Raw genomic sequence first — 144,179 nt, forward strand, 5'->3', positions numbered from 1 at the left:
GTTCTGTAGAGTGTGTAAGGATGGAGGAGAGCTGCTGTGCTGTGACACCTGCCCTTCTTCATACCACATCCACTGCCTTAACCCGCCCCTGCCTGAAATTCCTAATGGAGAGTGGATCTGTCCTCGTTGCACTGTGAGTGACCCATTCAGCTGCAGTGGACAGGGTTAACTGACAAGCAGGGCAGCTCGTCAGATTCAGAGTAGAGGATATTGAACAGTTTTTAAATTAGTACCTTGTGACTTACCAGAATTTTCTGAGTAAAGGCATCTAATTTATTTTCCCAAAGGGCTACTGGCACAAACACTTCCATATTTTATTTTTGGCAGTTCCTGCATTTCCCTTTTTTCCCTTCTAGTAAACTGGCGAAAGGCTTCAAACTGTAATGTGTAATCATGTATATACTCATTTGAATGTAAGAAAATAGCTGTTAACAGAAATGAACAAATAAGCTAACATTAGTCTACACCGTTCACTGCAAAGTAGCTTGTTCTGTTGCTAACAAGGTGTCTTCACTTGAAAGAATACTGCTCACGACTTTAGTTTCAAGACACGCGTTAAATCATTTTTACTGCCAGTGTATCGCATGAGTCTGTATATTTTTTTTCCATGATAACTTCTGCACTATAAAAGTAAAATAGTTAAAGCATGTTAGCCGGTCATTATCATGTAAAATCATGTTTAGTGATAGTAATTTTGTTCAATGACCCTACTTTTTTTTTTTTTTTTTTTTTTTTTTTTTTTTTTTGTATTTTTCCTTCCCTCTTTTCTTTTTTTACGGAATTCTCTGACCCTCTCTGGCTTTGGATTAACTAGCTGATCTAGTGTAAAAATGTCTACTACAGACCGTGTAGGTGGAAACTGTGACATGGTCTTGACCTAGGTTAATTTACCATTGTCTCCTGAGATCACCTTAAGCTGTGGAAGCTTAAAGCTGTTAAATTCTGAAGAAGCTGTGCAGAGAGGGACATAGTAGTGCTTATATTCCTTCAGTTGTCTTTGAAAATATTCAGTCTTAAATACCTCCCAAAACTCACTTTGATCCTGTTATGAATGGGGAAAAAAACCCAGTACTGACTAACGTAAACAATGCTGCCAGAGACGAGAAAACCAGTAGCCATTTCAGAACGTAGTTGCCCTAAGTGCAAGTGGCCCATTGTTTGAGTAGTAAAATAATTTGGCTTGTTAACTTATTATAATTATTTTGGATTTGGAGCTTTACTTTCTTTGTTTCTTCTGTCAGTGTCCTCCTTTAAAGGGGAAAGTGCAGAAGATCCTTACCTGGCGTTGGGGAGACCCACCTCCACCCACCCCAGTTCCCCGCCCACCCGACCTCCCAGCCAATTCCCCAGACCCTACTCCACTGGCTGGCCGGCCTGAGAGGGAATTCTTTGCAAAATGGCAGAACATGTCTTATTGGCATTGTTCCTGGGTGTCTGAGCTGCAGGTCTGTACATACATCTTTGACATGTCTTGAACACTATTGGTTTAGCTTAAGATCTCCTCAAAATTAAAAAACAAAAAATTGAAAAATAGTTCTGTCTTCTATGAATGAGTCAAATTGCACAAATACCACCAGTCTAAGGTTCTCTTCCTTCCTCAGCTGGAACTGCATTGTCAGGTGATGTTCAGAAATTACCAGCGCAAGAATGATATGGATGAACCCCCACCCATAGACTTTGGAGGTGAAGGTGATGAAGATAAGAGTGAAAAAAGGAAGAACAAAGACCCCATCTATGCCCAGATGGAGGAGAAGTATTACCGCTTTGGCATCAAGATGGAGTGGATGATGATTCACCGCATCCTCAATCACAGGTGAGGCTCCAAGTTCTCCATTTTCTTTTGCTCTTGGAATGGTACAGGCCTCAAAAACAAACATTCATTCACTTTGTACAAAGTACAACCATCAGTAAATTGGGCATTTGTAGCTGGCCCTGCCCATTCAGATTAAAGATAATTTGTGTAAAGATGCAAAACCTACTTTTGTGAACTAGATGATGTTATTTTTGTTTATGCCTTTATGACCCAGGTGATTGCCACTTATGGCTATAATAGTGCTTGCCATTTAGACAATAATCACAAAAGTTTATGTAGAGCCTAATCTGTGATAGTACTGGTCAAGATCCTGGCTCTCTACATATATAAAATAAGATTTTCCATGGTCGACCTGATGGGGTTTCTCCAGGAAATAAGATTTTTTTTTTTTTAATTAAAAAAATGCTTCTGGCCTTTAATTTTTAGAGCAAAGTAACAAGAAATTCTGTTAAAAAATGTCTTTCTATGAGTTGTGCTGAATGAATGATCCCCATGTTGTTTTTCTGTCTGTTATGGAAATTGTAAGCTAATTTTCATACTACATAATGTTTCTAATATTGTGCAAATTAATTTAAACACTCCAAAAAAAATGTTTATTTTTTTTGGGTTGTATTTTGGGAACTATGAGGCATGTAGACAACTTTTTCAGCTTACTCCTTGACTCATACCAAACAAAAACGTCTCAAGATCCATTAAGCTCTGTGCACTTAGCGTTTAAAGTCATTCGAATGATATGCTAAACTGTATTTTTTGTTCCGCCTACAAATTTCATCAAAGTTTATCAAACTTGACAGATGATTTACAGTGTAAGCCTCACAAAAGGTACCCATAACACATTCGCCTCTGCTTCTGCCTTTTTACACATACCTAATCTGTTACTCAAATAAAGTACCTGGTTTTGAGGTAGCCTAAAACTTTTGATACATGTAGCTCAGTAGGAGTGTTATAACAGGGTCATTTGAATAGGGTTCCTACAAATCCTTAAAAAGTCTTAAAATGTCTCGTATCGATAGATTTTTGAAATGCAAGTTCATAAAAATGTTGCTTTTAACTATGTGGTATTAAATTCTGAGCTTACTATTTATGGCCGATTTAGAAATTACTGTTTGATGTACTATTACATCTTTGAGTATTTAACTTTTATGTGCTTCCTGTTTTGTATTTTCTCTGTCCCTATGTTCTTACATACCCAGCGCTGGGTCATGTAACTTTTCATTTTTTTAATTTTTATTTTATTTATGTACTTAGTAGTTGGTACTAACATGCACTAACAAGACATCCCAGTTGGATTCATGACTGATTACGAGTCTCTGTTTCCCCTTTGTTGTATTTTAAAATGCTAGAAGTTTACTTCTGCTTGAGATGTGTGCAAAAGAGAGACATATTTTAGTATGCATGTGGTGGGGGTCAGGTCTTAAGATTTGGAAGACTACAAACTATTTCTGGAACCATTAGTCTGATAGAGTTGAAGTCAAGTAAAGACAAATTGATCTGCCATAGCTGACGTTATTAAACACAACTGCCACTGGCCATTAGCTTTCAGTAGACCTTTTATAGAACACTTTAAAAGTTATAGATGTTAGTTCAGTGTGAACTATTAGTTTTCTGTATGTATATATTTTTCAGGTAAAAATAAAGGTACATTTAAATATTTATAACGTTGAACAGGTCCGGGAAGCGCTTAAAAGTGCTTTTTAGCTAATTGAAATTTAAGGCCGGGAATACCTGGAAAATCAGCATTTTTGTTCAATGTGTTTTAAAAGTGCTTGAAATGAAAATGCTGAGTATGAATTCTCATTTTGTGTGCCCTGTGTACAACTTTAAATACTCAACAAACTTTAATGACGGTGTATTTCTTAATGACGGTGTATTTCTCTCTGTTGTAATAGCCAATTTTAAGCCGACTGAAGTCGTAACTAGCTACATAGCAACTCGTAAACAATAGCCTAGCAGCAGGCCTGGTCAGTCTGACCCCCATGGCCACAAGACTGCGACTTCTGACACGAAGTCCTTTAGCTTAAGCATGTGGCTGCTTTGCCTGAAGTCTGAGAACTCATGTTTTCAGGTGTACTAAAACACAGGTGTCCTAAAACTTGAGGCCCATGGGCTAAACTCAGCCCAATGTCTCGTTTCCTTCAGCCTGCACTTTTAAAAGATGGTTTTTTTTTTTGTTTGTTTTTTTTAAAGTGGCATTTACTGTATAGCGTGTCCAGAAAGTCCTGCTGATGTTTGAGGTGTCTGATTAAGTGAGTAACTTGTGCATAAATACTGTATCTTTGTGCCCTGTAATATCAATTTGGCCAGAGAAGTGTGTAGTGACACTATTTTCTTTTTTGTTTTGTTCTCTGGAATGCCCATCCCCCGGCCTTGGAAGGCCACTGCTTAACAGTGAAATATTAAGCACATTGTTGGTTCGATGTGGTGTTCTATCAATAATATTAAAGTATTATAGTTATGCTACTGTGCACTTTAAGGAGAACGGCTTTGTTTCAAATTAGTGAGTGCAGACGAAGTTTAATCACAGGTAATGAAGTTTTAAGCTCAAATTTTCTAAATCTCCTTTCTCCTTTTCAGTGTTGATAAGAAAAATAACTGTCACTACCTCATCAAGTGGAGAGACCTTCCGTATGACCAGGCCACCTGGGAGTTAGAAGACATGGAGATCCCAGAATATGATGCTTACAAACTACAGTACTGGAACCACAGGTATAACTAACACACACCCTTTTGTCTGTGAATTTCACACAATTGTATTTAACCAATTGGCAGGTGCTCTTTAGAAAATCTATAATGAATCATAATCTTTAAAAAGTTTGAATTCAAAAACGTAAACATGCAAGTTCTTTATTTCTGTGATTTAAAAAAAAAAAAAAAAAAAAAAAGGTGTTCTTAGGAAAGTGGGTATTGTATGTTTTAGAATAACGATGGCTGTAATACAAATTTACAAACTGCTCGGTTTTAAACTTCATGCCATGCTTGCTGATATCCACACACTTTTAACTGCATCATTGTATTTGGGTACTTCTCCCTGATAAGGGAGCTCATGATGGGAGATGATGGTAGACCAAGTAAAAAATTGAAGATCAAAGGAAAAATGAAGAGACTGGACAGACCTCCAGACAACCCAGTTGTTGATGTGAGTCCTGATGTGTGCATATACAATAACTAGTCCTAGATATCAGTCACATATACAACAAAAACAGGCATCATAATGGTGTTTGGTTGATACTGACCTTTTATTTTCCTTTTTTCAGCCCACCATAAAGTTTGACCGTCAGCCAGAATATCTCGACACGACAGGTGGCACGTTGCATCCTTACCAGCTGGAAGGGCTGAACTGGCTGCGCTTTTCCTGGGCTCAGGGTACTGACACAATCCTGGCCGATGAGATGGGCTTAGGAAAGACTGTGCAGACTGCTGTCTTCCTTTACTCACTCTACAAAGAGGTGTGTGAGGGGAGGGAGGGTTTGTGGTGAGCCTTTATAGAATTGAGGGGTTGCCATTTTGAATCAAGAACCCATCAATGGCTGTACAAATTTAATCAACATGGATGGCCATTCCACATATGGATTGGGTCTAGAAAGTGATGTCTGCCATCTGCTGGTTCAGTTGCAGTGTGCAAGCATTTGTTCAGACCACACACTGGCGATCGCTGTGGTTTTCATGTGTTGTCATCTCTATACCCAGTACCCAAAGGTGATAATTGTAATGTCTCACTTTTTTTGGTCCTGGCCTAAAAGGAATAAAAGAACATGTCAGACTAGATAAATGGCTGAATCCAAAGAAATGATTTTGTAAAATTGGTGATATTGCATTGCCTATGAATCGAGTTATACGGTCTTATTTCAGGTTACAGTATGTTGTCTCACTATTAAGTAGTTTGACGGGTGAAAGCATTGCACCTCATCATAGACATTTAATTTATAAAGGTTTTTTTTTTTTTTTTTTTTTAAAGTGTCTATCAAAATACATAAGCTCCAATTACAAATAAATGTGTACTTGATCAGGGCATGGATTTCAATGGTAATCATTTAATATTTCATTTTCTTTCTTTTTAGGGTCACTCTAAAGGGCCATTCCTGGTCAGTGCCCCTCTCTCTACCATTATTAACTGGGAGAGAGAGTTTGAGATGTGGGCTCCTGATATGTACGTGGTCACCTATGTAGGTGATAAGGACAGCAGAGCTGTCATCCGAGAGAACGAGTTCTCATTTGAGGACAATGCCATCCGCGGAGGCAAAAAGGCTTCCAGAATGAAGGTGGGTTCAACCTCATCAACTAGTTATTTGCTAACAAGTACTACAATGTAAATTTCAGGTTACATTTTTTTTTTTTTTGGTTGTGTTTTTAAAAAAAAGAAAAAGAAAGAAAAGCTGCACGTGCTCTCAGCCCTTTTGCTAAATCTGGATATGACCGCATTTGTGTACAATGATCAGTTAGATTTCTGATTAAATATTGTGCTTTTGGTTCTAAAGTATATTCCTTTTTGTTACGAGTGTGAGCAAGTTATTTGATTAATCGTTAGACCGTATTGTTTAAAAAGATCAGCAGTCTGTCTTCAGCTATATTTTGTACTCTGTTGGTGTCTCATGATTTTTATTTGTTTGTTTGTTTGTTTGTTTGTTTGTTTATTTATTTATTTATTTTACCCACTGATTCCTTCACACAGAAAGAGGCTTCAGTAAAGTTTCATGTGCTGCTGACTTCCTATGAGCTAATCACTATTGACATGGCCATCCTGGGATCCATTGACTGGGCCTGTCTGGTGGTGGACGAGGCACACAGACTCAAAAATAACCAGTCCAAGGTGAGTCCAAAGACATCAAGACAAATTTAAATAGTCAGTGTCCACTAAGCTTTATTACCAAGGTGTACTGAAAATTTACCCAGATTGAAATGCAAACAGAAAGCAGATTCAGTGAATAGGCAAACCTATTGTTGCCAAAGCTTCCAGACAAGTGTACTGCCTGATAGTTTTACATCCTCCCATGCCTGTATAAAAATGCTGAACATGCCCACTTGAATTCAGTTTTGGATCGAGATGGCAGGAAGAAAAGATCTGAGTGAGGGTTCGTTATGGCTGACTTGTATGTCTGTGTACTAGTCTGTTTGCATGTCAGGACTTCGTGCATGGATGCTTGCACAGGATGAAGTATCCATACTAGCACGTAACATGTGCATGTGCTCTAGGACATTTAGGACTGACTGAATTACAGCGAAGAAGAGGCGAAAAACTATGCGAATTCTGTGTTCTGCTGTGGGAATATCGAACAGAAGATAACTTGGACATAATGGTGTTTTGTAAAGTACTGAGGGGGGGGGGGAACTCTAATGTGTATGATAGGCATTTGCTCCATGCAGGGATGTATTATCATTTGGAAATGTCCATCTCTCCAGTACAGTTCCAAAGACTTGTAGAGTCTATACCAAGGCACACTGAAGCTGTTCTGGTGGCTTGTGGTGGCACAGCACCTTCCTAAGACACTGTTGTATTTACCTTTAATTTGTCACCTGTCTGTGTATGTAAGTGTAACAAAATTATAAGCATTTTTTTGCAGGTAGTAATGTAACACAAATGTCAAAATGAACTGGTTGTATAATTAAACGCTATCTTTGCACTTGGAGCAGGCTATAGACTGCTTGTATGAATGAGTGTGCATTTGTGTTCTAATGTTGTGGCTATTCCTGTGTGCGCTGTGCAGTTTTTCAGAGTGCTGAATAATTACCCCCTTCAACACAAACTGCTGCTTACGGGAACTCCTCTCCAAAACAACCTGGAAGAGCTCTTCCACCTGCTCAACTTCCTCACGCCAGAGAGATTTAGGTAGGGGTGTGTGTGTGTGGGGCGGGGGGGACAGAGCAAGACTAGTACCCCATTTGATCATCCAACACAACCGTGACGTGTTCACCATCTCCTTTAGCAACCTGGAGGGCTTCCTGGAAGAATTTGCTGATATTGCTAAAGAAGACCAGATAAAGAAACTCCATGACATGCTGGGACCACACATGCTCAGAAGACTCAAAGCTGATGTGTTCAAGCACATGCCCTCCAAGACTGAGCTCATCGTCCGTGTAGAACTCAGTCCCATGCAGAAGTGAGTGAAGAAAGATGGAATGAGTGGGATTAGAGAAAAAGGTTAAATAATTCTGAGTAGTTGGGATAAAAAGTAGTTTTATTAAGAGAACAGATTTCATCTTTTACCTGACTCTTATTTTTCAATGTCTTAAAGAAATCTTCTGAAGTACAGTCTTTATACTTTGTAGGAAATATTACAAGTTCATCCTTACTCGCAACTTTGAGGCTCTGAACACTCGAGGAGGTGGAAATCAAGTGTCCTTGCTTAATGTTGTAATGGATCTCAAGAAATGTTGCAATCACCCCTACCTTTTCCCTGTAGCTGCTATGGTAAGCTTTTTAAAGATTTGTTCAACTTGGACGATATTAATAATTTGGTTAAATTAATATTTAATATTAATATATTAAATTAATATTCAGACCTGCAAACCTTCGCACATTTCATGTAGGAATTCTGCATTGTAACATCAGAGAATGCTGCTATGAATTATTGCTTAAAAGTATGGAATGATTGACAGTTGTGTTAACTGACCCCCTGGGAGCCCTGCTCCATCACCCATTCCCTTTCTCACATTAATAACCTTTTGGCTCTTGTCTAAACTTGATTTTACACTTGAAAGATGCAGCACCCTCGGGTTCTCTGAAGGCAAATGGGAATGTTTGTTAACGTACCATAAAATCTATAAATTTATGTTTGAGCTGACTAACATTAACAAATAGTCATGTGAAAAAAATGCTTTTTTGACATATTTGGACAAGCAATCATTTGATCGTCTTTGAAACAGTGCCTATTAATAAAGGTGATCCACTCTATTAACTGACACATATATTTTGTAGTAATTTTCACAATTTAAATGAACAAAAAAATTATCACTCACATGGAAAAAGTAAGTACACCCCTACATTTTAATCCACATATACACCTTCAAATCCATAAAGAGATCAGAATCATTAGAATCAGGTGTTGAAGATTGGGTGCCAGTGATTAGAACCTGCTTAGAGAGTGCAGGTGGAACCTGTCTTATTTATACCCCTCTCATATCTAGTGTCTGTTGTCCCCTTTGCTATTGAGATGTGTGGTGACATCATGCCAAGCTCTAAAGAGTTCTGTAAGGCCTTCAGGGGAAAAAAAAGGGTGTGGGTGCCGATGAGTCCTTCAAGGGGTTTAAAAAGATCACCAAATTATTTGAAATACGTCATTTCACTCTAAGGAAATCATCTACAAGTGGCGCAGATTTCAAATGACTGCCAATTAGTTTAGGACTGGCCATCCCAGCAAGTTCAGCCCAAGAGCTGATGGTCTGATGCAACAAGAAGACTCCAAGAACTATATAATGGAATATATGGAATAATGTGCTCTCGACAGACAAATCAAAGATGGAGTTGTTTGGCCACAGTAACAGCAGACATGTTTGGCGCAGACCATAGACTGCTTTTCAGGAGAAGCACCTAATACTGACTGTGAAACACGGTGGTGGAAATGTTATGGTTTGGGGTTGCTTCACTGCCTCAGGGACTGGACAGCTTGCATTCATTGATTCAGCTATGAATTCTGCATCATATCAAAGAGAGTGTGTGAAGATGATATGAGGCCATCTGTCCAAAAGTTGAAGTGGAACTGAATGTGGACCTTTCAACAGGATAATAATCCTAAGCACATTAGCAAATCCATCAAGGAATGTCTCAAAAAGAAATTGACTGTTATGGAATGACCTAGTCAAAACCTGGTTTTGAATGCCAAAAATTGAATTCAAAAATTGTGGGTGGATTTGAAATGGTCAGTACATGCAAGAAAACCCTCAAATATCTAGCAACTGAAAGAATATTACATGGAAGAGTGGTCAAAAATTCAAGCAAGCCTGGTGGACAATTATGCAAAATGCCTAAAATAAATTATTTCTGCTAAATGGGGCAATAATAGTTTCTGAGACCAAGGGTGTACTTATGTTTTCCACAGAAGAATATCACATCTATTTATATTTTTCTTGATTTAAATGATTGCAAAAGCTAAATTTCCTTGTGGTTTTGTTCAAGTATATCGACTTCATTAATAGGCACAGTTTCAAAGATGATCAAATGTTTGCAAATATGTAGTAGTAGTAATAATAATAATAATAATAATAATAATTTCTGTGTATTGGTTCCAGAATAGGAAGAAAGTGTATGCAAACTCCAGATATACATGCCAGTTTTTACCTTAGACAAGTGATTTGTATAGGTGGTATTCCTCTCTGGTCTGAGCAGGTCTGAATATAGTTGATTGTAGAATTTGGGACTGTTAACTGTTTATAAACTGATTCCTGATTGGTTGAAATAGGAAGCACCCAAGATGCCAAATGGGATGTATGATGGCAGTGCCCTCACAAAGTCTTCTGGGAAACTACTGTTGCTTCATAAAATGCTTCGCAAGCTGAAAGAGGGAGGGCACAGAGTGCTTATCTTTTCTCAGGTACATACACGTGCATACACACACAAGCCAAGCTCTATCCATAAGAGTGGAAATGGTTTATTCATGTGTTACTTGATGTAGATGACTAAAATGTTGGACCTGCTGGAAGACTTCCTGGAGAATGAGGGTTACAAGTATGAACGTATTGATGGAGGTATCACTGGGGCAATGAGACAGGAAGCCATTGACCGCTTCAATGGTAAGTATTTGTTTATAGATTATATTGTACTGACCAAGACACTACTAGGCAGAATAACAGATGTTAACAATCCTCTAATAGCACTTTTTCACTTGTGGTGTGACACAACTCTGTAAATTAACCGTGAACCTGTATATTGTTTTTTTTTCACTGGCAAGTAAATGCTACTGTGAGAACTGATGGTCAGCACTGTTAATTCAAGCACTGAAACAGTGTGTGCACAAGAATTACTATTACAAAAAAATTGTGACATTCTTTACCAATAAATGTGTCTTCTTGTCTAAGGAAGGCTGAACTATTCTCATTTGTCCCTCAGCTCCTGGTGCTGTTCAGTTTGTTTTCCTTCTATCTACTAGAGCTGGAGGCTTGGGTATTAACCTGGCCACAGCTGACACGGTTATCATCTATGACTCAGACTGGAACCCTCACAATGACATTCAGGCACGTTTATTTGCAACATCACAGCCTTCCTTGTATACACCTAAACAGTATTTTGGCCTTCTGTCGACTTGTTTGTAATTGAAAAAAATATATATATATATAATATAATATAATATAATATAATATAATATAATATTTTTTTATTTCTCATGTAGGCCTTCAGCAGAGCTCACCGAATTGGTCAGAACAGAAAGGTCATGATCTACCGCTTTGTCACCAAAGCCTCTGTTGAGGAAAGAATTACTCAGGTATTGCCTGTTTTTAGAATATTTTGCTGAAACTCTCAGAGCTATTTTACACATCCTTTATATTTACTTCTATGCCTCTCTTTTCTTTTACATAGGTGGCCAAGAAGAAGATGATGCTGACCCACTTGGTGGTACGACCTGGCTTGGGCTCCAAAACTGGGTCCATGTCTAAGCAAGAGCTTGATGACATTCTCAAATTCGGCACAGAAGAACTGTTCAAGGACGATGGTGAAGGTGATTACATTACATTGCCTTATGAGAACTTGACATTCTAACCCATTTGTTTTTGCCTTAATTTGCTCTGTTTTGTAATGGAGGAAGATGAGCAGGATTTTTCTTGATCAAATCTGTGATTCACACACTTGGACCTATTCTATAAAAATAACCATAGTTAAATACCTAGCAACGTTTTTTTTCTGACCACCTTTTATTAGGGGAGAACAAAGAGGAGGACAGCAGTGTGATTCACTATGACGATAAGGCCATAGACCGGCTGCTGGACCGTAACCAGGATGCTACAGATGACACAGAGCTTCAGAGTATGAACGAGTATCTTAGTTCCTTCAAAGTGGCTCAGTATGTGGTCAAGGATGAGGAAGATGAGGTTAGTGTGTAGCAGATCTTTCATGACAACCTATATTGTAGAACAAAAGCATCTTTGTGTTGAACTGCAAGATGACGTGTTGAATCCTGAGGTAAAACTGTCTCCTCTAATTTCCTGTAACAGGAGGAGGAGGTGCAGAGAGAGATCATTAAGCAGGAGGAGAGTGTGGATCCAGATTATTGGGAGAAGTTGCTTCGGCACCACTATGAGCAGCAGCAGGAAGATCTGGCGCGCAACCTTGGCAAGGGCAAGCGCATCCGTAAACAAGTCAACTACAATGACGGCTCCCAGGAGGACAGAGGTATCAGACGGAGTGTTTAAGCACAAATTCACATGGGGTTCAAATGTAAATTACAAACTTCTGCGTTTTGAAGTTATGGAATTGGTGCGATCAGAGAATGAACTAAATGAAGGCCTGCCTTTAAATGTGATGCAGTACCACATATTGCAGTAATTGAAATATTTTAAATTTTGTCCTTTAATTTTGGCCGTATTACTTTTGTTTTTCTTTTCACAACAGACTGGCAGGATGACCAGTCTGATGGTCAGTCAGACTACTCCGTTGCCTCAGAAGAAGGAGATGAGGACTTTGATGAGCGGGCAGAAGGTAACTGCTTCATCTGTGGCAAGGCGTCTGTGAAACATTTGCTCGACCTGAAATGCAGCTATTTTGACTGTGCTAATTTTTATATAATTTTTTTTTAATTTAGCAAACTCCCGTAGACCTAACCGAAAAGGGCTCAGAAATGACAAGGATAAGCCTTTGCCCCCCCTGCTGGCCAGAGTTGGAGGCAACATTGAGGTGAGCTTATTCAAGCTTGCTTGCTTGTTTGTTTGTTTGTTTATGTAAATTTAATCACCAATGAAATAACCTTACAGTATCAGTAGGGGCTTCCCCCCTTTAACATGTGCATTTATGTTTTAGGTGTTGGGTTTCAATGCACGCCAACGGAAGGCCTTTTTAAATGCTGTAATGCGGTATGGAATGCCACCTCAGGATGCTTTCACCACCCAGTGGCTGGTTAGAGACCTACGAGGGAAATCTGAAAAGGAGTTCAAGTATGCATCAACCTTGTTCATTGTTCCATTCGTGACTTGTATCAGGAATCTTTGGCTAGGCATTATGTAATCTTGAACCCCGCCCCCCTCCACAGGGCATATGTGTCACTTTTTATGAGGCACTTGTGTGAGCCTGGTGCTGACGGTGCTGAAACCTTTGCTGATGGTGTGCCACGAGAAGGGCTGTCACGGCAGCATGTTCTTACTCGAATTGGGGTGATGTCACTCATCCGAAAGAAGGTAAAACCTTTTGAAGTGATGTTCGCCTGCTCGTTCGTAGTTCTGTTCTGCTGCTCAGGCTGTATTTGATCATTCATTTGGTTAAAAGATCAGATTTTTCTTAAATAAATGTTTGTTTGACAGCTTGTAAAGTGTCTTCTGTCTACTACTGTCATAGCTGTGTTTTGTTCAGTTAATTTTCGAGCTTTTTCAATTCATGGTTGTGCACACTGTCTGTTTCCAGGTGCAAGAATTTGAACATGTGAATGGTCAGTGGTCCATGCCCTGGATGATGGAGCTGGAAGAAAATAAAAACCTCGCGGCTGCTGGCCACCCTGACTCACCAGGGAAAACTTCTTCCACTGGCACTCCAGCGGACATACAGCCCAACACACCAGTTCCAGGTTTGCTTCATCTTACAGGCTTTTCTATGGCTTACAGCTAAAATCCAGTTTGATTACAAAATAAAAAAGCAATTTGTACAGAAGTGAACACGACAGACCATATAGTTTTATGAAGATAATACAAACAGAACCCCATACCCTATACACCCTAAATATAAATCCAATTAATATAATCCCGTATGAGACAGCACATACTTCAGACTTAGATACTTGAAACAATGAATTAATGAGAACCAGGGATGCCAATTTTATTTTGATCAAGACTTATTTCTGCACACTCTTTACTATAATATCAGCCACTGTGAATAAATGACCAGCCACATAGGGTTTATTAATGAAACCTTCCTTCTACATTCTACAGAAGATACCTCCAAGACAGAAAATGGAAGTAAAGAGACTGAAAAAGAGAAGGAAGGGAAGAAGGATGGTGAGACTGAACAGCAGAGCAAGAAGTCAGAAGCAGAGGTGAGTGATGGCTCGATTAGTGTTTTTTTGTTTTGTTTTGTTTTATTTTCCTTTTCTTTTTCCCCCATGTCTGCTATGAAGTTTTAAAGTTGTAGTTAAAAGCAAATCCTTTCTTTAGGTCATTGATATTCCTGATGACGACGAGAAAATACCCTCCCCTGCTGAACAGAAAGAAAAAGGAGAGAAAGACCCTGTCTCTGCATCCACTACAGAGACTGAGAAAATAACAGGTAGTGGAGAAGAGGAGAAAGAGAAGAAAACTGGAGAAGCTGCTGAGCAAAGCAAGTCTTCTGATGAGGCAAAGACTGAAGATTCTGAAACAATAAAAGAGGAGTCCACAAACAAAGGTGATTAAAGTGTATTGGCTCCTGAGTAGCACAACTGTCTAAGGTTTCACATTGTCATTGGGAAGTTGTTAATTTGAATGTGTTAATAAACTGTAGGCCATATAGTGTTAGTCTGGGAGGAAGCACGTTGGCCCATATCAGTGGTAGTCATGTGATATAAGAAGCCACAGATAACAGATTGAGGTTTGGCTATTTTTTTTGGGGGGGGGTACTTGCCTGTTTCAGCTGTAATGTTCTGTATTTTGTTGCGTTACTGACATGTCCAAGCTAACAGTTGATTTATGTGTGGTGCACACAGTAGTATTGCCACTTCAACAGGAAATATAGGTAAGGGCTTTAGTGTGTGATGCATTTAAATGAATCTTAAATAAGTCAATATGCTATTTTTTTCCCTTGTTGGTGGATGCAACAAAAACAAAATACTCATAACTGATGTATCAAGCAGCCTAATAAACCTACATTTCAGCAACTACAAATAAAATAAATTTAAAAAAAAACTGGTCACGGGCTAATGATTTGTCCACACCTGATTTAGGTGATGGCCCCTCTCTCTAATAAATATTTTTCTTAGAAGGCAGACATGTTGATATGAATGCAAGATAGAAAGCAGCTAAAGCAAGTTGTGTTTTGTGAAATTCAAAATTCATGTTTATTTCCACCTGTGTCATAAGATGAAAAAGAAGATAAGACCGAGAAGATGGACACCATTCCTGTTCCAGATGAGAAGAAAGGTAGGTAGCAATATATGCATACTTTTTCACTTCTACACTGAATTCTATTTAAGGAAATTCACTACCTTTATCCTTCTTGTAGAACAAAAGGATGAAAAGGAGTCTGGTAAGATAGAAGAACCAGCCAAGTTACAAAATGGTGATGGTGGCAAAGATGGCGTGGCAGCAGGAGCAAGTGAAGAGAAGAAGAAAGCAAAGACCCGTTTCATGTTCAATATTGCAGATGGAGGGTTTACTGGTAAGAAAGACGACCAAATAATTTCTTTGGTTCATGTGACTTTTTTTTTTTTTGTTTTGTTTTGTTTTTTGTTGGTTTATTTGTTACATGATGTTTTGCAGAGTTGCACTCCCTGTGGCAGAATGAAGAGCGAGCAGCCACTGTAACTAAGAAAACCAATGAGATCTGGCATCGCCGGCATGACTACTGGCTTCTCGCTGGTATTATACAGTATCCTTTGTGCTGTTTCTAGTTCCATGTGCCTGAAGTGTACACATGATCCTTAGTTGGGATTTCCTCTTGAACCAAGGAAGGAATCAGTTTTAGTACCTAATAAAGTAATATGGAATATCAGTAACGCTGATGCCACTCCAAAATCTCTACTGTGCATCATTTCAAGTCACCATGCTGTCTGTCAAGTAAATGCTGATTGCTTTTGCAGGGAAGGGTATTGGGAAAAACACTTAAAACAAGTTTAGCAAAACACTTGGTGACCAAGGTGACTCAAAAATGCTACATTGTGTAAGGCATCTATACCCAACAGTCATATATGGCATTCTCTAGGCTAATAAAGGGTTTACAAACAGGCTGTCACATGAAAATATAATTTTGTTAGGTTAATTATCACACACAAGCTAAAAAAAATCAAAACAAATTTCGTACATATTTTTATAGACATAGGCAGTAACCTGATCTCAGACTTGAACTGTGGACCTGGGACTGAACCCTACAAATTAAAAAAAACAAAATAATAATAATTAAACTGGTGAAATACCAGAATGTGGTGGTAGTACTGGCAGCCATACTTATCCCTAATCCCTTACAAGTGCCTGTTGCACTGTATGCATATCTTTAACTCCTTCTTCTCAGACATGGTTACGCTCGGTGGCAGGATATTCAGAACGATGTAAAATTTGCAATCCTCAATGAGCCCTTTAAGGGTGAAATGAACAGAGGAAACTTTCTGGAGATCAAAAACAAGTTCCTGGCCCGGAGATTCAAGGTACAGAGCGTTTATTTTATTTATTTTTTAAAATATATTTTATTTTATTATTTTTATTACATTTCTGACCTCTTACTTCCTCACTCCCTGTTAGCTGCTGGAGCAGGCGCTGGTGATCGAGGAACAGCTACGAAGGGCAGCATATTTAAACATGACTGAGGATCCTTCTCATCCCTCCATGGCTCTGAACACGCGCTTCAGTGAGGTGGAGTGCCTGGCTGAGTCACATCAGCACCTCAGCAAGGAGTCCATGTCTGGCAACAAGCCTGCCAATGCCGTCCTGCACAAAGGTGGGCTGCAGCAGCAGAAACTATGGCTATCTCAATCTAGAATCTAAACTCAGTTTGTCTGTTTAGGTTTGTTCATTCTGTGAATTGTTTTCATTGAGATTTCTAGTGTGCATTGTAGATGCAGATAAATAAAACGAAGACCGTGAAACCAGCTTTTATAGGCACTTTATTCTTTCCCAGTTTCACTTTTTTTTTTCTGTCTTTTTTTCTTTTTTTTTTTTTTTTTTTCCTAATAGTGCTGAAACAGCTTGAGGAGTTGCTGAGTGACATGAAGGCAGATGTCACCCGTCTCCCAGCAACCATTGCCAGGATACCTCCTGTTGCTGTGCGGCTGCAGATGTCCGAAAGAAACATTCTCAGCCGTTTGGCCAGCAGAGGCCCAGAGACACAGTCCCAGCAGGTACTGACTTATCCCTCTTTACTATAGTGCTGTCGTGTAACTGGCATGCAACCTAGAGAAGTGCCTTTTACTGTATTGTGGTGGTGGTTTTGTTTTTTGTTGTTTTTTTTTCTAACCTTTTTTTTTTTTTTTTTTTTTTTTTTTAAATTTAAAAAAATAAATATTTAAATTGTTCCAGGTGTCTCAGCAGTAGCCTGCACTGGGCTTAAGCCCACCACTCAAGCACCACCCACCACCTCTACATTCCCGACTGACACCTCAGATGACATCTCGCCTTAGCTTGAAGCCACACCCCTTTACCTACAGATGGACATGAGTCTGTAGGCAAAAATATGGAGTTTGTGGAATCTGAAGCTATTTTATTTTCTTTTTTTAGTTCTTATTTCTTCTTTATTAATATTATTGATATAATGTTATTATGATGGTTTTTGGGACCGAAAATAAAAGAGTAATAAAAACCTTTTGTCCCACTTTTACACAGTTCTTGTAGACTTAGGTCTTGTGTTGAATGTTTGCTAGAAATAGTGTTTAGAGCTGCAGTTAAAGGAACCCTGTCAGCAGGGATGTGCATGGGTCTTCAAATACCAAAATGACTATTCTCAGGTATTTGTACCCCAAATTCATATGAAGTCAATAAATAACATACAAATGTAAAGCCATATTTGGCAGTATTTTGATACAAAGAGCTGCACAGTTGTGATGTTTATTGAAAGCCTTAGTAGTGGGCAGGTTTTATGCTCATACAGGCAGTTGGATATGTGGCTTGTGACAAGAGATAATACTAATATGTCCTGTACAATTAAATTATGTGCATTCCTGCAGTGATAAAAGTTTCTTAATTTAGTGAAGTTTTGAAACCTGCTGTCCACAAATATCAATGTGACAATTAAAATTCAGCTTTGCCACCCAGTTTGAAAGGCTACAGCTGCTGACACAAAAATGCACAGGACAGCGTCACATGTTCACATGCTTATACCAATGCATTTTGAAGTTGCAGCCATGACAAATCACATACTTTGGTTCACTTTTTTTTTTTTTTTTTTTCCTTTTCTTTTTTCTTCCCCCATCTAATGGACTCTCTAATGGAGGAGATCAAGTACATCAAGCTACAGCCTGGAGAACCAGTGGCTGTGAGAAGTAGGAAGAGACACTGTCAGTTGTTTGCATTATCCAATTATAGCAGGTTTTGTCTCACAAATTGCATTGGTAATTCAAAGGAAGTCTGTGTCCACCATTTTATGCATCAACCACTGGTTTAACCAAATTTTTTAAGAAAAAAATAATAACTAGATGGCAGCATTATATAGTACTCCAGAAGACAAGTGTAAAGGGTCTGTTTTTAGGTTTAGACTATTGTTTAACTTTTTGTTCAAAAACTTCACAAAAATGGTTTCCTGACCACAAAATCAAGATCCTGCCATGGCCATCCCAGTCCCCTGACTTGAAACCTATAGAAAAGCTGTGAAGTGAACTGAAGAGGAGAGTCCACCAGCATGGACCTCGAAATTTGAAGGATCTGGAGAGATTCTGTATGGAGGAATGGTCTCAGATCTCTTGCCATGTATTCTCCAACCTTATAAGGCATTGTAGGAGAAGACTCAGAGCTGTTATCTTGGCAAAGGGAGGTAGCACAAAGTATTGACTAAAATGGTGGCAATAATTGTTGCATACTTATTTTTAACAAAGATAATTTTTTGGATAAACCTGTCTTGTTTGCAATTGTTTGATATCTATGAGAGAGTATTTTTATTATCTTTTTTAAGCAAAAGGTTAAACAATACAATTTTTCACAGCCTACTTTGCTCACCAAGCGTGCCAATTTTAGTCGATTAATGAATGGGCACGTGCTGAAGTTGATGGTTCAGGGTGTACAGTATGTATCTGTCCGTGTGCGCGCATACATGATCATGTAGGTTATGTATGTGCAGTTGTAACAAGCTAACACCATAATAGGTATTCAGTGTATTACACTGAATAGGGTTAACATGGATTAGGTTTGACTCTAGGAGGATTAAAGATTAATGTTTGTGCCAAATTATATTTAATCCATTAGCAGCTGGCACATTTATTTCAGTTACACAAGAAAGAAATACAGCACAATTGTCTTGTTCCAACTCAACACCATAAAGTGGAAGAATTATTTGATAAGAGTCCCTAGTTGTATGTGAAATGGACGAATCAAAACCTTCGAATCAAGTCCTTCTGGCTCCTTGTGTGTGTATAATGCTCAAATGTCAATGTGTGTACAGGCCTTTTTGAGTTTTCTGCCAGAGTAGTGTGTATGTGTGAGATCGCAGTTTAGCTGTACAGTTCAGCGGATCCATGTAGAAACACAACGCTTTCTTTTTTGAAACATAGATCAGGGCTCTGGCTCGCTATGCAAAGGTGTATCACTCAACTGGCATAAAGTTGGCTTGACAGTTGATATTCGCAGATATTCACAAATTAAGGGACCATCTCTAAAGTTACATACGACCTTGGTATACATGTTTCTAACGTCAATAGCATTTGAAGGGAATGACTTACAGTCATAAAATCAACTGTAAAGTGTTCATCTAGGTGTCAGCTATAATGCACACCATTTTTCATTTTTGATATTTAATAAAATAAACTATGAAGTCGTGTGAATATTGCCATGTATTTCACTACCAACTGGACTCATGCACAAAATATACCATAATTTAGAGCTCAAAACCATTTGAAGGGAATGACTTACAGTCACAAAACCAACTGTAAAGTGTTCATCTAGGGGTCATCTATGATGCATCTTTAAAGCTCAATAGCATTTGAAGGGAATTATGTGCCTCATATAGTTTTGCCATATGAATAAACCAGAATAAGAAATAAAACCTCATGGTCTGGAACGTTGAGAAATTAATTTATTGCTTTAACAGAAACTGATAGCTCGCCTGGGGAAGAGATGGCACCAGGATTACGACATTATTAAACAGGTTTCTAACTTCAATAGCATTTGAAGGGAATGACTTACAGTCACACAACTAACAGTAAAGTGTTCATCTAGGTGTCAGCTATAAACCACACCTCTTAGGTTTTTGATATTTGTTAAAATCAGCTATTAAGTCATATGTAAATTAGATATGAATATCACTACAGAATGGGCCCATACACAAAATATACCATAAATTAAAGCTCAATAGCATTTGAAGGGAATGACTTACAGTCACACAACCAACTGTAAAGTGTTCGACTAGGTCTCAGGTATAAGGCACACCTTTTAGATTTTTGATATTTAACCCTATGGGATACACCCCTGCACTTTTTAGAAGAAGGGATGGCTTATGAATGAGTAATGAGTGTAGACTGAAAGAACAATTTAAGCTAGCAAATAAAGCCAGTCATGTACAGCTAAATCCATAACTGTGAGTAATTACAAGTAGCTCTTTAAAATATTAGAGCTCGAGAGTATGAGGAATGGCAACAATGTAATAACTAAAATCAAAAGGTGCATTATTCACACATGGGTAATGGGCATAAAATAAATAAAACTTTTCACTTCGGTCTTGCAGCATTCACACAGTGAAAGTGAACTCAATCTGGGTTGCTGGATCACATTCAAGCACAAAACCTTGACAACAAACCTGACTGAGGTACAGAATAACAAGCAATTTAAAAGCATTTTGGCTCTTCAAAGATTTTACATAGCCTTTACAGAAAGGCTGCTCAAAACACCAAATACCAAAAGCATTAACACTAACTGCAGAGGAATAATGTACATCTCTGGTTTTACATTTTTATGCCACATCTTGACATTGTCACTCTGTAAGGGATATTGTGTGTGTGTGTGTGTGTGTGTGTGTGTGTGTGTGTGTAAAATTAAAGTACAAACTACACGATAGGAACCATAAGTTTAGTGTTTATTATTGTCATCAGTGAGACCTCAGGATATAATGGTTTACTTGTTGAACTATTGATCTCCCATCTAACCACCACCAGCTACCACTGGTGATTATACAAGCTGACCCCAAATATCTTGTGCAGAAAAAGATTACATATGCTTTGGCTATATTTTTCATATGTTGATAAAATAAATATTTTTACTAATATATTGCACAAATTTATTGTAGTTTACTTTTACAAAATAAGAATCAATTGAGTTCTAAACATGGACAGATGCAGTAATAGTTTAAAGAAACATTGTATCAGGAATAGTTTCTGGTTTGCCCTTGCAGACCATTTGTTTTTCTAACCAGTAAATTGCAATAAATAAATGCATTGCCAAATGACTAAATGTAATATAATGTAATGTATGCCATCAAGGTGGTCCTGCTTCAGGCTTAGTTTTGGCATTGTCCTCTGATCATTTGCACCTGGATCTCATTAACTCTGCTTTCTTGTATCAGTAGTCATAATTTTCTGGCATTTATTAGCATTATTTAGCAATATCATTTAGCATTACTGCTAATGTCTGTGTAATTTTTGAGACTGAGTTGGTGTTTGCCTGTTTGAAACTACTCAGTACATCCAAGTTTTTAAGATTCCAGTGTGCTACAACATAGATAGCTAAAATAAATAACAAAATAATATATAATAGATAAAATAATATAAATGGTAAAATTAAATGTTTAAATGTTATTTTCAAAGTTAATATATTGCTTTATAGTGATGCAGAGCATCATAGAGTAGTGCAGGTAACCTGAAAAAGTGTAATACAATTGCTAATTATAAATGAGCAATTTCATTATAAATATACATTTTATTTCATTAGTTAACCATAACTAGGTATTTAAAAATGTATTATGATATGTGAATGAAATATTAAAGGCCAGCTAATTAACCAAGTAAGCTTGCTGTCCATTGACTCAAATGATATCTGGAGAATGCAAGGGCCAATATTTACATAGCACAAACTGCAATTAGAAAATAGTTGAATCAAAATACCACTCTGTTGATAGGGTTGACTCAGTGTCCTCCACTGCGTCAGAGAGGTACTCCATTTGGTAAACAAACATCAGAGCATATTCACCTATATTATACTGAATGCTGGAGTGTTAATTAGTCCAATAATGTGGGTGTCTTCTTCTTTCATTGGATTACAGCTGCAGATCATCTACCCTCATTAATAATTGTTTATTCTGTGTGTGCATGATAGAGAAGACTTGAGTCAGTAGCTGTCTTAATTAGCCTAATACCTATCTAACCCTTGTTCTTGGTGTGCTTCCATTTATTTGTTGTAATCTCTTGTGCAATATTCTGGCCACTTATATTTAGAATTTCTGGGTTCACTTATTTAAGTGCTAATTTTATAGATATACTGCATATAGATATCCCAAAGGCAATTGTCCTAATAGCAGAATTTAATTTAGGTTACAATAACCTGAAGGACAAACATGGGGGAAAAAATGTAAGCCTTTGTTAGGTTTTTAGGCCTAAAGCAGTATACTCAGTGCTTGCAATTAATGTTTTTTTGTTGTTTTTTTTAGAAACGTTTAATGGAACAAAAAAGAAAAAACCGAAGAGAAATTTGTTTCTCTTTGTTTTTATGACTATTTTCATGCCATAGCAGTGTTCTGCTGCCAAAGTGAAATCAAACGTCCAGTGTTTCTCTGCAGCTTGAGATACGCATCAGCCTGGTGACCTTCTCCTTCTGGCAGTGACTACGCAAGGCTGTTTTAATGAGATTCCACAGTGAGAAGCCTTGCTCTGTGGTCATGCTAGAGACTGGAATGATGCAGACTACTTTTGCCAATGTGGCCCAGAATATAGAATATAACTCACTGCAGTCATGGATTAAGACTTTGAAAACTGTCAGAAAAGTTAAAGCTCCTCGGCAGCAAAGTGCTGTCATCACTAGAATGGCATCATGCTATATAATTGTGGCATCAACTAAAGGAGTTGCAGATACTTTGTGTTAATATTTTTATCGGACAGTGTCCAACAATTACCAGCTAATGCAAACTCTGCCCCAAATAAAGATCAGCTGTTTCTTTCTGGAAATCTTGGTTTCATCTGACTTCTGAAGCCATTTTCAGCAAAGAGCTCTCAAAGCATATATGGGATCTTATTGTCGAAAGGTATCAATTGGGAGAGGGGTACAAAGAATTTCCATAACATTATATGAACCATGGAATACTGTGAAGGCTATCATCAACAAGTGGAGAAAATGGGGCTCCACAATGATATTGCCAAGAACAGGATGTCCATTCAAAATTGATGAAAGGACACGAAGTAATGTTAGAAAAATCAGGGCGACTGCCATAAGAGACCTACAACACCATTAAAGGAGTGTCTTTAATGCGCATGCACAAGAGACCTACAACATCATTAAAGGAGTGTCTTTAATGCGCATGCACAAGCTACGTGCACAAGCTACTTGCTCTTCGGATGTTTACTGTGGACATGTGCGTTTGTTTTGTTTCTGTTCCAGAGCATGTTTCTGTCACATCGCGAGACGTAAGGGAGTAGAGTACGGAAGCAGGTAAAGACGTATTTATTTAAGGGCAGGCAGACAAATCAAAATCGTAATCCAAAAAACGTAGTCAAGACAAGCAAAGGGTCGGGCGATCTTCAAACAGGCATAAACGGGGCAAAGCAAGAATCAAAGATCAAAGTCGCCATCACCGAAAACAGCGACAAAACACAAAACAAGAAATATGAACTAGTACTATGGACTGGGAGCGGAAAAACCAGCGGGGACTAAATGAACGAATCTATAGTTTAAACTCACTAAATCTATCAAGGATCATAACATTAACAACGTATCTAACTATACTATATCTACTATAATACTCTGCAAGGTGTACAGGGACGCGAGCGGTATATATCCGAAATATAATCAGCCGTACATAACCAAATAGAACCATTTTTTTCACTCTTGTCAATGCACTTTTTAATGCACTTTTAAGTTGTAGGCTAAAGATTGTTACATTCTTTCAGCAGTCACTTGTAGGCCTAACATAGGCTATTCAAGTGGGGCTCAAAGATGACCACATAAAAATATTTTTATTTTACTCATTTATTTATTTAAAGTTATATTGTGCCTTGTTGGTAGCCTATGCCTGCTGGAATGAAAAAAATGTTCAGTGTTAAATAAATATTTTGAAATTGTAGTTTTTGTAATTGAAAAGCAAGACAAAATAGTAAAAAGCACATTTTGACTATTTAATTTATGCAATGGTGAAAAAAAATGGCAAAATAAAGAAAAAACGCGAAAAAACGTGTTCGGTATTCGGCCTTCGGCTTTCGGACAAGTTTTTCATTATATTCGGTTTCGGCTTCGGCCTAGAATTTTCATTTCGGTGCATCCCTACTTTACAGAAATATTAATGACCAAGTTGAAGGTGATAATGGCAAGGGGAAAACTCTTGTAGGAAGGAAGAAAGCATAAGAGGAACTGAGATTCAAAAAGGGAAATCACTCTTTGCCTGTCTATACTGTACAGTAACATTACCCCCCTAAAGAATTATAAACCAGTCTAAAAAAAACCTTCAATTCCTACCTCCTGTCTCTAGTTGCTATGATGCAGCAAAAAATGCAATTAGTGAATGCAAGAAATGGTACTGCTTACAAATTTCCTGTATTAAGCCGGCTATTGTGTAGGTGTTCTGTATGGAATCTCTGTGTGTGTGTGTGTGTGTGTGTGTGTGTGTGTGTGTGTGTGTGTGTGTGTGTGTGTGTGTGTGTGTGTGTGTGTGTATATATAAATAGTCTGGAATATGTTGGATCCTGACAAAGATTGGAAGATGTCTTGCTCTGCATTGTCTCTAACACTAGTCATCCTCAGTAGTTTGGTCTTTCAAGATGTTACTACTGTCAAACTTCCACTTACTGGAAACAACAACATCAACACAGTTACAAGAAGAATGTTTTTAAAGGTAAGTAAATCTTTGCATAGTCTATAATATAAAAGTATTAAAAAACACACACACTAGTGGGTCTAGTTGTGTGCATTTTCGATTCAAGTGCTGTCGGAATGCTCCAAAAAGTTATCAAAGATTAAAATATATCATATTAATGTTTGTAATAGAGCCTTCTTAAATAATTTCTATTGACTGATTAATCTCATATTAGTATAGTAAATTTGCTATTTTGGCTTAAACACTAACATCTGTGTGTGGACTTATATGTTTGAAAAAGTTGAAATGGTTTGTTTTGATGAAGAATGCAGTGTTCAGAGCAATTAAAATAAGTCAGAATTATGTACAACAACAGTCTTATTAAACATCGATAGATTTCGAAGGTGTTTAAGCCTTTAAAAGCTATAAAATAAGTGTATGAAACAGTTGAAGAAGTTTACTAATAAGGTTACTTATTCCCAACATAAGATATATCAGATTAAACCAGAGTAAACAGATAAAGAATTTGATACAGACAAAAAGAGAGCGAGGGAAAATGCCAGGGATTAAACCATATGGTTCAGGTTCTCATTTAAACCAAAATGTTTTATTTTGGTCTCATCCACCCACAAAATATTTTTGCACTAGCATTCTGGCTTGTCCACGTGAGCTTTGGCGAACTACAGACAAGCAGCAATGTTCTTTTTGGAGAGCAGTGGCTTTCTCCTTGTAACACTGCCATGAACACCATTGTTGTTAAGTGTTCTCCTGATGGTGGACTCATGAACATTTACATTAGCCAATGTGAGAGAGGGCTTTAGTTGCTTAGAAGTTACTCAGGGTTCCTTTGTGATCTGGCAGACTATAAGACATCTTGTTCTTGGAGTGATCTTTGTTGGTCAACCACTCCTGAAGTGGGTAACAATGGTCTTGAATTTCCTCCATTTGTACTCAACTGATTGTGGATTTTTTTTTTCTGAGGTCCTCAGGAATTTCCTTTGTTCATGCCTTGATACACTTCCAAAAACATATGTTGTGAAGAGCAGACTTTGATAGATCAATGTTCTTTAAATATAACAGGGTGCTTACTCACACCTGATTACCATCTCATTGATTGAAAACACCTGACTCTAATTTCACCTTCAAATTAACTGCTATTTCTAGAGGTTCACATACTTTTGCCATTCACAGATATGTAATAGTGGATCATTTTCCTCTATAAATAAATGACCAAGTATAATATTGTCTCATTTGTTTAATTGGGTTCTCTTTGTCTACTATAGCAGGCCATTTACCTCTGACCTTTCGCATAAACAAGGCATTTCCACCCACAGAACTGTCGATCATTCAAAGTTTTTTGGTTTTTGCACCTCTAGAAACTATTGAACCATTACTATTAAACTCTAGAGACTATTGTGTGTGAAAATCCCAATAGATCAGCAGTTTTTTAAAATATTTTTTCTACTTTTTCATTTCGCAAACACTTGGAAGTTATGTCTCTAGACCTTTTTTCTTGAAAGACACTCAGCATTTCTGTTGCCATTTTATTTAACCAATTCAATAATTCTCACTTATAGTTAGTCCACACCTATATTCATACAGGGTGAATTCATTAATAATTTAAATAATTAATTAATGTGGGACAGATTTGATAAATGCTCCAGAAACTTTAGAAAAAGCTTCTTCACACTCTTTGTAAAATGTCTAATGTAAATTTTCTAAAACAGCAATTCATAATTGTTCACAAAATACACACCATCAAATATAGCTTCATATAATCAAACATGACCCTATCTTGCACCAAGACAGTTTGTTAAATTAATATGGCTTATTTGGTACATTGGTAATGAATTAACCCCTTAATCTTTCAGTTTATTATATAGTAAATCGTAACACATAACGAGTTATAGGAGTTTACACAGTTACAGGAGTGTACACAGTTACAAACAGATCTGTTCTGCAAGGGGAGAGGTCAGACAAAGAGGAATTTTAAAGGCCAAGGTGAAAGAAATAAAAAAAGACTAAGGGATTAGTCTAAGAAAAGATTAAGAGATGAAGAAAGAAAGAAAAAAGAAAGAAAGAAAGTCAGTCTTTGGACAGTGACACAATTTTCTTAATTTTGCCTCTGTACACCACTACAATGGATTTGAAATGACTGTCAGCTTTAATTTAAGGGGTTTTACAAAAAAATATCGCATTAACCGTTTAGGAATTACAGCCATTTTTTTGTCCCTACATTTTCACAGTAAATGGACAATTGGCTGATTTTGCAGTTTCATGGCCAGGTGTGACCTGTTTCCTGGTTATTTTATGACAAATTCTAATAATAATAATAAAATAATAATAATCATTGGCATCTTTATCATAACAGTTGTGTGATAATATTTATGTGCAAAGTTTTTCAGTATCCATTAGAATAGTAGAAAAAGTCAAAAGCCAAGATAGATTAGATTGTCTAACCACTAGTTCAAACACCCTGCTCCTACACCATGACATTAGATGATTGGAATTGGTCATTTTAAAATGAAGAAAACGGTTAAATACTGAAAAATACTCATACAATTGTATAACCTAATAGAAACACTCATTTATCAGCTGGCTTTGTCTGACCTAGTTCATCTGTGGCATAAAGGTACTGCTATTATAGAATAATTGAAATTTCTCCAGAACGCTGAAATGTACAAATGTTTTAATGATGCTTGTGGTGTTCTTTACAGCATTGTCAAATGGAGTGTAATTTAAGGCATACATTTTACACTGTTTGCATAAAAGTAAAACGTGTTTGTTATGTAGCAAAATGTAAACCTTTTGGCCTTTCATGTCACTATTATGTTATGTTGTGTTGTATTGTGTTGTGTTATTCGTTCACTTTTGTTCATCAGTGACCAACATGGTCAATTTACACCAATAAGGTAAACTAAATGAACACAAAAATGTCCGTTATCTATTATCCCCCAATACTCACCTTGTATGTCCACATCTTTAAAGAGCAATGAAGATCTTCCCCGGAGTCTGGAAATGGAGGACTCCACACTGAACATGGCTCCAACCAGCAGCAGCAGAGTAAACTCACCTACCATCCTTCGCCTACACCCACTCTTGGCAAAATCAGTGCATACGCATGCCAACCTGCCTCTCCGCTTTGGCCGTGGCTCTGCACATATGCTACGGATGCCCAAGTCCTCTATCAACCTACCACAAAGGTTTGGTCGCTCTGAAAACACCAAACCTACCTCTGGTATGCAGTGTACAATGTGCCGCCGCAGTGAGAACCCACCTTCAGCCACACTCCCACAGAGATTTGGCAAGAGAAACCTTTTGGTTGGTGATTCATTTCGCGCAGGAGCTGTGTTTGTACACACCTGTAAGATGCCATCACTTAGGTAAGATTCAATTGTTAGCAATCAAATATTTCTATGAAATTTCATGGCTATGTAAAAATATTAATATATTTAGAAAAAAAAAGGTAAAATAGTGGTTGAAAGTATAACTTAATAAAGATTTATGGAAATATTCATTTATTTCCAATTCACATTCAAGTGCATATAATTACAAAGACTGTTTATAGTTCTGGACCTGTAAGCAATCAATTATGCAAACTCAGTGGTACTTACTGATGAAATTTCTGGTTTTACAGTAACCCTATCTCAATGGCACCCTGCAATCCTCTGCCAAGACCTTGCTCTAGTAATACTACTTAGTACTTAATACTACTTAGCCTACAGACTATACATTAATATATATGGAGCTACTGCGTACAGTCATCTGGTTTTTCTGAGTTATTTTAATTCCTGGTTTCAAATGCTTATTCCTGCATGGTTAACATAACATACATAAAACACAGCTCAGTATATATACACCTTTCCTGGTGTTTTTGATTATGATTATTTTTGCTTTGTTTGCAAGTGAAATAGGTAAACAAACGGTGATCTCTGCCATTAGACTTGATTTTGGGGGTTGACATGGTTGTTAAAACCATAATGTGGCAGAACCAAAACCTTTCACCAGCCAATCAAGTAGTGCTTCCCTCTTGAATACTAATTAGACTTTCCCTGCTATCCTATGTTTTGTAAATAAATATTTTCTTACTCTTGGTTGGTATTGCTTAATGGCAAACCACCATGAAAGTCCTGAACTAAAGTCAACTGGAATGTTTTGCACCATCACACGCACAATCAATTGTATACTGTAGGTCTGCATCATTTGGGCATTCAACCTGGACCTGCTGTGCACAGGTAAGGGCTTGAGGGTGTAAAAGGACCTTTTGGGACCTTAAAGTCCTCAAGACTTCATCACATTCCTGTATTTTGCTTATTCTATTTAGCACACTGCTTTCATGATGTATCACAATTCAGCAATACCAACAGAGCCTTACACACTCATTACTCACTCAAACGCTCGAGATGATTGTTTCAGTGAGCTCCAAGCCAGAAATAATTGGTTACAATATGACGCACATCATCACACTGGCAAATTCAAATGATGTAAATGGTAAATGATCTGTACTTATATAGCACTTTTTAACCTTAGCAATTCTACAAAGTGCTTTACACTGTTTCACATTCACTCATTCCCACACACACACACACACACACACACACACACACACACACACACACACACACACACACACACATATGGCAGTAGAGCTACCATGCAAGACTCTAGCCTGTAATAGGGAGCAACTTGGGGTTCAGTATCTTGCCCAAGGACACTTTGGCATGTGGAGACATGTGGGCTGGGACTTGAACTGCCAACCCTATGATAAATGGACAACTACCACCTGAGCCACAGCCGCCCCAAACACTGGTAAATTCAGCTATTTGCCAGGAGTACCTCCATATAAAATCATTTGTACTTAGACTGCGGTCATTAATTATGTAATATGTAATAATTTAAATGAGGTATTTGATCACAATAAACAGCTAAAGTAATTAAAGTAAATAAAGTAACAAAAGACACTGAAGAATGCATAGAGGGCACTCATGAGCACTCAAAGCAAATGACAAATGTTACAAAAGTGGCCAAAAATATGTGGACACCTGATACATGCTTCCCTAAACTGTTGCCTAGCTGGGTGTCCACATATTTTTGGCCATATACTGTATACCCTATGGTCTTGTGGACCTTGGGCCTTGCCCAAGAACGTGGACCGTCCATGCAAATGAGGACCATGTGACCACAATCAACTATGGCTGAAATTGGCACATGAAAGCTTACTCTGCTTTCTAAAAAAACAAATACAATAGGCTATATTACAAATTTAAAATTATTTTTGCATTGTATCACCTGAAATCTATTTAAATAATGACGAATACTGTAAGCATCTCTGCCCTAAAGCGTTTTTGCATGTTCTGTCTGTGCTTCATTAGGAAGATTTATTTCCATTTGTCCTCATAAGTGATTGCCTCCTAAATACACTGACTACATACAGCATATCTTCAACAAAGCAGTGCAGTGAATCCTTACAGGGGGAAAAAATGCTCATATGCTCAAAAGCTTAATAGCTCAAAAAAAGGCTCTGAATTCTCACTGAAAAGAGCCAGATCAAAGTTCTGGCTTGTTCGTAAATTACAAATTATTGTTTCACAATAAGGTATAAAAATATAAATTTAAATATTTATTCAGTATTTAATACTTTATCTAGAAATTATAATTTCTTAAAAAGAGCAGTTTTGGACAGGAATTTGAAAGTCTTCAATTGGGTATACTTTTAATTTCAAATTTACTATCATTTCTGTAGAAATTTACTGCCATTGATGTTCTGTATCTAACTGTCTTAACTAATTTCTCCCACAGGACACCAGACCATGACTACATGACTGAAGTGGTTGAAAAGGAAGATAAAGCTTTAAAGAGTAAAACATACATTGACTTAGAAATCTAAAGAAATCTCTAACAAACCGACAAATGTGTCTTCAAAATTCTGTGCATGTTTCATCTCTTTTCTTAAAATCTGTATATATTTGCACATATATGTGTCCACTTGTGAAGTGATGAAAAGTAAATTTAGAAATGTCTTCTTGAGTGACCATATGTACAGCAGCTGTCAGCATTATGGACAGTGTCATATAATAAATAATACACTCAATAATTAGAAATTAGTAAATAAAGATTCTATAATTAATAAGTAAATTAATGAAAAAATAAAAATAAATAACAGTAAACATATTTTTGTCAAAACATAAGTGAGCAGTGGCTAAAATGAAAAATAAATAAATAAATAAAATTATTTGAAGAATTGTTTCATTTCAGTACATCACATATTTTTAGAGCTTTTTTTCCTTGAGCTTGTGAAACCAAGTTTGACTTAGAGGTTTACACTGAGGTTGCAGGCACTTCAGCAGTTGATGGGAGTGAACCTGCCCCCAGAGGTCATAGTGTGTGCGTGTACATATACATATACATATACATATATATACATATACATATACATATATATACACACACACACACACACATATATATATATATATATATACACACACACATACACACACTATCAAATGACAGATAACATTGACATTTTTCACAATTTAAATTAACAAAAAAACAGATCAGTCACATGAAAAAACTAAGTATTCCCCTACATTTATCACACCTTTAAATCCATAAAATTAGAATCAGGTGTTGAAGATTGGGTGCCAGTGATTAGAACCTGCTTAGGGAGTACAGGTGGAATCTGTCTTATTTATACCCCTCTCATATCTAGTGTTTGGTGTTCCCTTTGCTATTGAGGTGTGTGGTGTCATCATGCCAAGATCTAAAGAGTTCTATAAGGCCTTCAGAAAAAAGGTTGTGGATGCCAATGAGTCTGGCAAGGAAAAGATCTCCAAATTATTTGAAATGCATCATTCCACTGTAAGGAAAATCCTCTACAAATGGCACAGATTTCAAATGACTTCCAAGGGTATATTTTATTTTTGAAGTATATATTGATATTTCTATTGAATAAATGTTTAAGTATATCAACTTCATTAATAGGCACTCTTTCAAAGATGATCAAATGTTTGCTTGTCCGAACGTCAGAAAAACCAACAATTTCCATGAGGTGTACTTAATTTTTCACATGACTGTATCTCCAGCTTTGAACCCTTTTGAAAACCAGTGGTCTTCTTGGCTTAATGGCTAATTGGGCTCAATTTGGACATCTTCACTTAGGGGTGTATTCACTTTTGTTGCCAGCGGTTTAGACATTAATGGCTGTGTGTTGAGTTATTTTGAGGGGACAGCAAATTTACACTGTTACACAAGCTGTACACTCACTACTTTACATTGTAGCAAAGTGTCATATCTTCAGTGTTGTCACATGAAAATATATAATCAAATATTTACAAAAATGTGAGGGGTGTACTCACTTTTGTGTCACTCTTTGCAATCATTGTAGCTCAGATTTGGCCATTTTCCTCTCTTATCAACAAGGCATTTCCACCCACAGAACTTCTGCTTAATCAATGTTGTTGTTTTTTCCCCCACCATTCTGTGTAAACTCCAGAGACTGTTGTTTGTGAAAATCCCAGATCAGCAGTTTCTGAAAAACTCAAACCAGCCCATTTGGCACCAACAACCCCGCCACAGAGATCACATTTTTTCTACATTCTGATGTTTGATGTCAACATTAAGTGAAGCTCTTTACCTGTATCTACATGATTTTATACATTGTGCTGCTACCACATGATTGGCTGACTAGGTAACTGCATGAATGATCAGGTGTTTTCCTATTAAAGTGGAAAGTTAATGTACATAACCAAATGTCCTATTTCATCCACATTCAACACCTGAATAACCTACAGGGAGCAGGTCACAAGAAGCCTACCTGCTCCTACTCCAAACCCCTCAAAAAAATTAGTGTCCAGGGGAAAAAACTGTTTGATGTAGAAATTCAAATGCTGATTGAGCATGATATTTTGTGAAAATGTGTTTATGGTTTTGGAGTCAGTGTTTTATTTTGACTTACTATCATTCAGCTCACTGTTGTGGAATAGGTCTGAAAGCAGTACAGGAATTTGGGAAATGTGTGTATCGTTTTGAAAAACGTGTTAATGCATTAACCACTGAGACACAGAAATATCTGTAAGCAATTTTGCAAAAAACTATAAAAGAGGAAAAAAAACAGATCTTTTGTTCACATGTTAAAACAGTATTATATGACTGTATTCATTAACACAAGAAGAAAATTTGTTTTACACATATTTAATTTCAGTATGAAAACACTGTTTTAATAGGAAATAAAAATCAGGGTTTTTAAAAAATTTATTTTTATTTTTTTATATATAACCTGATATGACCATGAATGAATAATAACCTGTGATAGTATTAAGTAAGCTGTTGTTTGTAGAGGAGGAAACATTGTATTGCACAGGTAAAGTTGTCCAGTTGTGTAGTTATGAATTTAAAAAATAAAGTATCTGTTCTGATGGTCCTCTTTCAAGCCCCACAGGCACTTGATGGACTGGAGACCTACCACCACTTCTCATATAGGATTCTCTCCATAGGTAGTCCAAGATTTTGCAGGTCCCTACTCACACTCTCAATCATGGGTGGCGGCCCACACAAATAACACAATGTGCGCCCAGGGTTAACGTGATGCCTCAGCACCTCCTGTGATATTTTTCCACCTTTAAGTGAAGACACAGTTAAAACATCTCATAATATTAAATCAAGGACTTATGTTGTAAGTCTGTAATCCTGAACTGTTAATCATCTTTAATTCAAATTGACTGAAAACATAAATGAAGATAAATGAGGTTATGTGGGACTCACTGGTTGTGTAGGACTGGAGGCCTGGCTTGATTTCAAAATCTTGCCGCGTCACTCGGAACTCACATGAGAATTTATCTGGAAATTCCCGACAAACACCAATGATGCTATCCTGAAAGAAACAAATTATATACACACAAAAACTATGAATACAGTGATCCATTAAACATAATAGGTGTATCAGGTTCCATTCAAACAATTATAATCAATTTAAAAGTATTGGGTGAATGCTGTGTTGATGTCTGTGTGCCATTTAAATAAGGAATTGTGGTAACAAATTCTGCTGCTGAATCATATTTCTGGTACAACAATAACAAAAGGGTCACTCCGTGAAAACTGCAGCCATTAAAATGTATATAAATCATTGGCAATAAATATTGTTAAATATCATGTTTAATGTAAGGTGCTAGACTTTGAGATATACATAAGATAATTTCACTTTCATCCTGTTCCTAATTACTGTATTTAAAAAAAAAAAAAAAAAAAAAAAAGTCTTTCTAAATTCTCCCCATTAATTAGTGTCGGAAACTGTGACATTCCTTACCTTATCCAATAAAGTAATTATTTTTTGCTTTAATTCCTACCCTTTTTCCTAATAAAAAACACTTTCCTAGTAATAAAAGTCTTCTTATTTTATTAAAGAGGTGCAATGTCTTTTTGGCTGAAATGTCTTTTAAAAGTCGTTTTCATTAGTAACAACAATATGTCTCTGTCAGTCAGTCAAGCACAATTTATTGTATTAAAAAAAAAGGCAGAGGAAAATCACCAGAATTAAAATTATAGATAAAATCAACTAAAGTCCTGTTCTGAGTATGTTGTGCTTGAATCTGCTGCAGCCTTATTCCCAAGCTTCGAATTTCCCACCAGACCCCACATTCAGGCATGATGTGCATCACCCGAGAGTACTTCCAGATCTGTGGACATTCACGTCCAGGTTACAACAGGTCACACACACAACGTTTCATGCAAGGTGTAGTGAAGTCACTCAATTAATATATATTGAATATAATGCATGAAAAACTAAAATAAAAACTGATATGGTCTTACCTTAACTTCCTAGTGATGCACTCTGTACCCAAGAAAATCCCCCAACACCCAAGTGTTCTAAATCCTTCTTTTTGATTGGATCAAAAATAGACTAAAGAGTTATCTTGAAATATTCAAGATAACAGATCTTGAGATTGGTCTAAATTGTTGATTATTTTCAAACTACTGTTGAAGTTTGTTATTTATTGACTTGTCAAATGTTTTCTTTTTTTTAAATAAAAATTTTGTTGATAAATTCAACGTTATTTTCATGTCCTTGTTACATGCGCATCACAGTAAATGTGATGCCTCATAACTCATGTTTGAGTGAAGATGTTAGCTTTTGATCCATATGCCATTATTTCTGATGGTAATGTCAGTGTGAGGTTGTGAGTGTTCTTCAAAAGTCCTTATTCTGTCATTTTAGCCTCATGTCACAGTTTAGTTGCAGGTTTCATGGAGTGACCCGTATTTAAGATTGTATTAAGCCTTGATTTACAATAATAGAATTCAATATTAACCTCTTGTCTACAAATCAAATACAAAAGTTCAGTATGTTCCTATAGTTGAAGGTTCAGAATAACATACAGTACATTAACTTATCGCTATGAGAAGCATCTTGAAATTATTATTATTAGGTCTAACACACTTTTGTAAGACTGAGCTGCATTTGATTATTAGCACTGATGATTCAAACACCAATACAGTATAAAAAGGCTACACACCCCTGTTAAAATTGCAGGTATTGTGATGTAAAAAAATTTTTTAAATCAAGATTAATCATGTCAGACCTTTTCCTACCTTTAATGTGCCATAGTAACCAAGAAAATTCAAGTGGAAAACAAAAAGAAATGTTTCAGAGTACAGAAAAAAAAAACTTACAATAAGCTGTTTGAACAAGTGTAAAAAACCCTTAACTAAATACATTGTTAAAGCACCTTTTGCCTATAATACAGCACTCAGTCTTTTTGTCTACCAACTTACAACATCATGATTTGTCAATTTTGTTCCAGTCTTTTCAATAAAAATTCTCCAGACCTATTATATAGCAATGAGCTCTCCTGAGCACAGCCTTCAAGTCATTCCACAGGTTTTCGATAGGATTTAGATCTGGGCTCTTACTGGGCCATTCCAAAGCACTTCTTCTTCTGAAGCAATTCCTTTGTTAACTTGATTTGTGCTTTGGGTCTTTATTGTGCTGAAAGGTGAAATATTCCTTCATCTTCAGCTGTCTAACAGAGGCCTTGCACCAAAACAGGTGGAGCTATCCATTATGTGGAGCTATCTATTCACTCTATCAAGTAGATGTCAAGAAAATCCTATAGAAATAGCTGATCTTTACACCGGCTTAATAAGAATCACTTCACTAATAATGAGTCTTTATTGGTCTCACATACATTTCAGCACAGTGAATTTCTTTTCTTCGCATACCTAACATGTAAGGAAACTGGGGTCAGAGCGCTGGGTCAGCCATGATACAGCGCCCCTGAAGCAGAGAGGGTTAAGGGCCGTGCTCAAGGGCCCAACAGCTTTGCAGTGCTGGGGCACTGAACCCCCGACCTTCCGATCAGTAACCCAGAGCCTTAACCACCAAGCCACCACTGCCCCACCTAATGCCAGGTGCAGCATAATTACTTTTGAATACGAGTTTGAATGTGATTAAGTAATTCTGAGCACAATCACATGCCCCATTGTAAAAGGCTGTGTACACTAAATTATTGTAAATTTTTACTTTTCTTTAAAAAAAATTTTTTTTTTTTAAACATTTCTGTTTGGTTTTCCCTTGAATGTCATTGGGTGGTAAATATGAGCAAAGAAGCCTGTGAAAATTTGTTTTTATTGTTTAACCTTTTGATATTTTGTTTTTTTTTAAAAAATTCACAAAAATACTCTGCGCTCATGGATATCAAACAGTTGCAAACACAACACAGGTTTCTAAAAAAAATCTTTGTTAAATATAGGTGTGCAACAATTATTGGAACCCCATGAATTCATATGAGAAAATTATATTTGAAGTATATTCCCATTGATGTTTTACATTTCTTTTAGTACATCTGGGAGACTTGGAACAGGAGACTTGTTCAACCTTTAATTCCTGTTTCACAGGGCTAAAAATATGAGGTAACACATGGGCCAAATTCCCTTAGTCATTTATAACAATGGGTAAGACCAAGGAATATAGCTGTCATGTGTGGCAAATGGTTGTTGAGCTTTACAAAATGGGAAGTTGGGAAGGGAAATCTGTGGGGTGAACTGAAGAGGAGAGTCCACCAGCATGGACCTTGAAATTTGAAGGATCTGGAAAGATTCTGTATGGAGGAATGGTCTCAGATCCCTTGCCATGTATTCTCCAACCTCATCAGGCATTATAGGAGAAGACTAAGACTCAGAGCTGTTATCTTGGCAAAGGGAGGTAGCACAAATATTGACTAAAAGGGTGCCAATAATTGTTGCACACCTATATTTAACAAAGTTTTTCATTTGATAAACCTGTTTTGTTTGCAATTGTTTGATATCCATGACAGCAGAGTATTTTAGTGATTTTTTAAACAATAGATCAAAAGTTTAAACAATAAAGACAATTCTTCACAGCCTTCTTTGCTCATGTTTACCAAGGGGGCCAATATCAGTGGAGGGCAATGTATATAACATTAAAGGTGGAAAATGATCTGACATGATTTATATCTTGGTTTAATTTTTTACATCACAAAAACCTGCAATTTTAATATGGGTGCGCAGACTTTTTATATACACTGCACATATAATGATCAGTGAAGAATAGCTGATTATGTGATATTTCACTCACTGTGAAAAGCAGCTCCGTTGTGTTCTTGGCACTGTAACAGAGGTGTGTGTGTCCTGGTCTGTATGTGTGTGGCAGTCGGAGTAGATCTGCAGTGTGCATTAGTATGGAGTAAAGGGGGTTGATACCAACGCCACCAGCCACCAATAGCAGGTCCACTGTATGATCAGACGGTTTGGGGTCGAAATAAAAATCCCCCCCAACTCGCACTTCCACATGCGAGCCTAATGTGCACTGATGGTGTGAGAGAGAAAAGGCAGCTCAGTCAATTCAGTTTTTCAGGACAATAAATGCAAACTGCAAGCTTGGACTGTCAAAGTACATACAAATCTATACAAAGACATGAAGCCGTTGGTGGCAGAGTCACATCTCAATAGTTCAATGCTCAGTGAGCTCCGTTCCTGTAGACATTCCTAGAGACTTCAGAGAGAACACGCTGCCTAGATTTATGGTACATAATCCAAAAGACAACATAAAACCATTTCAATGTTTTTCCTGTATATAACATTTTTCAAGTAGTTACAGTTGTTTTGTGATAGTTCTTTATGAGTCCCTTGTTTGTCCTGAGCAGTTAAACTGCCAACTGTTCTTCAGAAAAATCCTCCAGGTCCTGCACATTCCTTTGGTTTTCCAGCATTTTCTGTATATTTGACCCCTTTCCAAGAGTGGAAATATGATGTTAAGATCCATCTTTTCACACTTAGGACAACTGAGGGACTCGTATTGTGACGGGGACATTACACTATAAAAACAGCACTGTCTTTTGGATTAGACGTTAAACCGAGGTCCTGACTCTCTGTAGTCAGAGAAATTCTCCAGTTGACCCTTATCTATCATGGCCCCCTAATAACCTCCATCTCTTAATTGGCTACATCACTCTCCTCTCCACCAATTTATTTTTCATGAATGCAATTTTACTGGATATTTTATTGTTGTTGTGGTCATTAATTTGCTGTTGCAAGAAACCAAACTATTCACAACTAATACTTCAGAAACCAAGGCATCGGTTATTATTGCTATTAGAAAAAAATTATAATTTGTTGTTTTAAACTAAGTTCTAAAATAAAAGGGGATATTCTATGACACTGATTATTTAATAAGGCTGATTTAATGAGACTGATTAATTAAATTTACAGTGAAGCACCCAATATTGCCTGCATGTACCTTTAATTTCTAATGCATCCTGTATAAACAGACCCATTTCCCTGATACTGCTTTTCCTTCTGATGCCGTCATGGTGGATTGGCTAGAAGTATCTTGCTAAGGTAGTTTGATGCTACAGTGCCCTCCACTAATGTTAGCATCCTTTTTAAATATGAGCAAAGAAGGATGTGAAAAATTGTTTTTATTGTATAACCTTTTGATATTTTGTTAAACCAGTTCACAAAAATACTCTGCTCTCAGGATATCAAACAATTGCAAACAACACAGGTTTATAGAAAAAATAAAAAACTTTATTAAATATAGGTGTGCAACAATTATTGGCACCCCTATGAATTCATATGAGAGACTATATTTGAATTAAATTCACAACTGGGTAAGTAGGAACAGCAAAAATGTTCAACCATGACTTCCTATTTCATATGGTTATAAATATGAGGTAACACATAGGCCAAATTCCCTTAGTCATTCACAGCAATGGGTAAGGCCAAGGAATATAGTCGTGATGTGTGGCAAAAGGTTGTTGAGCTTCACAAAATGTGAAGTGGCCATGAGAAAATAGCAAAAGCATTGAAAATGCCCATTTCCACCATCAGGGCAATAATTAAAAGTTCCAGTCAACTGGAAACGTTATGAATCAACCTGGAATTGGACGCATGTATATACTGTCTCAACACACTGGGAAAAGGATGGTTTGAGTGGCCAAAAAATCTCCAAGTATCACAGCTGGAGAATTGTAGAAGTTAGTTGTGTCTTGGGGTCAGAAAGTCTCCAAAACTACAATCTGAATTCACCTACATCACCACAAGTTGTTGGAAGGGCCTATACTCTCATCCAAAAACAAACTCAAGCATCTTCAGTTTGCCAGACACTACTGGAACTTCAAATGGGATTGGATTCTATGGTCAGATGAAACCAAAATAGAGCTTTTTGGCAATAAATACCAGAGATGGTTTTGTTGCACACAGCAAGGTAGCCATATGGAAAATTACCTCATTCCCATGGTTAAATATGGTGGTGAATCTTCAATGTTTTTGTCATTGTTTTTCTGCCAGAGGACCTGGATATTTTGTTAGGATACATGCCATCATGGACTCTATCAAATATCAACAGATATCACCTCATCAGGCATTATAGGAGAAGACTCAGAGCTGTTATCTTGGCAAAGGGAGGTAGCACAAAATATTCACTAAAAGGGTGCCAACAAGTGTTGCACACCGATATTTTTGGATAAATGTGTTTTGTTTGGAATTGTTTGATATCCATGAGAGCAGAGTATTGGTGAATATTTCACAGGCTTCATATTTACCAAGGGTGCCAATATTAGTGGAGGGCACTCTCTATAGAATTCTGATTTGTGTTGTTTCAAATTCTGACACAGAAATGATGGTGTTTTTTGTCATTCAGAATACTATATTTTCTGATGCTGATGCTTGCCATTTGGATTTGTTCTTAGTGTTGCTTTCTATCCCTTTTGTTTTTCTCTTCTTTTCTGTTTGTACACTATTCACATTTGTACACCACTGGTTTATATACATCCCTTTTTTTGCATTTTTAGTACTATTAATTCAATTCAATTCAATTCAACATGCTTTATCGGCATGACCAATAAAGTACAGTATTGCCAAAGCATTGCAGGAAAGAGAATTATTAAACTGGTGTGTGTATTACCCATGTGTGTGTCTCCTTATCTTCTGTAAGAATGGAGCTCTACAGCTATCAAAGTATTCATTTTATCTGAGCATTACCTTCAGATATTAGGCAAATTATTATTACTACTTCTTGTCATATTGATCATCAAGCTGAATCTCATTTCTAATATTTAATGTAATAAAAAAAGGAACGATGTCCTTTAAAGAAATGATAAGAAAAGGAAATCCACAATTGTGTTTACTTGTGCCCAGCACACACTCACCTTAGTGTGTATCCAATGTGCAGGTGGGTGCTGTGTGTATTTCACTGCCAGCTCTATAACTCGTTCTCGGTGCAGAAGGCCTGGGCTGGAGCACACGGAAAAGCCACCCACTTTCTCCATACCTGGGATGAAAAAGTCCACCCTGAACATAACACACAGTCAATCAACATGAATACACAACCATTAAAGTTAGACCATCATATTTGTCTCACTGCTGAAAATGTTTAATAGAGAGCAGACTGTTGTAGAACCATGTCCAAATTGTAGGACTTACTCCTTTGCTTTCCTAAAATCAATGATGGGAAAAGCAGCATGCGTGTGTTAATCTATTACATAATTATTATAATATTAGCTAACTAAATGATCTGACTCCAATTTACGTCTTTACTATACCTCACGTCAACCAACAAACTTTTATCTTAAATGTTGAAAATGTAATATCTCAGCATTTTATAACTTATATATGTATGACCTCACTTATAATACACATAGGTATTATAATAGGCAGGTGTAACATAGGCAGGTGTAACATAGGCAGGTGTAATTGCAACAGAGAGGGATTGTAGATTGTTTCTTAGAGCAGATTATAGTGTCTTCCCCTCAAGATTTTATGGATTACAAGTTTAAACCTCTTGAGCATATGTTAAAGTTTTTGTTCTGTCATTGATCAGGCAAACAAATGGGAATCAGGGCTGTGCTGATTTAGGACAGGATATAACAAAAACCTACCCTGTTTTGGTGATGTGATAAGGATTAAAAATGTATCCAAAGTTGCCTTTTTCTGATATGGTAAAACCGACATGTTGCTTAGGAGCAATAGAAGCTTTAGCTGAAATTAATCCAAGGGGCGTTACATTTCTGACTCATGCTTGAGGTTTTTGGCCAATCATAACACAACAGGACAGCTGGCCAATCAGAGCACTCTGGGCTGTTCGGACGGAGGGGCTTTGGAGAAATATGAGCATTTCAGGCAGCCTGGGAATAGAGGTACTGCAATAATGTACCGTATATGACTTTTTTTTGAATGTTCAAGCATGTTAACCTATTCTATTACACTCAATAACCAAAATAATTACCGTTTAAAAATCATATGACATGACCCCTTTAAAGATAAGTTAAATATATATTACAAAATAATTATGAAATAAAATTACTTAGTCGTACTATTCGCCTGGTAGTCATGTTAGCATTTATTTAAAAAATCAACATTGTATTTCGTTCACATATTTCGGCCAAATGAGTGTGTCTGTAGGTCCTAAAAGTTGCTGCAGCCATCTTGACAATGCTATGAAGCTACAGTTTATTGAGAAGCTTAGCAGTCCTGAACAACTAGATGAAGGCTACAGGATTGGCATTACAAGGCATGGGCAAAATCTATTTTCAAGTAGTGCTACTGGCCATTGCTTAGGCAACATTACAGTGATTTTTTTTTTTGAGTGATTACCTTGCTTACTTTATTAATAAACCCACATTAAATTCAAATTCATTGATTTGTGGTATCTTATTGCATGCTTTAACAGTTGCATTTTCTATTTTTAGCTAAGCAGTGGTGATACATTTTTACCTCACCTGTTAAATGGCTATTTAACAATTACATTCAGGCCGGCATTAATAACTTTAATTATTTACACTTTGTTTGCATCCTCTGCAAAAATTTTTATCATCAGCCGCTACTGTCTTTTGATGGTCTATAAATAAAACAAGACTATAACATCATAATTGTTCTAAATTAACTTTAAATTGTGTTTAAGTTCTTTATGCACAATTCTAGTTATTTATAAGCTGATTCACAATCATGACATACTAAAATGTTGCCCATTTAAGTAGCTTAATGTAATTAGCTACTATTTCTTAGTAACTTGTAGTGTAACTAACTACTTTTTTAAAAGGGTAGCTTGACTGTAGCTCAACTACCTCAAACTATACTGTAAGTAGCTTGAAATGATACAGTTTCAAAGTCTGTTCTAATCAATGGCACCCAATCTTGAACACCTGATTCTAAATTTATGGATTTGAAGGTGTGAACTTACTTTTTCCATGTGACTGATCGGTCAATGTCAATTTTATGTATCATTTGATAGTGTATTACCTTATATATATATATATATATAGGCAATGTATATACATCAGTCCTAAGAAAGTGTGATCTGACCAAAGTATTAACATGATATTTCATAATCACACAGTCCTTACCACTGGCCAGCACGGAAACTAAATTCAGGATGCGGCACCTCCAGCTGCAGCCTCTTCACTGTGTCTGACTCATCTTTAATGGCACAAACTCGTGCCGAGAACATGGCCTACAAAAACAAACACACCTAGTTGAGCTAACTAACAACAACTATATAATCATCATCCAAACATGACAGGTGCTAAGAGAGTCACAGCTTTATTGCATTATTGTACTGCTCAGATTGGAACAAACAGCACTTCATCTTGATAATTCCGAAATTGATAATTATATAAAATGTCTGTCACATGAGATACAGGAGGTTGACAGCAGGGACATGTGTGACCTTGTAGGATCTGAGCCAGGTAACAAAATGCCGTTTGAACATCTGGAATGCTGTTCTGCATGTTGCCTCTGCTTCCCTGATCTACTGTCTTATTACATGAGGACTCACCTTTTGTCTGTAAACACTAGCTGTCCTTTCAAGGTGATCAGCTTGTCGTGATATGTTTCTGTGCAAAAAAAAAAAAAAGGACAGGATGCCAATATTCAGGTTCTGTACACCTCAAGTTCATTGTATTTAAAACAATACTCAGTAAAGCAGAAGGCACATACGCATGTATCGCAGATGACTGTACGACAACATGATTATCAAATCTTGTTTGTTTTATTTTCTGCAAACATCTGAGACATTGGGAACTAACCTCGATGAACAGAACAGGTTACTCGGGGCTTGTAGTGACCGCGCAGCCCCAACAAAACACCGAGCAGTAATTATAACACACCGCAGACTCATTGGGCTGGAGTTGAAGTTTACACTGGGAAGTTACTGTGTAACTAAAATATATGGGAACTAATGTAGCAGACCAGCAGGTTCTTCGCAGCCTGATCATGTGTAGTAGCTGCACTGGGTAATCTAGTTTGCGCTCTAAATCTCTCACGTTTTACTATCTTAAAAAAAAATCCCTGGGTAATCTCAAAAATAATACCAAACCCGAAAACATCTACTCACAACGTAATCCGCAACGTAATTCAGTACAATTCTACTCTTCAATGACTGTGTTAAAACATAGCTATTTAACCTCTGTCATGCTCTTAGTAAACGCAGACATGAACCGGAAGTAGTTACCGGTAACTCGAGTTCATGGGCATGATTTAGATAACCAAGTCCGCAAAAGAATTGCGCAGACAAGAGGACCGTCACTGTGGTAATAAACGTCGGAAACAAGCGAATTCCCCTATGGAGATTTAAAAAATGTGCCGAAATTAAATAAATAAATGAACCATTTCACAAACAAATACAATCTGCTTTGCAAAGGAAAATTCGACTCTCAAATAAACCGAAAGCGATTTACAAATACAAACGGCAATTTGAGAGAAACCGGTGTAAGAGGTGTAAACAAATAAATGGAAAATATGAGCCTAAATCATATTTCACAAAACCATTCTACAGATATTTGAGCGAATAAAAGAATCCAATGCATATCTCTGTCATGTTTGTGAGAAACGTGACCTGTTTTCCCCCCGGCTTGACTTTCTCACAAATGCAGCTGAGCAACTTCTTCTTTCAAACCAACAGATGGCGCTGTCGGCCAATATACACTAGTGTCCCGGGAGAAGCGTTACAACAATGTTACATAACATTACACCAGGGATACAGCCGTCGAAATGAGCGGCGAAGAGGTGAGTTTCTTTCTCAGTTAAGCAATAATTAAACCCCTTCCGGTTTTGTTTTGGGTTTTTTCCCCTAAAAAAAAAAAAGTTAATTCCACATCCAGACAGCCAGCCACATTACCACATCATTAGCTTGGAGCCTATAGGGGAATCTAGTGTTACTACTAACTAGAGCAAGGCTGCGTTTTAATTAACTGTAATAATCTTAACACTCTGTTGTGTGTAGTGCCTTCTTAAATTATACACAATCTGAGCATGCATAAAGTTCATTATGGGTTTTCCCCCCCAGAGCGGGTTTGGGCTAGAATTCTCTCTGCTGTGGGAGACAGTTGTGCTCTGAGTTGAATCTGCTGTGCTTACTTTATATTTAAAGCTTTCAGATTCTCTTTAATTGCACACTTGCGTAATTCCAAGCTTTCTACAAGTTACTACACAAATCTTAAATAACTTGATGACAGAATGGAAATATGAAAACATTTCACTGCATTGAATGTCTCTTGTCAACTCAACTATAAACCAGAAACTCGGATGGTCACTGTCACTGGTTTTACAGTTTTTTGGAAGCAAGTGTGATTTGATGCACAATAAATGATTAATCAATTCTTAAATTTTCTGCTTCTGTTTAGGAACTGTACCTTCAGGAGCTTGACTGGGAGGATTGTGGTCTACCCACTGACCCACAACATGTCATTGTCAGTCCCACAGCTGACAACCTATTGAACCCTGAAGATCTAGCAGCACTACAAGAAGCCATTGATCCCACGGGACCCTCAGCTTCATCCAAGGGTGGTCAAAAATTCCAGCACACCGATGTCAGAGACTGTTGGACAATTATGCGAATGGCGCTACAAGAACTGGCTACCGATTGATGAAAACTTTCTAGCCAGCTAGTGAGCCAACCTGATAGCAGTGCTCTGGGCGGCCTGTACACTACACTATGCCAGAGCCATATCTCTCTGCAGTTCTTCCCCTGGTGTCCAACTGAAGCTAAGCAGCATTGAGCCTGGCCAGTACCTGGATAGGAGACCTCCTGAGGAAAACAAAGTGGTATTAGTGAAGCCAGCAAGGGGTGCTCACCCTGTGATCCTTCTGAACCCCTGTAAAAACAGCACTGTTAAAGCTATGTCTTGACTCTCTGTGGTCATTAAAAATCCCAGGACACTTATGGTAAAAGAGTAGGGGTATAACAATGGTGTCCTGGTGAAATTCCCCCATTGGCCTTTCTCTATCATGGCCCCCAATAATCTCCATCTCTGAATTGGCTACATCACTCTCTCCTCTCCACTAATAGCTGGTGTGTGGTGGGCATTCTGGCGTACTATGGCTGCAGTCACATCATCCAGGTGGATGTTACACAGTAGTGGTGGTTGAGGGATTCCCCCCCTGCCATGCTATGTAAAATGCTTTGAGTGTCTAAAAAAATGGTATATAACACTAACTGTGGCTATTGTAAGTAGTAGTATATTCAAGAGCAGCTGGACAGTGGGTGCATTTCATAAATCAATTGTGTTGCCATACTTACTACCAGAAACAGTAAGAGAGAATTTTGAAAATTACTAGCCTAAATGTAATTTTAAATGAGATGCAGTCTATCAACCTGCTGATCTCTAAAGAATGTAGCCTCACTTTAAATTAGAGAGAAAAACCTAGCACCCTGGTATAGCGATCTCTATAATTGCTATACCATATCTCTTGCTATAATATATCTAATATAAATCTCTATAGTCCACTCAAAATTTAGAACATAAATGGCATCAAACTAAATTGGTTGTATTCCAAGTTGCATCGAAGGATATCCTTCCTAGCTAAAGAAAGGCTCTTAGTGCTGCTAGATCATCATATTTCTCCACCCTAATAGAAGATAACATAAATAATCCCAGATTCTTATTTAATATTGTAGCAAAGTTAACTAGGAACAAGCCCACCACAGAAGCATACACACCATCAGGATGTAATAGCGATGATTTTCAGAATTTTTTCAATGGTAAAATGGACAATTTTAATACTTTCTTCCTGTAGCACTGGCTATGTATCTAATGTAAACCCTTTGAACTAGCAGTTCTCAAACCCCTGATTAAAAAACCTGCCCTCCCCTTTATTTACAAGAGCCTAGAAAATGTTGTAGCATATTAGTTAGGATTATAATTGCATAGGAATAACATAAATGAAATCTATCAATCAGGATTTAAGCCTCATCACAGTGTACTGAGACAGCACTGGTTAAAGTGGTAATTGACCTACTACTAGTCTATGATCAGGGTTGTGTCTCCTTGCTTGTGTTACTTGACCTTAGTGCAGCTTTTTATACCACTGATTATAATATTCTCCTAAAAAATGGTGTTGGAGTTCAGGGAACAGCCCTCTTCTGGACCAAGTCTTATTTGACTGATCATTATCAGTTTGTAGATGTAAATGGTGACTTCTTTACACATACTAACGTAACGCTTGGTGTTTGACAAGGATCTGTTTTAGGCCCACTGCTCTTTTCTCTATATATGCTACCTCTGGGTACAGTTTTCATAAACATTGTGTGTCATTCAGAGTGTCAGTGGAGTGCAGAGTGAGTGTAGAGTCCTTATGGAGGCCTAAGGGATCTGTATGGAGGACATGTGCGTGTTGAGGAGTCTGATGGCCTGAGGGAAGAAGCTCCTCCTGAGCCTCTCAGTTTTTGCCATCAGACAACGGAAGCGCTTGCCTGATTGCAGCAAGCTAAACAGACAATTACCAGGGTGGATGGAGTCCCTGATGATTTTAGTGGCTCTTGTACTGCATCGCCTGATGTAGATGTCATGCAGAGAGGGGAGAGCAGACCCGGAGATGGTTCACTAAGCACACCACTCTCTGCAGGTCTTTGTGGTCCTGGATTGAGCAGTTTCTATATCATGCTGAGCATGCTGAGATGCACTGAGTTAGTAAACTTTCTATGGCCCCAGTATAGAAAGTTTTCAGGATCGCTGAGGAGGCCCTGAATTTCCTCAGCAGTCTCAGAAGGTACAACCATTGTCTGGCTTTGTTCACCTGAGCTTCATTGTGATGAGTACAGGTCAGGGTGTCAGAGATGTGTACTCCAAGGTACCTGAAGCTGCTCACTCTCTCCACGGGGGTCCCTTGTATCTCGAGTGGGGTATAGTTCCACTGTTGCCTCTTCCTGAAGTCCACAACCAGCTCCTTGGTTTTACTGACATTCCGAGAGAGACTGTTAGCCAGCCACCAAGCTAGTTTCTCCACCTCGTCAAGGTAGGTGGCTTTGTCGTTGTTGAAGATACATGGAGAGGCCCATAACCACAGTGTCGTCAGCAAACTTGACAATAGAGGTGCAGCTGTGAGAGGGGACACAGTCATGTGTGTAGACAGAGTAGAGCAGTGGACTCAGGACACAACCTTGTATGCTCCAGTGCTCAGGGTGATGATGTTGGAGGTCAACTGGCCCACTCTCACTACCTGGGGTCTACCTTTGAGGAAGTCCAGGACTCAGTCACAGAGGGGAGCAGTAAGGCCAAGGTCCCTGAGCTTGGAGGCTAGCCTGTGTCAGATAATGGTGATGAAGGCTGAGCTATAGCCTATAAACAGCAGCCTCACATCCTCAGAAGACCGCATCCTCAGTAGACCTATTGGGGCGGTAGGTGAACTGGAGTGGGTCAATGATGTCAGGGTCCATGGAGCAGATGAAGTTTTTGATAAGCCTCTCAAAAACCTTCATGAAAAGCAATAAGACTACAGGACGATAGTCATTTAGACAAGAGGGCTTATTATGCTTTGGTACAGGAATGACAACAGTTTTTTTTTTTTAAAGCAGGTGGGGACCAAATGCTTAGCTAGAGACTCATTAAAGATGGAAGTGAACAAAGCAGCTGGCTGATCAGCACAGGATCTCAGTACATGGGTGGAAATGCCATCAGGTCCGGCCGCTTTCCTGATGTTCACATGCTCCAGAGCCCTCCAAACCTCATCCTCTGAGACGGTGATCATGCTCTAATCGCTAACAGAGCTGCTTCCTTCTGTAGCGCTAGTTGGTAGGTTAATGCTAGTGTAGTTAGCCTCAAAGCGCACATAGAAAGTTTTTTGCTCATCGGCCAGAGAAGAATCAGCTCTTACCGTGACAGTGGATTTGCCTCTGAAGCCGCTGATATAAGTACAATAAGTTAAATTCACATGCAGTGATATCGTTATAAATAGCTGCAGTGTCTCCTCCTTTGCCAGTTTCACAGGGCAGTGTATATACACTGTATGGTCAAAAGTATGTGGACACGAGACCATCACGCTCGTATGGACTTCCCATTCCAGATTGGGATGATCATTAGTAAGATTGTAGAGTATATTAAAAAAGCATAATCAAGATATATATATATATATATATATATATATATATATATATATATATATATATATATATATATATATGAGTATGTTAAAAAGCATAATTAAAAACTGTAGAATATGTTCTAATTATGTTATATTCTGTGTACTGAGTTAGAAAAATCCTGTGGTATTCTGTGTCTCCTTGTGCACTTAAGCAATAAATCAGCATTTAGACACATTGTGTGCATACTTGTGTAAGTTAGAAAGAACAGAGGTTGGAGACTTGGGGCCTCAGGGTAACTAAGGAGAGACAAACTATTTAGGCAGTAGGAGTGAACTTTTGTACAGCGTGAACATACAAACCTTTTTTTAGAAAACAAAAGTTATGGTCTGGTCTTGCGTAAGGCAACATATAGACAGGAGTAATTAATTGTGGTAAAGGACTTGGGTTGATTTTAAAGAAAAGGATAAAACCCTGCCAAGATGAGCTCACTGTTCAGAATGGTATAAAAAGCCTATGTTATATTGCAAGATTTCTGCAGAGGTCTCAACTTTATTTGTCTTGAATAAAGTTTGATTTCTTTTAACATATATAACCCCTGGTCTCTGGAAAAATTTTTGACTTAGGTTGGAGAGATTTTCCACACCAAAATCAGGCTATGATATCAGGTGAGGCCTGGGGCACAGTTGGTGTTCCAGTTCATCCCAAAGGTGTTCAGTGGGGTTAAGGTCAGGGCTCTGTGCAGGACACTCGAGTTCTTCCACTCCAAAATTCCACTGAAAGGAAATATTAATACCACAACATACAAAGCCATCCAATACAATTGTGTGTTTCCAAATGTGTAGTAACAGTTTTGGGAAGGTTCACATGTGTGAGATAGTCAGGGGTCCACATACTTTTGGCCGTATAGTGTAGCTGTACATGTATCTGGGAGGACTACCTTCATTTAATGGTGCATACTCATTTGGTCTGATCCAAGTTTCTGGACACAATACATTACATTACACTGCTCTGTGGAATGACTGTCTAAGTATGTATATGGATTCTGGACTGTTTTTGTGGAATGCATTATTGCAGGCTTATTCAAATAAATTAAATTCAGTTTTATTTGTATAGCGCTTTTAACAATAAACATAGTCAGAAACCAGCTTTACAGAAATATATAAATTCAGAATATAGATTTGATTTTAAATGTATGAATTTATCCCTAATGAGCAAGTCAGAGGGAACAGTGGCAAGGAAAAACTCCCTGAGACAATATGAGGAAGAAACCTTGAGAGGAACCAGACTCATCTGGGTAACCACAGATAGTGCAATTATAAATAAAGCCCTTCTATAAATGTGCTGATACTACATGGTCAAAAAGTGCAACTGTATACACAGGAAATTCATTGCAGTTTTTACATGGTCATGTTTTGTTGAACCTATCTACTGTTCACTGATGGAGACTTGAGTGCAAAACTGTTTGCTGCAGTTCTAAAGCTATCACAATTGTAGTTCTAAGCTATCATAGCATATCTGTTCATATGAACTGCTTATCCTCAGATTCTGTACAAACCACAGATTGAAAAATGTTGCATCACTTATGCTGCATGCAAACTGCACTTCTTTATTCATCTTGAAATCAGTGTATTTATTTAAGAGTTTTAACCTTTATTTGAAAGTTATCACATACAGGTACAGTGCAGGACACAGCACAGTGAAAATGAACTTGAAATAAAACCAAACAACCATATTCAAGAGGATTGTCAATGCTGGGACAATTCCCAAGTTAAAGTATAGCTGTCCATTCTTGAACAAACTCTTGTGCAAACCAACTGGGGTCCAGAACTGTGGAAATGCCCAACGGAAGACTTACTTATCTTTGCATATCACCCTGCAGTTCTCGCCTGGATTAGCATCAGGGTTGAGCCTGGCCAGTATCTGGATGGGAGACCTTCTGGGGAAAACTAAGGTTGCTGCTGGAAGTAATATTAGTGCGGCCAGAAGGTGGTGCTCACCCTGTGGTCTGTGTGGGTCCTAATGCCTAATACTGTAAAAACAGCACCATCTTTGAGATGAGACGTTAAACCGAGGTCCTGACCCTCTGTGGTCATTAAAACTCCCAGGACACTCCTCATAAAAAGAGTACGGTATAACTCCAGTGTCCATTGGTCCTTATCCTTCACAGCATATAATGATCTCCCTTTCTGCATTGGCTAAATCACTCTCCTCTCCACCAATAGCTAATATGTAGTGGGTGTTCTAATGCACTATGGCTGCCATCGCATCATCCAGGTAGATGCTACACACTGGATTTTATTTTCTCACTTGTGTCATTTTCAATCCTTTAGCATTTATTTGCTACAAGGCCTTGATCTTCTGGTGCATTCAGAATTAAACTAAAGTCTCAATAAGATCAGTTCTAAAGCTACATCACATTAGAAGTACAAAAGTATTTTATCTACATCAGGGGTGTCCAAACTTATGTCCACAGGGCCAGTGTATTTTCACAGGTTTCATTCTAATCAGGAAGATCCACACCTGATTCCACCTGTTAAATCAATTGAGCTGGGCTTTCAATAGACTCAGGAGTGGCTTCTGCTTGTTTGGAATGAAAACCTGCAGCCACACAATCCCTTTCTGGATAAGATTAGACAGACACCCCTGATTACAGTGGTTCTCAAAGCAGGGTCCATGAAGCATAGATACAAGATTGGGTTTCAGAACCTTGGATTATATGAATATTAGCTGTATTAAAGATCCCTACATTACAGTATATCAAAACCAGTATAGCATATAGGCACAAAAATCACACAGTTTCTAGGAGCCAACATGACTTTAATTAAATTCTCAGAGGCATTTGACAAGTGGAAGTGTATGAGGGCACAAGCACGGTCGGAGGGGTTGTGGCTCATGCTGAAATTGGACCACTTTCTGTAAACTCCACATCACATTCCCACTGAAACATGACTCACCACACAACACAGCCAAGAAACTGTATATTAGAATAAATGCTAGCATCATTTTACATAAGTATTGAGGGAAAACTTGACTCAATTGTAGTTCATAAATCAGAAGGCGAGTCCATTTTAAAGAAAACAAAATCAAAAGAAAAACCTCTGGGTTATTGATCAAATCCCAAATGAACAATGTCTTGCTATATCTCTGCATGAAAAAGCCCAATACATGGAAGCCACACCACCAAAACCAAAAAAACAGAAAAAGCAACATATGGAGGATTTAAATCAGTAATCAGATCACAATGTAGGCAAAAAGAAAAATATTAAAAATCACTCATTTGTCAAATATAACCATACATGATTTTTTTTAAACAATTTTTTTCTGGTACAGAAAAGGAACTGAAAGTTGACCCTAAATTCTAAAAAAATTATACGTCTCTAATCCAAATGTGTCCAAGAGGTAGATCAACAATAGTCCGGGGGGGGGGGGGGGGGGGGGGGGGGGTGAACAAAAAAAAACAAAAAACAAAAAAAACACCCACACAGATCACCACTTGTGCCCCTCCTGTGAATGAAGGCACGATACACTGAGCCAAAGCAGAACACAAGTGCTCACAAGGGACTCAATGTATCGGCACAGATTTTTAATAATGTAGTGAGAGGCACAAGCTTCAACGCCACCCACTCTTGACTCAGCTGAGGTAGACATTATTACTAGTGTGGAAGCATGAATACGCTCTTTTACCACAATCATTTACATTCTTGTGAGAAAAAAAAAAAAAACACTGTTTTCCTCCATATATCTAAAAGATTAATTATTTTTCTCTTTTATTTCTAATTTTGAATAAAATAAAAAATAATAAATCACATCCATTTCTACATTACTGCTGGCTATAAAGATGCATCCATTGTAACATCAAAAGCATTTTAAACCAGTGCAACTCCCCCAACCCTCACCATGCAGTGACAGACACTTGACAAAAATGTTTGCAGTGTGGAAAAGCCTGGTGTGATGGAAGCCAACTTACAAATGTCAAAATTAAAGGCTGGGAAAAGAAAAATGCACATGTTCCACAAAGGGCTGGGATGTGATAATCTGATGAAGGCGCATCAGTGTCTTACAGCAGGACTTAACACGATCCCTGAACGCTGAAGCTAATCCCTGAATGCCAACTTAACGTTTGTGGGAAAATGTACATGCCAAAATGTTAATGTTATAATTGCTAAACTAAATGGCATTGCTGCAATATGTATGGTCAGCATTTTTTTCGCATTTATATCTTGTTTTTTGATGTTTCCAGAAGAAGGTGGCTCCTCGGCAACACTGAGGCGCTTTATAATATTCTTATCTGCGAACAGCAAGCCCTTAAACCTCACACCTACCTACATGTGCAGACATTCTTATGTACAGTTATTAACTGTCTGCATCATAAAAAAATGTGGGGCTTGAGGGTCTTGTGTTAACAGGCTTTTTCTAAAAAAATAAAAATGTTCAAGAACTATTAGGTTTTATAAAGTATACAAAATACCACAAAGCAAAATAAAAAAAGAAAGGAACATTTTTCCATATATATATCATTTACTTTTTTTCTGAGGTACTCTAGCCTGAGGTAGATCAGTAAAAATGCATATAACTTGGTTTCCTGGTTAACACCAACACTTCCTGTAATCATTAGTGGCAGTGTTGCTCTGCCACCTTTCGTATTTCATATATATTTTTTATTTTATATATATATATATATATATATATATATATATATATATATATATATATATATATATATATATATATATATATATATATATATATATATATATATATATATATACACACACACACACTTTTCTTTATAAAATGCATCTGAATTTATAAAATGCCATTAGCAATACTGGGACAAAATATTTCTGAACACACCACTTCCGGTCCCGTCTCATACCCAGAGCTTTTATGACCCCACCCCTAGCCAGGCTAGGAGAGCAATGCCTTGACTTTTACATGAGAAACTCAAAACCAATACACAAAATAGAGTTAAAGGGGAAAAACAAGAAAAAAAAGAAAAAGAAAAGAAGATTGTGCAGTTACCACATTACGGCAGTGAAGGGGAGACTAGTTTTCATAGCAGTGTTCTCATGTTTAGAACAAAATAGATTCTCGTAGAAATTCCAGGAGGTGGGTGGGGTTTAAGAATAGGTGGGGTGAACTCCAGAGATGGGCATGTCCCATGTCCCGCTCTTGGCAAATTATTTCCTCCGTGGTATTGGAGCCCCAGCAGGTGACACTTTGGGCTGCTGCCGCCTCACCTGTGAGAGGATCTCCTGAATCTTTCGCTGAGCCAGCTATGAAATGAGATGCACACACATCAATAACTCAGAATTATACACAGTTGACAAAATAAAATTAAAAAAAAGGCAATCGTGTTATATAGTTTCTGAAACTGTCAAAATTTATCAATATGGTAATTACTTAATACCAGAAAGCATAACTGAACTGATACAACAGGGGCTAAATTACCTGGCTTGCATAGAAGTGCCCAGTAATTTTCACTACCACTTGATCAGTTTCATCCGGTGTCTGATCACGGGGGACAACCACCTCTGCACTAGTTAGGTTCTGCAGTTCATTCACCTATACAGGAGTATGACAATTTTGATCATGGAAAACAAAGTTTCTCAGAAAGTTGGAAAAAAAAAAAAAAAAAAAAAATACTGGTTTGGCTATTTAGCTACTTAGGATCTCCAGTTATTGCTATTCAAGCATCACTTCACAACAGGTCACAGCAGGAAACTGCTTTAAGACTACACAGGAAGCCCAGGTTCTAAAATTTCATTGCGACATTTTAAAGTATCTACATTATTAGTCAATCAATCTTGGTGGAATTCAATACATCATTCCACTATAAGGAAAATAATCTACAAATGGAGCAGATTTCAATTTGTCCAGGACTGGCCGTGCCAGCAAATTCAGTTGAGCTGACCATCTGATGCAAAAAGAAGTCTAAAAGTATCCCAAAATTTCATCACAGGATCTGCTAGTAAGTCTTGCAAGTGTTGGTGTTAAAGTGCATGCTTCTACAATGCTTCTGCAAATTTGAACTGCATGGGAGGCATGTCAAGAAAAAGCCTATGTTGTCTAAAAAGAACGTTTGTGCAAAACTACAGTTTGCCAATGAGCATATAGGTAAAGACCGGCCCTTTTGGAATAATGTGCTCTGGGCAAACAAATCAAAGATGGAGTTGTTTGACCACAGTATCAGCAGACATGTTTGGTGCAATGTTTGGAGAAGTACCTCATACAAACTGAAGCACGGTGGTGGAAATGTTATGCTTTAGGGTTAATTCACTGCCTCAGGGACTGGACAGCTTGCATACATTGATTCAACTATGAATTCTGCATCATATCAAAGAGTGCTTGAAGATAATGTGTGAGGCCATCTGTCCAAAAGGTGAATTGAAAGTGGACCCATCAACAGGATAATGATCCTAAGCACACTAGCAAATCCACCAAGGAATGGCTCAAAAATAAGAAATTGAGGGTTATGGAATGGCCTATTCAAATTCAGGCTTTGACTACCATTTAAATGGTGGTGGAGGGGATTTGAAAAAGGCAGTACATGCAAGAAAACCCCCCAACATCTTGCAACTGAAAGAATACTGCATGGATGAATATGTATTTATAAAAAACTGAAAAAAATTTCTATGGGGTGTACTTATTTTTTCACCTATATAGTTACAGTGGCACCCGTCAAAGGGTGGTATGCATTAGGCAGCAAGTGAACAGCCAGTTCCTTAAGTTTGTGTTGGAATCAGGAAAAACGGGCAAGCATAAGGATCTGAGCGACTTTGACAAGGGTTAAATTGATGGCTAGACGACAGAGTCTGAGCATCTCCAAAATGACTGGTCTTGTGGAGGTGTTCCTGGTATGCAGTGGTTAGTACCTACCAAAAGTGGTCCAAGGAGGGACAACCTGTGAATCGGCAACAGGGTCTGATGAAATCACGTTTTCTTTTACATCATGTGGACAGCCAGGTGCATGTGTCACTTACCTGGGGAAGAGATGGCACCAAGAAGCACTGTGGGGGGGGGAAAGGCAAGTCAGCAGAGGCAGCATGCTGCTCTGGGCAAGGTTCTGCTGGAAACCTTGGATACTGGCACTCATGTGGATGTTACTTTGACACATACCACTTAAATAAAAATTGTTGCAGACCAAGTACACCCCTTAAATGCAACAACATTCCCTAATGGCTGTGGCCTATTTCAGCTGGACAATGTGCCTTGCCACACTGCAAATTGCTCAGGAATGGTTTAAGGAGCATGCGAGGTGGTGGTGTTGACTTGGCCCCCAAATTCCCCAGATCTCAATTCAATCAAGCATCTGTGGGAGGTGCTGGACAAACAAGTCCAATCCATGGAGGTCCCACCTCACAACATACAGGACTTAAAAGGATGGTGTCATACCATGGCACACCTTCAGAGGTCTTGTGGAATCCATGCCTCGACAGGCCAGAGCTGTTTTTGGCAGCACAAGGGGGACCCACACAATATTAGGTTGGTGGTTTTAATGTTATGGCTGATCAGTGTGTGTGTGTAATAAAATATATTACACACACATATATATACACATACACACACACACACACACACACACACACACACACACACACACACACACACACACACACACACACACACACACACACAAAGAAGTCACAGGCACCCCTGTTAAAATGTCAGTTTTTGTGGCATTAAAAAAAAAAAATCAAATCAAAATCAAAAGGTGTTTCGAAACTCAGTCTTTCTGGTAAGAGTCTTACAGCATGCCACATCTTGACTTGGCAGTATTTTCCCCACTCTTTCCTGCAAAAACATTCTAGATTCATCAAATTGTGAGGGCATCTCCGGTGCACAGCCCGCTTCAGGTCACCCCAGCTGAATTCAGGACTGTGCCCTGGCTTGGCCATTTAAAAACTTTTGATTAAGCCATTCCTTTGTGGATATAGATGTTTATGTCAGTGTCCTGCTGAAAGGTGAAATACCTTTTCATCTTCAGGTTACTAACAGACACCTGAATGTTTTAAACTAAAATCAACTGGTATTTTTATTTTAGCTATTCATGATTCGCTCCACCTTGATAAAAGCCCCTGCTCTGGCTGAAGAAAAGCAGCCCTAAAGCATGATGCACCACCTCCATGCTTCACCATGGGAATGGTGTACTTTTGGTGGTGTGCCTTTTTTTTTTTTGCACCAAACATCCCTTTTGTAATTATTATACATTTTGGAATTGGTCTCATCAGACCAGATCACATTTTGCCACATGGTTTGGGGTGATTTATTTGAGCTTGGATATTTTTGTGAGAAAGGGTTTGTGTCTTAGTCACCCTAGCCCATAGCCCACACATCCAAGACATTGTTTTCACATGTAGGCCTGTCACAATAATTATTTATTGTAAGATATATGGACATGACCTCGATATTGGCCACTGTGTTTACATAAGAATGAATGTCACCACCATTTTAGCAATTCACACTGCTTGTCCTCTCATCTGCTCTAGAGCCATCAAATTAAAATTAGTATTTTAAATATTTGTCAAATTTAAGATCATGCACATTTGAATGAAAAAACTATGTGCATTCGAATTTAAGATATGTAGCAAGCACTAGCACTGACTTAAAACATGCTGTTGGGGGGGGGGGGGGGGGTTAAATGACAAGCGAGATTTTAATGCACTAAATGTTTTTCAAGAAGAAAAATCTAGAAAGAATACTTCTAGTGTTTCAAATAATCCACATGGGGATTGAGCTGAAGCTGAACCGTGAATGAACAGCAGAAAACTAAAATGCTTTACTAGCAGGTTAATTAACTCACCTAAACACATGCAATACACATGAGATTAATCAGAAATATACAAGCAAACATTACAACTTGCTGCTGTAGAAAATGACTAGGTAAGAAGTCATGTTGAATACACTGTTACAATGCATTAAACATGGACATCTTACAGTAAAAGTGGCTAAAAATTTATAAACACGACGAAATATTGACTAAATTTAAAGGATATTTGTGTCAGAAGACAAAACTATAAAACAAACACATTGGAACTGGCCTGAGAGCCTATGTTAATTATTTAAAAAAAAAAAAAAATGTTATGCACTTAGTTTAATAAATGAACGCACTTTTAACAGCCTGGTTGGTTCTTTGCAATGAACAATAACAGTGCTGTTTGGTTTGTATTTATTCTTTGCGCCCTCTTGTGGACTGTTAAATTGATAACATCCCTCCAATATTTATAAAAGGACAAGAGATCTATGGCAATATTTAAAGGAGCTGCAGGAATATGACAAGTAAATATTACTCTCTGCATGTGACTAAGCATGTCACGGTAGCTACTTTTGTTGGGCGATCTATTGTCCCAGAAATAATTGCGAGAAACAGTCATTTTAAGACCATTTTTATGCCACTGATAATTAGAATTCTGGAATTTGTATGTTTAAATTCTAAAGACATTATTTCAGTCAGGGGAAAGTACTAGTGAATGCCAGATTTTCTGTTCTCGCTAATGTCACCATGGTACTCCATTTTCTCTATTTGTTGATGGCCTTCACTGTGTTCCATGGCTTCAGCATGGCTTCTGAACACAGCCACATCTCCAATTTTAAAAGGGTGTGCACACATATGCAACCAGGTTATTGTGGTGTTTTTTTTTTTTTTTTTGTTTTGTTTTTAAATTGTTCCCATTACCCACCCCTAATACGTTAGATTTTTTAAACGCAATTTTGATACGTTGCAATTTCATATTGAGGGTGGAAATCTTTGACGATTTATCTTGGTTTGATTTTTATTACATCACAAAAATCTGCTATTTTAACAGGTGTGTGTAGTCTTTATATCCATTGTGCATGTATTATTAGAAAATTGCACTTCACCTATTTTAAAAAAAAAAAAAAAAAAAAAAAAAAAAAAAACACCAGTCACCACTGTTTTACATCAGCATAGAATATTACACAACAATTAAAGCTGATATGGAGGTGCAGGAACACGCTTCCCTTGCTCACTTCCGGCAGGTTTAACCATGCCTGATGCAGAGGACTGATCTTGTGAGATCGACCCTCATTTGTAAACTCAATATAACAGGTTAAGCATGCATTACATTATTGAGGAAGCACATTTAAAAAATACATGTTATGCTTTGATTCAATAGGACATCAAAAAACATGGGTAAAAAGGTTAAGCTTTATATAGTTCAGAAACATCCTACCACTAAATGGATCCTTTACCGTTTTGCCACCTTTACCAATGACCCTGCCAGCAGCAAATGATGGCACTTTAATGTGAGCTTCTAGTTTAACCTCTTCCTTTGGGCCAAAAAAGTTCTCTTCCTTCAGCTTTCCAAAGATACGTCCTTGAGCCTGAGAGACAGAGAGAGAAAGAGTTGGGGTGTATTCCATTTGGAGGTTGCTTTTCCAAGCAAACCAGCTATTTTGATTTTTCATCTGTCAGTTATGAGAGGTGTTATGTAAAGAAGTCATGAATATTGTTAAAACCAAGTAGAATTTTTCAGGCATCCTTGCATGCAAAATTAATTACCAAAATAGCTACAAGCAGCAATTAGTGGAGTATTTCAGGAGCCAGTACTGGCATGTGAACTTCGTTTCACTGTACATTGGGCTTGCCACAGTGGGTGGGTGTATGTTATATTATATTATATATTATATTATATTATATATATTATATTATATTATATATATTATATTATATTATATAACATTACACAAACATATACACACACAGTTTTATACCAGTATAAAGGGGGAAACCTTTTGAATGAAACGTTAATCACAGTTCCTATATCAATATCTTAGCGAATAGAACAGCCTTAAATAATGAGTTTGCAACACGATAAATTAAAAGAACGCATTAGAAGTTCTTTACAAAAGTATCAAAACTACACAGGCAGTATAGCACACAAACTGATGTTGCTGCATTTAACAGACAGGATCAACTATGCGAGGTCAACACTAATGTGTGCAAAATATTAAACAGAACTCTATCTAACATTATCTAGCTGCATTTAAAAGACAAAACAAAGACCATCATTGAAATGAATGAACACTTGATTCCTAAAAGCTAATGAGCAGTGTTTCCTTTTAGTGGCAAGCATGGTGGGAAAGAAAAAAACAAAACAAAACAAATTAAATTTTAAAAAAAGGGGGTGCATTTGCACAACCAGCACCACATCAGTGTTCAGCACAGCAGGGAATGTAGTGACCGAGAGATCACTGCTCAAGCTTGAAATGGTGGAAATGCATATCTTTGCAAGCAAAAATGTGTAGAAGACATGGGCTGTACATAGGCTATATTTGTTGTTTGTCACGTTCATTTTGAACAAAGCCCATGTTTGCTGTTTGGCATGTTAGTGGTATGGTAAATAATTTCAAACTAAAAATCTAAGTTTGAAAATCAAGCCGCCCTGCGTTAGTCTAGGAGCAACTGCAGAGTGAAAATTACCTCATAGCACCATGTAGCATCCAACCAGCATGGCATTACCAGTTTGAACTAGGGATACTGTACCAGTCTGAAAATGAATATAATGTGGCAAGTCTACTGTACATTGTGCACTGTAGGTCAATATCACACTTCCTGTTTGCGTTAGCCTACATGTAAATTGATTGCCTCACCATGGCAACGCTGTTCCAGATGTAACATTTACTTCCCAATTTAATATCATGGATATATTGACATTCTGATGAAGAGAAGTATTAAAAAGGTTTGTTCATAAGCCTCACTTTTTGTTGCCAGATGGTGGCACTATTGGCATGAGTATGTGACTAAAGCCCATCACTGAAAATCATGTAGGAAAAGGCCATCCTGCATGATTTGCAGTGGACTTACGCCACTTCCTGTTTGTGCAGTATAACCTGTTAATTGATTGCCTTGCTGTGACAATAAAATGGCAGACTTCAAAAATTTCTTCACAATTTAGCATTGTGGACATTCACACCATATTGACCCAATTTAGTTTGATGAATCCCCTGGGAGGAGTATTTAAAAGCTTGGACAACTGTTTTTAAAAAAAAAAAAAAAAAAGGTTTAAAAAGGTACAAAACCCAAAATGATTCACTTCTGTTGGTTGGAATTAATGGATATGATTGTGAAATTTGTCTTTACTAAATCCACATGCCTAACAAATTTGATACATGCTGGTGAAACTGGATGCTCAGGTCCAATTTTTTTTGCCAGATTGCCATGACCAGAATGTTTGTGTGTACCAAGTTTCGTGAAGAAACACTTTAGAGGGGTTTAAAGATTTTTAAAATTGAGAAGCCAAGCTACTAAATGCAAATTAAACTCCAGACCTTTTACACCTTTAATTTGTCATGAAATAATGAGTTAACCACACCTTGCCAATCAACCAGTTATCCAATTACTTTTGAGCCTGTGAAAATGGACTAACAATAAAAATGGAAATAAGAGCCAGTGAAAATGGACATAAATGGCTGCAATTGCTAAAGTTACAAAATTCATAGGGGGAAGAAAAAAAAAAGTTAAAAGTGTTGCTGTCCAAATACTTATGGACCCAGCTGTATATTCAAGTACATTTTAGTACACAGCCTTGATGATCCTAGACATACTAAACTGAATTTTGGTGGCTGACGGAAGGCTACAGGATATTCCATCTGCTCACAAGACCAGTACCTTGAACTGGGCTTCTGGTGGTCCTGAAATAATGACCATCCTCTGCTTGGCATCCATCCCATCAGCTGGAGCAATCTACACAGAGGAATTTAGAAAGTGCTTTTAAATAAATAAATAAATAAAAACAAACAAACAAACAAACAAACCACTACACTTAAACATTAATTTTAATCAGTCACCTACTTTTATTGATGCACCAGCAAAACGACTGAGCTGCTTTATATGCTGGCCCTGCTTCCCAATGATGGCGCCCACTGCCAGTGCAGGGATGAAGAGATGCACAGTCTCTGACTCTGGCTGCTGCTGACACAAAAAGTGACTGTACATACTTCCATATGTAAAAGATAACACCTCACCACCTACAATCGGGTCCATAAAAAGCAAATAAACAAACAACCAGGAAACGGGCCACACCCGGCCATAAAACTGCTCAGTTAATTGTCCAATTACTTCTGAGCCTGTGAAAATGGGACTATGTAATACATGGCTGGAATTCCTAAATGGTTAATGCAATATTTTGGTTAAACCCATTGAATTAACGATGCAAGTCTACACTTCAATCACATGATGGCTTAATTTCAAATCCGGTAGTGTAGAGTGTAAAAATTACGAAAAATGTCACTGTCCAAATACTTACGGACCCCGGCTGTGTAAGGTAAACATGGTGCAGAAGGTCAGGTGTGACTGAGGTGCACAGGATACGTTATCCTGACTTTTCAAAACAAATGTTCTTATTTTAAGTAATTTTGTTCCCTCCTCATATTTTTCTTTAAAAAAAATGAAAGTGAGGTTTGAAATTAATCGCACAAATTCTGGCACAAGCAGAAGCTTGCCTGTGAACAAGGATCATTCTTGGCAACTCTCGCAGACAAAACAGCCAATTGTGCCTGCATATTTTTGACAACTTGCAAAATGTTTACTTGTTCTGGTCCACTTTCCAGCTAGAACAACAACGCAGATCGCTTGGAAACATTGATTCACAGCTGTAGCTATAAAGCCAGGCAAAGCAGTCACATGACTGGTTGCATACATTTTACTTGCAGCCAAACTTTCATATTCAAATACATAAATTGCTATAATGAGTATGTTAATAAGAGCCTTATCAAGCAATCAAAAGTCTCCAGCATCTGCCCAAGATAAACCCCCCACACAGGTCACCAGTTCAAGGTATTCTGATGGTGCAGGTAGCCCATGTTAAAGCATCACCTGGTCCAACTTTATTCACATACAGGTCAAATAAACAAATACAGCACTTGAAAAGCATACAATTTAACAGGCTGTATTTTATGCAACGTCGTTACTTGGGGAAGTTATGCCAGTTCATAGGCCACAGAAACAAAGGAAGCCAAGGCCAATAACTGCACCCTTCAGCCAATCAGGTAGAGAGCGGCCAGCAGCCGTGCAATGCATTGTGGTTTGGGGGACTTACAGAGAGGGATGGGCTATCACCGGAGGACCAAAACGGCACCTCACTTGGAAACACGCTGCACTACAGGAGAAACACGCATTAACACAGGCACACTTGCCAGCCTGTGCATTCTTGCTGCAAACATTAACACAACTATACCGCAACACTCCATCACAAATGAGCACAAATACTCCATGGTCTCTGGAGTATTGAGAGTATGGCTTCTTGCTTCAATTTCCACACCTTTTGTGAGGCTCACTAAGATTATTGTAACATGCCAATTGGTTGAACTAGAAAATTGGCATTACTACTGTTAGGATATGCTCCTTCATCGAAGTAGAACAGTGGACTAAAACAAAGTAAAAGCATGCAGTGCTCATCAGACTTAAACGTACTGACCCACTCACACTTACCCCAAAGGATGGGTATCCAGCTTGTGGTCCAGAAAAGGGTCCTGGCACCATAGAGGGGGATACTGCTGCTGCTGTCCCACCCGGGAAAAGACCCAGAGCATTCAAATTCAAACCAGGAATCAGATTAGATTGGAGCTGCCGACACATGCAAAAAGACAAATAAACATCTTAATCATTTAGCGCAACCTTTTAAAGTGACCGTTTCAAAAACACAACTTAAAAGTGCTGCTTTTTTGTTTTCTGCTTGACAAGTAAAAGTAGAGACTGTGCTCCCAACATACATTCATGGAAGCCACATCATTCTCATAGGCCTCTCTGATTTTCTTCATGACCTCCTCTTCAGCTCTGGCACATGCCTCTGTTGAGCCCTTGACTGTGATTGTTCGCTCTGGGTTATACAGAGTCAGGTCCTGGAGACTGGAGAAGAGCTTGAAAGTTTACTTGTTATTCAAGGATATTCAGCATCATTTATACTCAGCTGGGCAGTCAATTACAACATCATGAAAAACACCAGTACTATTTACAAATCCACTCACGGTGAGATGGTGATTTTGGTCCCAGTGTCTTGCTCAATTTTTTTCAAATTGCGACCCTCTTTTCCAATCAGTCGCCCCACAAAGTTATTATGAGCCAAAATCTTCAGAGGAATCTCTTCAGTGCTGTACAGGAGATACAAACAAGGCAGATGGAGGGACAGCAAATGCATGATGAGAGGAAATGCAAAAAGATTATGCATAAAGATTTGCAAGAGGGCAATTGATCAAATGAAGCTAGTCAGCTTCTCAGCTAGTGTCTGTGGGTGGGAGTATATAAGAGCAACTAACATTTTTGTGTCTAGGGCCTCCTTCTGCATGATCTCCATGATGCTCCTGCAGGCAGAGCTACAGCCTTCTGGAGTCGAATGGACTGTTATGGGTTTCTCTGCTGCACCTGCATTTTCCTTACGATGGATGTCAATTCTGCATGGTTGTATAGGGAGGGGAAAATCACAACATTCAGACATTGTCAAAAAGCAGAGCTATGTTCTAGTGCTAAATCTTATTACTTTTATTCATTACTTAATACTTATGTCTGCAGATGAGCAAATAAAATATCCCTTCTTAAAAAAAAAAAAAAAATTATATATATCAAAAATAAATTTAAAAAAGGATCCTACATGAACCAACAGAATCACTAGTGGCTCTTGAAATAGACAATGAACTATATAAATTTGCTTGCAACACCTGTGCATGCACAAATATTTATAAAAACACAAACCCAAAATCATACTTACTTTGAGTGCGTCTGTTTGGTAATATTGCGAATGGTAGCACCCTCTTTGCCAATGATGGCACCCACAAACTGGGTGGGCACGAGCATGCGCAGTGGAATGTCAGACTGCAACTTAGGGCGGGTACCCAGAGGGGGTGAGGGCTGGCGTGGTGCACCACGTGGGGCCCCTCCTCTCCTGCTGCCCACTGCCGGGGGATCGGAGAGCACAGATTCATCTGGTATGTAGCATACCTTCAGTGCATAGCTTTCCATCATGAAACCATTCAGTTTCTCAACTGCTCTAAAGACAGGGAAGAAAAAATTGAGTGTGTGGGTGGACAGGACATCGTGCTGAACACAACTTTCCTTAAATGCACAGCACCATCATGCTTTCTGACATTTGACTGCTCCAAGTTTGTAGTTGCCTTGGTCACTGGGAAGATCAGCATCTGCTATTAGCACACCTCAATATCAATTTGATACTGTATTAAAAATAGGATGTGCAATTAAAGATTGTGCCCACTGGGGAGAAAAAAAGCTCTTACATCCTCTTGTTATGGGGATTTGACAGCAAGTTAAAACATAAAAAGCTACGCAATAACAGCATAAATGCAACAAACATGGTATAAACATAAAATCAGTAACCTAGGCAGGACTGGTGAGTAAATATATGGTTAAAATATTATACAAACAAGACCCTTGTAGTGAACACCAAGAGTCCTGCAATGACTCTGATCTGGCATTAGATGGCAGCAGTAAAATGAAGCAGCTACAGGTTTCACACATTGTACACATGGAGTGCTCTAGCTAAACACAGAAAGGGGAGTACTTACTGTCTGGCCTGCTCCTTAACTGCATAACGCACATTTACTACGGCTGTCTCCGTGTCCGTGTTGACTACAGACAGAAAAACATTTACTTTAAATCATTTAGCAGATAGCCGTATCCAGAGCGAATAACAGAAGTGCTCAAAACACATCCTGATAGTACAAATAGGTCTGGGTCAAAGACCTCTGTAATAGTGGAGTTAGCTTGAAAGTAAGTTCTAAAAAGGTAAAACTAGATTTAAAACAGACAAGAGATACCTTGTTCACAACTCTCCACTGTGCCATACTGAGCTAATAATCCATCCAATACCTGCACAAAGAAACAAGAAAAACAATGCATGAGTGTAACCGAGCAAAAGGAAGTGAGTGACAAATTGGCCTATAGTATTAATTACATCAAATTATTGAGCCCACATTTAATAAGATGTGGCCAGCTCTTCCTTAAGCACCCAATTTGTTTGTGTGTGATTAGTTGCTGAAATGACTGGAGGCTTGTCTGTAGCTCTCACTGATTTTAGGTGCACGTCACACTCAAATTGACAGTCACTTATACGACACTGAGCAACTTTTACAATGAATATTTCTTAGCAGTGACATACTTTAGGTGTGCTGTATTGGTATGCTATTTAGCATAGTCTAAAATAGCATGCAGTTTTATGTCAAAGAATGAGCAGGAGGAGCAATGCCTCCAGGCATAGAAGCACACCCCCCTCTATACGTCTACCAATACACACCCACTTCCGGTCTCCTCTTCACATCCTCTTACTGGCTGACACCAACCGTACTATGGAAATCTCTTGCCATTGGCTGCATGAGCAGTCAGTCAATTATTTAAGCATGCCAATGGTTGGTTGGTGCTGCGTGTATAGGGGGTGGGGTAGTGCACACATGGAGAGCAGAGACTTCCGAGTGCACAGGGGCAGTGGGTTATAATCCAAGCCAGACTGATCTTGCCTAAACACTGGAAGTGAAAAGGGGGCCTTTTTGCTACGCTGCAGTATATCCCACATACAGATACCCACAGATGGCACAAGCCCTCAACAAGAGCTCATACTCCAGACAAAATCCTAAAGCACAAGCCCATGCTGTAAAAAGTGAATATTCACATTGCTGGATTAAATTCTCAGCGTGGCCATGGACTTATTCCTACATGTGAAATTGATGGGTAGTTTATTCAATAACCGCATTAAATTGGTCAAGTTTGAAAAATAGAGTTAAAACTGCATGAAGTTAAATATTTGCTCTCTTCAAGCACTTCAGTAAACAGATAAGCAGATTTAAAAAATTTTTTTTTTTTTTAAAAACTATGAAGAAGAAAAAAAAAAAAAAAAAGCATCGTTCTGAAGGTCTTGGCTTGAAAATCAATAGTTTAAATTACAAATTATACACAAAAAATACCAAAAACAATTTTATAAAATCTGTATTTTGTGCATCACAGTTTAGACCCAAGACCATGTTGGCAATGTGCTCAGTCTTGACCATCTTCACAGATGCTACTGGCTTCTGATGGTCAAAGAGCAGCTCTCTCACCATGTTCATTTTTCTGATCCAGGCACACATTTTGCTATTATGGGATGAGAAGTCAGATGTTTTGCTTCAATTCCTTAACTCCCTTCAACAACCACGACTGATTGTTCATTGAATGTAGGGCTGCAACTAACAATTATTTTCATAATCGATTAGTTGGCCGATTATTCTTTCGGCTAATCAGATTTTGGGGGGACAAACTTCAGTATCTTTTTTTTGATTATTTAAAATAAAATCCACAATCTGAGTGTTAAATATAAACTTCAGACTAAAACTTTACACAACTGTTTGTCCAAAACAGAAAAGAACCAAAACACACAAATATATTATTAATTCATATATAAATATGAATATAATAAATATATAAAGTTTATCGGTTTAAGTTTATGTTATATATAAAATAGTATTTATTCATTATTTTATGAATGCACAAAAAGCACTGAATTAAACTACAATCCTAAATTAATAAATAAAACTCACTTTCACTGCACTTTGTGGTTTCTGTTACTCACTGCCTTTAGGAATATTACTTTACTTGTGTTTACTTTTGATCATAGTGTTTTAGATATTACAGATCTTGCTCGTGCTCCCACTCTAATCACCATGTCTACACCGCGCGTGAGGAGCAACGCAGCCTTGTTATTAATAGATCACTTCAGTTATAATAAACTACAGAAGTTACACTGCAAGCGCACAAATACAACATGACAAACTTAAATTAAACTAAACCTTTTAAGAAATTTGCACGTTTCCCCAACCCCTTACACATAGTGGAGCATGGTGGATATAAACATAAGTTTGTGCTTGTGAATCACTTGTTTGATCTCTGCAGTGTTTAATATTAAATGTCCCCCTGCCTTAGAGGACTTTCTTCCTCAGTCATTTGACGATTTTGCCTCCGTCTGATGGTGAGTGAGGTGATGTTGGGAACAAAAGGTAATGTTGACAAACAATAAACTGAAGAAAGTCATTGTCTGTGACTCTGGGTATTAGGCTAAAGCTAGTGGTGGCGCATTACATGCGTATGAGGTTACGTACCATCAAATAGGAAGTGGCTTAAATTTCCGGTTAGTAAAAAAACACTAGTGATATATGAGATGGTGACCTTTAGAAAATTCACACTAGACGGTAGAGTAGACCTGCATAGTGCAAGTGTACAGTACGTCATTTTGGAATCAACTTTGGTGTTTACTGTCCGAAGCATGTTTTCAGAACAGAAGTAACGTAGTGAGTAAATGTACTCAGTGCCGCGCGTAGACCAACTAATCGATAATGAGATTCGTTGACAATTTTCATAATCGATTAGCTGTTGCAGCTCTAGATGAATGCATTGTTAAAATGGGAATAAACAAAGACTTGATATGCCCCACTAGAACAACCCATTTGAAAAGGACTCATGTCAAGATATAGAACCAGATCACGACCCTGAATCCATCTCTCAGACACTAAGCAACAAGGGATCAAAAATCTCAACTCCAACTAATAGTAACTAGGCCTGGTCCTAGTGGCATATGCATAAAGGCATCTGGATCTATGCTTATTTAGCACAGAAATAAGTGTGAATCCTACTTATACCATACCCAGTAAAAAAACAATCAGCTAGATCATGTTTAACTTCAACCATTAATGATCACTAGAGAAAAAATTTGCAAACATTTTATCCATCCCCGTTCATATAAAAACACCCAATTAACACAATTCAAGCACAACACAAGTTTGAAGTTAAGTCTCTATATTACTCAGGTATATGCTTCATAATTCAACCTTGGCCAAATCAACATGACTGCTCAAAGCATGAACAGTAAACAATGTAGCACTTCTTACCTTTAAATGAGGTATACTGTAAACACAAGTTTTTGCTTTTGGTCAATCAGCATACAGCGATATTCACTTGTATAAACTACAACACATTACACAGTCCACAGTTAGCTAGCTAGCTTCTTGTTAACAAAAAGACACACACGGAGGTGTCCATGAGCTCCCCCCAATTTATAGCTTGAATGGAGGTTAAATTCATACCAAGCTCAGATTTCCCACTTCCGAGGCAATTCAAATTCAGCATAAATCCACCATGTTAAGTGATGCACCAGCAGCCAAAGGGACTAGTGGAGGAATCAAATCATTTTATGTATCTAAAATATTTTATATATATTTATTAGTTGTTCAAGTCAATGACATTTACATCACACAACATATGGATGGAATGAATACCTGGTAGTGATCAACACTTTTCCTCTTCAAAGCTGAGCCATTTGTAATACTAGCAGACCAGGTAGTTATTGGTCAGCTTATTCTAAAAATATTCATATTATAAAATATTTCTAGAGCTACAACTCTGGTCACACAAATGTTTTACAGTACAGCAAAAACCTTTTGATCCATTTATGAATCCCCCCCCAGAGCTTATATGCTGAAGACACCAAAATGTAGAATTTATAAAAATTCATACGACATTTACTTGAACACAACTGATACAAAATACAAAAGAGACTAAGCAAATATTTAGACTGCTTCATTTGCAAACAGGAAATCTTTTAGATATTCAGTAAATACACAAGCCTTTCAAGACAATTAGGTGTGTTTTACTCATCTCTAGTGATTTCTGCTGGTGATCAAATGAAGTCCTGCATTTACTGGACACAAGTAATAATACTTCACACAGAAACATGGCTGCCTTTGGAGTAAAATGGGATACTAAATTTACAGTACTCTGACAAATCACTAGCAGCAATGTAAATGAACCCATTTGCCCCCTGCGTTTTCGATGAATCTACACTATTTACAAATTTCATAAACACTCAGTATCCTGAGTGTCAGGATTATATTTGATTCAAATTAACCAAATACTGTAAAAATTGTAAATTCACACAAGATGCATTTAAGATGGATTTAAATGATCTCACCACCTCAAGAGGTCTGAGATACATTTTAACTATATGTAATAAGTGCAAATGCAGGTTTCTAAATGCCACATTTCATAACCGACACCACCCCCACCGCCCCCCCCCCCCCCCAAAAAAAAGGAAAAAAAGTGCTGAGTATGCTCTCTAAATGCAGAAGTTGGAGATAAACATATTAAAAATGCCCCCAAAACTGAGATTTTGGATGCAACCACCTTAAATAAATAAATAAAAAGCACCTAAAAGATGACCCCCAACACTTGAGTTAATTAGCTGATTTGCATATTAACACTTAACCGAGCAATCAGAATTCAGTCTGGCCGACTGGACATGCATTTGACTACAAGTGCATTTGCACATGGCTAAAATCTTATCAGGAAACAATCTGGATATTGAGAATAAGAATTTTGGGAATAATGCCTGTCTTTTAAGATCTGGAATCACAAAACAAATAATACGAAAATGCAAGCTGGTCTGATAAACAATGCATCGTGTGGGTTAGTATTACTACATTCATGAACTGAAACTGAAGATAGGGTTAGAAAATGCCAGTATGCTGAGTCTGTGGTCCTATAAGGGTTACACTCTGTGGGCCAGATACGTTTATGGAGCCGAGTGCTTTGTTATACAAGTGAAAATAAAAGTCGTCTCAATTTATCAGTAGTCACACAAAAAGAAATGGATTACTTGTTCACCTTTTTACCTCCTTTCCATTGTAAAAGGAACTAATGTAATATTGTAAATAATTTTGCAAAATAAATTGGCCAAACATCCCACCTGGCACATCTATTTAATTAGCGTAAGCATTGAGATAGGTGTGCTGAGTGGTGTATCGCAGCAGAATTGGGAAACAGTGCTATCAATGCTGCGGCTCAAAATTGGCTATATTTTAATGTAAACCTGAATAAGATTAAATACAGCACCATGTCTTAATTTAATCCAGAATTTCTCTACTGTCAGCCATCACAAGAGTTCCAGTGTCAAATAGTTTTTACAAACATAAGGCTTGGACACCAAATATATAAAATATAAGGAGCTGCAGTTTTATGTATGTAAAAAGTAAAAACTGAATGCACTACATAAAACCTTAGCCTTACTAAGGCTACAACAAAAACTCTTTGTAATTTTACAGTGCACTAATTAGCCAGTGTGGTCACTTGGCTACAATAAAAGCTGCTGGTTACAAGTATTTTGAAATGCGTAAATATTTTCAGAGCAGACCATAATGAATTTCTCAATAAGAATTATGCACTACTTGGTACACAGAAGTAAACACATGCCACAGGTATCAATATATAGCCTCCTTTTGGTTCTTGGTTTTAACAAATGCTCTAATCTAAACTGCAGAAATTGAAAACTGTTGATGCAACAATCAACATTTCTGAATGGAAGTGGCTTCTGTTATGAATGTGTTATGCAAAATTTCAGATCCAGTACAAGTCACAGTAGGGCTGTGCGAGATAGCAATACAGTATCAATAGACATTTTCTTATATTGTCTATCGCCACTGTCGCAAAAGGTACTTTTTGGCAGCCGATTTAAGTCACTATTGTCGGCGCTAGGAGCTACTAGTGGTTTGCTGTAACAAAACCACTACTGAAGAATGTGACCGAGCAAAACACCCCAAAACAGAACAGGCATTAGTCCAAATAAAAGATGAGGAACTTGTGCCTAAAAAGGGAGGTTTTGTTGTTTGGATGTGATTTGGGTATAACAAATCAAACACTGACCAGAAAACAGTCATTTGCAAGGTATGCCACAAAATCGGTCAGGAATACGTGCGGTTATTTTGCATTGATAATTTTTTCCCCCATCAATTTAAGAGAACACAATACATTATGATAAGTCATTTCAAGATATTAATGTATTCAAATGATTGTCTATATAGCACCAACCCTATACTGTAGTGAAATTAATATGCAGGTGATTAACATCCAATGACCATGTACTAGGACTGCACAATTAATCGAATATTGATCTCGATTACGATTTTGACTGCCCACAATTACATGAATATGATTGACTACGATGCTGATGTTTAAAGTTTGTCCTCTGCTCATACAAAACTCCGCTGCAGATCAAACTTCCTAAACTTACAGCCAGTCACCATAGAGCAGCTCAGGGATGACAATTTTGTAATGCCAGAACACAGAAACGAGAAGCATTTTAGCACTCTCGCTGCCAGCTTCGCTCTGGGTTTCAGAGGGCAAATCACGACACCAACAAGTAGCTAAATGAGGCTACAGACGGTGTCGGGGACAATTTAACATCATGCCGAATAGGAAAAGTCTTTGCAAATAAACTGGTTCAGGTATGCAGTGCACAATTCCAAAAAAAAACAAAAAAGAAAAAAAAAAAAAAAAAGGAAAGTGAAGAAAATGAAGATTCCTTCAGAGTAAATCCGTATTATGGAAAATGTTTTAAATGAAGTTTAGAAAAGTTCTCAGAAGCTCTCTGATGGTGACGTTGAAGTCAAGCGACTGTGGTGTAGTTTGTTTATAGCATACAGTTAGCTTTTTTATTTCTGGCAATTGTATTTAGGCTCCAAAATCCATAAAAGTTGTGTTCATTTGTGAAAATTATCTAGAGGGACAAATGGTGTCAGTATTGTAAACTTTCGTTGATCACAGCTTTTTTTTTTTTTTTTTTTTTTTGCAGTAATCCAAAAGCCTATGGGAACACCGTATTGGGATTTTGTCGAGGGAACCGGTGTGATGCTAACTTCCGGGTTCTGGTCAAAAATGGCGTCATTCCTGTGCCACTCTATTGGGTGATTTGGCTGCGCCTCTCCTCCTGTAAACACTGTTATTGCCTTTTCTGCATACACCTGAATTGTTTTCAGTTGGTTTCATATTGTTATATTGGATTGCATATTTTAATTTGGTTGATGGAATATTTATTTTTACTTAGCCTATATTTTGGGTACAATTTTTATTTATATTTTGCTTCTACGAGATGATGCACTTTAAGGGCCTGTCTAATTTGATGCAAAGATTTGTACATCAACAGGAATGTAGCACAACATGGAGGTGAAAGCAGTTTACTTAAATGTGAAAGTGCAATAAAAATATGTTGTCCCTAAAAACAATGAATAATCATGATAAATAATCGTGATTATAATTTTGACCATAATGGTGCAGCCCTACCATGTACCAGAATTTAACCCCTTTTAATGCAAAATGGCCAGTCCTAACCTTGGGTAAGAGTCAAGAGTCTTGGACAGAGGGAAGTCCATCAAGTGACAGCATTTGAAGACTAGGTCACACCCAGGCAGTTTTATGATAAAATCCACTGAGCAAATTCATCTTTTTTTTTAAATCAATCAAAGTTAATCATATTTCCAACTTTCATTATACTTCCAAATTACAAACATACTCACCTCCCATTGCATGTGTGGTGGGATATTCCTGATCTGCAGTTTACAGCTCCTGAAAGAAATTTCCAAGAAAGAATACAGGGTTTAAATTCGGAGGGAAGTAATGACGACATTACCACAACACAGCATGCACATTTATTCCTCAAAATAATGCCCAAGAAGCATCTTATGTTTTCATAAACAAATATTTTAGAGCAGCTTAAGGGAAGAGAGCAAGTCATGATCAAATAATGGTAATCAACATTTATCAAAAAGGTTCTGATTAAACAGATTTAATTACATTCTGAATAGGCCTAGAAAAAAAAATAGTTTTGCAACACTGTAGAATAAAGCAATTAAATGAACCTAATAAAAGTAATTAAAACTGTAAAACAGTCTGGTCCTCTGTTTATTTAAAAATAGAGAAAGGCATTATTTAAAATATTTTACCTAATGACCGAATAAAACAAAAAGGTGTGAGGTTATGGAAAGCAGTAAGAGGGATTCATGTGAAACACTATCAGTAGGTATAAAATAGCACATGAATGGATGACCAAGGCAAAGTTTGTCTGGAAAAACAAAAGATGAGTATATTTTCCATAGGACATTAGTAGATGTTAAAATACACCAACATGTCAAATAGTCATAAAATATCTGAATATATTTCTATTTGCATTTGAAACAAGACATCTGATCAAACTGAAGGCAGTCTGATGGAAAATATACCCAGGCTTTTTGGGTTTGTTGTTGGTTTTTTTTGCTCATACATATAAAAAAAAAAACAAACATTTAAGTAACATTTAACTTAAATTTAACATTTAATAAAAATACAGGAGAATTCAACAGATAGCTCTTTTTTCCAGCCTCTTTACGTAACCTGGTCAACTCTGCCACTACTGTACAAAACAGGACAAAGGTTGGTTGCCAACACCTGTAGTGAGGATAAGGGAGCACAACAACATCTAAATGCTAAAAATGAACTCTGTATATACACCATTTATTTGCAAATTTAGAGGATTTACACACAGTTGTAATCCTGATGATCTACAATAAAAGTCTGAAGCACATGAACAGTCACTCCATCAGATTTCATGTACCCATATTGTGTTCAGCATTTACATAGACAATGATCACAATGTATACTGTAGGCTATTAGTGTCAATGTAGACAATGTGTCTCTAGGAAGCTTTAAGATTAAACTCCCCCTTGTAAGGCCTCTACTGTAAATAGGAACAACCAGCTTAGCTAGATAAAGTTTAAACTCAATAAAAACAAGCTTCTAAAAAGTATAAGTTTTTTTCTGTAAAATGAAACCATGTAGGTGGCCAATCAAGTCCAAACAGTTTAATAATCAAAAGGTTTTAGACAAAATCTAACAGGGTGACAATGGTCAGAGCCAACAATGCAGAGTTTTTTTTGTTTGGGGGGGTGTCACATTTAGCTACATTTTTACTTAGACAAATGTGTTAACAGGGCAAAATTTTATATAAACTGCTGTTTGAGTGGCATGGTCTCAAGCTTTGGGCTAGAGTGTTTTCCCAGTTGTATGTGGTATCTCGGGCTGCGGATCCACAAATGTGTACATCTGAACAGTCTGAATTTGTCAGCACCACATTACTACCAAGTTCAAACACTATGCGTGTTTGCACATTTTCATCTGTATTTGATAAATGAATGCAGACAGGGCATTGTCCAAAATAGGATACAAATGAAACCTGCCTTGAACACAGTTTCTGTGCATTTCTTATGAGAACACTACGGACAGCAGAGGAGAATAATTTTAATAAATGTCGCGGGGGGGTTTATAAATCAGTGAAATTGCAGTCATTAACTGCTTTTAAGTATTATTTCCTATTTTGTCCAGGAATGTGTCCATAAATGAAGTGCATCAACAGAAGTCTGAAAGAGCCAGAGTTACTCTAAAGGCTCATTGGCCCTGGTCAAATGTTGGAAAGTAACAAAATGTGTGTTGATACAGTTACAGTGGAAATGCTTTTGATTTTTCTTGCAGTGTGAAACTTTTTTTTTTTTAAATCAGAATACACACATGCAGACAATTACCATAGTGGGCAGAGTAACCCGTTTTTGTTTAAAAGCAAAAAATAGAATACAGTTAAAAACACCAAAATCAATCAAATGATACAATAAATGACTTCCTGCATATGATCTGTAGATAATTATAGTTTCAACTGGGCACTTGAGGGAAAAAAAAAAAAAAAAAAAAAAAAAAAAAAAAAAAAAAAACACACAACAACAAAAAAAAAAAAACATAGGTTTTGGCCATCCAAGAAAATTTCCTTTTATGTTGAGTCAGTGAATTCCTATTACACCTAAACTCACAAAGGAATAAATGAAAATTTTTGTAAAAATCTGTACTACAAGAGATGGCACAAACACTCCTTTTGTTTTCATATGAGGGGGGCATGTGATTGTGAGAGGAATCCTATGATATATTCATTATATAGATAAAGCCCCATTACAATGCGGTGTGTACTTGGTCCAGATTATAAGCGCCAGTGCTGCTCACTTGTTCTTCTGAAACGTGTGGCATTGTAACTGGTCATTACAAAACATTGCCCCCGATAACAGTCTGAAAAATAACTGCACACTTTCAAATTCTCTAAAATTAGACTATAAACACTATGAATTTTTGCAAGGACCTCTCTATAATCCAGATCTTAAATATCCACCAGGACAAAAGCTATGCTTCTATTTATATCCAACTTTTTCCTCTTTCTACAAAACTAATAGGAATTATGATTTTTCCAGCTCTGACCCGCATTACAGTGGGAATGCATTATGGACCATTCTTCTCTGGTGCATTAACTTATAGGAGCGAGTGTAGAGAGTGTGTGTGTGTGTGTGTGTGTGTGTGTGTGTGTGTGTGTGTGTGTGAAGGGGATGGGCGAGCTCTCAGTGCCCCATTTCAGGCCGACAGAGCCCCCTTCTGCCCAGGGATGGGGTATGGTTACTATAGTGACGGGTTCACCTACAGACATGAATTAATTGTGTGCACGCGCGTGTGTATGTGTGTGTGTTGAAGATATGTACATATAAGTATAAAGGACCATTTTCAATTTAGTGGCCTTTCTTCACTACCCTATGTGCAAGTTCAAGATGTCACCCATCATAAGAGCAGTTCTCTTAACTATGAAAAACACCTGTGTAGCCTGGTGTTAACATGATTCATAAAACCGCACTAACTCAAGACACCTAACTACAGGAATGGTTTACATGATACACCTGACAGTAAAGGTACCACTCCCAAAATAATGAAATTTAACAATAATAAACCATAAACTTTCCACCAATTTGACGTGTCAGATTTTTCCCCCACACAAAGATTAGTTGCAATGCATGTTATAAAATAAGCATTTCTGCACAGTAAATTCCCAAAACAAGAAAGTTATACAATAAAAATGCACATAACCTATCTACACTATTAAAAGCAACAAATAAAACCAAAATAAGGCACATTAAGTCATATATAATTTTACAGTCAATCAGTACAAGAATGTGCAGACTTTGATTTGGAGGAAGTGTCAAAACAACTAAAGTCATGAGAGAATATGTTCCATGTTTAGCCATCATTCAGTTTTAGCTTTAAATGGCTCATCAAAGGCAATCCTGCATACCTTCTGTGCAACTTGCACGAAGACACTTCTTAGAATCTCAAACGTAGCTTAAATAAATAAATAAATAAATAAATAAATAAATCTCAGCCAATGCACATTTGGGAAAGGAAGTGGGGAAAAAGACCCACACAGGCACAGCAGCAACTTTTACAACTATACAAAGATGTTGATCATGTCTTGCAATTTCATTAGTAGATATGTTTCCAATGAAGTTTTTGCCTACACAGTGAGACTTTTTTTTGTTTTTGTTTTTTTAAAGAATTTGTATCTACTTTGGAAGCCTTTCCTACCTTGCCCCCAACCACACAGTACAAGATCACAGAAAATGGACATTTAAGCCATCGAGGAGGACCCAGTGAAAGAAGACAAAACCCCCACAATAGTTAGGTTCCAAAGAATCTCACATCTTATGCACAACACAATCCAGGCTGAACTATGAACTCTGCTCAAATGTTAAAATTAATTAGACTCCAGTAGCAGCCATTTCCTAAACCACAGTGGCAATTCTAATATATATTAGTTTAAAACACAATTTGGAAAAAAATGCAAGGCAATTTTTTTTTTTTTTTTAAATTGAGGCTATCCACACTCCTACATACTAAAACACAAATCACAGCCAATGTGCACACAAAGAATCATGTGCTGTGTGAGCATGTGTGGCAAAGTGGGTAAACCGTCTCTCATTGGGTGGAATGCTGCAGATTTCCCAGCGTTCATCTTGCTCTACTTTGTTCATACTAGGTAACGATCCAAACCCACTTTTACATATATGACCTCTGACACACACATTAGCCTGTATTGGGCTCAATATATTTTCACATCACAGTCTAAACATCACTACAAGCTGAAATTTCTCCTACAAACTCAAAAAAATAAATTAGGCCAGTCGGATAATGGCACATTGCACTGTTAAGTTACATTTCAATAAATTGTAGCAATAATTAAACAATTAATATCAAACAACGGTGAAGACCTGTGTCCAGCAGCTTTACACATCTATACAAAAACCTATTCAACCATACAAGCAAAATATAGGACACTTTTCAGGGTGTGTCTGGATTTAATTGTACCAAGATCTCCCCAGAACTCGCCATTTTAATAGGAGGCGCTCGCACTGAAGGCTGTTTAGCCTTTGTACGGATTTCCAAAACATATCACCCCAGGACCATTCTGTAAACGTGTAACTCGTTTTAGCACCATTATGCAGCTGTTTTGTGAACGTAGTAGAACTATTAGCCTTATTTAAAAATATATATATATATTTCGTCCAATTGCTTGTAGTTTGAAAACCAACTCCCCTAACGTGAAGACAATACTGTTACGCGATTCATTCAAATTCACCCCGAGTGAAAAGCTCGCATTTCTCTTACAGTTACACACGCTCATGTACGTTACTGTTAAAATGAACAGCAGTGCTTTTATCAAAGTACGCGGAAATGCAGTATGTGGACCCTGCCTAAGCTAAAGCCGCTTTTCGTAAACTAGGCCTCGAACCCTTCTGTGTGTGTGTGGGGGCTATGGGGAGTTCACACACCGCGCATGAGCAAACAAGCGGAAGCGAGAGGGGACACGAGGAAAAAAAGCAATTCCTTCTTAAATGGTCACCACTGTTTATTATTTATTTATTTTTTTAAATTAAATAATAAAAAAGCGTGGCCTTGTGTGCTAACATGCTGATGTACCGGATTTCTTGCGGCCTTTGCCGACAGCTTGGAGTGAGTTGTTTATTTAAAGCACACAGCCGTGCATTTGTCTAAGGCGAAAAACGGGTTTCAGGTTAAATCAGCCCATACACACATTTCTCGCTCATTGTGGTGTTCAGTCCGAAATACCCAAGTTGAAATCTATTTGAGGACACAATGCTACATACATTATGAAAACACTGAAACTAGCTACCATAGACCTACGGTACTAAATAATTTAACTACAACCAATATTTGAGACCATAGACGCAATTTTCTATTACGAGAGAAAGCTAGGTCAGGGTTAAAGTGGTGCTTCTTTATTATTAATTAATTTATTTATTTTTTACCTTTGACGCTTGGGGACTGAATGCTCTACCTCTAGAAGTTTTCCGTGAAGTTCTACTTTTCCTGGGGGGGGGGGAATAAAAACAAAAACATTTTATTAGTCAAAGCCAAGACTCTTAAATTTAAATGTTTTCAAGCGATACCCATTTTAAAATAGTGGGGGTTTATATATATATATATATATATATATATATATATATATATATATATATATATATATATATATATGTATAATGGAAATGACTTAATGAAGGCATTTACATCGTGTATTAGTTGCTAATTAATTAGCTAAATCAGAAAGAGAGAGAGCGAGAGATCCTCGCTAGTTCCTGGAGGTTAAACATGGAAGACAAAGTTGCCCCCTGCACCACGAGCAGGCCTCAGTCGAGCACAGCGGAAAAACCTGACTTGCTGAGGAAAATAGGACGGAAACTACATTCGAGTCTGGCAAAGTCTACACACACGAACACACAAAAGCTAATTAAGGGTCGGTGTATAAATCTGATGACGCCTTAAAATGTTTAGTGTTAATCAAAGGCGCCTTACGAGTAGACTCCACGCCACCAAACCCAGCCACCTGGCGGGTCAGCGTTCAGGACGGCGATTACGTGAATGCAGTTTTAACAATGGAGCCGGGTTTATAACCCAACCAGGATAGTTTGTAACATTCATAGTATCCGAAAGATACATCAATGACCAAAGAAAACAGGCCCATGTGAACGCCTACGTGAGTCAGAGCATTGAAGATACACACAGCGGAACTGCTTTGCCAAAAAGGAGTTTGAATTGAAACTGATTTTACACTCATTTGCCTGTGTGTAAAGCCTGTTCCTAGGACGCCGCGAATTTCATTGAAAGGGTGGTATGTGGCCTGTTCGAGCAGAGAGTGGCCACTTTGTATCCTCGGCGCGGAAAACCTGTGGTTTAAAAAACCCAACCGGTCAAATCGACACACACTTACCTAGGCACCATCGCTCCCTCCTCGCGCAGCATTTCAGCTGCAAAGCGCGTGAACGTCTCGTGTACAAGTGCACGTATTAGAGGGGACACAACGTGCCGAAATTAAAACAAGTCTCCATTCTCACCTGAAAGTGTGTCAATGGCCTTCATCGCGATCTTATCGTCCGGGCAGTCCACGAACGCGTAGCCACTTTTGACTAAAAAGGGCGCGCTGAACGGTATCTTCCACTGCTCAAAGATAGTTTCCAAGTCGAGCGCGCTCGTCTGCTCGCTTACATTACCGATGTATAGCTTGTTCATGTTGCCGCGCGGTTAAGGGGAGAAAAAGAAAGCAAAAGCGACCGTGTTTTGCAAAAGCCCTTTTTAATCGCGTCCCTCGGACGGGCAGTGCTGTGAGAGAGCGGCGCACTGTCTATCAGCCGGAGCGGGCGTGTTCTCCTCACTCGCTCCAAAGCTGCTGGATAGATACAAGAGAATTATGATGGACGGGAACTGCGCACTGGCTGCCTCCAATATCTTATTGCATGTCCTCCCTCTCTTGTTTTCAGACTTCAAAGGAAAAAATAACTACTTTTTTGTGTGTCTTCGTCCGAAGTTCTTAACCAACGTGACAGGGGAAGAAAAAAAAGTCACACGTTAATGCGGGCGCCGCCTCCAAATAAAATCGAGGGAAGACAATGGGACCAACAACCCCACGGTTATTCCGTTTTTTTTTGTTGTTTTTTTTTTTTTTTTTTTTTAAGTGAGCCACGTGTTCAAACTGCAAATCAATTCCTCCACGTGAGTGAGGAGTGCCGCTTGATCAATTAGGATAAGTGCAGGACTTTTGAGAAAGACTGGCGTGTGGGTAGAGACTGGGTAATGAAGGAGAGAATGGATTTGAGGTAAAACCTGGCTGTGTGGACTGAGGGATTCCGTGCAGACTCCTGTAGTATTCATCTCGGCGAACTTTCTTTTCCTGGCTCGTGATTGGCTGTCAGTGATGTAGTAAAGCGGCGTGGCGCGCGCCCGCTACACAGTACACAACGGGGAGGGGGGGGGACAAACCTATGGAGGCCTGTCGTATAGTGGTAGAGGGGGAGGGTCTGACATTCATAAAACACATCCTGCATGTTCGGGCTCTAAACGGTTTTTACTTTACTCATGTTAACATTTTACACAGTTAAAATAGTATGTTAATGCACACGGTTTGCACTTGTGACTCTTTCTTAAACGTATGGACTGAAAAAGGCTACCACACACGTAGTAAGACTACCCTTTGCTTCTTGGCCTATATTTGTATCCCGTGTGCGTGTTATTTGAGTCTAGTAGACAAGAATAGCAGCTTCTTCTTCAGGTTTTATACAAATAGTTGTATTTAAAAAAAACTAACAAAAAAACAACCCTGTATCGTTTAATTGTTTAAAATAGTAACGGTTTCAATGAAACCCACTATACTATCCCGCTGCACGTTTGTAGCCTGTATGGAAAGTGATGTCTCCCCCCCCCCCAACATAGTAGACTGTAACAGCTCTTGTACGCCAACAATGAACCATGCTGTTCCTTTAAGACATAACACTTCCTAAAAGAAAATTTGGAAGAAAAAAAAAAAATAAAGCACGGCGGTCAACGGAAACAGTGAACCATTCCACACCACGCTTTCATACATAATCAGAAAACCGAATAGAAACATTTCAAGGTGCTTTATGACAAATGCATTTATTACCGAAGCTTGGGTTAAAAAATGTGAATATTAATGTCATAAAATAAGAATGAGAACATTTTAAGGCCTGCGAAAGTGTATTGCTGTGGGATCTGCTCACAGGCGAGGGAGGACTGCTGTGTTGTAAATGTACAACTCACCTTGCACACTGCTAATTACTTTTTTCCCCCCAGTGTTTGTAAATATTTGCTGTTGAATTCAACATATTTAGTGCTAAGGTTATTGAAGAATTCTCCAGCTGTTTTAGAAAGTACTGTTTTAGCTGTATTTTGCGGGCATATCCGGTTGTTCTTCAAACAGGCAGGATTGTTTGGTTCTGCTCCTCTCTCTAGCCAACCAGTGTTAACTAATTCCCTATCTATCTCGAAACTTAGGTAGTGTGCCATCGGATCATCATAACACACCTAACAGCACTGAATTGTCTTTTTGTGTGATGTATTATTTGATGTGATGTATTATGTGATGTATTATTTGCTGTGTCCTAATTTGGATGCTTCTTACCCAGTCTGTTGTTTTGTCCTGAGACTGAGGTGTTATGTGGATAGGGAACATTGGTGTATTGGTTTGTTGCTTTTTCTTAGATCTTAGTATTCCAGAGATTTACAATGAAATGGAGGGGCCACTGTTTTTTTATATATCTAGAAATATGTATAGAAAAGGGGGAAAGTTGTTATTTACCTGTCATTTTGATTTTAATGTACACACTGCCCTTATTAAAATCAGACAGTGTTCAGTATCAAGTGTTCAAGTCCCCAAGGACAGACACATTTCCCTGAGCCCAGAAATGACACTCCCCTCTAGAAGCATATCCTGTTCCAAGTGCAACATTTTCCTATTTCCTATGTATTTATAAAATAATGTTTTTTTTGTTTGTTTGTTTTATTGTTGTTGTGTGTTTTTTTTTTTTTTTTTTTTTTTTTTTTTTTACAAATTGTTGTTGTTTGTCTTTGTTCTTTGGTTGTTTGCTAACGTGGATGACACAGAAAGTCGTGTGCGCCAAGACTGTTGTCAGAAAGTATTTGGTGGGCATCTCTTGCTTTTTGTTGTTGTTTCATCTGGAAAGAGTTTGTTCTTCTTGTAAGGTGCCAAAAGACCAACTAGCGAATCATGGAAAGTCTGGTGATTTACATATTTATGATTATATTTAGCACCATATTTACAATTCAACCAGCTAGGTTAGCAAGCTAATAAGTATCAATAATAAGAATCTATTTAATTTCTATGGAGTGTTTTTTTTTTAGTCAGTTCTTCCCATACCCCACGTTGGCACTGATTGGTGGGGGGTTTAATATTTCAGGGTTTTCCCCCTCATTATCTCCCATTAAAATTTCTTTGTGACTGCAGTTTTGTATTTGCTCTTCTCTTTGCCCCTGTAAAACAGCTGCTTTGTAGACTTTGGTGTTACGTTTACTGGCTAATGTTTAGTTCTCTCTCTCTCTCTCTCTCTCACACACACACACACAGAGTGGGAAACATATGAAGCGCTCTGATAGGTTGGTATGAAAAACCAATCAGAAGAGGGCGTCTCGCCCTTTGCCACGCCTACTGGCGCGAACAGCAGTGTTCATTCATTGGTTTCCTCTACTTGCTATTCGATACGAATCTGGGCAGGAGACAGGGCATCTATTCCCTTATAGATGAGTTTGTATTTTAACGTTATTAAATTCTTACTCTAGTCCATAACTACGTCTCTATACAGTTTTCTCTCCATAAACTATTCGAATGGGAAATAGTATGTCTTGTCTTACAATAAGGTGCTTACATAATGTGAAGCCTCTTTACTTGCGCGTTTTGGTGTGCGATTATTATTATTATTATTATTATTATTATTATTATTATTATTAAATTGTTTTATCCAGTGTGTGTTTTTAAATATCGTTAACAGGAATTTTTATATAGGCAGTGCCAGTGCCTCGTTGTTTATGTGTGAGGGTGTGGAATGTAGACGTTGCTCCGCCCGTTATCTGACATTTTCTATAGACTGCACTCGTGTTGTTCATTGGATTCTTGTACGAAGAACAGTTTGAAACCTGAATATCAGTTACACACACAGTAATTAATTGAGTATATTTAAGGTTCGAACGTCAATTTAGGGTATTTATAATCGTGTACACTTCGGTTTAAGTTTGCATTGTCTATATGACTTGAACTCTATAGCAACAGGCTGCCGATGGCATGGAGAGAAATTATGTCCCCTGCGTGTCCGTTTAGGAATATGGACGTAAACCCATTTGTAAGTCGACCGTCTCTTTTAGTAATAACTGCTTGTTGTATCTGAATTCGAAAATGATCGGAATGAAAGATCTCTCCCCGATTTAGTCGTGTAATATGATTCCCAGTGGTGTGATCATTCGGATGTATGTATGTATGGATGTTTTCTGTGCAAGCGCCATGTTTGATTCAAATGAAAGGGAATGTTGCTGAAAAGTTCAGTAGCTCGCAAACCTTCTGCCTACTTTCACTGATTATTTATTTATTTTTGTGAGTTAGAAGGAGTTGAAGGAATCAATCTGCATATTTATTTACACGAATTGTCTCATTGAGTAGATGTTTGCCATATTTTCGTCAGTTTTTCAGAAGTACTTCAGTATAGTTAATCCATAGGCTAAAAATCAGAAAATGGCGGCGCTTATTAACACTGATACACTGTATAAAAGATTTAGATCAGACTATTTCTGTTTGTTTAAACTATACAGCAAAATACTGCCTTTTGTAATAAGCAACAACACAATTTAACTGCCTAATAAAGTTTGACTGTTTAATTTTAGACATTGTCTGGTTCTTTCTCTTGGAATTGGGCAGAATCCTTCAAACTGTAAATGTTTACTACAAACGATACTGTACACTTCTGTTAGATCTAAATTTAAACGTGTTAGTTATTTTGTTACATTATGTGGTACAAATGTTGAAAACTAAAACTTATCAGGGCTATTTAATTTATAGGAAGGTCATTAATATAGTTTGTAGGAAGAATCACATGTTGTATAAGGTGCAACCTGTAAAAACAAATAGTTGGACTTTTTAGTTGTTCACTTCACATTCAGTTGAGATTAAAAACAGGTTATACAAACCATTTCCCCATAATTCCTCACTTTGTCACAGAGAATATGAGCACTGAAGCTTTTCTGAGCAGTATATTTATCTTGCATAACAAACAACTGCATGAAGAATTCAATAGATGTATATATTGGAAATAATGTTAATAAACTGTGCAGTGACGGAGACTTTGTTTTTAAAAAGTGAATACATATAATTCAATTGTAAATAAAATGCATAAAACCTAACTAAATATAAGACTGTGGTTTAAGAATGAAACTAATGATAACTAATAATCTATTACCCTTCCAACATTTCTCTGTTTACAAAGTGGGTAAACACAATTACATCTTTTAACTGTAATTGTAACTGTAACCTTAATTTAAATGTAAATACCATGCAAATCTTTATTCTTATATCCTTTTTTTTTACATTGCAGTAATCAATCCTGAGACCTTAAACAAATCCTTGTACATCTTGTACTTCATTCTGTTCTAAAAAAAGCTTCAATAATAAATGAATAGGTAAAATTAGTGTGGTGGTAATTGCAAATGGAAACTGAAATATAGATGATTATGTAGAATTTCTACCGCACAAAAAATGTTATTAACGAGTCCAAGCAAATCCTATTGTTTTAAGGAGCTTTATACAATATACAATAAATTAATAAATCTAGTAAATAAATTAATTGCAAATAAATATATTTATCTGTATAAAAAAATACATACATTTTTGTTTTGGCTGGTTGACTGAATATGCTAAGATGCAATAGAAATGAGATCAATAGTATTAACTGTTTACATGTTTGATAAAATTGAAGCAAAAAATTTAAACCAGAATGTTTATTTTATTTATTTACTTTATTTTTGTTTAATGACTAAACCATCAATGTTGTTAAACCAAGGGGAAAAAAATTCCTGTAAACTAAGTTGTGTGGTGACATAACAAAATCACAAATATATTATTTTGTTAATGTTTTAAAAAGCATCCTGATATAATTGTAGCTGGAAGGGGATCAGATCTGTATATGCACATAATGGCACACATTGGATATAAATGTCTACACACCCCTGTTAAAATGGCAGGTTTTTGTGATGTAAGAGTATGATACATGAGATAAATCATGTAAGATGTTTTCCCACTTTCAATGCGAAATTGCAAATTATACAAATAAAGTAAAAAAAACAACAACTAGAAAACCGTTTAGGAGAAAAACGTACAATAAGCTAGTTACATAAGTGTGCACACCCCTAAACAAATATTGGTCGTGCTGAAAGGTGCCATGCCTTTTCATTGTCAGCTTACTAGCATGAACCTGAAGGTCTAGCACTGAAATCGACTGGTATTTGTAGCTATTCATGCTTCCCTCCACCTTGATAACAGCCCTTGTTCTGGCTGAAGAAAAACAGCCCTAAAGCATTATGCTGCCACCACCATGCTGCACAATGGGGATGATGTGCTTTTTTTTCAACCAAACATACCTTTTGGAAATATGGAATTATTATATCTTTTGGAATTGGTCTCATCAGCCCATAAAACATTTTGACACATGGTTTGGGGTGATGTAATTGAGCTTGGATTTTTTTTGTGTAAGAAAGGGCTCCTGTCTAGCCACCCTACCCCACAATATCAATATATATCAATGTAATATAAATTTCGCCATACAGTCCTGAGATATCATTGGTATGATTATGTATTTTTGGAAACATTTTTAATAATTACAATATAAATGGTATGCTGTTACAAAATGAATGGATGCTGTTGAGTTGATGTAATTGTTTTGAAAAACTTAATCTTCTTGGTCTTTGTAGGAATTAAAGAAAGTTATCGTCAAACTCAGTTTAATGTTTTCGTTTATTTTACTACTGTTTTGCAGACAGTTTGTTAGCTAAATTACATATACACGATGTGTATCATGATGTCCTCAAGTATCGTGATATTTTTGTCATATTGCCCAGCCCTATAGCCAGACGTGACGAATACGAGAGGTTGTCGTCACATGCAGAGAGCATTCAGTGCTTGTCAGATATTCCTGTAGCTCCTTTAATGTTGCTGTAGGTCTTTTGGCAGCCTCCCCGGTAATTACTTGTCATGTCCTTTTGTAAATTGTGGAGGGATATCCTGTTCTTGGTGATGTCACTGTGGTAGCCCATTCTCTCTATTTGTTGATGATGGCCTTCACAGTGTACATCTAATGTTTTGAAAATTCTTTTATACCCCTCTCCTGAGCGATATCTTTCAACAATTGAGATACCATACAGGGTTTGTAAGCTCTTTGTGGACCATGGCTTCAGCTGTCAGATGAAACCAAGGACATGTCAAGAAAATCCTACAGAAACAGCTGATCTTTATTTGTGGTTAATCAGAATAATTTCACTGATGACATGGGTATGATAATTACTTTTGAACATGAGATTGAATGTGATTTGTTCATACTGAACACAGACACATCCCAATTATAAAAGGGTGTACACACTTATGCAAGCAGGTTATTGTAACTTTTATGTTTTTCCTATTTATCCCCAAATGTTTCTAATTATTTTTTGCTTAATTTATATACATTGTAATTTCACACTGAGGGTGGACATGATTTATTTTGGTTTCTTTATTTTACATCACAAAAATCTGCCATTTTAACAGGGGTGTGTAGATTTTTTTATATGCATTTTAACAGATTTATTATGGCAGTACTTCTGTGTTCAACTAGATGTTTGTGTTGAATATTGACTTATAATAATAATAACAACCTAATGCCCAAAACTAATTTTTTATCTAGGGTTTACAGATTAAATATTAATTGATTGATGAGATGTAATAGTTAAAAATCTCATTACTGTTATTATAAGCTGCCAATCTTTCTAATACGCATTTCAATCAGTTTCTAATAAGCTCACCATTATTTCAGTGTATGAAATAAAGTATTCAAGAGCACCGTAACAACACAGCTGAATTATCTAATCAGCCAATCATGTTGCAGCAGTGCACTGCAAAAAAATTATAATGCAGATACAGGTTAAGAACTTATATTCAAAATAAACATCAGAATGAAGAAAAAAAAAGTAACTTTTAATGTTCCATGGTTGTTGATACAAGATGGGCTGGTTTGAGTATTTCAGAAACTGCTGATCTCCTAGGAATTTCACACACAACAGTCTCTAGAGTTTACATAGAATGGTGCGAAAAACATTGAGTGCACAACAGTTCTGTGGGTGGAAACATCTTTTTGATGAAAGAGATCAGAGGAAAATAGCCAGATTGGTTCAAGCTGCCAGAAATGATATAGAAGCTTAAATAATCACTCTTTACAACTGCAGTGAGCAGAAAAGCATCTCATCATGCACAAACCCTTCAGGTGAATGGGCAACAGTGGAAGACCACATAGGGTTCCACTCCTCTCAGCCAAGAACAGGAATCTGACGCTATAATGGAAACAGGCTCATCGAAACTGGACAGTTGAAGATTAGAAAAAAAAAATCACCTGGTATTTTTCCAGTCTTCTTCTTTCAGGTTTCGGTATGCCTGTGCCCATAATAGCCTCAGATTTTTGTTTGTGACTGACAGGAGTGGAACCTGATGTGGGCTTCTGTTGTTATTCGATACGAATAACAACCCTCGCAAGGTTTGATTGTGCGTTCTGAAATGCTTTTCTGCTCACCATGGTTGTAAAGAGTGCCTATCTGAGTCCTGTCAGCTCAGATCAGTCTGGTCATTCTAGTCTGATTGCTCTCTCTTCAGCAAGGTGTATCAGCCTACACACCCTCTGCTCACAGGAAATTCTAGAGACTGTTGTGTGTGAAAATCTCAGGAGATTGTATTTGGACAAGCAAACATCTGAACCTCATTGAAACAGTGCCTATTAATAAAGGTGATACACTATCAAATGACACATAAAATGTTCATTTTGTAGTAATTTCCACAATTTAATTTAACAAAAAATTAAGTACACCCCTACAGTTATCACATCTTTAAATCCATAAAATTAGAATCAGGTGTTGAAGATTGGATGCCAGTGATTAGAACCTGCTTAGGGAGTACAGGTGGAATCTGTCTTATTTATACCCCTCTCATATCTAGTGTTTGGTGTTCCCTTTGCTATTGAGGTGTGTGGTGTCATCATACCAAGATCTAAAGAGTTCTGCAATGCCTTAAAAAATATTGTGGATGTCTATGAGACTGGGATTTAAAAAGATCCCCAAATTATTTGAAATACATCATTCCACTGTAAGGAAAATAATCTACAAATGGAGCAGATTTCAAACGACTTATTTAAATTTTTCCAGGACTGGCCGTACCAGCAAATTCAGCCCAAGAGCAGATCATCTGATGCAAAAAGAAGTCTCAAAGAATCCCCAAATCTCATCACAGGATCTGATAGTAAGTCTTGCAACTGTTGGTGTCAAAGTGCATTCTTCTACAATCAGAAAGAGATTTGACCTACATGGGAGGTGTGCCAGGAAAAAGCCTTTGCTGTCTAAAAAGAACATTAGAGCAAGATTACAGTTTGCCAATGAGCATATAGTCAAAGTCCAGGCCTTTTGGAGTAATGTGCTCTGGACAGATGAATTAAAGATAGAGTTCTTTGGCCACAGTAACAGCAGACATGTTTGGCCCAGACCAAAGACAGCTTTTCAGGAGAAGCACCTAATACCAACTAGGAAGCGTGGGGAAATGTTATGGTTTGGGGTCATTTCACTGCCTCAGGGACTGGACAGCTTGCAGTCATTGATTCAACTATGAATTCTGCGTCATATCAAAGAGTGATTGAAGATAATGTGAGGCCATCTGTCTGAAAGTTGAACTTGAACTGAAAGTGGACGTATCAACAGGATAATGATCCTAAACACACTAGGAAATCCATCAAGGAATGGCTCAAAAAGAAGAAATGGAGCGTTATGGAATGGTCTAGTCAAAGCCTGAATTTGAATCCCATTGAAATGTTGTGGGGGGATTTGAAACGGGCAAAACATGAAAACTCATAGAAAATCTGTGGGGTGAACTGAAGAGGAGATTCCACCAGCGTGGACTCAAAATTGGAAGGCTCTAGAGAGATTCTGTATGGAGGAATGGTCTCAGATCCCTTGCCATATATTCTCCAACTGGAGAAGGCTTTATAGGAGAAGACTGTTATCTTGGCAAAGGGAGGTAGCACAAAGTATTAACTAAAAGGGTGGCAATAATTGTTGCATACCTATATTTAGCAAAGTTTTTTATTTTTATTTTTTATAAACCTGTGTTTTGTTTGCAATTGTTTGACATCCATGAGAGCAGAGCATATTTGTGAATTTTGTTTAACAAAAGATCAAAAGGTTAAACAATAAAGACAATTTTCCACAGCCTACTTTGCTCATATTTAACAAGGGTGCCAATAATTGTGGAGGGCACTGTATACAGTGGTGCTTGAAAGTTTGTGATTGAAAGTTAGAATTTTCTATGTATGTGTATTTTCTATATATGACATAAAACAACATCACCTTTTCCAGTCCTAAAAGTAGACAACGAGAACACAATTAAACAAATGAGACAAAATATAATACTTGGTCATTAATTTATTAAGGAAAATTATTCAATATTACATATCTGTGAGTGGAAAAAGTATGTCAGCCTTTGCTTTCAGTATCTGGCCCTCTTTTGCCTCTATAACTGCAACTAAACCTTTCTGGTAACTGTTGATCAGTCCTGCACATCGGCTTGGAGGTATTTTAGCCCATTCCTCAGTACAGAACAGCTTCAACTCTGGGATGTTGGTGGGTTTCCTCACATGAACTGCTTGCTTTAGGTCCTTCCACAACATTTCTATTGGATTAAGGTCAGGACTTTGACTTGGCCATTCCAAAACATTAACTTTATTCTTCTTTAATTATTCTTGGGTAGAACCGCTTGTGTGCTTAGGGTTGTTGTCTTGCTGCATGTCCCACTTTCTCTTCAGATTCAGTTCATGGACAGATGTCATCTGTGGGGCATCCTCAAACGGAAGGTGGAGGAGCACAAGGTCTCTAACATCCACCAGCTCTGTGATGTCATCATAGAGGAGTGGAAGAGGACTCCAGTGGCAACCTGTGAAGCTCTGGTGAACTCCATGCCCAAGAGGGTTAAGGCAGTGCTGGAAAATAATGGTGGCCACAAAAAATATTGACACTGTGGGCCACTACTTTACATTGTAGCAAAGTGTCATTTCTTCAGAGTTGTCACATGAAAAGATATAATCAAATATTTACAAAAATACTCACTTTTGTGAGATACTGTGTGTGTGTGTGTGTGTATATATATATATATATATATATATATATATATATATATATATATATATATATATATATATATATATATATATATAATGTATGTGTGTGTGTGTGTGTGTATACATACAGTATCTCACAAAAGTGAGTGCACCTCTCACATTTTTGTAAATATTTGATTATACCTTTTCATGTGACAACACTGAAGATATGACACTTTGCTACAATGTAAAGTAGTGAGTGTACAGCTTGTGTACCAGAGTAAATTTGCTGTCCCCTCAAAATAACTCAACGCACAGCCATTAATGTCTAAACTGCTGGCAACAAAAGTGAGTACACCCCTAAGTGAAAATGTCCAAATTGGGCCCAATTAGCCATTTTCCCTCCCCGGTGTCATGTGACTTGTTAGTGTTACAAGGTCTCAGGTGTGAATGGGGAGCAGGTGTGTTAAATTTGGTGTCATCGCTCTCACACTCCCTCATACTGGTCACTGGAAGTTCAACATGGCACCTCATGGCAAAGAACTCTCTGAGGATCTGAAAAAAAGAATTGTTGCTCTACATGAAGATGGCCTAGGCTATAAGAAGATTGCCAAGACCCTGACACTTAGTTGCAGCACGGTGGCCAAGACCATACAGCAGTTTAACAGGACAGGTTCCACACAGAACAGTCCTCGCCGTGCTGGAAAATAATGGTGGCTACACAAAATATTGACACTTTGGGCCCAATTTGGACATTTTCACTTAGGGGTGTACTCACTTTTGTTGCCAGTAGATTAGACATTAATGGCTGTGTGTTGAGTTATTTTGAGGGGACAGTAAATTTACACTGTTACACAAGCTGTACACTCACTACTTTACATTGTAGCAAAGTGTCATTTCTTCAGTGTTGTCAGATTAAAAGATAAATCAAATATTTACAAAAATGTGAGAGGTGTACTCACTTTTGTGAGATACTGTACACACACACACACACACACACACACACACACACACACACACATCATTCACACATTACTTTGGCCATGTGGTTGGTACAATTGTTCTGCTGAAAGGTAAAGTGTCCCTAGCTTAAGTTTTTTTTTAGCAGGCTTAAGCAGTGCTCTTGCAATATCCTACTGTATCATCACTATTGATACAACAGTGCTTTCTGTGATGTTCAACCTCTTAGATATAATTTTACCCTCTATTCCTAAGTCATGAAATTCTATTACCTTATCTTTAATTTCCTTAAAAATGCTGTTTAGTAATTTTCACTCTTCAATCACAGTCCAACTGAGATTGTTTTTGTTCAGAAAATGTGAGCTGTATTAATATTTCACAGGTGGAGGCCAATTATAATTCAACTGTATCCTTATTAAGACAATATATTTTATCTGGAGCTTCCGGAACCTGAGGGTCTGAATATTTCTGCAAGCAGTAAAGTTTTTGATTTATTTTGAAATATTTGGTGACCAATTTCTGTTATGGGACACAAAATAATATATCCATATAGGGTATATGTTCTGTATAGAAATTGGTACTGTAGATTATAGTATAGTACTGTGGATTTTGGAGTATTTATTTATTTATTTATTTATTTATTTTGTTTGTTTGTTTGTTTGTTTCGTTTAAGAAAGTTTGCCAGCTTCAGACTGTGTGTGTGCATCAGAATCCACAGGATGAAACAAAAAAACTTTTTACTTTTGGAGATTTTTACTTAAATGTGCAGTTTTAAAGAACAGCTGATCTGGAAACTCAAGAGGAGGGTTCCCTAACTACAACTCAAAAACCTCAGAAATAGCCCAAAATGTTAAAGCAAAGAAAAACGTAGACACATTATTCTTTTCGGGGAAGCAAGTTAACAATGGTGTCCATTTCTAATTTGCAGTCTATAAAATCATACAGTCATTATAATGAAATTATGCTTCAAGGACCCCAGATCTGAGTTTGTCCAGATTCACAATAGATTCTGATATCATGCCCAGTGAACTTCTTTCTGGAATGTAACAAACCCAAAAACTGAAGTGGATCTGATAAAATGTTATTAGATGGACATTGTTGTCATCTGCAAATAACAATTTCTTGATTTGGGATACATATTGTTGTTTTGAACATAATAACTAGACTCCATTTGCTGAAGAACAAACACAGTACAAGAAAGACAGACAGACCAGGCTAATGAAAATAAGGATTCATTACTGTAGTATCATCCTGCAGAAAAGAACAAACAACGTGACATCAGCTGCACACAGATTTTCAATGTAGATGTTGAACAAAATACAGTCATAGTTCCTGAGAAATATTAATGTAGTCTCAATTTTTACATGCTTATCTTGAAAAGAGAGAGAGAGAGAGAGAAAAAAAACAAGATTTTAAAAAAGATTTATGACTGTTGTGAGGATGGCAAATGCCTACTACTGAAAAAAAATGTCATGGTTAAACATTAGTACAATCACTCAGTATTCATAATTAAATACTGGAAGTCATATTTCTATACGTTTTTTGTTTAGCTCATCAACATACTAAACAAAACCAAAAAAAAAACCCAGCATATTTGCAAAACAATCCATCATCAGCATGAATACAATAAACTAGCATCACAAGGCTTCTGTGCAAAGATTATTAGGTTAGGACGTTACCTGGCAGCTTGTCAGCTATTCCTGTTCTAACTGAATGAATATTGGTGAGTATACTCTCAGCTAAGTCTCAAGTAGCCTACAGATAGCACTAGTTAGGGTGTGAATTTGGCTTGTTGCACAAGATGGCGCTCTCTTACTTTCGGATTACTAGTGTGTACATTACTACTTCTGGATCAGTGCTGTTTTTAAACAGATGTTTATAATTACGCCATTGTGACACTGGAATGAACATTTTAACCATTAAACTGATAAAGCTGACTTGCCAACAACAGGAAAAAGGTCTTTACTCCACCACTATGTGCCTCTTTTGGCTAATTCTGCAAGTTGTAATATGGAAATAAGATTCCATGCGTTTCCTGTAGATGCTAAGTCCTTGGGCTCATTGGCTAGCTAAGATAGGACAAGTGTTAGGGTTGGATTCCAACTCAATAGGTTTAGTATGATCAGTTATGTAATCTTCATGTAAAAAGTCTGCAGTAGTAATTAAAGTCCAATTATTTAATGATATAGCAAGTTTTTACCTGTATCTGTAGTCATACACATGAAATCTGTTGTACAGTTGTTTATTGTTGTACAATAAAGTCTTGTCTGGGGCAAACACTGCTGCTCCTGCCTCCCCATTACTGCAACATGAAAACAAGTGTTACTGCAGCTTACTAGCACATCACCACACAATCACACAATTAAAGTAAAACTTATAATAACACTTTTGGTTTCCAGCTAAGAAAAATATCACCTCAGTTTTCTAGTAAAGTTGGATGCAAATGTCACATGCAAATTCTTGGTTACAGCTAATTTGCATTTGATGTTCCCCACAAAACTCCATAAAATCCAATGTTCACAACACTGAAATGACAATACACCACATAAGACTTTCTCATAGAAAGAAGTCATTTTGAGTCACATTTATACCATTAAAAATATACAGTGCTGTGAAAAAGTATTTTTCACAGAAAAAGCACTTTGGTTTCCTGAGTTCTTCTGTTTTTGTGTATATCATAGTAAATTGTTTCAGAAATTAAAACAATATCTAAGATAAAACAAAGGCAACTTGAATAAATACAAAATAAAAATTTTAAATGATAATGGTATTTATTGAAGCAAAAAGTACCAACTGGGATTAGAGTGTCTAATACTAAATATGCTTTATAAGTATTATGATTGCACTACTAATGCACATTCTTCATATTAAAAATATAATAAAACAGCTTTACATGAAAATAATACCACTCTCATCTACACCTCTAGTTTATTTAAATGACAAAAACGTATACAATAATAAGATATACATTTATCAGTCAATATACTTTCTATGGTATAGTACAATCCAGGAATTCAACATGGCAAGTGTTGAATTGAATATAAACTTGAATTTTGGCAGGCTTATATTAAACAAGCTACTGTGCATAAACATAACATACCTTACAAACAGCAAATGAACAACCAATCCAAACACATGCATTGTAGGCTGATTGGCATGTCCAAAAGTGTTCGTAGTGTATGAATGGGTATGTGAATGTGTGTGTGATTGTGCCCTGCAATGGAATAGCACCCCTTCCATGGGGATTGTGCCCCATGCCTCTCCAGGTTCCCCGCGACCCAGTAAGGATACGCGGTACAGAAAATGGATGGATGGATGGATGAATTACAGTCCTGTATTGTGAACAATAAACTTCACTCCCCTAAGAAGAATATATTTCAAATGGCAGTCCCAAACTAAACAGCTTATGAATCAAGCAAACATTTCAATCCACACTGGCTGAGACACAGGTGAGTTAATGGCATATATTACAGTCTAGCAAACAAACATAAATGGTTGTTCGTCGTCCCACTGCCTCATGTCACATTTTTAGATGAACTTTTTCATTTTGTAACAGCTGACCAAATCCAAGACCCATGACGCCATTTATACAAAGAAGACAGCAAAAAAAAAAAAAAAAAAATCATATTGTTTGGCTATACAGTCGGATGCACAACTGAGTCTAAACTACTAATCTAAGTACATTTGGTAAGTGCTAACTATAGAGCCTCCACACGTGTTTATGGATTGTAATCCCATGCTATCTTCCGTAATTGTTCGATTACTGTAGCCTACGTTATTATGTTTTTAAACAATGTTTGCAAAGAAAATGTAGAAGCTAGCTGGAAGCTATCTACAGTATGAGACATTATAGATATTATTAACTTCTCGCAAACCTGAATTACTGAGTAAAAAATTAACAGTTTAATGTCAATCTCAATAACTGCTGTGCAACTTCACATACTGATAACTGATAATCGAATCCTGGAGTTTCCAAACCAGATTAAACTGAAATGCGATGTTGCCCTTTCTCCTACCAGTAGCTTGCAAATGGAGCTGAGATTCAGTTCAATTCAATTCAGTTAAATACATATAGCACTTTTAACAATGGTCACAACACAACTTCACAGAAATCTGGATATAATTGTTAAATTTGAATTTATCCCTAATGAGGAATTAAGAGGTGATGGTGACAAGGAAAAATTCCCTGAAATGGCATGAGGAAGAAACCTTGAGTGGAACCAGACTGAAAAGGGAACTCATCCTCATCTGGGTGACCCCCCCCCACCTTTTATGCCTTCACAGATTGATGAATGTTATTCCTATTCATCCTAACTGCTGTGCTACAACCTTTTCTAGGATGTTGGAGATAAAGAGGAGGTTTGATATTGGCCTATAGTTGGACAGCTGACAGGGGTTGAGGACAGAATCTTTAATGAGGGGATTAATTACTGCTAGTTTAAGCAAAGATTTACATACACAGCTAGAGCTAAGGGAAGAACTGATTAATTTTAATACAGATTTGATTGCTTCTGGTAGAATCTGTTTGAGGAAATGTGTAGGTAAGGGATCTAGTACACAAATTAATTTTGAAGAGGAAATTAGTGAAATTAATGGTCTTTTGGAGGGGAATAAAGCATTCTAATTTTTGATCTGATGTGGTTATATTGTCATCTACATGGTCACCTCAAATTACCTGAATTTAAGTTAATAGTCTTTTAACTTAGTCTTAAGTTAGAGTTTTTTGCCTAATATTTTCATCATTACAACATACTGACTTGTGTGTATGCTTCTGTGGTGGTCTAATATTCTTTTATTTAACCTATTCCTATTATTTAACTTTGCTACTGAATTGAATAAGAATCTAGTCTTATTTTTGTTATCCTCCGTTAACTAGGAAAGATATGCTGATCTAGCAACACTAAGAGCCTTTCTATAGCTAAGAAGGCTCTCATTAAATGCAATTGGGAATTTAGTTAGTTGACATTTAAGAGGCAGCAGCACAATGTATAAATTCATGCAGATACAGATCAAGAGCTTCAATTAATGTTCACATCAAACATCAGAATGGGGAGAAATATGATTTCTATGTGTTCCACTCCTGTCAGCCAAGAACAGGAATCTGAGGCTATCATGAGCACAGACTCACTCAAAGTGGAAAATTGAAGAAACTGTCCAGTTTTGGTGAGTATGTGTAGTATCTATATAGATGCAGTGCAATCTAGAAAGCTTGGATTTAAAGCCCCTGCTGTTCTGAAAACACAAACACACTCCGTGTGAATGCAAGGCCAGTTGAAAACGGTCCTGTGATGAAGCTGATAGTGCTTCAGAAGGACATCTTGACTTGAACTGGTGAATTTGCAGAGTTTACACTGCATGTAGGCTTAGCATCATCCTGGAAAAGTGGAAAACAGTTAAAACCTTCATTTAAATTTTATTTTAAAATTATTAAAAACAATGATAAAACATAAGGACCATATTATACATTTTCATATCTTATATATATATATATATATATATATATATATATATATATATATATATATATATATATATATTCTATTTTTAATTTATTTTTTTAAAACCTGAAGTCCACTTATTTTCAAGTGGTGGTCATATCTGAACTCACAGAGACCCGAACATTGGTATTAAGAGGGGGGAAATCTCCTTGAATGTTTTAGTGAAGAAAAATAAATAAATAATATTTTTTTGTGGGGGTGAATTTTGGGGAAATGTTGCAAATGTGCATTAGTGTTGCAAACAAACAAACTGTTTTTCAGACATGAAGTAGAAGTTCACACTACAATTGAACACAAAGCTATACTTGTAATATTTTTTTCAAAAGTTACACTATGTCAGCTATTGTTATGTCATCTTTACTAATACCTAATGAATATATGATATTATTATATTTCTTTAAAAAACCATTGCAATTTTGCTACCAATGGTCCCAGGGTTTTAATGTGCTAATCGTTCTGACTACAACTATCTAAAATGTCGGCACCTCAAGCCATTTTTGCATTTATATTAAATCGTTTTCTTTCAGAAAAGCATGAATATGCTGCTTTCCATGATATGAATCTGTCTTCTTAAACTGCATTATAAATACATGTCAACATTTATGAGTCAAAACTTCATTACAACTACCATCCATCTGTCTCTGACCCATCTAGACAAAAAGGACAATTGCATAAGGATGCTGTTCATAGACTTCAGTTCAGCATTCAACACAATCATCCCACAACAACTGACAACAAAGCTGAGCCTGTTGGGTTAAAACACCTCACTCTGCAAATGGATCCTGGATTTTCTGACCGAGAGTCCCCAGTCCGTCATGATTGGCAACTCCACCTCCAGCACCACCACACTGAACACCGGTGCCCCGCAGGGCTGCATGCTCAGTCTACTTCTGTTTACCCTGCTAATTCATGACTGTGCTGCAAAGTTAATTTCTCATCACATCATCAAGTTTGATAATGACACTACAGTTGTGAACCTCATCAGCAACAATGATGAGTCAGCATACAGGGAGTAGGTGAACCAGCTCGCAGAATTGTGTAGAGACAATCCCATCTCTTAATGTTGATAAGACTAAAGAGATGATTGTCCACTTCAGGAGAACCCAAGTGGACCACTCACCACTGCACATCACTGGAACAATTGTGGAGAGAGTCAAAAGCTCCAAGTTTCTTGGTGTGCACATGATTCAGGACCTATCCTGTTCTCTCAACACCAGACAGTTTTATCATGTGCAGCAGTAAAAGATCTTGGTATGATTATTGACTTAAGTCTTTCATGTGAAGCTCATGTAGATAAGGATAGCATTTTTTCATCTCAGAAATTATTGCTAAGATAAGAAACATAATGTCACTACACGATGCAGAAAAACTAGTTTACGCTTTTGTTACCTCTAGGTTATTGTAATGCCTTACTCTCTGGATGTTCCAGTAAGTGAATAAACAAGCTCCAGTTAGTCCAGAATGCAGCTGGAAAAGTCCTTACTAGAACCAGAAGATATGCCCACATCTTATCCACACTGCACTGGCTCCCAGTAAAATTTCACATTGATTATAAAGTACTACTATTGATCTATAAAGCACTGAATCGTCTTGCACGACAGTACCTGAGCAAAGTTTTTGGTGTTTTAAGATATGCCATGCATACTTCAATCAAAAGGTGCAGGTTATTTGTTGGTACCTCAAATAGTGAAGGCTACAGCAGAGGGCAGAGGTTTTACTTACCTAGCAACACAATTATGGAACAGTCTTACAATTAGTGTTCGTGACTAGGTGGTTAAGTCTAGGCTGAAAACATATTTGTATAGTCAAGCCTTTTCTTAACAGTTGTTTTCTTAAAGGTAAAGGAGCAGGTCTAAAGGGTTCACAGGCATAGAATGTTGTGGTGAACTAGGATATTTGGATGGTGTCACCTGGAAATCCTCACACGTTCACTCAGGTTTGTTGATGGGGGAGTGGCTGGCCGCCTTATGTGACAGGGTGCCCTCATGTCTGTTTTACCTTCTGGCTCTCCCTTTTAGTTTTAGTTCCCTACTTGCACTCATGCAAAGTGCATTGTCCTTAACCATTACAAAACAATTAGTATACCTAATAACCTCTCTCTCTCACTCAATCTACACATGCTACTCCTGAGATACCTGTGATCCTGACCCCTTCTGTTTTCCATGGCAATCACTTACTATTGCTGAGGATGGCCCCAGAAGGACAGCAAATATCAATGAGGATACTGAGGATGGTATCACTTAAAACCATGAATATAGCTTAGAACCACAATTGCTATGATAGATTTTGGACTGCAATTGCTACAAATAGTTTTGCACTCAAGTCTCCAACAGTGAACAGTTGATAACTTCAAGAAAATAGACTTGATGTCAAAACTGTTATGAATTTCCTGGTTACACAGTTGTACTTTTTGACCACGTCGTACACAGTTTTAGAAGGGAATAATTTATAATCACACTATCTGCTGTCACCCAGCAGAGGATGGGTTCTCTTTTGAGTCTGGATCCTCTCAAGGTTTCTTCATCATATCGTCTCAGGGAGTTTTTCCTCACCGCGGTCACATCTGGTTTGCTCATTAGGGATAAATTTATAAATGTATTATTTATATCTTGAACTAGTTCCTAATGAACACTGTTGTCTCACATCAAGCCTTCATTAATCCAAATATAAAATTCACTTGATTTGCATGTGCTTTTTTTAAAGCACATAATATGTGCTTATCTAACATCATATTCTTTTCTCTTTTTTGGCTGCTGCTGGGACACCCTAATTTCTCCATCTGGGGATTAATAAAGTATTATCTTCTCTTCTACATACTCACTGACTATTTTAATAGGAACTGTGCTCCTACTCATTTATGAAAATTATCCAATGAGCCAATAATGCATTGCAATGCTGATGCATAAAAGCATTAAAATAGTTTTAACATTAAAAAACGCCCTTTATCACAAAGCCCTGGAAACATGGAAAAGACAGGGCTGCTGGAATAATAAGTCATTTTTAATTCACAAATTCTAACAACAAATAGCAATTTGCAGAACATAACTTTATTCAATTCCTGATCTGCACACCCTGTATAAGCTTTCCAACAAGCTTTATATCTTCTATCTAATGTGGCCGAGTAGCTATTTCAAAGCAGTGATGTCTTTCCCAAATCAAGAAACTCTTGTTTACATTTGACAACAATAGCCATCTAATAATATTTTATCAAATTTATTTCCGGTTTGGTAAAATATGAATACTGCACCTTCTGTTTGTTTCACATAAATGAACTATGTCCTTGGAGCATGGTTGCCAGGTTCCTCATATAATGGCTGTGTACTGCAAATCAGAAATTAGCATACCCGTTAACTTGTTTTCCACAAAAAGACTAAGAAAGGAAAAGTTAGACACTTTTCACATGCCTAAAAATTTTGGGATAGTCGCAGTACCAATGGATACAGAGTCTGAAGCAAGTTGGCAACCTTTCTTAAAAAACAAAACAAAAAACAAATAATAATAATAACAAAAATATGCCTACAATTTGGATCTGTATACAGATTTAATTTAGGACGCATTATCTGTTCAATTCAACAATATGAATAATGTATTCATATTTGGATACATCCATAATAGGAAAAAATTATATACACTATACACACACACCGACAGACAACATATCAGTCTTGGAGTCATGGTGCAACCGTAGAGTCATTGGTGCCACCCATAAGCCACTAGCTCCCAGATTACGTCAGTGGCTGTGGCTGCAGCTGACTGCTGTGAGTGTTTGTGCCTGATTCATTCTGTTTAGTGGATCTGTGTATGACAGTCCCTGTCATGTGAGAAGGGCTGTGCACTGAGGTGTTCACTGTAGCATCCAGCCTGTTCTCCAGCTTGACCAAACGGTTCAAGATGTCATCCAATAGCACGGCAATGGTCCTTTTCAGATCAGCTGCGGTAGAAGGAAACAAAATATTTCATATAGAAATTAATATTTAAACTCTGGCTAGAAAATTTATTAAATAATCACATAATTGAATTCATGCATCTGTTTTGATGTCCTCAGAACACTGACTGATTAATATCAGTTACAAAATGCAGCTTCTCTCACAGCTGCTGGGTTCAAGTTAAAACATGTTACACAACCTGGGTAACTCTTTGCCAAACAATCCAAGCACATTGAAACAAAACCCCTGCCACTAAAAGTAAGGTCTCACCAGTTTTACTTACACAATTATTTTGCTAATAAGTACTTTGCTTGGTTGCACTCTCCTACTGTAAGCTTACTATATAGGTTGACTTCACAAATGTATCAGGTGCAGCAGCAATGCTGGTGTTTTAAAACACTGTCTAGACTTAGAGACCATAGAGCACTCATTTCCATGCACAATGCGTGAGCCATCCTTTAGCCCTCAAGCAATGAATCGTTTTAGAGAACGGAACTGTTTTTTTGGCTGAAAGACTATTTCTCAATCCTGCAGTGACAGTAAGGTGTTTAGAAATGCCAATAATTATGCTGTAACTGTTACACTCCTGTCACCACTACACCCTTTGAACTGCCACTATAATGTCATTTAGTGTCATAGCACTGCGGAGAATGGTCCACCATACAAACAATATTTGGTCAGTGTTGGTGCAATGGCGGTCCCTTTCCATTGAGTGTATGTACAATTGCAGTAAATTAACACCATGTCCAATAGTCCTAACACCAAATGACTTTATTCCCATTTTCGACCAAGATACACTCACAATCCACATTAATAGGAACAGCTGTACATTCATGCAGTTATCTAATCAGCCAATCATGTGGCAGCAGACCCATGCAAAATATAATGCAGACACAGGACAAGAGCTTCAGTTAATGTCCACGTCAAACATCAAAATGGGGAACAAATGTGATCTCTGACTGCGTTTACATGGACAACAATGATCCACTCTTAATCTAATTAAGACCATATTTTGATTAAGAAACTACCATGTAAACAGCAACCTTAATCTAATTATGGTCATAATCTAATTAAGCTCTAATCGAATTAAGACAGGTGGATTACTCCTGTTTTAATCGTATTATGGACGTGCATTACAGACATGTAAACACCTTAATCACATTATGAACGTTGTGTGAGCGTTTTCACCGCATTTTGCGACAGGACACGATCACACACGGCAGTTTCACGTTTTACGACGAACAAGAGAGTTCAGCTGTGTCCCAAACTGCATGCTTGCCTACTATAGGCCTGTAGTGGGGAAAAATACATGTATCTCGGCTACTATACAGTAGGTAAGTATGCGATTTGAGATGCACCCACGGCTTCAAGCAGTCGTCTATTTGCACGTACAGCATGACAAATAATTAACTGCACTTAAAGCGTTCATAAAAAATTTAATAAAAACACCCAAAACTGTATACGGTACCATAACGAAAACGAACTGTATGTTGATATGTGAAATGTTGGAGTGACGTCGAACAGCGTGGCGCAGTGACGTAATAATGCGGGCTCTTAATCTAATTATGATCTATAACATGTAAAACGGGTACATGACAGGAGTATTCTAAAAGCGACTCACGTAAACACCTTAATCACATTATTACCTTACTTAGATTAAGGTCAATAATTAGATTATTGCGGTCCATGTAAACGTAGTCTCTGTGACGTTAACAATGGCATGGATGTTGGTACAAGATGGGCTGGTTTGAGTATTTCAGAAACTGCTGATCTCCTGGGAATTTCTCACACACACACACACACACACACGTCTCTACAGTTTACACAGAATGGTGCCAAACACAAACAAACAAATCATCCCGTGAGCAGGAGGGTCTGCCGGCTGAAACACCCTGTTGACAAGAGAGATCAGAGGAGAATCACCATACTGGTCTGAGCTGAAGGGAATCTATGGTAACTCAAATAAGCACTCTTTACAACTGTGGTGAGCAGACAAGCATCTCAGAATATAGAACACATCAAACCTTGAAGTGGATGGGTTACAACAGCAGAAGACTACATAAGGTTCCACTACTTTCAGCCAAGAAAAATAATCTAAGGCTCAACTGGACAGTTGAAGACTGGAAAAAGACCAGGGGACTCTCCCCCCCCCAATCTTCAACTGTCTAGTTTCAATGAACCTGTGCCCATGAATTGAGATTCTTGTTCTTGGCTGACAGGAATGGAACCTGATGTGTTCTTCTGCTGTTGTAGCCCATCCACCTCAAAGTTCAATATTTTGTGCATGCCAAGATACTTTTCTGCTCACCACGGTTGCTAAGAGTGATTATATGACTTACTATATCCTTCCGGTCAGCTCGAACCTGGTCAGAGGAAACCTGGCCATTTTCCTCTGACCTCTCTTATCAACATGGTGTTTCCACCCACAGAACTGTTGCTCACAATGGGTTTTTTTGGTTTTTCACACAATTCTATGCAAACTCTAGAGTCTGTTATGTGTGAAAATCCCAGGAGAACAGCAATACCCAATACAGCAATGCTCAATACTCAAAAACTCAAACCAGCCATTCTGGTACCAACATCCATGCCACAATCAAAGTCACAAAGATCACACTTTTTCTTCATTCTGATGTTTGATATGAACATTAACTGAAGCTGAGCTGTATCTGCATGTTTGGTTGCATTGTGCAGGTGTAAAGGTGTTCCTTCTAAAATGGACAGTGAGTGGATAAGTCAGGATTTATGTATACACAAGTACAGTGAATAACCACAGTGCAACCTTAATAATAACTGCAGAGGGTAAGTTATGCTGTAGTACACAATACAAGAGAGATGACCTGAAAACTGGAAAAATTGTGTACTACAGCACAGTATTTTCTGCAGATAAAGTATTTAATAAAAAGACTGAAATGTTGTCCTTTCTCACGTGCTTTTGCACACTAATTTGCTTTTATCAAAGGCAACTCATAAGCCAGTCAGAATACAAGTCAAGTATCCAACAGTGAAGCATCTGAGCTTACCATATCCAGCCATTGAGGGGTTGTGTGGCCGTGCAAGCTCATTGTTCTCCGCACTGAGAGCTTTGACATAGCGCTGGCTCAGCTCCAGTATCTGCTGGCGGAGTTCGGCACTGCTTTGGTGCCGTGGCTGTGTAATGGTGTAATGCAGCAGCAGCAGGCACCAGGCCAGGCCAAAGAGTAAGAGAAAAACACTCAGCCTTTGAGACATGCTCCTACCTCGCAGCAGACAGCCAAGCATTGCTGTAGTCCAGCAGCTATGTTGGCTACCACCACTAAGGCCGGTGGAATGGACTGAGAGGATAGGATTAAAGATAAACCTGTAAGTGTGTTGTGTGGACTGGAGCTCCAAGTTCGAGTTCAGTATTAGTAGGATGACTGGCAAAAACCAGAAGAACCAGAAAAAGCAGAACATAAAGCTAAAGGAAATTGTTGCAGATCAGGGCATGACTACAGATGGTAATAAAGATATCCAAAATAGATCTAAATGTGACCACCACTGAATCCACCAGGGAAATATCAGGGCATTTGGGTAGGTCTAAACTGAATGGCAGCTGGAATTTGAACCACTCCCAACCTCTGGTATGCTGATCAGTCCTGGGATCTCATACTCAGTTTGATCCATTTGACAAATTGCCTAAGAGAGAAACATAAATATAAAACACAATACTTGGCACTAGTATTTACATAAAATTCATGAAAAGGTACTGTACAGATTAAATCACATGAGCTTCAAGCTAAAAGGATAATATATAAATTGCAGCTATATATTACGGGCTATCACGGAGACAATCATCATCATCTTTTGTCAGTGAACAAGTGTTTTAATCGAGCAATAAAATCACAGGTGGAGGGCCTGGGTTTAATTATGCAACAGAGAGAAATACGACCATGTTGCTCTGCCTGACCCTATAGTGACCTCTCCAATATGTTCCCAACAGCCTACACAAAACACTAGCTCATATTACCTACTGTACCTTTACAGTAAAGTTGAGATCATGCTTGACTGTGAAGATACCACATTTATCTTTTAAAAGAAATCAGCATAATCTGCTAGGCTGATCTTAGCACATCTCTCTCGCTCTCTTTTCTTTTTTTAAACAAGCAAATGCACATTACCAAAAACATTAAGATTAACAAACATGAAGCAAAAACATTACCACCAAAAGAATGTTGTTAGCTGAAAAATGAAGGCTGATAAATATTGTTTATGCTTCTTTTTAATTACAATTACACACCTAATTGGCGAGTAAACTGCTGAATATTTTCCTACAATACTCTCCCTTGTGTTCTGTCACTTTGCACTGCTGACCACTTAGGAGCTGAGCTGATACTATATTAGTGACTGTTGAGGCTTGCTGCATCATCTGTAACAGGGATTCTCAAAATGTTTGCGGCCAGGAATGCCTTTAACTATAATATAAATTACATAGACCCCATCAGAACAGATGTATACGCATGTATTTTAATCAACATAATTCAAATACAGCCCCTCTGAAAGTATTGGACCACCAAGGCCAATTCTATTGTTTTCACTATACATTGAAGACATTTGTGTTTGAGATAAAAAAATGAATATGAGATGATAGATAACAATTTCAGCTTTAATTTCCTCATATTTACAACCAGATGTGTTAAACAACTTAGAACATGGAACCTTCTGTTTGAATTCACCCATTTTTTTCAAGTGATCAAAAATATTGGAACATGTGACTGATAGGTGTTTCTTGCTGCCGAGGTGTGGCCTGATAAATTAATGGTTAAATTAATAGCTCTGAATGTCTACTTTGAGCCCTAGGTTTCGCCTATGAAGACTGCATTTGTTGTTAAAAATTATAAACCAACATGAAGACCAGTGAGCTGCCTATGGGAGAAAAGCAAGCCATTTTGAAGCTGAGAAAAGAGGAGAAACTCATGCACAAGCATTGGGCATAGTCAATACAACAATCTGGAATTTCCTGAAAAAAAAAGAAAAAAGAAAAAAGGAACCCCCCCCCCCCTCAAAAAACAAAAACAAAAAAAAAAAAAAAACACTGTTGTACTAACAACCAGACATGGAACAGGTCAGCCAAGGAAAACAACAGTTTGTGGTAGAAAAATTGTGACAGCTGTGAAGAAAAACCCCAAAACAACAGTGAGATCACCAAGAGCCTTGACAGGGCAGGGGTGAAGGTTTCAAAATCCACCTTTTGAAGAAGACTTCAAGTGCAGAAATATAGAGACCATACTACAAGATGCAAACCTCTCAAACAGTAAGATTCAGAAAGCCAGATTATAATTCACAAAAAATAAATATAGAAATGAGCCACAAAAGTTCTGGAACCAAAATCAACCTCTATCAAAGTGACGGAAAGGCCAAAGTCCAAAACATACAAGCTCATCTGTGAAACATGGTGGAGGTAGTGTCATGGCTTGGGCTTGCATGGCTGCTTCTGGAACAGGCTCACTAACCTTTATTGATGATGTAACTCATGATGGAGGAATAAAAAATAATTCAGAAGTCTACATTTTGTCTTCCAATTTACACAGAAATGCATCCAATCTAATTGGGAGGAACTTCATCATGCAACAAGACACAAAAAGCATTATCAATACAACAAAGGATCTCTTTCAGGGGAAAAAGTGGAAGGTTTTAGACTGTCAAAGTCAATCACCAGACCTTAACCCAGTTGAGCAGCAGTTCACCTCCTGAAGAGAAGACCCCCCCCCCCCCCCCTTCCAAAAAAACAACAAACAAACAAACAAAATAACTGAATGAAGCTGCAGTACAAGCCTGGAAAAGCAACACAACAGAAAAATGCAACAGAAAAATTAAATTGGCTTGATGCAATTATTGCAAGTAAGGGATATGCAACCAAATATTAAGTATTATTTACTTTAAGAGTATCTGTTCCTTACTTTTGCTCACCTAAATATCGGATGGTCTGCCACCAAAGGTGCTATGTTTTAAGTTTTCCAACACATCTAGATGTAAAATATAAGGCAATGAAATTCTGATCCATCGTCTTGTTTTCATCTTTTGATCTGAAACCCAAATGTCTTCAATGTATCGTGAAAACAACAGAATTGGCCTTACTGTTCAATACTTTCAGCATGACTGCATTAGGCTCATTATTTAAATGTGTACAATAAGATACAGTAAATATACTCAACAGACACTTTATTACGCTTGTTCATTCATGCAATTATGCATTCAGTATTATTGCATCCCTTTATGGCCAGAATTTACCACCTTATAATGGCTACTTCCAGCATGATAATGCCCCATGTCACAAAGCACAAGTTGTCTCAATCTGGTTCCATGAACACAAAATGGTGAATTCAGTGTACTTCAGTGGCCTCCACAGTCAACAGATCCAATAGATCACCTCTGGGATGTGGTAGAAAGGGAGATTCACAGTATGAATGGTAAATCTGCACCAAATAAATGATGTCAAAATGGACCAAAATCACAATGGATTCTATGGATTAAAAAAACCCCAAAAACAACAACACGCTTTACTACATGTTAGTTTAAGCTGTTGTTGGTGTCTTAGTGTCTTTCCTGGGTTGCTGTTTGGTGAAATATTAGCTAAGCATGTTTATTTGGTATTAATAGAATTTCAGCCATTTTGATTCTGTAATTCTGTTAAAATCTAGACTCCTACATGTTAGGAAGGAGGACAGGCTTAAAATAACTACCACACAAATCTACAGCCTTGAGCTACAGGGTATGGAGAAGAACAGTAACAGATCATTAGTGATTTGTAATTGAGCTTCACATATAGGACTTCGTATTATAGAGGGTATGCATGCGATGTCATGGTAGCCGGAACTCGCCATGGTCACGCCCACTGAGTTGCAAAAAGCAGCGTGAATTCCATGAAAACACAGAAAAAACACATCTAAAATGGAAAAAGCTATTGTGAGATCAATTGTGTTAACAGATTCAACAAGAGCTATCTCTTTACAGAGTGCCAAAAAAAAACAAACACATTCACTCCTTTTTTACCAAGTGGAGCAGTGTAAGTGTAAGTTCTTTTGGCATGTGGTATTCATGTTGTATTCATGTTGTACAACAATGAATAATTTGCTACATATTTCTTTCTAAAGGCTGCCTATTTCCATTAATGAATAATGGGGGCTCATTCATTATCGGACAGTGTTAGTTACAAACAAACTTGGACTATCTAGCTTACGGTTTACCAGATAAAATTATAGAATAAAATTAAAATATTTGCACGTATCTGTCCATATACAACCAGAATGTTTATTGGTGTTCTTGTCACTTTAATTACTGCAACATATCCCACCTTGAACTAGGACCAAGCTTCAAGGCTTTTGTATGCCTTCAGGCTTTGCTTAATGTATTTCCCCGAAATCAGGCACATATGAATGTCGGGAAAACTGATTTCTGGTCACATGCCAATGTCCATGGACCACAGATTCTTAGGCAAGCTGTTAGGGTCACTGTTGAATCCAACTGCCTTTAATTTAAGCTGATAATCGTTAGTTATACTAGTGTTTTCACAGCTTCCCCTATCAAAACCAGCCATTTTGCTGAATGTTTTACCACTCAGTACGGTCGAGGGGGTGTGTTCCGGTAGGAACGTGACGTCAATGTATACCCACTATATCAGGGGTTCTTCAAGGTGCCCTGGAGGACCCCCAGCACTGCACGTTTTGTATGTCTCCCTTATCTGACACACACGATTCAGGTCTTGTAGTCTGTACTAATGAGCTGATGAGTTATCAGGTGTATTAAGATGAGGGAGACATACAAAATGTGAAGTGCTGGGGGTCCTCCAGGACAGGTTTGAGAAGCACTGCTCTATATTATACATTCCTGCACTAAATAAGAATCTGGTTCATAACAGGGTGCCAGTTTTAATGCTATTCATCTTTCTTTAACTCAGTCAACAAAAATATCAAACATGATCACCTTCATTCTTCTTGAGTTAGGAGATGTCAGGCTGTTCACACCACTTGTGTTTTTTTTTTTTTTTTGCTGAGGTTGTGTAAAACTTGCTTCTCACTGGGAGATCTTACAGCTGATTCAATACACACACGCCAAATGATATCTACATTAGCTAGCATCGTTTCTATTAATCCAGCATGGCAACACTAAGCAAAAAACACCTCAGACCATTACTACGGCATTTGTGTTTATACATGTAACTCTTTCATATGTTAAAATCTGTCGCTTAGCATTATGCTAGCTGGCTAGCTAACTGGCTAACTTGAACAGTATCTAGTAGTTTACTCACCAGACCAGCTAACCATGCAGACAACAGCGACACAACAATCAAGAGGTCTTCTCGTTTCACAGTTCGTTACAAGTGCATTTTGTTAATTGTATTCAGTTGGTGTGGTGATGTAGATGTTGTTACCTTGATCCAGCCAAACAGTTCAACAAACAAGAGCAGCAGCGATGTGTTTCCAGGACTTTATGGTTGGCAGTCACACAGGAACAGGGGTGCGTTCAACGGCTATGTGGTGAAAGGTTTCAGAACCGGAAACTGTGTAGTGTCGAAATTTACTCTTACTGCACAACTTCATCTCTAAAGCGTAGTTTTACAAAGTGTTATGACCGGTACAGGGAAGGTTTTGCTTTAATGACACAGACTCCACAAGCTTGACGGTCCATGTTAGATCAAATCCATAGGTGTGTCAACTGAATGTGTGCTTTAATGGAAGGGAAAGGACTTTTGTACAAAGGAGTTAACATAGTCAATACTACAAATTTGCTTAAATTTATATAACGACCTAGAAATCGCGCAACATATTGAATATTGAACAGTAAAAATGTTGCAGATTTCTTTCTTTGTTTTTCAAAATTAAAAAATGTACTGTTTATTTACAGTTTTAAAAAATCTCAGCTTTTAAATGTGGTCTCAGACCCCCCCCCCCCCCCCTCCCCCCTATATATAACCTTAAGACATGGAAAATGTCACTGTTCACCTCAACCTGGGTAGTTATTTCCACTATGGGCTTATTGCACAAATACTTTTGAGTTCTTCCTAGTACTGCTTGTACATTTCAGGTTCATTCAATATACTTACAATGGAGGTAATTTTACTGTCGGGGTCTGTAAGAGTTTACAGATATTTTGGAATACTGGCAAAGCCTCATCTAGCAAGCTAAACAAAGGCTTAACTCTATGCTTCATCCATACAAGTACGAAGGTAAGAAAATCGCTATTTTATATATAACTTATACAGTGGGGGAAATAAGTATTGGATGCATCAACATTTTTTTCAGTAAATATATTTCTAATGAAGCTATTCACATGAAATTTTCACCAGACATCGGTATTAACTCAAAAAATGTGGAAAGTTAAAGAATTCACAACATTAAAGTCCATCAATAAAGTTATGTGTAATAAAGTGGAATGACACATGAAAAATGTATTGAACATTCTATGAAAAAGCAGTTCTCCAAGGCAAGGTATGGCAAGGAACCAGCTGAAATCCGTAAGTAATTATACACCTATCTGTGCAAATTAATATCAGCTGGGTTAGTATATTGATGGCCTATAAAAAGTCTTTTCGTTACCAAGGTGTCACACAAGAAACATCTCATGATGGGTAAAAGCAAAGAGCTCTCCCAAGACCTTCGCAACCTTATTGTTGTGAAACATATTGATGGAATCAGATACAGACGTATTTCAAAACTTCTGAATCCTACAGTAAGCACCATTGGGGCCATTATCTGCAAGTGGAAGCAACATCACTCCATCATCAACCGGCCACGCACAGGAGCTCCTTGCGAGATTTCTGACCAGGGAGTCAGATGAATGGTTAGAAGAGTAGCCCAAGAGCCAATGACCACTTGGAAAGAGCTCCTGAAACACTTGGAGGCAGCAGGTGCCATTGAAAAAACAATAGGCAATGCACTCCAGTGCTCACGCTCACCCGCAAGACTCCATTACTAAAGAAAAGGCATGTCGAACCTCGTTTAAAGTTTGATACAACTCATTTGGACAAGTCTATGTAATACTGGGAGAGTGTAGTTTGGTCAGACAAGAGCAAAATTGAACATTTGTCTTTTATACTACACACCATGTTTGGAGAAGAAATGGCACTGCACGTCACCCTAAAACACTATAGCAACAGTGAAGTTCGGAGGTGGAAGTATCATGGTGTGGGGCTGTTTTTCATCACATGGTACTGGCAGACTTCATATAATTGAAGGAACGATGAATGGAGCCCTTTAGCGGGAGATTCTTGAGAAGAATCTGCTGCCATCCACCAGGATGATGAAGATGAGACGTGTGTGGACCTTCCAGCAGGACAATGATCCAAAGTATACAGCAAAGGAGACTCTCAATTGGTTTCAGAGAAAAACAAATCAAGGTGTATAGAGAGGGGTATAAATAAGACAGGTTCCACCTGCACTCCTTACGCAGGCTCTAATCATTGGCATCCAATCTTGAACACTTAATACTAATTTTATAGATTTGAAGGTGTGATCAATGTAGGGTGTACTTCCTTTTTCCTTGTGCCTGATCTGTTTTTTGTTCATTTAAATTATGAAAATTAGTACAAAAAAGTCAATTTTATGTGTCATTTGATAGTTTATCAACTTCGTTAATATGCACTGTTTCAAAGAGGATCAAATGTTTAAGCTTGTCCAAATATGTGTAAAAAAAAATAATAAAAATCCATGGGGTGTACTTATTTTTTCACATGACTGTATAACATGTTGTGGTCCAATCTATGCAGGCGCCACTTTGCAACACCTTGCACAGGACTTAAAGTGGCTGTGGCTCAGGTGGTAGAGCGGGTTGTCCTCTAATCGTAGGGTTGGCGGTTTGATTCCCGTCCCACGTGACTCCACATTCCGAAGTGTCCTTGGGCAAGGCACTGAACCCCAAGTTGCTCCTGATGGCAAGCTAGCGCCTTGCATGTCAGCTCTGCTACCACTTGTGTGTGTGAATAAGACACAGTGTAATTTTTTATATATATATATATATATATATAAAAGCGCTATATAAGTGCGCCATTTACCATTTGGATACTAGGACACACCTTCAGAGATCTTGTCGAGTCCATGGGTTGACGGGTCAGAGCTGTTTTAGTGGCACAAGGGGGACCTACACAATATTAGGTTGGTGGTTTTAATGTTCTGGCTAATCAGTGTACATAATTAATATTAATCCTTATTATTTTCTTCATGTTGAAATTAATACATAATTATTTACAACATGTACACCTTCACACTTTGGGGTATTCTATGAACATTTGTGTTCTGCAACAATACTAACATTATTCTTTTTGTTTATTTGTTTTCTTTTTTTTTTAATTATTTTTTATTTAGAACTTTTATTTTGTTTTTGTTTGCTTTGCCCCGTTTCACAGACTTCAAATACATAAAATGTTACTGAATAGTCAGATGGTATGATGGCAGATACAATATATTCATTCATCATTTAAATTTCAACAGCCTTATGTTTTAAAAGTTTCATTTTATTTGTCATTAAACTTATGTTACAGGTCCCAGGCGTGAGACCCTTTGGACAGATCAATTCACCTGTAAAACAGGATTAAAAGGATGAGACAAAACGTGGCTGGCGTTCACGAATGCCTCTGGATGCTCCAGTAACACTGCCTCCTACCGGTAGCAACAGGCAATGCCAGACATGCTCACATTGTAATGGAAACTTGAAATTGCAGATCCAGATCTAAAAAAAAATGACATATATATATATATATATATATATATATATATATATATATATATATAACACAGTGCCCTCCACTAATATTGCCCTTGGTAAATATGAGCAAAGAAGGCTGTGAAAAATTGTCTTTACTGTTTAACCTTTTTATCTTTTCTTTAAAAACATTCACAAAATACTCTACTCTCATGGATATCAAACAATTGCAAACAAAACACAGGTTTCTAAAAAAAAATCTTTGTTAAATATAGATGTGCAACAATTATTGGCACCCTTTTAGTCAATATTTTGTGCTACTTCCCTTTACCAAGATAACAGTTCTGAGTCCTATAATGCCTGATGAGGTTGGGCAATACATGGCAAGAGATCTGAGACCGTTCCTCCATACAGAATCTCTCCAGATCCTTAAAATTTCGAGGTCCACGCTAGTGGGCTCTCCTCTTCAGTTCACCCCCGCAGATTTTCTATGGGTTCCAAGTCAGGGGACTGGGATGGTCATGGCAGGACCTTGATTTTGTGGTCAGTAAACCATTTTTGTGTTAATTTTGATGTATGTTTTGGATCATTGTCCTGCTGGAAGATCCAACCACGGCCCATTTTAACCTTTCTGGCAGAGGTGATCAGGTGTTCAATTGATATCTGTTGATATTTGATAGAGTCCATGATGCTGTGTATCCTAACAAAATGTTCAGGTCCTATGGCAGAAAAACAGACCCAACACATTAAAAAGCCATCACAATATTTAACCATGGGCATGAGGTACTTTTCCAAATGGCTACCTCTGTGTGTACCAAAACAACCTCTGGTGTTTATTGCCAAAAAGCTCTACTTTGATTTCATCTGAACATAGAACCCGATCCCATTTGAAGTTCCAGTAGTGTCTGGCAAACTGAAGACGCTTGAATTTGTTTTTGGACGAGAGTAGAGGCTTTTTTCTTGAAACCCTTCCAAACAACTTGTGGTGATGTAGGTGAATTCAGACTGTAGTTTTGGAGACTTTCTGACCCCAAGATGTGACTAAATTCTGCAAATCTCCAAGTGTGATCCTTGTAGTTTTTTTGGCCACTCGAACCATCCTCTTCACAGTGCGTTGAGACAATATAGACACATCCAATTCCAGGTTGATTCATAACATTTCTAGTTGATTGGAAATTCTTAATTATTGACCTGATGGTGGAAATGGGCATTTTCTTATAGCCACTTCCCATTTTGTGAAGTTCAACAACCTCTTGACGCACATCACAGCTATATTCCTTGGTCTTACCCATTGTTGTGAATGACTAAGGGAATTTGGCCTAGGCCTATGTGTTAACTCATATTTATACCCCTGTGAAACAGGAAGTCACAATTCCTGTTCCTAGTCACCCAGGGGTACTAAAAATTTTAAATATCAATGGGAATATACTTCAAATATATTTTTTCATATGAATTCATAGGGGTGCTAATAATTGTCAATAACAAGAATTTTTCTTATAAACCTGTGTTTAGTTTGCAATTGTTTGATATCCATGAGAGCAGAGTAGTTTTGTAAAAAAAAAAAAAATTAACAAAAGATCAAAAGGTTAAACAATAAATAAATTTTTTTCACAGCCTTATTTACCAAGGTTGCCAATATTAGTGGAGGGCACTGTGTGTCTGTATGTATACACACACACACACACGGAAACACAAATGACCACACTTTCACTGTAATTACTTTGAACAGACAGCCATTAAAGATACACCACGCCCCCTCCAATGGCGTCACCGCAATGAAAAACACTTAGTTGCTAGTGTCATAATAATACGACATATCATATTGTTTTGTTCGGTACAAGTCTCCCGATTGGATATGTCTGCGTATCTAACAATGCATTCAACAGACTGCATAATAAAGTTGATTATTCTTCATAAAATACCGCTGATATTACTACACGAGGTGTAATGAATATTTCAGTTTCATTAAGCCCATGCTCCTGCCTCTGATAAAGGAGCTTCCTCTTGCTTCATAGCTCTCCCAAACCAGTACTGCATTTACATTCCCATCAGCCCCCCTTTTATTCTGTTAATCATTCTCCAGACTAATCCATTATATCAATAATTCTAATAATTCAACGGACCGGAATCAATTATTCCGCTTATATCACACTTACCACACCTCAGGACATGGTTCAGATGTTTTATTGCAAGACATTTGTCAGAGAGAGAGTTTTTTTTTCTTCGTTTTATTATTATTATTATTATTATAACTTTCACCGCCTTATCACACCTGCGCCCGCTCGCGCTCTCTCTCTCTCTCTCTCTCTCTCTCTCGCCCCCCCCCCCCCCCCCCCCCCCCCCCGTGGCCGCATTACCACCTCGGGTGCGCATTATTTTTCTAATAATTCAATGGCCCGCCGTCAATTATTACCTACATATTTCTGGAAAATTGAAATGTTCTGTCATTTTGTTTGTTAAATGTGTGTGCTGCAGTGGACAGTAGGCTAAACTTTTCCGTTGTTTCAGTTAATTTGGCGAAGTGATATGGAACTGTAAGGCGGTCAAGACCTGACTGGAACTACTTTAGTTGTGCATTTATGAAAAATAATTGCACACCTCAGCACGTCTGTCGGCCAGTGGCCAGGTGTCCAGAAACTTTGGCCATATAGTGTAGTAGTGTATTGGTTGAAAATAACAGCTATCTGTGCATATAACTGTCAAAATTATTTTATTGATGTATGTCCCCCTGAAGAAATATTCATTATAATAAATCAGTTTGACCATAGAAGAATAGCAGAGACATAATTTGTGTGCATTTTGGTGACAAATACCAAATATGAGGTTAACAATTGCATGAACAATACTTCAACTTTCATTATTCATTAGGAAGATTTCTGTACACAAAATAACACGTGTCATTTTTTTCCATTAGAATAATAACAGAATAATCAAGGTGACTTTAGCTGCTTACTCTGAAATAATTAGAGACATTAAGTGAACTCTCATGTGCTATGTCCAATAATTCAGTGTGTATAAAACATTTTTAAAAAATCAGAGTCAGCTCTTCGAAATGTAGTGGTTTAATATCACACTTATACCACACCAGTCAGTAATGTTTTTTTCTTTATTAGTGCAGCTACATTGCAGACAACAAACATAAATACAGTAAGTCTATATATCTACTGTGTATATACATAGGGGATGCTGGGAATTACATGCAAATCAATGATGTTTCATGATCTCATGAGCAGTAGATGAAACCATGCAGTTATGTTCTAAACAGACCTAACACTGTTACAAACTCTTTAACTAACAAGTTTGGTGTAGCCTTGTGCTTGCTAGAGATTTACCACATATGAGAACAAAAAAGTTCAATGCAATGGAGTGGTGGAAGTAGCCATTTTTGATGATGTCATAAGTTATTGCCTCTAACAGTGATGGAAATGTTGACTGAACAAGCATAGACATATTTGTCTACACTGATATCACCACATCAAAGGGTCATCATATCTGAATGGGAAAAAAGTCAGAACACACATATACTTTTATATATATATATATATATACAAATTAATCAATTAATGCAGTAACAAAACACTTTATTATTACTGTTTTATTTTATAAGGTCCAAATAACAAAACTGAGAAAATAAAGGGTCAAATTACATTATTTGTGAATCCATAAGTAGTATGTCACCAGGTCAAGAGTCAGTTTCTACATTTTACCTGGACTGCAGTCGTATCTCTGCCTCTCCAAACAGCAGGTCTGGGGTTAATACATCAGTGTTGGACCTTTTGCCATACCTGACAGATGGAAGGTGACAGAAGAAGTTTAGCTATGAAGAGTGTTTTGTCTGGCCAACACTTTTTATGCAATTATTCACCATTCAGCATTTATTACATCCATTTTAGTTTATTCATGATTTTGTTCAATGTAAATCGGACAAAAATGGCCATTTGGCACATTCTCTGTAAGGTTTTTCAGTGTCTTGTGTGTCTGTTTTTTGAAGACTGAAAAAACATAAGTATTTTTCATAATCAAATATTATTAGAGTATTTTTTTCATCTGTCAAGGAACCCAATTAAAATAAATCCGCTGCAGCTTTACATCACAGCTGGCACATCTTTGCGCTGTGAAAGAACTGCGTCAGACAGAACCTAATCTGTAAGGCAATGAGTGGAAGGCTCTTAATTAGACAATCAGTGGCATATTCTTCATGGATTAATACCAGTCTTTGAAGAGTACACTGGCAAGACAAGTAGCCTAATTTTTTTTACAGAAGCAAGAACCACTTATGCAAAGAATTTCTTTTCCATCGCTTCCTCCAAATTCAATAAAAATTATTTTAGCGCTGTTGGTTATCCTGCAGCATAATAAGTCATAGTACAGTGACAGCAATTCATTCAGTAGATTACAGTCCTTCAAATGACAAGATTTGATAAAGGATGTAGGAGGAGTGATTCATATTCAGAATACAAAACACTGTGCTAGCATGGGATAGCAGGATTATATGTTCCAAAGGTTCCTTGGAATTTTGCACATATTGTGTGTGTGTGTGTGTTCCTGGAAACATTGTGCGCTGGGCATGTGTTGTTTTAGAGGAATGTATTAAACATTTTATATCTAAAGTCTATATTACATTTTACAGAACATGCAGGGCTTCCATGCAAAACGTCCTGTTTCTCAAGATGCAACAGTAGACTTTTTCCAGAGTTTTTTCTTGTCCATAAGTCAGGGAAAGACAATCTGCACAGCTCACCTCTGCCTCGTTATGAGGTTGATGTAATGTCTCAATGCGGAGTAATACTTGGCTAGTTCCTCAACAGGTGCATCCTCTCCTGGGTTCTCCGGCTTTGTTGGATATCCTTCAGCCAGCACGCACAAACACACAACAAGCAAAATGCATGCGGCCCAGCCGACACACACGTTTGCACGAGGACGCATCTAAAGTCAAACCATGACGAGAAACACAGATGTCAGAGTAACTGAGAAATAATAATTAATTAAAAAAGAACATTCAGTAAGCCGGTAGAAATAACTCAGTAAACAGGTTTAGAAGAAACACACACACACACACACACACATTCTCGTGAAAGTTTAATAGAAACTTTTGAAGAGATTACAACAGGAAAATGGGATTCAAATGAAAATAAAACCATTAAAGGGATTTGGGTGAAGAACAAAAAAAAATATATATATATATATATAAATATATATATATATATATGCGTGCACTGTAATCACTTTTTCATTTAAGACACTGAGGATATCTGTAGATGAGTGTATAGCAAAAAAGTGCAGTGAAGTGCACAACTTTTTCACTGAAACATTTTGAGAATGGGAAATAAAGACTTTCATCTTCCGTGAAAGCAAAAAAAGTGCTCTTGAAGCCGTCATGTTTTCTTATATATTTACATTTTGTTTTACAATTGAAAGTATTTTTATGTAATTGAAGCTATTAATCATCCATTAATGTGGTATTCCATGATGTTTCATGGTGTTTAAGATGATTTTCTATTTCTAAACTGACTTGTGTGTTCTTGCGTCTTTCAAAAACTCAAAGTAATATAAGTTAGCATCATTATGATTAATAAACGTCAACGCTTGTGCGTTTTGAATACATTTTGCATACATACATACACACACACACACACACACACACACACAATATATATATATATATATATATATATATATATATATATATATATATATATATATATATGGCTCCTGTTTAATGTTGGATCCAGTTACTCACAGTTAGTTGATGTTCTGGTTGTCTTCGCCCCTTCTTCAGCTCCTGGGTGTAGAGTTGAACACTGTGAAGCTGGGAGTCGTGCCTCGTGGGGGCTGATGGTATGTGCTGGGTTTATATAGTATAGCGCGGATCGTGCGGTGACGAGGACGCGCTCCATCAGTACGCGCGCGCGCACACGTCACTTGTCGTTTACGTCGGTGTGACGAGCTTCTAGAAGTGGTTACTGCTTGGATTAGACTTTTTGCAAAGCTTTTATGTAGTCAGATAGACTAAATAACAAGCTAGCTTGTATTTGAAGCAGCGCATGAAAGAATAAGCTTTGACGCAGATCCGGTTATACTCTTATAGCTACTCTCAATGCAGGAAAAAAGGCTTGTTTAAAACCATTTGCGTCGGGAACCCTGTCCAACATACATAAATATAAATGTAGATAGGCCTATACATTATATTAATTTTGTTTCAGCTTTTTTTTTCTGAAAACGTATTCAAAATGCACAAGCGTTGACTTTTATTGATCAGAATGATGCTAATTTATATTGCTTTGAATTTTTAAAGACGCAGAAAAAAACAAATCAGTTTAGAAATAGCAAATCATCTTAAACACCATGAAACACCATGGAATAAAACATTATTGGATGATTAATAGCTTCAATTATATAAAAAATACTTTCAGATGTAAAAGAACATGTATATGAAGAGTTCTACTGCATTTAAAATACATTCATATTTAACATTAGTGGTAAGTTACAGTTTCCTAAAGTATATAAATCTCTGTAGATTATGAGAATAACTTGCCCATGCTAATAGAAACAAAGTTGTTTTTTTTTTGTTTTTGTTTTTTTTAAATACTCAAAACTCCAAAGCAAAACACCTCATCTGTGAACCATGATGAAGGCAGTGTCATGGGTTTGGGAATTTGATTTTATCGATATATAACTTCTGTCAATGAGTCACAAGCATCTGAACTGTTCAGATCTAACCAAATTCCCCTGAAACCTATTGAATTACAGAGCAGGGCAATAAACCCATAAACACTCATGACACAAGTATGGAGGACCAAAAAGTGAAGCAAAGATACCTTGAATCCAGTTCACTAATGAGTCACAGATGTCATGCAGTTGTGCAACCAAATACTAAACAGAAAACTTTTGTTTAAGATGACGAGTTACTCCTGAAACAGAGGAGACTATGGATAAAAAGACTTTCTTTGTCAGCAGATAAACACAGGTGTCTTTCAATGGGACAGATACAGTTGGTGTGTCTTTAAAGTAGTTTTATAATTACATGCTAAGAGATAAGGTCAGAAATCCTGTCACGTTTTATTATACTCGAATATTCCCTTATTAAGAATGTGTAATAGAATAGTCCCCACAAAATGTGTCTTGGATCACAGCTCCTGGGTTCGATCCTGAGCTCAGGTTACTGTCTGTGCAATTTTCAATTTTCATGTCCATAAACATACTGCACTAATCTGCCTTTTGTTGTGGGTAACTGTGTGAATGTGTGTGTGTGTGTGTGCTTTCCATTGTCATATGTTCATTGTGAGTCATGAATGTGCATCCACACTGCTATCTGTGCTGTGTTTGGGAGAGGGGAATAATTAATATGCTGGAAATGTTTGAATCACAATACAGATACATAATATTTGATTTTAAAATGAACAGTATTTTACAGTATTTATGTTTATATTTGACATACAATATCTTATGCTTGCCAAGCATGATCTCTCACAGGATTTCTTCAAGAGTTTAGCACCAACCTCCAAACTTACCTGCCTGTAATTTTCTAGTAATTCTGAAGACCTGGGTTAGCTTGTTCAGGTGAGTTTGATTAGGGTTGGAGTTAAACTCTGTAGGACAGTGGACCTCGAGGGCCAGATTTGAAAGAACCCTGCTCTATCATGATTGGTACAGGTGTACAATTGGTATGTGTGCATGGATTTTATCCAAATATGGAAGTACAGTGTTCAGTTGAGTGTTTTAATGATGAACAGTGTTATAAACAGAGCTGTGGTGTTGTTTCTCCTGTGATAAAAGCAGTAAGTGACTTCTGAGCTGTTGTCAATTACTGATTTTATCACAGGAGTGACTACAGCTCAGAAGTCACTTAATGCTTTTATCATATAAAAGCTCAAGTCAGATAGCTATTATTTTGAAATGACCTCCCATTGAAATAAAGTAATTGGTTTAACATAGGAAATGGTAACAGGAAATAGTTGTGAAAAACTGAATTTGAATGTCTTATGCCTAAGTGTATGTAAATCTTTGGGCTCAATTGTAGATCATTATAATTGACTTAAACATAAATTTCTATTTTCCTTTTGAAATTGATTTACTAGAGAGGGAATGGGTTTGTTCATTTGTTTTTCACATATTGAAATGACAAAGACACTCATAAGATCACATCCCTTCAAATGGCTATGCAAATTTACTCATAGCAGAATGTTAAATTTCACTTACAGTGTGTGTATTGTGTTAATTAATGAAGTTAACTGAGTATCCATTAAAATACAACCCAAAGAACATGGAGAAGATTAAAAATAAAAGTCATGTACAATGAGTCTGGAACCAATTGTTGAGATGCCTTCATAACAACATGCCAAATTCAGCTTTTTGAAGGCATGTATTGTCAAGCAAGTGTTTAATACTGGACAGATTTATTCACTCACTGAGCACAGCTTTGTGCCATTATAATAGCCTCTGAATCAACTGTCAAACACTACCTCATGGTGAGAGCAGAGCACCGTTATTCCTGTCCACAGAAAACAGGAGTAACCACAGGAGTACAATTATGCTAAATCGAATCTCTGCCTCTCCCTCATCCTACTTGATCTGCCTGACCCACTGACTCATAAGGTTTTTACTACTGGAGGGAATGAGTTAAGTGATTTGTGTGTTTGTTTGAGACAGATGAAGTAGTCTTCACATAAATTGAACCCAATAACATACACATACAGAGATGCAATTACACACATAACATCAAATCAAAAAGTCCAATGACATTGAAATGTCATCTTTCAGATGAGATGCTTTCTGCTCACTTGGTACACACTTCCGTAACCATGGAGATAGTTGTGTATTTATGTGTGTCTGTTTTTCAAGAAACAAAAGCTTAGACTACTGCTCAACTTTCACAATTTCATACATGAGTAAGGACCTTTTTCAACATACCAAAATGTGTCAGAATGAAAAATAAATTACTGAAAATGAATGCATGAATTAAACTTTCTTCCTACATTTAATTCTAATTTTGTAAATGTTTAATGCAAAGCAAACAACAACAAATGCTGTAATCCTTACAAGTAGCATATATATACACATATATACACACACACACATACATACATACATACATATACACACATACATATATACATATATATATTATTGAGGACCTGTTTAATATAAGACACTATATAACACCAATGGTTATGTCTGTTACATGCAGAGATTATTATATAAACCTGGGTAAATGTGGTTGCCGTTGCAGACCTACACAGTCACCAAGAAAACAAAATCTTGGTATCATTAATAACAGAAAGCAAACAAAAGTAAAAGAATTAAAAAATGTAAAGTAACTGAACTGCACAGCTTTATACCATTTACAAAGGAAAACATCATCTGCATTAAAAATGGAAGCTAATACAAACAAATATTTACAAAATGTGCCAAGTGTCTCAGAAATACTCATTACACACCAATTTCAGTGTGAAATTGCAGTTTCCACCTAATGCAAAAGACAGTAATTCAGTCTGATTTTGAAATTACCTAGAGATTAAATCCCTTTATATGCACCAATTTGATGTTGTAAATCCAATTAGATATGTATGTGCTGCCCTAGATTTTTAACACAAAGTCACATCCATAAATAGTTGAACACTGAAAAAAGTTATTATTTTCACCACCGTATAATGGAGTTGAAATTAAATAATGAATAAGAGCTCAAAGTGCAAGCTTTTTGTTTTAATTTGAGGGTATTTACATCCAAATCCAAACCTTTTTATATGTGGTTCCCCTGAAACAGTACAAATGGACAATGACCCGAAGGATCAAAAGCAACTTAAGAATTTTTCAAGGCAAAGAAGTGGAATGTTCAGCAATCGCCAAGTCAGTCATCTGAATCCAACTGTGCTGCAATTCACTTGCTTAAGGTAAAGCTGAAGACAAAACACCCCAAGAATAAGCAGGAAGTGAAGACAGCAATGGCCTGGCAGATCATCGCCAGGGAAGAAATCCAGCATCTGGTGATGTTTGTGGGTTCCAAACTTCGGGCAGACATTTACTGCCAAGGATTTTCAACCAAGTATTAAAAATGACAATTTAATTTATAATTACATTAGTTTGTCTGATTACTTTTGGTTCCTTAAAATGGCCATATATATATATATATATATATATATATATATATATATATATATATATATATATATATATATATATATAAAGTACTGTGATTACTACTCTGTTTACCCAATTTGGATGTACATAGTCTTACAAAACCTTTTAAAATTTGTATATACCTGTTACTTGTTTGTAAAGGTGTTCATGGTACCTACATTACTCCTAAAGAGGAATGGAACTTGAAGAGGTCCACATTTATTTCCTTAGGACTTGGCTGAGTTGGTTTGTATCAAGAGCAAAAAGGCACTGACTCTAAAGTACAGACCCTCCTCACATGTTTTTTGTTTGTTTGTTTGTTTGTTTTTCCACACCATTCTGTGTAAATTCTAGAGATGGTTGTATGTGAAATTCCCAGGAGATCAGCAGCTTCTGAAATACTTAAACCAGCCCATGTGGCACCAACAACGATGCCACAGTTAAAGTAACTGAGATCATAATTTTCCTTATTCTTATGTTTGATGTGAACATTAACTGAAGCTAGCTCTTGACAGGTGTCTGTATGGGTTTATGCATTGTGCTCCTGCCACATGATTGGCTGATTGGATAACTGCAATTAATCGCTTTTCAGACGCGATTGGAGATCATTCATTTTCAATGAGAGCTGGAGACTTCCGGAACGACATGAGCGATCGTGGGCGACTAGATGTTGGACAAAGTTGAGAAAGTTGAACTTTGTGCAAATTGGAGCGACTTGGTTAAGCGAACTACCAATGGGAGTGAAGACAGTGGAGTGCACGTGATCCGTGATCCGCCATGCTGCCTGCGGGTCCGAGCTGTTCTGTGGACCCGCACAGTCCAGCGCTTGTGTTCTCACCGCAGAGGCTATGAGCACAAACTGCTGCTCCTTCATCTCGTAGGATATGATGCGTATATACCCAGGTGAATTTTATATACAGACGCTCTCTTTCCTGAATGTTTAATTTTAGCGGCAGGAAAACCGGTTTGTTGTCAAAAGGTGGAATTCTACTTGCGCCACCCACCGATAAAGGTTACTATGGCAACCAGTAGTAGGAACATATACAGGCACTTCATAATACAGCGACGAGAGACTTGCAGCGATAAAAATCGTTGTGTGTGTATGTTTGCGAACGTAGATTTAGAAAGAATGGCAGTAAACCGTTTGGGAGCCGAAAGACTCGGCTCTTATTGGTGAGCTGAACCAAATGATCTGACTCACTAAAAAGACTCGGAATTGTCATCACTCCTATCTGTTATACCGACTATGCGTCCATTCTTGGCTTCTGATTGGGCATACCGGGCTTTGCTTGCGTATTATTGGTCGCTAGGTATTCGACTCGGTCCTGTCCCCGCCCACGGTGTTCTGCAGAGATTCCATTTTAAAAACTTGTCAGTACTAGGAAGTAGCCAAGGACACTGGCGACAATGATTTGAAGGCAAGGTAGAAGTGTGAAACCTATCCTAGATGGAATATCTTTGGAGGAGTTGATGATGATGATGATGATGATGATGATGATAAAAATGACAAGAAGACTTTAACACAAAAGCGCTTCAGGTATGTTTATGTAGCTTTACCTAGTCCCAGGGAAACTTTCAGTTCTTCTTCAAAGAAATTAGAGTAATCCTTTTCACACATTGAGTTAATAAAATGAACTTAAATGTGGGTAAATTCCCTGTTGTTACGCCATGTAGGCTACTTTGCTTAAATAAATAAAAATAAATAAATAAAAACTAGTGTAAAATTGGATGATGATGTCGTTGTAGTGGCCTGTGTTAAAGGTGTAGGCTGCGCCACGTAGGCTGACCGAAACTACCTGTAAAATTACTTTGAGTAGTTCAAAGGAATCTTGTAAACGCCTCTGTTATTTGTGTCGAGGTGTGTTTGTTTTTCTCTCGGTTGTTCCAGAAGAGCTGGATAGAGAGACGCACACAGGTCAGTCCAGGACCAGTGAGTTTCAGGTGCTACTAACTTCTGCTCATTTTCCCGCATGCCTCTAAGGAAACATAGACAGACATGTGCCTGAGGTCAGTCGTAGAAACATCCATCACATCTGTCAGCCATGTCACTTTGGGCAAATATTTAAAATCTTTACAGAGCTCAGAGAGAGAGGTTTAATGCAGTAGGAGAACAGGTAGCTATTTACTTTTTAGTTTTTGAGGTGCTTGGTCTCTGGTTTATGGCTGGATGTAATGCAGGTTACTGAAAAGAAGTGTGCAGCTCTGTAAAAAAAGTTTTTATGAAGGTATTATTGGAGCAAAACAAACGAGCACCTGTGACTGGTATTTGTACTTGTAGATTTTTTTCTCTCTCTGTCTCCTACAAACGCATCACAACAGTTACACCTTCTCAGATACTTCGTTGCAGATGCACAATTACTATTCTGTGAATCACAGATTAAGAAACTCGTAAACTCACATTTTTGCTGCAGTGAATATGTTGTAAAACATTCCCATGTGCATCAAAAAAAGTCATGGACAAATTTTGCACATCCACAGATCAATATGTGAATTCATGCAATGACAGTTGCACACTTGTGGAATCTTTTCTCACAAATACACTTTTTTTTTTCTTCTCCTGGATATTTTTCTACCACAAACACAAGTCAGTAACTACAACTGCTTGAATTGGCTGCTATGAGTCTCAGATACTGTTTTCTTCACTCACAAATGACAAGTTCCGCAAGCTCTAATTTTTACACCACATATCTCTATGAAATATGGAGCAAAAGTGATTTGTGCATTTGTAGAGCCGTGGGCGGGCACTGTTCAGAGATCAGAGAACTTTTGGCCAATCAATGGAGCTCGTTTGTTCACCTGTCCCTTAGTGCCTGAACGAGGAAGGGTGGGGGGGGATAAACCCCTCCAGGCAGCCTTGTCTTCCTGAGCTGGCATCTTGATGTTTAAGGTATGGGGTTTTTTTTTTTTTTCTTTTTTCCCCCCTGATATCTCACACCATAATACTTGTGCTTACCTTCACAGGATAGCAAGCTAACTTAAGTGTTTTAAACATGAACCTGAGGCATGGTTGGCTCCCATGATCCCGGATCATGCAGTTTAGCCTGCTGAGTCCTCATCAATCCATGTTGTATGGGTAGAAAAGCAGTAGCTGGAATTTCTACCCCAGGGGTTCCCAAACTAGGAATCGTGACCCCAAAAGTCATAATCTTCTCCTTTGTTTCATTCATTTATTTTCGTTCATTTATTTTACAAATTAAAAACACTGGTTTGTACTATTGACATCACACATGATGTCCTGTTGACTAATATTGTTTTTTATGATTAAAAGACAATGCGAAACACTGCATGTGGCCCGAGAGCCTAGGTTAAATCTTTAGATTATATAATTTTATGCACTTTAGTTTAAAAATAAATGCACTTTAACAGCCAGGTTTATTCTTTGCAATAAACAATATAACACGGTGCTCTTTGGTTTGTATTTATTTGTTTTGCCCTCTTGTGGACTGTTGATTTAAATATAAATAAATGAATAAATAAATAATCTGTTGTTCACTAGTATTTTCCTGTAACTGAAATAATGTCTTTAGAATTCAAATTTAATTAGAATTTTGGAAATAAATGACAATTATAATAATTGGCATAAAATGGTCTTAAAATGAAAATAATCGTTTATCTCAATTATTTCAGGGACAATATATTGTCCAACAAAAGTAGTTATCGTGACAGGCCTAGCTGAGTGGTTAAAGTTCTTTTCCAGCGACTGGAAGGTTGTGAATTTTATTAGGAATGGCCACGAGCCACTGTTGGGGCAATGAGTAGTATCATAACTCATACCTGATGAGATTTGGGTTTGTATTGTAATTCTGCCTCATTTGTAAGTTAGTATAGATAAAACCAAATTACAAATGAACACAAGTCTTGTTCACAAGGGAACTTCCTTTAAACTTTTATTAATGATTGACAGCAGTTATATAAGCTGGACATTGAATATGTGTTTTCACATGGGAAGTGTTATGTAATAAGTTCAGGTCATACCTGAATTCACTTTCCCACATGTTTGTTTAGTGGATAGGATATCAGTGAGAACTCCAAGCAGGAGTGCACTCTTGGCTTATGCCCTGCGCACTCGCTTCTTATACACATTTCAGAAATTGGTTTCTAAGAAATCCTTGTATACAAAACTGTTTTGTGTTTACATGATCTAGTTTCTTGAACTCACACTCACCCATGCACTGTAGTAAAGTGAATCTCATTAAGGAGTGCTTAGTTACATGATAACAACACTTCCATAAATGAGTGCTGTAATTTAAGATCAGACATGCTCTGTCTAACATTTTTTTTTCAATTTGTCATACCTCATGCTGTTAGCAAGTCCTTCAGCAACCATTATGTTATATTTCAAGTCAGTAGCGCACAGTAAAATAATGAAATCATATACCTATTACCTCTCATGGTTCAGATTTGGGCATGTGTGTGTGTGTGTGTCAACTTAAGGTTGATTTTCTTGATTTTTGTTGTTGTTTTTTTCCCTACAGATCATTTATCTTGTATAGCTGTAGACAAGTTCCATTTATGAGAGAACCTTACAATGTTTTTGTTTTTTCTAATGATCTGCCAAAAGAAGATGTGTTGCAGTAAAAGCACGTGCCATTTGTCCAACTTGTCCAACACATTATTTGTTGCAGGAAATTTGTGAGGGACTTTGACCAACATAGCTCAATGTCCTATATTTTTTTTCTTTACTTTCTCACTTTGTGTTAAACAGTCACTTACACATGCCAACACACACATTTTTTTGTATAGCAGTGGGAACATTTGATTTGTGTTCGGTTTAAGCATTACCGTGTTTGGATTTCTGAAAGGCTTAAGCATGATCATGTTTATACCAGCGTTAACGGATTCTTATACTTGTGGGGATCTTGCACATGCTTTTGTGTGTGTATGTGTGAGTGACAGTTTACAGCACACATGTATTTTGGTTTGATGATTCACATCCTGAATATGACTCTGAGTAGTGTGGAGGAATTGTCTGACTGTCCCCTCTATCAGTACAGACATTGCAACACTGAACATACAGATGACTTCAGAAGCAGAGATAAACGTTTACAGCTTATTATCAGTGCTAATTTAAAGTAGGGTTTAAAATAGCCAGTTAGATATGCGTGTGATTTTTAGATGTAGAAAGCAAAGCTGTAGAGCACAGGAAAAATGTTGTACTGGGAGTTCGGGAAACACACACACACACACACACACAAACACACACTTGCAGGAACCATCTTTGAACCATATTTGCCTGCTGGCATGGCATCTGATTACTGTCCTTCTCTGTTTCTCTTTCTACCATTTGCTATGATAATGGCTGTTTAGAGACTTTTCTACTGTACAAATATGGACTTGGAGGAGCAAAACGTGCCATCAGCAACAGACACGACATCGCTTAAACTTTCTCCCATGCCTACATCACCAAGTGTGACATCAGATGAAAATAGTCAAGATGCTGAACAGGTAAGGTGGAAGTCTCTCCTTCTTTACTGAATTTGGCACTCGATGGCTATAGTATTTATATAGCTGAAACTACAGTTCAGTGTGTCGGAGTTTTGGTTTATAGTTCTAAATATGACACATTGACAAACTACATATTAACAGTTTCCAAGAAAAAATCTTTCCCACCCCAGCCTTGAACTGACTGACTGACAATGTTATCCTCAATCCTCAGTAGTTTAACCTGGGGAGTCTTTGGTAGTGCCAGTGACATAAATTTAAACATGTCTTTTGCTGTGTCTCTCTCAGAAAGGTGGCTGGGAGATAATGGAAAGCCTACAAGAGCCAAAGGGCAATGTGCAGAAACCAAACAAGCAAGAAGGCTTCCTGCTGAAGAAGAGAAAGTGGCCGATGAAAGGCTGGCACAAGGTTTATTTAATTTTCTTTCAATTATACATAGCCCTTTATCACTCACAAGGTGTATAAGTGTCAATGTCACAACAGCTAAGAGCCAAGGAGGGTCTCTTGCAGTGTAATAGTTCCGTTAAGACAAAGCTGCATGTGGCACTATCATGATTTGAACTTAGGATTTCTTAACAATAGAGCAAAACCTTAGATAGCTGCACCACTCATTAGCCTGAGTGTTAAATCTATGATTTATGGCCTTTTCCTCCCAGATGAGAAGAGCAGAAATTATTAATCATTAATCTATTCGTCATAATGAGAGAATTAAAAAAAAAAAAAAAAAGCTTTTCACCACTACCACCACTGCCATTTTTCATGGTTATTCATTTATGTTGGTTGTATGATGATACTATTTTACATTCTGAAACTCTTCCTGCTACAAGCGTTGATCGCAGAAATGTGTTTAGAAGTTTAGATTGAGAGACTGTTTTGTTAATCACACTTGCTCTGTATTTATTTTCTGACAGAGATATTTTATTTTGGAAGGGGGGATCCTAATGTACGGCAAAACATTAGCTGATGTGAGTATCTCACACGCACAGACACGTACAGTACATAAACAGTACTAAATGTACTGTAGGTATATAGGTTTTGGACTGAGTCTCACTGTCTGCTGTAGTTTTCGAGTTAATCAATCTTGGGCTTATGACTGATTAAAAACGGAATCATACGTACTTCATTTTTGTGATTGTAATGGTGATTGTTGGCATTCTGAATTTACATACATTTTTATAAACTTTATAATAAAAGCTTAAAGATAATCGGATAAGCCAAACAAAATGACCAAGGAATCACCATCAGTGTAGAAGACCTGTCCGGTTTACTTGCTATTCAAAATAATACATAAAATAATACATAAATTTCCATTACATTTATGTTTGGTGTGTATATATATTTATATTTATTCACTTTCAAGGTTCTACTAAGGTGTAGATCTGCTGTTAAGGTGCAGAAACGTGTCGTGTTCCACATCCTGTTTCTGTTCGGTGTCGGTTTGTTCCGGATATAACGCAGGTTATTGAAAGAAAGTGTGGAGCTCTTTAGGAAAATTTTGCTCATATGATGAAGGTAGAACACGAGTCTTGAAAACATTTGCCTTACTGATTTTCTTCTGTCTTGCTGATTTCAACTGGCTCTCTGTATGCATTCAAATACAAAACCAAACTTTTGTAATGTAGCTTACATTTAAATTGAAAATGAAACTATTCCCTCTGTCACTGTTTTTAAGTCTTTATATTAACCAACTGTCAAAGTGTGTAATAGTACCAATACATTACAATCTAACCATAACTATACAGTGTTTTACTGACTGATGATGGATTTACCTGCCTGTGTCAAACATGCACGTTGCCAACATTTTTACTGTATTAATGCAAGCATTTTAGAAGTGGGTACAAAAAAGAATGTTCTGGGGAGCCAGGGATCGATTAAATAAACATTTCTAAGACTTTGAACACTTTTCTGTCTGTTGTTTGTTAAGCTGAAGAAGGGGAAACTCCGCGGCCGCATTGACGTTGGTCTCTCTGTCATGTCCATCAAGAAAAAGACCATGTGTATTGATCTGGACACAGAGGACAGCATTTACCATCTAAAGGTAGCTACACACACGTACACACTGTTACTAACACCATATTTATGGCGCACACACAAAGTGACTTTTATCCTCTTCTTTAATATTGTTTTGGTAGGTAAAGTCACGGGATCATTTTGATGAATGGGTGTCACAGCTACGAAATCACCGCATATTCCGTCAGAATGAGATAGTAATGGATCCTCAAGAGCACCATCTACACTCAGACTCTGCCTCACTCAGAAGGGTAATTACTTCCTCATAGTACCGCTGTTTGTCCTCTCTGTTCAGTCATTGCCTGCCTTAGGACTAGTTTACCATATATAAACAAAATAACTGATATGTAAGGAATAGAACATGATGGTTCATGCTGTTTACAGTGTTACAGGATTACACTGTTTTAGTTTTGAAGAACAAACTGTCATACTTTTTAAAGCTTTTTTTAAAAGCACGAAGTCCTCTGTACACAGATTTTCCTGGAGTGGAAAACTTAACGGCACAATTTTTCTTCTTACGTGTACAAATGTCCTGAAAAATATGTAGAACATGATACAACTAGATGTTACTCCATGAGCTCAGCACAAGGCCATGTGGCTGATTAAACTCGTTTGGGAAATAGTGTTGCGGGCCATAGTGCTAGTTTGTGTTTACATTAATTAGTGGTGTTGCTCCTGGATATGTATGTATGTAGGCCCAGTGCCCTCCACTAATATTGGCACCCTTGATAATATGAGCAAAGAAGGCTGTGAAAAATTGTCCTTATTGTTTAACCTTTTGATCTTTTGTTACATCTTTTTACAAAAATACTCTGCTTTCATGGATATCAAACAACTGCAAACAAAACACAGGTTTATAAAAATTATCTTTGCTCAATATAGGTGTGCAACGATTATTGGAACCCTTTTAGTCAGTACTTTGTGCTACCTCCCTTTGCCAAGATAACAGCTCTTAGTCTTCTCCTATAATGCCTGATGAGGTTGTAGAATACATGGCAAGGGATCTGAGACCATTCCTCCATACAGAATCTCTCCAGATCCTTCAAATTTCAAGGTCCACTGTGGTGGACTCTCCTCTTCAGTTCACCCCACAGGTTTTCTATTGGTTTCAAGTCAGGGGACTGGGATGGTCATGGCAGGACCTTGATTTTGTGGTCAATAAACCATTTTTGTGTTGATTTTGATGTATGTTTTGGATCATTGTCCTGCTGGAAGATCCAACCATGGCCCATTTTAAGCTTTCTGGCAGAGGCTGTCAGGTGTTCTTTTGATATCTGTTGATATTTGATAGAGTCCATGATACCATGTATCCTAACACAATGTCCAGGTCCTCTGGCAGAAAAACAGCTCCAAAACATTAAAGAGCCACCACCATATTTAATCATGGGCAAGAGATACTTTTCCATATGGCTACCTCGCTGTGTGCAACAAAACCATCTCTGGTGTTTATTGCCAAAAAGCTTTATTTTGGTTTCATCTGACTGTAGAACCCGATCCCATTTGAAGTTCCAGTAGTGTCTGGCATACTGAAGACGCTGGAGTTTGTTTTTGGATGTGAGTAGAGGCTTTTTTCTTGGAATCCTTGTGGTGATGTAGGTGAATTCAGATTGTAACTTTGGAGACTTTCTGACCCCAAGACCCAACTAACTTCTACAATTCTCCAGCTGTGATCCTTGGAGATGTTTTTGCCACTCGAACCATCCTCTTCACAGTGTATTGAGACAATATAGACACACGTCCAATTCCAGGTTGATTCATAACATTTCCAGTTGACTGGAACTTCTTAATTATTGCCCTGATGGTGGAAATTGACATTTTCAATTCTTTTGCTTGATTCTTATAGCCACTTCACAATTTGTGAAGCTCAACAACCTTTTTGCCCACATCACAACTATATTCTTTGGTCTTACCCATTGTTAGGAATGATTAAGGGAATTTGGCCTGTTACCTCACATTTATTCCCTTTTTAAATATCAATGATAATATACTTCAAATATATTTTTCTCATATGAATTCATAGGGATGACAATTGTGGCACATCTATATTTAATATATATATATATATATATATATATATATATATATATATTTTTTTTTTTTAAAAATTGGATAAACCTGTGTTTTGCAATTGTTTATCCATGAGAGTAGAGTATTTTTGTGAACAAAGGATCAAAACGTTAAACAATAAAGACAATTTTTCACATCGTTCTTTGCTTGGTATATATACCAAGGGTGCCAATATTAGTGGAGGGCACTGTGTGTATGCAATCTTTGTAAATATTTAATGTTTGAATGTTCAGGTTCACATAATAAATAAGTAGGTGTGTTTTCATCACTCAGAGAGCCAGATGAGGCAATGCTTTGGATGAACAACCTTCATAAAAATGTATGTAATGCAAGCTAACTCCTGTGCAGATAATGGTACTAACACTGAAGCTTACATGCCCATGAGAGCTAATTACAAAGAAAAACAAGAAAGCAACTGTACTCTTGACCATTCTCAACAATCAGTATGAGCCAAATTTTTCATTTGTATAGTGTTATAACTTGGCTTTCAAGCATGTGAATGGTCAAGTGCACTAGAAATGAATGTCATGAAAATCCTTGCTAAACCCAACCTTAGTTAGGATGCTAACTCTAGTTAAACACTACGAGCCACCATAGGTACAGGGGCAGAGCTTTGTGTACATGGGCAGGAATGGGGGGCAAGCTGAATTTATTAAAAATTAAAATTAATAAATGTAGTTGAACTACACCTAGTGAACTTCTAGATATCTAATTTCTACAGAAAGCTTCACCATATCAATGATTACACCTTTTTTTATTTTATTAATTAACATGTTTTTAAATCCATTTATTACTAAGTTTAGAATATGCGAGTGTCCTCTATAACTTAGCTGTTACCATAAAACAGTAATGTATTAGAGCAAGTGCTTTACTGTCAGTGCTGTGCTGTTTTTTTGAATAATTAGATTAGAGAACTCAACAGTGCTGTGGTATAAATGATAATAATGTGGTAGATTCACATTAGTAAAAAATGATTAAAGGTAACAAACCCCGTTTGAATGGATTTGAAGAAAATGCATTTCCTCTAGGCACAACATTGCTGTTATACTGAGGGCTTGTTTCTGTTTGTGACCTAATTTCTTTAATCGCAGGGCTATAGTTAGAGGATCTTTTTCATATAATCTGACATGGAGAACTGGCAGTCTGTCATAGAGTAGATTATCTCGTACAGTGTGCAATAATAATTTAAAAGACATTAAAATCACAGCTTTAGTCACCTCACTTTTCTCTACCATTCTCTCTCTCTCTCTCTCTCTCTCTCTCTCTCTCTCTCTCTCTCTCTCTCTCTCTCTCTCTCTCTCTCTCTACACAGCGAGCTGTTCTTTCTAAACAACCATCTGTCCTATCAAAGAACAGTTGGCTACAGAGCTCAGAAGACATGAAGAAATGCTGTAGAGGTATGAGCAACACAAAGCAACATGTACCTCACTGCACCTTTTTCATCTTTTCATTAGCCTTTCTTGTGTTGCTATACCTTAAACCTTTTCCGATTTCCTTTCATAGATCTGTCAGAGTGTGAATCATCTCTGCTAGAACTAAATCTGCTGTTGAAGAATATGGAAGTATTGCATCGCACTTTCTCTGCCCCTGCTATAAACACATTGCAGGTTGTGTATGCATACCTACTTCCCTCACATCTGTTCATAGGTGTTTCCTTCAGCTTGCATGCTGTCTAGCATACAGTCTAATTCTCACTGTGCTTTTGCCCTGACAGACTGAAGGTCCCAAGAAAGAAAAGAAAAGAACAAGGAGATGGAGGTCCAAACATTACAGAAAAAATAGCAAAAACATCATACAGGTAAACTAGACAGTTATATTAGCTGATGCAGCAGTGTGATGGGTTCTTACATTTACATTTATTCATTTATCAGACGCTTTTTTCCAAAGTGACTTACAAATGAGGAAATACAAACAAAGCAAAATATCAAGCGGAGAACGGTACAAGTAGTGCTACCATGCAAGATTTTTTATTAAGTTCTAGAGAAGCAAAGTGCTCAGAGTAGAGGTGTAAGAGCCAGTGTATTTTTTGTTTGTTTGTTTTGTTTTTTGTTTTTTTTTCCTTTTTTTTAAATAATGTTGGAGTTGTCGGGTTAGGGGTTAGTTAAATGCTCATGGAAGAGGTGGGTCTTTAGTTGTTTTTTAAAAAAGTGACCGATTCTGTGGTCCGGATTGAGGTTTGGATGTTCATTCCACCACTGAGGAACAGCTAGTTTGAAGGTTCTGGAAAGGGACCTTAAGCCACGCTGAGTAGGCACTACTAAGCGTCAGTCGTTAATCGATCGCAGATTGTATGAGGGAACGTAAACCTCAAGGAGAGTGTTGAGGTAGAGGGGTGCTGTTCCGGACGAGGTCTTGTACGAGAGCATATCAAGTTCTTGAATTTGATACGGGCAGCTACAGCAAGCCAGTGGAGGGAAATGAAGAGGGATGTGACATGGTTTTTATTCATAATTGTGAATCCAACAATAATCTGACCAAGCTGTCTCATCAACTCAGGTTCCTGGCTCACCTTCATCTGCTCATCTGCATGTTTCAAACCCAAACCTGACATATTCTGAGCCTTGTTGTCCAGAGTCACATCTAGACACGCCAGATTCACCCATTGATGCCTCGCAGTTACAGGAGGACTTCTGTAGGATGGCCAGTACTAGTGAGTCCTAGTTTTGTTTTTTTACTGTGAAGAACAAAACAGCAACAAGAACACAAGAACATTTTACAGATCCCCCCCGGCTATTTAATCAAACTAGCATTCAGCTAGAGGTGTTAAGTATATGTTTCATTTCTCTCACTCCACTCTCAATCTCTTCCTCTGCCACATTCTTTGTCTCTCCCTTTAGTGTGTGCCACCTTGAAATCTGCATACACTTCTCTATGTACAGAGAGAGACAGAGTTAGATGCACTCTGGAATTAAAGAGCATTCCTGATAAGGTACGTGACTGATGTATGTGTTTTGGTATGACAATAATAATGAAATGTATATTATAAAGCTTTGCTTTCACACACTGTGAGGTATAACAGAAACCTGCAGAATACCACCACTGGTCATTTACTGAAATAAGCCATGAGCAAAATTTAAATAACACAGTATAAACGGGCCACCATTTGCAGTGGTGGCTCAGTGGTTAAAGGCTCTGGTTTCTTATCAGAAGGTCAGGAGTTGAATAAGCTACCACCGACGGGCCCTTAGGCAAGGCCCTTAACCCTCAATTGCTCAGTTGTGTAAATGAGATAAATGTAAGTCGCTCCTGTTAAGGGCATCTGCCAAATGCCGTAAATGTAATAAAAGAACTATTGTGTAATGTGGGTAGTGATTTGTGACACATGAGTTTCTGGGTCGAGTATTGAATCAGATTTTTTTCCTGCCTTCATGTTTCATATGATCCTCCAGGACATGACTGATGGGCCGCCCCAGCACCTCCTGCAACAGGTGTCAAATGAAATGCGAGGCTCAATCCCTGAGTCGCTGTCAGAGTTTTTTGATGCGAAAGAGTACCTGCTTTCTTCCAGCTCCTCTGAGAATGAGGTCAGAGGGTGTTGGATCTGCATTAATAAATATGCAATAAGAGGGCAGATTAAAATATGTTGCTTGCTGTGTCTTCGTGTGCACAATTAGGTCTCGGACAATGACTCCTGCTTAAGTGATGTGAGTGATAATATTTCAGTGGAGCTCTGCAGTAGCGAGGGAGGGATTGAGAAGGACAACACAGGTAAATCAACCATACACACACACATACATACATGTGTTATCAATATCTCTCTATGATCTATATATGTTGTTAATTTATTTGTGTGTGTGTCCAGACAGAAGCATGGTACAACGGCGCATAAGGCTACCAAGTGCATGTGTCAGTGGGGGTGTGAATGTGTGGAGCATTCTCTCAGCCAACATTGGGAAGGACCTCTCCAAGGTGGCCATGCCAGTGCAGCTCAACGAGCCAGTCAACACACTGCAGAGACTCTGTGAGGAGATGGAGTACTGTCACCTTCTGGACACAGCTGCACACACGCAGGACCCACATATGCGGATGGTGAGAACAAAACTGAGAGATTCACTCACTGGTCACTTTCTTAGGAACACCATACTAATACAGTCTAGGGTCCATCTGCCTCAAGCTTTCAGGTGTTGTGCATTCAGAGTTGTTTTCTGCTCACCACAATTTTACAGAGTTATTTGAGTTACTTTCTGGTCAACTCGCACCAGTTTGTCCGTTCTTCTCATCAACACAGCTTTTTCCCTGCAGAACTGCCGCTCACTGGATTTAATTTTTATTTATTTATTTATTTTTTTGCACCGTTTTATGTAAAGTCTGCAGATTGTTGTAAATGAAAATTCCAGGAAAATTAAAAATTGAATGAAAATTCAAGCAGTTTCAAACTGGCACCACAGTTGAAGTCACTGAGATAATGTTTTTCTCCATTCCCCCTGTTTGATGTGTGCATAAACTGATCTTGATCTGCTCTTGAGCTGTGCCTGGATAATTTTATATATTGCACTGCTGCAACATGATTTTCTGTTTGAATGAGCAGTGGCCAGTGAGATATGTGCCCATTCCGAGGGGCATGGGCAGGAAAAAATTTACCATTCATATACAGTGTTTTTGGAAAGTATTCAGGCCCGTACACTTTTCACACTTTATTGTATTATATATTTAATTAGGCTAATTATAAGCCACTAATCAGGTGTCTGTGGGGGTGCTTCTTAGCGGTAGAGACAGGGAGACTAGCCAGAATTGAAGGATGGATGAATGCAGCCAGATACAAAGAGGGCCTTGACAAAAACCTGCTCCAGAGTGTACACCACCTTAGACTGGGGCAAAATTAACCTTTCAGCATGCCAACGACCTGAAGAATACAGCCAAGACAATTCTGGATGAAACACCTTGTTGATGAGAGAGATCAGAGGAGAATGACCAGACTGATCTAAGTTGACAGGGAGTCTATAGTAATTCAAATAAGCAATCTTTATAACAACAGTGAGCAGAAAAGCATCTCGGAATGCAATGTTCCTCAAATATGATAAAATGGTATTGATGTGCGAAACAAAGCTGAGATCAGAGTCGACTATTACACACTGATTTCTAACCTCTGTTATTACAGATAAAAAAATTACATTGTGTTTAAGTCTGTGTGTGTGTGTGTGTGTGTGTGTGTGCAGGTGTACGTGGCAGCATTTGCAGTGTCTGCGTATGCATGTACTTTTACCAGAGCGGGGAAAAAACCCTTCAACCCTGTACTGGGAGAGACATATGAGTGTGAGCGTCCAGAAAAGGGCTTCCGCTTCATCTCCGAGCAGGTACAACACTCACAAACCTGCCCACATATGTTGTTTTTTTTTTTTTTTTTCTTACAAGTATTTACTAGGTCACAAGTACTTGCTCATACATGTTTTCCCATTCCTCAGGTAAGCCACCACCCTCCTGTGTCTGCATGCCACTGCGAATCCAAAAGCTTCACACTTTGGCAGGGTGAGAAGAAAAAACACACACACACACACACACACACACACACACACATATACACATACACATACACACATACACATATACGTGGGCAAAATTATTGATACCCTTCCAAAAAAAATATCATATTTCACATTGCTTTTGTTGTATGAGTGAAGACATTACTACAAATAATAAAACGGGTGTGGGTGTAAAATATTGGGACCTTTTTAACCTTATACTTTGTAGTATAACCTTTGGAAACAAAATTTGCAGTCAAGCACTTTCTGTATCTGAATAAGATTTCTCTACTTCTCAAGTGGTTATTTGACCTACTCTCCTTGAGCAAACTGCTCCAGTTCTCTCAGGCTTCGCAGGGTTACTTCTCCCAGCTGAGAGTTTCAGCACATGGGACTGAGATTAGGACTCCTGAATGCCACTTCAGAATAGTCCATCGTTTTCTTATGATCAGTTCTTGGGTGCTTTTTGAGGTACGCTTTGGATCATTATCCTGCTGAAGGACCCATGATTTGAGACTAAGAGACAGCTTTTTGATAGTCTTCTGACTCTATCATGCCTTCCACAGATTCAGTGTACCCACTGGGGATAGTGTTCTTTGAAAGTGTTGTCATATTTCATTCTGTAAACCTATGGTTGGTGTGATTAACCAAAAAGACTGTCTTTGCAGTATGCAGTTTGGTAAAATCCAGTTTCTCTAAAGAGGTGGGGCAGTCACAGGAATATCAGTCTCTTTGGAGATTGTCTTGTCTTTATGATGACCATGCTTGGCTATTATCTTATTTCTAACCACCTATGACAACTCTCTGCTTTTCTTTCTCTTTTCTGTGTTTAATGTGATGCACAGAGTGACACAAAGCAGCAGCAAGAGTACTTCTCTACAGTAGATTCAAACTGGCTGATTGGTTGACTTATAAGAGTGAAGACACCTGTATATGCTTGAAGTTTCACTAAAATATCATTATTAGGCATGGGACGATACACCAGAGCCACGATAAGAGACCTATCCCAATACAGGCTTCACAAGATGGTCTTGGGATGAGAGGATATTGACACGAGATAATATAGACAAAAAAAAAATTTTGTAATTAGAACAAATCAAACCAATGCAATATGAATACACTGTTTCGTAAGACAAAGTACATCAGGACTTAATATGGAATGATTGACAATAGATTGGGCTTCAAATAACAAATTAGTGTCATCCCTGCTCCTTCTGTCTGTCATCCACCTGAAGTGCACAAGCACATCACACTTACCAATTTAATTGTACAAATGAGGAAAAACAATCATGGTAGGTTTTTCTGTATATTTCCTCATCCCTCAGAAATTAGTTTCTGGTTACACCACTACCAGCACAACACACCGTGTGCTTCTGAATTGTTTTTAGATGGGAGTGTGCAGTTGAGCAGTTGTGTGCTGTGGGCCATTTCGTTATTATTTTTTCCAGATTTTGCTTCCTTCTGATTAGCTTAAATGTGGACTGTTATGTAAGCATACTTGGAGGCAGTTAGGTTCCCACTCGCAGACTTTGTGCTCTGTATGCTACTATCTCTGGTGCTGTGAGGTAGTGTGTAAGAAGAGTTCACACTGTACGATTTTGGCCATGATTTGGTCGTCTGAGACAAATTTAGAGAATCCTAAAAGATTCCTATAATCCTAGGCCAAAATCTGTAGTCTTTGATCACTAGTTTGACATGCTCCGATTAACGGCCGTTGCGATCACTTTTTTCCTCCGATTTAAATTCTGGCAGTGTCAGAAGATTTGAGTCCTGTAGTGTGGCTTCTCCTACTCCATACGAGTCTTCTTGTGTGTGTCCGTTTTTCACATCTTGACTTTCGTACAGTCTGACATTAATGACAACTGAGATCCTACAGTGTGACATGGATTACAGCGGGGATCATGTTCATACAGTCTGACAAGCAACAGTCGCAAAGGACTATTAAAATACTGTCTCACCAGTATTTTGTACACTGATATTTTAGAACAGTATTATGTCTCATATTTCTTAAAGCTTCTAAGGGGTATCAATAATATTGTCCAGCTCATTTTAGAATACCTTTTGTAAAATAAGCAGTTTCTTCCACTGAAGAACAAAAACGTGCATTTATGAATGACAAAAGATTGTTGTGTGTGATTCTTAAAAAATATATATATTTATACACACACACACACACACACACACGTTACGGTAAAATATGTTTAGATGTAAAATACAGCTTGGTCTTTCTTAGATGTCCGTTGGAAGAACAAATTTTGGGGCAAGTCCATGGAGATTGTCCCAGTAGGAACCACCCATATAGTGTTGCCATGGTAATCAGTCTGTTTCCCCCTACTTATTAATCAGTCCTCTTTCAGTTGTGGGTTTTCCTCATTTTCATATTTCTCTGTCTCCCTCTGTTTAGTTTTGGGGATCATTACGAGCTGAATAGGGTTACTTCCTGTATCCATAACCTCTTAAGTGGTCAGCGCTGGATAGAACACTATGGTGAGATGACAATCAAAAACACAGCGACTATAGAAGACAGCAGCATCTGCAAAGTTACCTTCCTTAAGGTAAAACTGAACTTCTTATCTGTTACTCAACAATGACCTACTATGCTTAAATAGAAATTCAGTCATTCCAGAAGGTCTGGTTGAACTTTAGGTGGTTTAAGTGTAGGGGTGCTGTACTACAAATTATTATTTATTATTATAAATTATTTTGTGTCCAGAAATTTTGTACAATAGGGTGGAAATACTCATGAATTAAAGTTCTTTCACCACAATGGATTTACTTTGAAACAACATAAGTACAAAAAATATTGAAAGTGAAGCAATGGTATGTGTATGGTATATGGTATACACTGGTTTAAATGATTTGACTATTACTATGCAAGAGCCATGTCTCCCTGCAGTTTCTCACTGAAGCTTAGCAGGGTTGAGCCTGCCCAGTACCTGGATGGGGGAAAGCTAAGGTTGCTGCTGGAAGTGGTATTGGTGAGGCCAGCATGTGGTACTCACCCTGTGGACTGAGTGGGGCCTAATGCCCCAGTATAGTGACCGGGACACTATGCTTTAAAAACAGCACTGTCTTTTGGATGAGACGTTAAACCGAGGTCCTGACTCTGTGTGGTAGTTAAAAATCCCAGGACACTCGTCGTAAAAAAGAGTAGGGGTATAAGCCCTGGCCAAATTGACCCTTCTCTATCATGGCCCCCTAATAATCCCCATGTCTAAATTGGCTACATCACTCTGTCCTCTCCACTAAAAGTGCTATATAAATGTAAGGATTATTATTGTATTATTATTATTATTATTATTATTATTATTATTATTATTACTATTATTATTATTATTATTATTATTATTATTATTACTACTACAATGCATTATCAGTACCCCAAAGCAACACCCTAACCCTTTCTGGTGGAGCACATTAAAACAAATATTTATCTTTGTATACATTAGGCTTGTGCGATACTGATTCCCCCCCCCCCCCCCCCCCCCCCCCAAACAATGATGACTTTCCATTTCAAAATATTCCAATTTAATCATACAGAACAGCCTAAGAAAAGACATGAAAATGAGCATTTCCATCATTTCAGCTTTAAAGACTGTAGTGGAGGTGTAATAATATTAGCAGCTGTGCAGTTGGAAACTGTGGCAATCATGAAAATTCGGATGGATGGTGGATTTTTACATGATTATGTGCTAATGCACAGTAAACAGTAAAAAAAAAAACAAAAACAAACAAAACATAAGTCCAAATGAAAGATGTGGCTCAGTGTTGAGCAGGAGAGCACCAGTCAAAAAAACCAAACAGTGTATTTAATCACCTTCTAATTGTCATCACCATTAATGTTATTTGTAAAGTGCTAGATTTGACACTTCGTTGTCTGATTATTGAACCATTCTGGGTCAAATCTTTGTTTTTGCCCTATTAACAGAAAACTGAAGGAGTCTTTTTGAGTTACTTTGATCGGTGACATCCTTAATAAATATAGTGAACCTGTAGTAATATGTAGTCAAACATACACTCACCATCCACTTTATTAGGAACATTCATACACCCTCACATTCATGCAGTTTTCTAATCTGCCATCATGTGGCAGCAGAGCAGTGCAGAAAATCCTGCAGATATAGGTCAAGAAGAGCTTTACACTTTTTCCACATTCTGATGCTGATGTGAACATTAGCTGATCTCTGTGACTTTAACCATGGCATGCTTTTTGGTGCCAGATGGGCTGGTTTGAGTTCTTCAGAAACTGCTGATCTCCCTGTTTTTCACACACAACAGTCTCTTTTTATTTTATTTATTAGATGTTATCTATTTGTATGTTGTTTCCCAGTCCAAGTCTAGAAGTTTAAACACTAATGATGTAGAAGCGGTGGTTACTGATGCAGAGGGGCATGTGGTTCACTCACTCTTTGGTAAATGGAATGAGGCCTTGTACCTTGGGGACCCACCCTCAGCCATCTGCATCTGGAGAGCCAGTAAGTAAATAATGGGTTGTTTGATTATAAATCTGTTTTAAAATAATGTGTACTGGTATCATTTGAGAGAATGGTTTATTTATTGAAATTCTGAGTACAATAACATTAACACGTTGTTTTTTTTGTGTGTGTGGATGTGAACAGACCCCATGCCCGAGGACTATGAGCAATACTATGGGTTCACTCAATTTACTATTGAACTGAATGAGTTGAATGAGAGCATAAGACCATTCTTGCCTCCAACAGATACACGTTTCAGACCAGACCAGAGGTACACGCACACAATTTAGAACTCCTGGAACATTTTGTTTTGGCAACAACATATGATTAACATGAGTGTTTAAAAACCAAATAAATATGCTTGCATTGGCTTACCAGTCTAGTTTGAAGGGTAAACTTACATGCCTTGATACAGCTTTCGAAAAAGTGTGTTTTGAAATGGCAGTTTGTTTAGCAGAGGTAGTTGGACAAGAACACTTGTCCATTTCTCCACTTAAATGAGGCTTGATGAATGTGATTAACAGTGACATTTCAAAATATAAAATTAATTTTTGTAGTTTAATCTAATATTAATGTTATTTCTAATATTAATATGTAAAATAAATGAAAAACAAAGGAGGGTGAGTTTCTCTCACGGCCCCATTTGTAAACGAAGAGACCCCTAGTTTTGTAGCCTGTGATCTACAGGGAGGGTTCAATTGAATATTAATTACTGTGTTAGCCCAGTGCACAAACACCACATCTGACATCGTTTCAGGTTGCTGGAGGAAGGAGATGCTACTGGAGCAGAAGAACAGAAAGAAAGGATAGAGTCACTGCAGAGGGAGAGAAGGAGATTACTGCAAGAGAACAACACGACTCACTCACCCCGATTTTTCAAGTATGTAACCAATGCAGTTTTTATATTAAGTGTTTTTATTTTTATTTTATTTATTTATTTTTTTAAAAAGATGTTACAATGTGAGCACACCACTGGTGAATATACACTCACTGAGCACTTTACTAGGAACAGTATACTAATATTGGGTAGGGCCTCACTTTGCTCTCGAAACTTTGTGGCATGGATTCCACAAGATGATGGAAACATGCCTTTTATATTCTAGTCCATGTTGACACGATTGCAAGTATATCAGCTTTATTAATAGGCACTGCTTCAAAGATGATCAAATGTTTACTTGTCCAGATATGTCAAAAAAAAGCAACAGTTTCCATGAGGTGTACTTATTTTTTCACATGACTGTATGTGTCAAAAGAACATATACATTTCTCTCGCTCTTTTATTTATTTTTATTTATTTTTTTTTTTAGGTGGTCTGAAGATGACTCATGGATCAGCAATGGCACTTATTGGCACTTGAGGGAAAACCCTGGCTTCAGCAAACTGGAGTTCCCTGTGCTCTGGTGACCAGACTGGGACTTTCCTATCATTACTGTGGTTTTTTCTAAGACCAAATATGTTTTTTATTCTGCTACAAAGACAAGGGTCTGATACTTACTGCTGACTAGCCTTGTTTGGCTTTTTTAATTACAATGATACGTTTCCATTTACTTTGCACAAATACCATAGAGAAACCTTATGTCAAAAATCATACTGTTGTTTGTGTACAAATATTGCTTTTTTTTCTGCATACAGGCATTCATACAATTTTTTTACAGTTGCTGTGAAAAAGAACCACAAGTTTATTGGTGCCATCAGCACTGTGGTTTCCTAATGGAGAGAATTACTGCTGGGTGATATCAGTGGCTACACCATCACAAATTCATTCAAAGATGTCTTCATAATACAGTGACTTTCACATAATTTACCAATAATATACTGCTGCACTTTCAAATGATGTTATGTGTGAGTTTGTTTGTGTTTGTGAGGTCTAAGTCATCTAAATGTAACAAGAGATCAATAGGTATGTCAGTGCCATCAAGGTCATTTTGTTGCTTCAGCGATTCTACATGCCTGAAAACACAAAAATATTGAAGCAATAAAAATGCAATGTCTTGCATTTTGTATTACTTAGCAGTTGTTTTCTCATTTTTTTTTCTATTCTTCTGGTGTTGGCACTGCAAAAAAAAAAAAAAAAAATCCTTCAAAAAGTATAAAATATCCCCATACAGATTC

At 37.5% G+C, this 144,179-nt stretch overlaps 7 protein-coding genes across 17 annotated transcripts in view; 3 read left to right on the top strand and 4 right to left on the bottom strand.

The window, feature by feature from the left end:
- The window catches only part of chd4a (chromodomain helicase DNA binding protein 4a), a 26,979-nt gene extending 9,556 nt beyond the window's left edge, over positions 1-17,423 (top strand). The window contains exons 10-41 of the mRNA XM_017482090.3: positions 1-133; positions 1,242-1,445; positions 1,602-1,813; positions 4,388-4,519; positions 4,850-4,949; positions 5,068-5,259; positions 5,872-6,072; positions 6,483-6,620; positions 7,516-7,637; positions 7,735-7,908; positions 8,078-8,219; positions 10,207-10,338; positions 10,420-10,537; positions 10,854-10,978; positions 11,134-11,226; positions 11,322-11,460; positions 11,661-11,830; positions 11,954-12,131; positions 12,351-12,437; positions 12,541-12,632; positions 12,756-12,889; positions 12,985-13,129; positions 13,353-13,512; positions 13,874-13,977; positions 14,096-14,324; positions 14,996-15,055; positions 15,138-15,293; positions 15,395-15,503; positions 16,143-16,275; positions 16,370-16,565; positions 16,802-16,965; positions 17,144-17,423. The exon at positions 1-133 is cut by the window's left edge and continues 104 nt beyond it. Of these exons, the coding sequence (XP_017337579.2) occupies positions 1-133; positions 1,242-1,445; positions 1,602-1,813; positions 4,388-4,519; positions 4,850-4,949; positions 5,068-5,259; positions 5,872-6,072; positions 6,483-6,620; positions 7,516-7,637; positions 7,735-7,908; positions 8,078-8,219; positions 10,207-10,338; positions 10,420-10,537; positions 10,854-10,978; positions 11,134-11,226; positions 11,322-11,460; positions 11,661-11,830; positions 11,954-12,131; positions 12,351-12,437; positions 12,541-12,632; positions 12,756-12,889; positions 12,985-13,129; positions 13,353-13,512; positions 13,874-13,977; positions 14,096-14,324; positions 14,996-15,055; positions 15,138-15,293; positions 15,395-15,503; positions 16,143-16,275; positions 16,370-16,565; positions 16,802-16,965; positions 17,144-17,158 (4,489 nt within the window). The 3' untranslated portion in view covers positions 17,159-17,423. The remainder of the gene's footprint in view (positions 134-1,241; positions 1,446-1,601; positions 1,814-4,387; positions 4,520-4,849; positions 4,950-5,067; positions 5,260-5,871; positions 6,073-6,482; positions 6,621-7,515; positions 7,638-7,734; positions 7,909-8,077; positions 8,220-10,206; positions 10,339-10,419; positions 10,538-10,853; positions 10,979-11,133; positions 11,227-11,321; positions 11,461-11,660; positions 11,831-11,953; positions 12,132-12,350; positions 12,438-12,540; positions 12,633-12,755; positions 12,890-12,984; positions 13,130-13,352; positions 13,513-13,873; positions 13,978-14,095; positions 14,325-14,995; positions 15,056-15,137; positions 15,294-15,394; positions 15,504-16,142; positions 16,276-16,369; positions 16,566-16,801; positions 16,966-17,143) is intronic.
- A 7,185-nt stretch (positions 17,424-24,608) lies between these two features.
- npvf (neuropeptide VF precursor) lies at positions 24,609-30,682 on the top strand. Its single transcript, XM_017481035.3, has 3 exons — positions 24,609-24,797; positions 27,747-28,141; positions 30,558-30,682. The coding sequence occupies exons 1-3, from the start codon at positions 24,639-24,641 to the stop codon at positions 30,643-30,645; spliced, it is 642 nt and encodes a 213-aa protein (XP_017336524.2). The 5' UTR covers positions 24,609-24,638; the 3' UTR covers positions 30,646-30,682.
- Positions 30,683-33,005: 2,323 nt separating this feature from the next.
- Positions 33,006-43,705, bottom strand: oxnad1 (oxidoreductase NAD-binding domain containing 1). Its single transcript, NM_001200945.1, is given in 9 exon segments — positions 33,006-33,376; positions 33,522-33,630; positions 37,351-37,541; positions 37,543-37,557; positions 37,560-37,581; positions 40,424-40,565; positions 42,617-42,723; positions 43,048-43,105; positions 43,298-43,705. Coding segments are annotated over 9 exon segments (894 nt in total). The 5' UTR covers positions 43,390-43,705; the 3' UTR covers positions 33,006-33,218.
- Positions 43,706-51,535: 7,830 nt separating this feature from the next.
- On the bottom strand, positions 51,536-80,464 carry igf2bp3 (insulin-like growth factor 2 mRNA binding protein 3). 5 transcript variants are annotated; one of them, XM_047159110.2, is made up of 16 exons: positions 79,633-80,457; positions 78,550-78,610; positions 72,907-72,955; positions 65,359-65,410; positions 65,107-65,170; positions 64,296-64,574; positions 63,847-63,981; positions 63,559-63,681; positions 63,304-63,439; positions 63,023-63,157; positions 62,631-62,690; positions 61,385-61,501; positions 61,202-61,276; positions 58,783-58,914; positions 54,022-54,135; positions 51,536-53,846 (listed from the first exon to the last, which is right to left on the bottom strand). In XM_047159110.2, the coding sequence occupies exons 1-16, from the start codon at positions 79,805-79,807 to the stop codon at positions 53,751-53,753; spliced, it is 1,803 nt and encodes a 600-aa protein (XP_047015066.1). In that variant the 5' UTR covers positions 79,808-80,457; the 3' UTR covers positions 51,536-53,750. The 5 variants fall into 5 exon arrangements, 4 of the variants coding, with proteins under 4 accessions (XP_047015066.1, XP_047015067.1, XP_017337870.1 ...); XM_047159111.2 differs by lacking the exon at positions 79,633-80,457 and adding an exon at positions 79,509-79,613; XR_008397264.1 differs by having other exon boundaries at positions 53,812-53,846; positions 58,764-58,914; positions 79,633-80,464.
- Positions 80,465-99,899: 19,435 nt separating this feature from the next.
- On the bottom strand, positions 99,900-109,495 carry ccdc126 (coiled-coil domain containing 126). Of its 2 annotated transcripts, none has more exons than XM_017482473.3 (3): positions 109,233-109,495; positions 103,867-104,500; positions 99,900-100,851 (listed from the first exon to the last, which is right to left on the bottom strand). In XM_017482473.3, exons 2-3 carry the CDS (start codon positions 104,276-104,278, stop codon positions 100,646-100,648), a joined length of 618 nt encoding a protein of 205 aa, XP_017337962.1. In that variant the 5' UTR covers positions 104,279-104,500; positions 109,233-109,495; the 3' UTR covers positions 99,900-100,645. The 2 variants fall into 2 exon arrangements, with proteins under 2 accessions (XP_017337962.1, XP_047015070.1); XM_047159114.2 differs by having other exon boundaries at positions 109,110-109,493.
- A 6,107-nt stretch (positions 109,496-115,602) lies between these two features.
- Positions 115,603-118,322, bottom strand: npy (neuropeptide Y). The gene is given in 4 exon segments (NM_001200087.1): positions 115,603-115,990; positions 116,206-116,283; positions 117,240-117,424; positions 118,239-118,322. Coding segments are annotated over 3 exon segments (288 nt in total). The 5' UTR covers positions 118,239-118,322; the 3' UTR covers positions 115,603-115,965.
- Positions 118,323-123,363: 5,041 nt separating this feature from the next.
- On the top strand, positions 123,364-144,073 carry osbpl3a (oxysterol binding protein-like 3a). Of its 6 annotated transcripts, none has more exons than XM_053684183.1 (23): positions 123,977-124,151; positions 125,344-125,501; positions 127,922-128,059; positions 128,345-128,464; positions 128,968-129,021; positions 129,981-130,094; positions 130,189-130,317; positions 133,446-133,530; positions 133,637-133,740; positions 133,848-133,931; positions 134,630-134,783; positions 134,971-135,062; positions 135,523-135,657; positions 135,748-135,841; positions 135,936-136,162; positions 137,290-137,427; positions 137,536-137,599; positions 139,826-139,904; positions 139,997-140,147; positions 141,923-142,067; positions 142,212-142,338; positions 142,825-142,947; positions 143,375-144,073. In XM_053684183.1, the coding sequence occupies exons 2-23, from the start codon at positions 125,493-125,495 to the stop codon at positions 143,469-143,471; spliced, it is 2,463 nt and encodes an 820-aa protein (XP_053540158.1). In that variant the 5' UTR covers positions 123,977-124,151; positions 125,344-125,492; the 3' UTR covers positions 143,472-144,073. The 6 variants fall into 6 exon arrangements, with proteins under 6 accessions (XP_017337516.1, XP_053540158.1, XP_017337517.1 ...); XM_017482028.3 differs by lacking the exon at positions 125,344-125,501 and adding an exon at positions 124,503-124,621 and having other exon boundaries at positions 123,978-124,151; XM_017482027.2 differs by lacking the exons at positions 123,977-124,151; positions 125,344-125,501 and adding an exon at positions 123,364-123,517.
- The last annotated feature ends 106 nt before the right edge of the window (positions 144,074-144,179 follow it).

This window comes from Ictalurus punctatus, chromosome 12 (assembly GCF_001660625.3).
Source record: "Ictalurus punctatus breed USDA103 chromosome 12, Coco_2.0, whole genome shotgun sequence".
Taxonomy (NCBI): Eukaryota; Metazoa; Chordata; class Actinopteri; order Siluriformes; family Ictaluridae; genus Ictalurus; species Ictalurus punctatus.

Bases quoted from the DNA above. Each gene is read 5' to 3' on its own strand.
- ccdc126 (XM_017482473.3), bottom strand. From the start codon at position 104,278: ATGTTCTGCTTTTTCTGGTTCTTCTGGTTTTTGCCAGTCATCCTACTA. The intron at 100,852-103,866 runs GTAAGCTCAGAT...CTTCTACCGCAG, and splicing joins CCCCTCAATGGCTGGATATG to CTGATCTGAAAAGGACCATT.
- npvf (XM_017481035.3), top strand. From the start codon at position 24,639: ATGTTGGATCCTGACAAAGATTGGAAGATGTCTTGCTCTGCATTGTCT. The intron at 24,798-27,746 runs GTAAGTAAATCT...ACATCTTTAAAG, and splicing joins CAAGAAGAATGTTTTTAAAG to AGCAATGAAGATCTTCCCCG. The intron at 28,142-30,557 runs GTAAGATTCAAT...TTTCTCCCACAG, and splicing joins TGTAAGATGCCATCACTTAG to GACACCAGACCATGACTACA.
- igf2bp3 (XM_047159110.2), bottom strand. From the start codon at position 79,807: ATGAACAAGCTATACATCGGTAATGTAAGCGAGCAGACGAGCGCGCTC. The intron at 64,575-65,106 runs GTAAGTACTCCC...CCCTGTCTTTAG, and splicing joins GTTAAGGAGCAGGCCAGACA to AGCAGTTGAGAAACTGAATG. The intron at 62,691-63,022 runs GTAAGTGTGAGT...TTTCTCCTGTAG, and splicing joins CTGGATACCCATCCTTTGGG to TGCAGCGTGTTTCCAAGTGA.
- osbpl3a (XM_053684183.1), top strand. The intron at 128,060-128,344 runs GTAAGGTGGAAG...TGTCTCTCTCAG, and splicing joins ATAGTCAAGATGCTGAACAG to AAAGGTGGCTGGGAGATAAT. The intron at 135,842-135,935 runs GTAAATCAACCA...GTGTGTGTCCAG, and splicing joins GATTGAGAAGGACAACACAG to ACAGAAGCATGGTACAACGG.